This window comes from Macaca fascicularis, chromosome 15, assembly GCF_037993035.2.
Source record: "Macaca fascicularis isolate 582-1 chromosome 15, T2T-MFA8v1.1".
NCBI classification, from domain to species: Eukaryota; Metazoa; Chordata; class Mammalia; order Primates; family Cercopithecidae; genus Macaca; species Macaca fascicularis.
In genome coordinates this window covers 18,818,520-18,961,927 of record NC_088389.1, presented here as the reverse complement: position 1 = coordinate 18,961,927, position 143,408 = coordinate 18,818,520, and the positions used below count along the sequence as shown (strand labels likewise).

Sequence of the window (143,408 nt, the reverse complement as noted above, 5' to 3'; positions counted from 1 at the left end):
TTTTTTTTTTTTTTTTTTTTTTTTTTGAGACAGAGTCTCACTCTGTCACCCAGGCTGGAGTGCAGTGGCACAATCTCGGCTCACTACAACCTCCGCCTCCCAGGTTCACATCATTCTCCTGCCTCAGCCTACCAAGTAGTTGGGACTTACAGGCACCCGCCACCACTCCTGGCTAATTTTTTGTATTTTTAGTAGAGACGGAGTTTCACCGTGTTAGCCACAATGGTCTCAGTCTCCTGACCTCATGATCTGCTCACGATGGCCTCCCAAAGTGCTGGAATTACAGGCGTGAGCCACCACACCCGGCACGAAATACTTTTGTTTCCCAAAAGCGAGGATCTATTTCTATCTAAGCATAATAATGAGGTAGGATATTTGTGACCAAAATAATTCTTTCCCCAGTCGTTATTTAGTGAATGACTTGACAATGAATTTGAATTAAAGGAATAAAATTTTATTTTGTCACATTCTAACCTTATAATCATTGTTTTAAACTACTTAAGTGAAAACATCTTATAAGCACTATATATATTTCAAACTAACAACCACCTTCAAACTTAAGTCAAAAAGTTAACGCCAGGCATGGTGGCTCATGTCTGTAATGCCAGCACTTTAGGAGCCTGAGGCAGGCCAGATCATTTGAGCTCAGGAGTTTGAGACCAGCCTGGGCAACATGGCAAAACCTCATCCCTACAAAAATACAAAAAATTAGCCAAGCGTGGTAGCTGGCACCTATGGTCCCAGCTACTCAGGAGGCTGAGGTGGGAGAATAGCTTGAGCCCAGAAGGCAGAGGCTGCAGTGAGCCAAGACTGTGCCACTGCTCTCCAGCCTGGGTGACAGAGTGAGACCCTGTGTCCAAAAACAAACAAAAAAAACCTATACCTCAAAAATCTAGCCTAGGCCAGCCACAGTGGCTCACACCTATAATCCCAGCACCTTGGGAAGCTGAAGCAGGCAGATCACTTGAGGTCAGGAGTTCAAGACCAGCCTGGCCAACATGATGAAACCATGTCTCTCCTAAAAATACAAAAATTAGTCAGGTGGGTAGTGGGCACCTGTAATCCTGCCTGCTCAGGAGGCTGAGGCAGGAGAATCACTTAAACATGTGAGGTGGAGGTTCCAGTAAGCTGAGGTCATGCCACTGCCCTCCAGCCTGGGCGACAGAGCAAGACCCTGTCTCAAAAAAATTTAGTGTCAACACTGTTTTGTTTCCTGAATAATAATAGTCTTCAAAGGGGCTTGACAGTTTTTCACTTTTGCTGACAGTCAACAGACACATCAACTTTCATAAATCATCTGGTGGTAAGAAAACCAAAGCCATCATGTACCTCTAAAACTTCAACTCCAGCCTGGCCAACATAGTGAAACCCCATCTCTACAAAAAATTTAAGAATTAGTTGGGCATGGTGACATGCCCCTGTAGTCCCAGCAACTCAGGAGGCTGAGGCAGGAAGATTGCTACCACTGCATTCCAGCCTGGGTGACAGAGTAAGACCCTGTCTCTAAAATAAATAAATAAAAATTCAAATAACTCAGTACTGCAACAGTAAATAAGGAAAGGTTCTATTTCTCCAAGAGGTAAGTCTGCTCCTATTCCTTGCATGACACTGGGCAAACTATCTGTATTTTTGTGTTACCTATCGCTTCTCGGCCTTTTGGCCAAGATCAAGAGTAATACCTGTCCTGTCAGTTTAATGTTACCTGTCTCATTTCCCTTCCCCACAAAATAAAGGAATTTGAATGTTCTTTAAAGTCCTTCAGGTTCCAAATCTCTATAATTCTGTACAGTGTATGTGAATGTATAGTAGAAATGGGCAATATATTTTAGGAATAAAGAGAATCACAGATAAATACTTTGGCACAATTGCTTATACATATTGTCTATATTTCCACGTTTGGCATAGAGAAGGAAATTGCTTACATTACTATATTTTATCTCCAAGAACCTAAAGTCTCTCTCCTTATAACTTTCCAAACCTTCATCTCAGAGGATAAATACTTTCTAAGAAAAAGATATAGTTGGCCGGGCGCAGTGGCTCATGCCTGTAATCTCAGCACTCTGGGAGGCCAAGGCAGGCGGATCACGAGGTCAAGAGATTGAGACCATCCTGGCCAACATGGTGAAACCCCGTCTCTACTAAAAATACAAAAATTAGCTGGGTGTGGTGGCGCGGGCCCGTAGTCCTGCCTACTCAGGAGGCTGAGGCAGGAGAATCACTTGAACCCGGCAGGCGGAGGTTGCAGTGAGCCGAGATAACGCCACTGCGCTCCAGCCTGCATGACAGAGTGAGACTCCATCTCAAGAAAAAAAAAAAAAAGATATAGTTAAGTCAATATTTAGCCAATAAGATCTTAGAAAGTTTCTTAAATTTTGGTCTAAATACCTTAAACAGTTTAAATTTGTAAGTGTAAGTAACTCTGATTGTCTTCAAATAAAAGCATGATAAAAAAAAACACAAGCATTGGAAGATTCGTTTCCAATGGCCTAGTCATCCAGTAAAATTTTTTAGCATCATAAGCTTTATTTCCTGTCTGACATCCTCAGGGATGTAGTTCGACAGCTCCTCTGTACAATTTCTACTATAAGACTTCTCTGGCCTCTCTTGGCACATGTAAACTGCTGCTAGGTAATATTTCCTTTGGCAACAAATTATATACTTTATAGAAAGAGACCTTCAACTGAACCCTCACCACTCAAACCCACATTCTTCCCAAACATGTGAATCTTAAACTAAATCTTGTATAACAAGTTGGACACATGTTATTGCATTCAAATGTGAAATATTCATTAAATTCTCCTTGCTAAAAGAAGGATTCAAGTTAAAATCTCTCTTAAAGAGAAATCAAAAATGGTTTTGCTAAATCATATGCTGAACTTGCATTATTTTTTTTTTCCACTTTTTTTTTTTTGAGACAGGGTTTCACTGTGCAGAGGTACAATCACTGCTCACTGCAGCCTTGACCTCCTGGGCTCAAGCAATACTCCCACCTCAGCCTCCCAAGTAGCTAGGCATGTGCCACCACGCCTGGTTTTTTTTTTTTTTTTTTTTTTTTTTTTTTTTTTAGTTTTTTGTAGCATCAGAGTCTCATTAGGTTGCCCACAGTGGTCTTGAACTCCTGGGCTCAAGTGATCCTCCTGCCTCAGCCACCTGAAGTTCTGGGATTACAGGTGTGAGCTACCATGTCCGGCCTTAAGTTATTTTTCTTCCTTTCAATTGCCCTTGAATTACAGGCAGATACATATTCTACTAGATTTCAAGAAATAAAAACAAAATTAACTGTAATCTAGAAAAATAAATACAACAGGCCGGGCACAGTGGCTCACGCCTGTAATCCCAGCACTTTGGGAGGCCGAGGGGAGAGGATCACGAGGTCAGATCGAGACCATCCTGGCCAACATGGTGAAACCCCGTCTCTACTAAAAATAAAAAAATTAGCTAGGTGTGGTGGCACAGGCCTGTAGTCCCAGCTACTAGGGGGGCTGAGGCAGGAGAATTGCTTGAACCCAGGAGGCGGAGATTGCAATTAGCCAAGATCACGCCACTGCACTCCAGCCTGGCGACAGAGGGAGACTCCGTCTCAAAAAAAAAAAAAAAAGAAAAAGAAAAAGAAATACAACAACATAAATGGAACTTCCAAAGTTTAAGAACCAGAGCCAGGCAAGGTAGCTCATGCTTGTAATTCCAGCTATTCAGGAGGCTGAGGTGGGAGGATAACTTGAGACCAGGAATTCAGGAGCAGCCTGAGCAACATAGTGAGACTCTGTCTCTAAGAAAATTTTAAATATTACCCAGGTATGGTGGCATGTGCCTGCAGTCCTAGTGACTTGGGAAGCTGAGGCAGGAGGATGGCCTGAGCTGGGAAGTGAGCCTGGCTGCAGTGAGTTATGACTGTGCCACTGCACTCCAGCCTCGGCAAGAGAGCAAGACCCCATCTCTAAAAATAAATTTTAAAATGAGTAAATAATTTAAAGAATTATACTTTCAATTCAGCATTCCCACCTTTTTATTCAATACATATCCTAACATGTCTTTCCCTCATCAATAACCCATTACTACAGAAGTAAAATGTATGTGTTATTGACTGACAAAGCCCAAATGAACTACTGAAGCAACTACTTCAATCAAGTTTTCCATTTATCTATCTATCTATCTATCTGTCTATCTATCTATCTATTTATTTTTGAGGCAGAGTCTCACTCTGTCACCCAGGATGGAGTGCAGTGATGTGATCTCGGCTCACTGCAACCTCCACCTTCCAGGTTCAAGCAATTCTCTTGCCTCAGCCTCCCAAGTAGCTGGGATTACAGGCATGCACCACCATGCCCAGCTAATTTTTGTATTTTTTAGTAGAGATGGGGTTTCGCCATGATGGCCAGTCTGGTCTCAAACTCCTGACCTCAAGTGATCCACCCAACTTGGCCTCCCCAAGTGCTGGGATTACAGGCATGAGCCACCATGTCTGGCCCCAAGCATGCTTTAATTTAATTCAAATATCTATTTATAGGCCTTAAGACGCAGATGATAGAAAGTTTTAGTAAATATAGAATCTGCCCACTAGTTGATATTCTAGTAGAGAGGACAAAAGAGTTTACAATTTTAAATATAGATATTATGTTGGTATAACACCATTTGAAAAAGTATAAGATTGGAAAGTTTATTCATTATAAGATGTATGACCTTGAACAGATCATTTGTCTTCATAGAAAAACATAGCTGACCAAAACTGAAACAAGTGCAAATGGAAAACCTAAACAGTCCAATATCTATTAAAGAAGTAGATCTGTAATTAAACAGTGGTCCAAATGCGAGTCTACATCTCTAAAACGTAATTTTAAAAATTAGCTAGGGATGGTGGCACACACCTATAGCCCCAGTTATTCAAGAGGCTGAGGTGGAAGGATCACTTGAGGCCAGGAGTTTAAGACCAGCCTGGGCAACTGATATGGTTTGCATCTGTGTCCCTGGCCAAATCTCATGTCGAACAGCAATCCCCAATGTTGGAGGTGGGGTCTGGTGGGAGGTAACTGGATCATGGGGGCAGTTTCTCATGATTTAAATTGGCAATAGTGAGTTCTCGTGAGATCTGGTTGCCTCCCCACTCTCTTGCTCCTGCTCCGGCCATGTAAAACCTGCCTGCTTCTCCTTCACCTTCCACCAGGATTCTAAGTTTCCCGAGGCCTCCACAGAAGCAGAAGCTGCTGTGCTTCCTGTTCTGCCTGCAGAACCATGAGCCAATTAAGCCTCTTTTCTTTATAAATTTACCCAGTCTCAGGTATTTCTTTATAGCAGTATGAGAATGGACTAATATGGTCCTGCTCCTGCCATGTAAAAGGCCTGCTCCCACTTTGCCTCCACCATGAGTAAAAGCTCCCTGAAGCCTCCCCAGAAGCAGATGCTACCATGCTTCCTGAACAGCCTGTGGAACCGTGAACCAATTAAACCTCTTCTCTTTAAAAAAGAACATCAATATTATGCAAACTTTTCTAGAGAAAAAGAGAAAACATTTCCCAACCCACTATAACCTTGGATAACCATTTATAAGGAAAATCTTGATGTCCAAACCTGAAGGACAGTATGTATATAAAATATAGATGTAAAAATCCTAAAACACATATGAGTAAATTGATTTCAGCAATATATTAAAAAAAGATCATGACTAAGTTGGGTTTATTCCAGAAATTTAAGGTTGGTTTAACATTTTTTTAAAAAATCAATCAAATTAATTCAACATGTTAGGAGGAAAAAAAAAGAAAAAAATTTATACTATCTTCTCAAAAGATATAGAAAAAGCATTTCATAAAATTAAACATCCATTCAGAATTTTTAAAAAAGATCTCAAAGGCTTCTACTTCTACCCAAAGTATAGTAATGGGGACTAGATTTACCCTCCTATCTGGAAAAAAAGAAAAAAAAAAGGAAAGAAAGAAAGGAAGGAAGGAAGGAAGGAAGTAAAGGGAAAGAAGGAAGGAAAGGGAAAGAAGGAAAGGGAAGGAAGGAAGGGAAGGAAGGAAAGGAAAGGAAGGAAAGGAAAGAAAGGAAGGAAAGGAAAGAAAGGAAGGAAGGAAGGAAGGAAGGAAGAAAGGAAGAAAGGAAGAAAGGAAGAAAGGAAGAAAGGAAGGAAGAAAGAAAGAAAGAAAGAAAGAAAGCAAGCAAGCAAGCAAGCAAGCAAGCAAGCAAGAAATCAAGCAAGCAAGCAGATGAAATAGAGTAAATCAAGCTTGTCCAACCCATGAACCATGACGCACATGCAACCCAGGATGGCTTTGAATGCGGCCCGACACAAATTCGTAAGCTTCCTTAAAACATTATGAGACTTTTTTTGTGTTTTGTTTTGTTGTTGTTGTTGTTTTAAGCTCATCAGCTACCACTAGTGTTAGCGTATTTTATTTCCTTTTCTAAATTTTTTTTTTATTATACTTTAAGTTCTAGGGTACATGTGCACAACATGCAAAGTGTTAGCGTATTTTATATGTGGCCCAAGACAACTGTTCTTCTTCCAGTGCGGCCCAGGTAAGCCAAAAGATTGGACATCCCTGGACTAAATAGTGGTTTTCAAGACATTGGACATTAGGAAACAAGGACAGTGATCTCTGAGGACAAAAGAAGGGAGGGCCTACAACTACCCCAGTTGACTGCCTTGAGAGCATTTCTAGGATGTAGCACAGGGAAGGGGAACTCGGGCAGAGGCCCTGAGTTAAAAAGATGGAGCTGAATGTCTAGACAGACTAAAGCAAGGCATCTGGAGTGCACAGGACAGAATACTGTAGAGGAGAAAGCTGCACAGAGAGAAAATATTAGAGATCTAGGAAAAGTTTCTCTCAAGCGGTCCGCCAAGTACTGATCAGCCCATGTGCAGAAGAAAACTACCAAAGAGAGAGGAAAGAACTATCTGAGAAGATTAGAGGGAACAGTGCCTGGAACTCACACACAGGTAATAATAGTGCCTGTTCCCACCAGCCAGACTTGAAAAACCTTATAATTCCCTGGTATGGCATTCAGAAGGGTCATGTCATAATAGTAGAGTTAAATGCCCTAGTGATGACAGCCCTAAGCAGTGCTCTGATCCACCTAACAAAGCTTAAAAGTATGACCTTAAAGAACAGAAATATTTCCAAATAATTTAACTGCGTGTCAAGAAAAGTCTCAAGAAATTTATACAAAAGAAAAAAAACTCAAGTATCTTTACAATGTCTACCATCTACTCAAAGATAATCAGACATGGAAAGAAGAAAATATGAGAAAAATCAACCGATCAAAATCAATCCAGAACAGGACTGGCATTAAAATAGTTACTATAACTATAGGGGCAAGGCAACTCTTCTTGTAACTGGCCAGATAATAAATATTTTAAGCTTTGTGAGCCATATAGTCTCTGTCGTAACTGCAACACTGCTGTTGGGAAAAGTCTTAAACAGGCTTGTCACGTGACAAACAGGATGAATAAATAATCCATATACATCTACAATGGTGTCTGATGTAATCAATCATCACAGGAATGAAAATTAAAACCACATTGTGCCCCAGTAGCAACAAACACACCTAACACCTAGCTCTTGGCTTCTAACACCATTCTCCAATAAAAGGAATCAGGAATCCTTGGAGAAATATCTGATTCTATGACTGAGGAAATACACAGGATGAACCTGAAGCGTCTTGTAGTGCCAGAAAGGGAAGGAAATACTTAAAAAACAAACAAAACCAAACAAAGCCATCACAATAGTGGTATGTCAAAGGGACTTATCAGCCAACTGAAAAGAGCTCCCAATGACCAAAGCTGGAACAATTTGAGCAAGAAAATAAAGTAGTACTGGATTATAACCCAAAGTATGAAACAAATATCCATGAGTCCAATTATATAAATATATGACTGAATACACAGACGAATCTTAAAGGAAGAAAAACTTAATTTATGTAGGTATTTTATCTTCAAGGAAGTTGAACACAACCTTCACTCTTTTAAGTGTGCACTGTGCAATGACTTCCTTCCAAAGAGTACAGTATGAAAAGAGTGAATAAAGTAGTAACTTAACAATGAAGAAATCTGACAAGCCCTATCTTAGACAGGTAATCAAGTTTATTGTCAACAGAAATAAGTCATGCAGAATAGCATGTACCCTTGATACAATGTGATGAGAAATGCATTTTACCTGTGATTTTCCTCCCTAAAAATCCAATCTAATCATGAGGAAAACACCACACAAATCCCAGTTGAGACATTCTACAAAATATTTGACCAATACCCCTTAACATTTTCAAAGTCATCAAATATAAGAGAGGTCTGAGAAACTAACTGACAAGAGGACCCTGAGGAAATGAGATAACTAACTGTAATGTGGTATCCTGGGTGCAACAGAAAGAGGATATTAAGTAAAGACTAAAGAAAGTAGAAAAAGTATGAATTTTAGTTAAAAATTTAAAAAAGTGGTCGGGCGCGGTGGCTGAAGCCTGTAATCCCAGCACTTTGGGAGGCCGAGACGGGCGGATCACGAGGTCAGGAGATCGAGACCATCCTGGCTAACATGGTGAAACCCCGTCTCTACTAAAAAATACAAAAAACTAGCCGGGCGAGGTGGCGGGCGCCTGTAGTCTCAGCTACCCGGGAGGCTGAGGCAGGAGAATGGCGTGAACTCGGGGGGCGGAGCTTGCAGTGAGCTGAGATCAGGCCACTGCACTCCAGCCTGGGCGACAGAGCAACTCTGTCTCAAAAAAAAAAAAAAAAAAATTTAAAAAAGTAAATCCAATATATATACTCATAATGTATAATATATATAATCATAACACCTCATGTTATATGATCATTATAAAAGAAGTAGAAAATCCAGAAAGTATGATGAGTTTTTTGTTTTTTGTTTTGTTTTTTGGCTGGGCACAGTGGCTCACACCTATAATCCCAGACTTTGAGAGCCTGAGGCAGGCAGATCACCTGAAGTCGGGAGTTGGAGACCAGCCTGACTAACATGGAGAAGCCCTGTCTCTACTAAAAACACAAAATTAGCTGGGCGTGGTGGTGCATGCCTGTAATCCCAGCTACTTGGGAGGCTGAGGCAGGAGAATCACTTGAAACTGGGAGGCAGAGGTTGCGGTAAGCCGAGATCACACCATTGCACTCCAGTCTGGGCAACAAGAGCAAAACTCCATCTCAAGAAAAAAGAAATTTTTTTAATTATCCAAAATTTCACTCCCTGGAGTAAGGATTAATATTCCAAGGCAACGGTTCCCAAATTGTGTGCTCAGGTGCCTTGGGGTACCATATCAAATTTCACAAGGATGCTGCAAAATATTTTAAATTTTCAAGGTAAACACAGTGACATCTGTCAGATACTATGCAAACTACAAGTTCTAGCTAATTCAACTTTAACATAAGGTCACTCAACATTCCTTTCAATAACATCACATCTTGGTGAAGCTGTTTTTTAGTAGTCACTGGCATAAAAAACAAATGCTATGTGAAAATCATATGGTACAGGGAAACAGCTGACGGTGTACAATGATTCTAAGGTTGGAGAAGTTGTACAATACTCAACATACACTCCACTAGTAATTACAGTATTGAAGAATGAAATAAACTTTTTTCCTTAAAAAAAAAAAACACACATTATACACCTAGTATAATGGCTAAATTTTTAAAATATTAAGTGCTGGCAAGAAAAGAAACTGGAATTCTCACTGCAGTACCTGATGGGAGTGTAAACTGGTACAACCATTCCAGAAAACAACTGTCCATATTTAGTTGACAAATGCTCCTTTTATATGACCTAGAATTTCTTTAGATATATAACCTGAGGGACCTTTTTTTCCCCCCAGAGAGAGGGTCTTGCTCTGTTGCCCAGGCTGTAGTACAGTGGCGTGATCATAGCTCACACCAGCCTCAAACTCCTTGGCTCAAGCGATCCTCTCACCTTGGCCTTCAAAGTAGCTGGCGCTACAGGTACCAGCTACTTTTTTTTTTTTGAGATGGAGTCTTGCTCTGTTGCCCAGGCTGGAGCGCAGTGGCGTGATCTCAGCTCACTGCAACCTCCATTTCCCAGGTTCAAGTGATTCTCCTGCCTCAGCCTCCCAAGTAGCTGGGATTACAGGCATGCACCACCATGCCCAGCTAATTTTTGTATGTTTAGTAGAGAGGGGGTTTTGCCATGATGGCCAGGCTGGTCTCGAACTCCTGACCTCAGGTGATCCGCCCACCTCAGCTTCCCAAAGTGCTGGGATTACAGGCCTGAGCTTCTGCACCCAGCCTACACAAACTCTTGAAGCACATGTACACCAGAATACACTTTCTAAATGTTGGTAGTTGCATTGCTTGTTATTTAAAAACAAACCAACTGCTCACAGATAAACAGTGACATAGTCATGTAACTGAATACCATGTAACAGTTTAAATGGAGTATATCAATATGCATCAACACAAATGAATCTCAAACTCCTAATGTTGAATGAATAAAGCAAACTGAAAAATACATACAGTATCATTTCATGAATATAAAATTTGACAAATCTAAAACTAAAAAATTGATTTACAGTTATAGGCCTATCCAGTCACTTAAATAATATATTTAGTTATATCCATGTTGTAAAATTATGAAAAAATGCAAATGAATAAAAATAACTTATTCTTCCAATAGGAGAGAGAAGGAAGCAAATGCCATAGAAAAGAGGAATACAAGGAACTTTCAAGGTATTGACGATATACTATTTTTTTTTTTTTTTTTTTTTTTTTTTGAGACAGAGTCTCACGCTGTTGCCCAGGCTGGAGTGCAGTGGCGCGATCTCGGCTCACTGCAAGCTCCGCCTCCCAGGTTCCTGCCATTCTCCTGCCTCAGCCTCCTGAGTACCTGGGACTACAGGCGCCTGCCACCGCGCCCGGCTAATTTTTTGTATTTTTAGTAGAGACGGGGTTTCACTGTGGTCTCGATCTCCTGACCTTGTGATCCGCCCGCCTCGGCCTCCCAAAGTGCTGGGATTACAGGCTTGAGCCACCGCGCCCGGCCGATATACTATTTTTTTAAGTTGGCAAGTGAGAACAAACATTTATTGTAATTCTTCTTTAAAGTACACATATGTTGGCCAGGCGCAGTGACTCACGCCTGTAATCCCAGCACTTTGGGAGACCAAGGCAGGCAGATAACCTGAGGTCAGGAGTTGGAGACCAGCCTGGCTAACATGGTGAAATCCTGTCTCTATTGAAAAAAAAAATTAGCTGGGCGTAGTGGCTCATTCCTGTCTACTTCAGGAGGCTGAGGCAAGAGAATCGCTTGAACCTGGGAGGCGGAGGTTGCAGTGAGCCAAGACTGCACCATCGCACTCCAGCTTGGGTGACAGAGCGAGACTCCGTCTCAAAAAAAATATTAATTAAAAAATTAATAAAGTATACATGTTATATATGCTTTTGTGTATATATTAGAATTAACTTTAAAATATTAAAACTATCATTTATTTAACAAAGAATCTGTGGAACACCTACTATGTTCCACTATTTTCTGTGCTTTATCAAGAAAGAAATATCCCTGCCCTCACAGGGCTTACATTTTAGCAGAGGAAGGATGACAGAAAGCAAAATCCAGAATGAATAAACAAGGGGAAAAGAATATACACATACACTCTTTTTTATTTAAAAAATAAGAAGTGGCCGGATGCAGTGGCTCACACCTGTAATCCCAGCATTTTGGGAGGCCAAGGCGGGCAGATCACAAGGTCAGGAGATTGAGACCATCCTGGCTAACATGGTGAAACCCCGTCTCTACTAAAAATACAAAAAATTAGCCAGGCATGGTGGTGGGCGCCTATAGTCCCAGCTACTTGGGAGGCTGAGGCAGGAGAATGGCATGAACCTCAAAGGTGGAGCTTGCAGTGAGCAGAGATTGCGCCACCGCACTCCAGCCTGGGGGACAGAGGGAGACTCCGTCTTAAAAAAAAGAAAAATAAATAAAAAATAAGAGGTAGAACAGGAAAAGGGATACCAGGAATATAGGACAGACTGTAACATGAACTAGTCACTGAATTTAAGATGTTTAAATTTTTTATTACAACTAAAATGTTATTACAAATAAAAACTCAAGATTTTTTAGCAGTTTATAAGAACTAGGAAAAAAATCTAAGAGACAAAAACCACCAGTAATGTATTAAGAGAAAACCATTCTCTGCTTTCAGTAACCTTAAGAACGTCAAGTAAGACTCTCCATCAGAAGCCCTCAGAATGTTGATAAAAAAAAAAAGTACCTGACCTATCTAGATGCTTTAAAAATATGTGTTGAACAAATCATTGTTTTCTCCCATAGCTCAAAATTATCCCATTTTTGAGCTAGCATTTTCCATAAAATAAAAATTTTAAGAATAATTTATGAAAATAAAGAATGTCTGAACTCTCATTTACCCTTTCACTTATCGTATTTATTCTTTACCTGGTGTCAATTTTCAAACACACCAATGTATTTGACATGCTGCAAAGGATAAAGGAATACGAAACATGAGAGAATAAAGAAAAATCTGAGGCCTGCAGGAATTCTATGCTGACCGAATTAAATAATATATACCTACACACCTGAAGAGGTTTTTTCACTAACATTTCATTAACTACTTATCCATCATCTCCTCTGAAGTATGTGGCTTGTCTGTTATCCAATACAGTAATATCACTTACATTGCAGCCTTTAAATCTTGTATGTAAGAGACATGCAATAGCATGTACTACCTAGAAACAAAATTCTTTTCATTCTTACTAGTCTTACATTCTTTCACACTGAAAAGTAAAAAGGTACCTAGGTTACTCAAAACAACTCCTTTTACCTGATTACCTGAATCATTACAAAGGGATGCTTGATAAAATTAAACTATCTCAGTTTTAGAAGCCTGAGGAATTTCGGCGGGTGTAGTGGCTCATGCCTATAATTCCAGCACTTTGGGAGGCTGAGGTGGGTGGATCACCTGAGGTCAGGAGTTAGAGACCAGCCTGGCCAACATGGTGAAACCCTGTCTCTACTAAAAATACAAAAATTAGCTGGGCATGATGGTGCACACCTGTAGTTCCAGCTACTCAGGAGGCTGAGACAGGAGAAACACTTGAGCCTGGGAGGCAGAGGTTGCAGTGAGCCGAGATCACACTACTGCACTCCAGCCTTGGTGACAGAGTGAGACTCTGTCTCAAAAAAAAATAAATAAATAACTTGAGGAACTTTAAAGCATTTGAAACCAGAAGACCTCCTTATCATGGGCTGCTTTCATTTCTTTTACAGGACTTTAATAAACCCTCACAGGAAACTCTACCAAGTTTTGTTTTTCTGATTAATTTCAATGTCACTAGTCAGTAATAGCAAAAATTTTACAGAGCAAAACAAAACTGTTTTGTCTTGACTATGACACTTCCTAACTGTGTTACTTTGGGTAAGTCACTTTAATTTCCTAAGTCTCAGTTTCTCTTTCTAAATGTGAATAATGCCCCCTGTCTTCTAATGAGGTAATAAATATAAACCTTATCCACTAATAGGCACTAGCACTCTGGGAAAAAAGTTATCCTCTCTGGGACTCCTCCTCCCATTTGGTTTAGTGCCTGCTACCTGTAATCAACTAAACACCAAACAATTAAAAATTGATTTAAAAAACACATAGTGAACTAAACACTCAAAATCTACACATTAGGCCAGGCGCGGTGGCTCAAGCCTGTAATCCCAGCACTTTGGGAGGCCGAGATAGGTGGATCACGAGGTCAGGAGATCGAGACCATCCTGGCTAACACGGTGAAACCCCGTCTCTACTGAAAAATACAAAAAACTAGCCGGGCGAGGTGGCGGGCGCCTGTAGTCCCAGCTACTCAGGAGGCTGAGGCAGGAGAATGGCGTGAACCTGGGAGGTGGAGCTTGCAGTGAGCTGAGATCCAGCCACTGCACTCCAGCCCGGGCGACAGAGCGAGAGTCTGTCTCAAAAAAAAAAAAAAAAAAAATCTACACATTATATGTAAAATATAAATACATTTAAAAGGCTTGTTAAAAAATAAACATAGGGGAGCCAAGCATGGTGGCTCACTTCTGTAATCCCAACACTTTGAGAGGCCAGCACAGGAGGATCATTTGAGGCCAAGAGTTCAAGACCAACCTTGGAAACACAGAAACTCCCCAACTCTAAAAAATAAAAATAAAACAATTAGCCGGCATGGTGGCATGCACCTGTAGTCCCAGCTACTTGGAAGGCAGAGGTAGGAGATCTCTTGACCCCAAGAGTTCAGGACTACAGTGAGCTATGATCGTGCCACTGCATTCCAGCCTGGGAGACAGAGACCCTGTTTTAAAAAATAATTAAGTAAAACATAGTGACAACAGGTAATATATTTCACATGTGTAGAATGTGCAGGTTTGTCACACAGGTATACATGTTCCATGGTGGTTTACTGCACCTATCAACCTGTCACCTAGGTTGTAAGTCCCGTATGCATTAGCTATTTGTGTCCTGATGCTCTTCCTCCCCTCACCACCCCCACCCCACATGGCCTCGATGAGTGTTGTTCCCTTTCCTGTGTCCATGTGTTCTCCTTGTTCAGCTCCCACTTATGAGTGAGAATATGCGGTGTTCAGTTTTCTGTTCCTGTGTTACTTTGCTGAGGATGATGGCTTCCAGCTTTATCCATGTCCCTGCAAAGGACATGATCTCATTCCTTTTTATGGATGCATAGTATTCCATGGTGTACATGTACCACACTTTCTTTATCCAGTCTATCATTGATGGGCATTTGGGTTGGTTCCATGCCTTTGCTATTGTATTACTGCCTAATCACTTGTTATCAAAAAGTCCAGGCTGGGCGTGGTGGCACACACCTGTAATCCCAGCACTTTGAGAGGCCAAGGCAGGAGGATTACCTAAGCCCACAAATTGAAGACCAGTCTGGGCAACATGACAAGACCAAGATCCCATCTCTACTGGTGGGCGAGGTGGAAAGCAGTAGTACTGAACGGCCAATATTTTGTGGCAGGTACTATCTTTGAAGTCTCAAAGCAAACCTATGAAGTAGATACCATTTTATAGATAAAGAAACTGATTTACCAAGAGGATACTGCCTTCCACATTCACACATGTGGTCTAATCACTCCAAAGTCACTGCTTATTAACATGCACACAACCTTCTAAACTAGAAGTACATGAGAATGGAGTTATCTAGGCAGCAATATTATTATCCAATATTTGATTTCTTGTTTTGTACTGCTTAGTTAAAAAAAAAATTTTAATAAATATGTAAAATGAAAGACAGTAAGATAACAATCTATAAAGGAAGGGGACACATAATCCATATTTCTTCTCTTATAAAACTAACAGTGCTCCTGAAGGTAGAAATACATCTTGTTCTTGCTCTTACAGTTCAACATACAGTATGATCTCTAAACTCTGGTAAAATGGAATACTAATCCAGTTATCCACTGCTACATAACTTAGTGGCTTAAAACAATCTTTTCTTGTGCTCATGAATCTGCAATTTGGGTAGAGTTTGCCAGGAACAACTCATCTCTACTCTACATATAAACACTACATAAGCACCCATTAGGGCGCTGTGACGGGGAACTGTAAGATTAGGATCTGTTTTTAGGACAGCTCACTCACATGGCTGGCAAGCTGATCCCGGATGTCAGCTGGGAGCTCAGCTGGGGCTGAGAGTCAGGAGCTTCAGCTTCCCTCTTACACAGGCCACTCCTAGCTGCTTGGGCTCCTCACATAGTAGCCAGGTTCCAAAAGTGACGCTCCAGAGAGAAAGTTAGACGTACATGGCATTTTTATAACCTAGCCCTAAATGTGACATGTCGTTTGAGCCATGCTCTACTGGTAGAGGCATTTACAAAAGTCTGCTCTGGTTAAGAGATTGAGACACAGGCCTCACCACTAGATGGGAGGAGTGTGAAGACGACATTGTAGGTAGAACATGTGAAATGAAAGATATTGCTGTAGACATATCTGGGAAATACAATCTATGATACCAATACAATGGTTGTATGTCAGAATATACTAAAGTTGACTTTTTGTTTATAGTATTTATTGGTTTTTATTAAGTAGAGTTTTCCTGTAAAAAACAAGGAGTAAAGAAATTAAAGACAACAACCTGGAGTTTCTCCTCCCCGTGATGAAATGAATTCAATGGCCTACAAGTAATTATCTTCCAAGTCAAATGATAAAGAAAAATACGAGGAAGGGCCGGGCGTGGTGGCTCACACCTGTAATCCCAGCACTTTGGGGGACCAAGGTGGGCGAATCACCTGAGGTCAGGAGTTCGAGACTAGCCTGGCCAACATGGAGAAATCCCGTCTCTATGAAAAATACAAAAATTAGCTGGACGTGGTGGTGGACGCCTGTAATCCCAGCTACTCGGGAGGCTGAGGCAGGAGAATCACTTGAACCAGGAGGCAGAGGTTGCAGTGAACTGAGATCGCAGCACTGCACTCCAGCCTGGACAACAGAACAAGACTCCATCTCAAACAAACAAATAAATAAATATAAAAAATTAGCCCGGCATGGTGGCATATGCCTGTAGTTCCAGCTACTCAGGAGACTAAGGCAGGAGGATTGCTTGATTGCTTGAACCCAGGAGGTGGAGGCTGCAGTGTGCCAAGATCGTGCCACTGCACTCCAGCCTGAGTGACAAAGTAAGACTTCATCTCAAAAAAAAAAAAAAAGAAAAAGAAAAAGAAAAATAGCAGAAAGGACATTTAGGGACTTCCCAGAAAAAAAGAGTGATAAAGTAAGGAAACATGAGTAATCTACCACTAAAAATTAAATATAGAGTTGGAAGAAAGAAACTTTTGACATCACTTAGTCTACTGCCATTATCCCAGCAACTACTAAAACACTGAAATTTTTTTTGTTTACATTTCAATGAAGGATAAGAAATTCTCATTTTTAATAAAATTCTAAATTGTGCAACTTTTTGTTCATTCATTCTCAGTTGTTAATAGCAGTAAAAATCCTTAAAAGTGAAATAGTGTCAAATACTTTCAGCGTGAACAAGGAAAAGAAAAAGTTAAGCCACCTGCATCCTGTTTCAGTTGAGGGTTTATGGGTGGAGAGAACAATAGACAACATACGAGACGCTGGGAAAAAAATGAATCAAACCTCTGGGGCATGTAGGAATTTAAAAAGAAAGATAAAGGAAAGTAGTCACTAGAAACCTGCCAAAGCTCTGGGGGTGTCACCAGCATGCTGAACTATCCTCTTTGGACACATCCTTATACAAAGACTCCACCCTTAAGCCAAAGTCCTTTTCCACTTTGGAAATGGATAGAACTGGCTCCAGAGCTAATTTAATCCAGTGGTTTCCAACATTTTCAAACAAAAGAACCTCTTTTTAAGAGTAAAAATCCAAGCTGGACATGGTGGCTCACGCCTGTAATCCCAGTACTTTGAGAGGCCAAGATGGGTAGATCACTTGAGGTCAGGAGTTTGAGACGAGCCTAGCCTACATGGTGAAACCGCATCTCTACTAAAAAAAACACAAAAATTAGCCAGGCGTGGTGGTGCACGCCTGTAGTCCCAGCCACTTAGGAGGCTAAGGCATAAGAATTGCTTGAACCTGGGAGGTAGAGGTTGCAGTGAGCCGGGAGATCATGCCACTGCTGCACTCCAGCCTGGGCAATCAAGCAAGGATCAGTCTCAAAAAAAAAAAAAAAAAAAAAGAGTAAAAATCCTATGAACATCTATATGACAACTGTTGTGATTTTATCATCTGGTTATTGAAAAAATCAATGACAGAAGTATCACAATTTCACTAATACCTCTACTAAATGTTATTTGTATTTTGTCATAAGGGCATTCATATACAATAGTATGTACATGAGACAGGCAATGTGGATAAAATTCTTAGGAAACACTAAATATATGCACGTCATTGGTAAATATGTAAGTGAACTATATTTGAAAAGACTAAGACTAAAGACTTCATTTTCAGGAATGTGATTACACTAGGATTTCTCCTACTATGCTTTCGGTTAGACTGAGTAATCTCTCAACACAGATTCTATAATTCTCTTATAAATTATTTAAAACATTTTCCTCTTCTTTTTAACTTATATCTTAATGATTTAAAACCGGTTGTGGGCCAGGCACAGTGGCTCACACCTATGATCCCAGCACTTTGGGAGGTCGAGGCAGGTAGACCACGAGGTCAGGAGTTCAAGACCAGCCTGGCCAAGATGGTGAAACCCTGTCTCTACTAAAACTACAAAAATCAGCCAGGCGCAGTGGCAGGCTCCTGTAATCCCAGCTATTGAGAAGCTGAGGCAGGAGAATCACTTGAACCTGGGAGGCAGAGGTTGCAATGAGCCAAGATTGCGCCACTGCACTCCAGCCTGGGCAACAGAGTGAGACTCCATCTCAAAAAAAAAAAAAAGCTGGTTGTGCACTGTGCAGTGGCTCACGCCAGTAATCCCAGCACTTTGGGAGGCTGAGGCAGGTGGATTGCTTGAGCCCAGGAGTTCGAGACCAGCCTGGGCAACGCGGCAAAGCCCTGTCTCTACTAAAAATACAAAAAATTTTCTGGGCGTGGTGGTACGTGACTGTGGTCCCAGCTATTTGAGAGGCTAGGGTGGGAGGATCACTCCATCCCAGTAAGTCAAGGCTGCAGTGAGCCAAGATTGTGCCACTGTACTGCAGCCTGGGTGACTGGAGTGAGACCCTGTCTCAAAAATAAAAAAATAAAATTTTAAAAACCTGTTTTGGACAATACAGATGCATATTCCTATTTTATACAAAAGAAAGAATCCTTTTACTTAATGACAATTTTATTATCACCAGCCAAGAGTTATCCCAATAGAAAAACAGCTTGCTTATCTATTGTCAGAATGACAGGCTACGACAGGCACAGTGGCTCACACTTGCAATCCTAGCACCTCGGGAGGCCGAGGAAGGCAGATTGCCTGCGCTCAGGAGTTCAAGACCAGCCTGAGAAACATGGCAAAACTCCGTCTCTAATAAAACTACAAAAAATCAGCTGGGTGGGGCGGTACGTGCCTGTAGTCCCAGTAACTCGGGAGGCTGAGGCAGAAGAATTGTTTGAACTGGGGAGATGGAGGTGGCAGTGGGCTGAGATTGCACCACTACACTCCAGCCTGGCCAACAGAGTGAGTCTCCAACTCAAAAAAAAAAAAGAAAAAGAAAAAAAGAAAGGCTTATGTCAACAATTCTAAATCTAAAAAACTTTATTTTTGGCAGTTGTTCTCTGAAAATCTATACATGATAACTCTATAGTTTGGAAATCATCGTAAGAGTTTAAAAGTCCTGACCGCCAGGATGGGCACGGTGGCTCACGCCTGTAATCCCAGCACTTTGGGAGGCCAAAGCAGGCGGATCACGAGGTCAGCAGATCGAGAACATCCTGGCTAACACGTGAAACCCTGTCTCTACTGAAAATTCAAAAAATTAGCTGGGCATGGTGGCACGCGCCTGTAATCCCAGCTACTCGGGAGGCTGAGGCAGGAGAACTGCTTGAACCCAGGAGGCAGAGGTTGCAGTGAGCCGAGATCGCACCACTGCACTCCAGCCTGGGCAAGAGCGAGACTCCATCTCAAACAAACAAAGTACTGACTGCCACTTTGCAGGATTTTAGGAAACCATGTGTGAGCACCTTCAACACGCACTCCTCGTCTAGAGAAGAATTTCCAGGACACTGTCAAACAGGCAAGCATGCCTTCCAGGCCAGAAGAATATACAGAGAGATAACTTAGGAGAAAGAAACCCATATGCAAAATAAGGATACAAACAGTGGTGCCTAGCCTCAGAGTAAAATGTTTCCAAAACAGCTGCCAAGTGTATGCAAACCCAAGCTTGGTTTGTCCTTTTGTTTGGTTTGTCATGAAGATAGCCATTTCATGACAGACTGCATCAGTGCAGAGAATTAAGACAGTAATGCAGAAGTTCTCAGAGGATTAGGAACACTCTGAAAAACCTGAAATGAGACAAAAGTAAGGCAATAAAAGACTAGGCTTATACATTAGTCAGGGCTCTCCAGAGAAACAGAATCAACAGGAGAGAGACAGAGGTAGAGGTAGAGAGACAGAGAGAAAGAGAGAAGTATACATATTTAAAAAGACATTTATTAAAAGGAATTGGCTCATGCAATTATGGAGGCTGAAAAGTCCCAAGACTGTCAGTCAGCAAGCTAGAAACCCAGGAGAGCCTATGGTCTAGTTCCAGTCCAAGTCTAAAGGCCTGAGAACCAAAGGAATCAATGGTGCAAGTTCCAATACAAGAGCTACCAGGCTCAAGAGCCAAAGTTTTGGTTCAAGTCCAAAGGCAGGAGAACACTCACGTCCCAGCTCAAGCAGTCAGGCAGGAGAAGCTCCCTCTTGCTCAGTCTTTTTGTTCTAGCCAGGTCTTCAAATGACTGGATGAGGCTGACCCAAATTTGGAAGGGTATCTGTTTTACTCAATCACTTCAAATGTTAATTTCATCCAGAACCGTCCTCACAGACACACCTAAGATAATGTTTGACCAAATGTCTGAGCACTCAGTAGCCCAGTCAAGTTGACACATAAAATGAACCATCACAACTGAGTTGGCTCTGTTTTGCCCACTCTTCCCAGAAAGCCAAGAAGGGGTTGAAAAAGAGTTTAAAGCCTGGTGAGAGACAGCAGGCAGAAGAAAACTGACACTGGATAACTACCTTACGGTTCTTCGCTTAACAAGGCAAACAAGAGCAGAGGACTACCTCCCAATCAAGGGAGGCTCACGCCTATAATCCCAACACTTTGGGAGGCCAAGGTGGACAGATCACCCGAGGTCAGGGGTTCCAGACCAGCCTGGTCAACATGGCAAAACACCATCTCTATAAAAAAATTCAAAAATTAACCAGGCATGGTGGTGCACACCTGTAGTCCCAGCTACTCAGGAGGCTGAGGCAGGAGAGTCACTTAAATCCAGGAGGTGGCAGTTGCAGTGAGCCGAGATTGCACCACTGCACTCCAGCCTGGGAAACAGAGCGAAACTCTGTCTCAAAATAAATAAAATAAAATAAAATAATGAAGGCCAGGCGCGGTGGCTCACGCCTGTAATCCCAGCACTTTGGGAGGCCGAGGTGGGCGGATCATGAGGTCAGGAATTCCAGACCAGGCTGGTCAACATGGTGAAACCCTGTCTCTACTAAAGATACAAAAATTAGCCGGGCATGGTGGCACACGCTGTAATCCTAGCTCCTCAGGAGGCTAAGGGAGGAGAATTGCTTGAACCCAAGAGGCAGAGGTTGCAGTGAGCCGAGATCGCGCCACTGCACTCCAGCCTAGGTGACAGAGCAATACTCTGTCTCCAAAAAAAAAAAAAAAACAAACAAAAATAAAACTGAACTGCCCTTTAATGCCTTTAATCAAAAGATACCTGCTTCTTTTTTTTTTTTTTTTTTTTTTGAGACGGAGTCTGCTCTGTCGCCCAGGCTGGAGTGCAGCGGCCGGATCTCAGCTCACTGCAAGCTCCGCCTCCCGGGTTCCCGCCATTCTCCTGCCTCAGCCTCCCGAGTAGCTGGGACTACAGGCGCCCGCCACCTCGCCCGGCTAGTTTTTTGTATTTTTTTTTTTTTAGTAGAGACGGGGTTTCACCGTGTTCGCCAGGATGGTCTCGATCTCCTGACCTCGTGATCCGCCCGTCTCGGGCTCCCAAAGTGCTGGGATTACAGGCTTGAGCCACCGCGCCCGGCCAATATCTGCTTCTTAAGGCCAAGGTGGGTGAATCGCCTAAGGTCAGGAGTTTGAGACCAGTCTGGCCAACATGGCAAAACCCTGTCTCTACCAAAAATACAAAAAAAATTAGCCAGGCATGGTGGCAGGCACCTGTAATCCCAGTTACTCAAGAGGTTGAGGCAGAAGAATCACTTGAACCTGGGAGGTGGAGGTTGCACTGAGCCAAGATCACGCCACTGAATTCCAGCCTGGGTGACAGAGCAAGACTTTGGACAAACGCCCATACACACATACACATACTCTCTCTCTCTGTCCATCAGAAACCTATGGATAAATCTTAGCTGGACACTGAGCCCTTTGGGTACAAAGAAGCCAGTGCTAGAAGAAAGGAGACTCTCCAAGGAAAACCGCAGATTCACATAACTCAGCCCTTGTGAAGCCAGGACAATGAGTCAAGCTGTTGGCTTGGACTATAGTCATCCTCAAGGCTCAACTAGAGTAGGAGGATCCCTGTTCAAGCTCACTCTTCTGAGCCAGCAGGCCTCAGAAGATCTACATCCAAGCTAGTTGTTGTGGGTTGCTGGCAGGCCTCACTTTCTCACCACATGGCCCTCCCCATGGGCTGCCTCAGGGTGTCTGTCTTCACAACATGGCAAGCGCCTTCCGTCTATGCAGTACTGCCTCATACCATGGAGCTAGCCTCCCACAAAGTGAGTTGGGGGTGTGTGTGTGTGTGGGTGGGTGTGTGTGGGTGTGTGAGAGAGAGATAGAGAGAGACAGAGAGAAAGAGAGAGAGAGAAAGACACATGCAAGGCAGAAGCCAGTCCTTTTAAAACCCAATCTGGGAAGTGACATCTCATCACTTCTCCTGTGTTCTATTCACTAGAAGTGCATCACTAAGTCCAGCCCACACTCAAGGGAGGAGAATTCAGCTCCATCTTTTAAAGAAGGGAGAATCAAATCATTTTTGGCTAGATCATTAAGTCCCACTACAGGGACTAGAATTACTGATGAAAATATAAGTAGCCAGATAAGACATCAATGGATGTATTATCATCACGGTACTTCCCAATCCCCTAGATGATAGTCCTATTTGCTTCTTTGCCTCAAGGGAGGTTTGTGTGTGTTTTCTGAAAATATGAACTCCTTGAGGAGATTATGCTGAGGGAAGAAGGGTAGAACAATGAGTGTCTTTGGTGGGGGCTGGGTGTTAGGTAGAAACAAGAAGAAAAATGGGAGCAATTTATCTGAGAAGGAGAAGGAGTTCCTTCAGGATCCACAAAAAGAGGGAACCTGCAATTGCCTCCACATCCTACCAGCGCCCAAGTCCTTAGAGAGAAATTGGCATGTGTTGTACCAAGGAAAGCAGAAGGCTGGACATCAGAATCCCCAGGCTTCAAGGCCTCATGTCCTCTTAGACCATGTGCTCAGTCACATCCAGCACAGGCTGAAAACCAACCTTTCACCCTTCTCCTGGTACCTCAAAAACCTATCAGAGTCTCACATCACTCTAAGGAGGGGTGAATACCTATGATTAATCACTGAGATCGCATTTGTAACCAGTTTGGTAGAATTGAAGGGGAGGAGGTCCCAGGGCAGAATTTTTTTTTTTTTTTTTTTTTTTGAGAGACAGGTTCTCATTATGTTGCCCAGGCTAGCCTAAGCTCAAACCATCCTCTTACCTCAGGATCCCAAAGCGCTGGGGTTACAGGCACGAGCCACCATACCTGGCCCCCAGGGCAGAATTTCATTTCATTTAAAGGCATTAAAATATTGTAATACTTTTTGTTTACCTGATTTCATGAGGTAAGATTCACATGTCCTATATAATCAATTAATATACTAACCTATGGATATCTTTTACAAATAAGTAATACTGGTGGTTTCAAAGAAAGTTCCAAACAAGCTACTCCATTTAAGATTCTTCCGGCCGAACGAGGTGGCTCACACCTGTAATCCCAGCACTTTGGGAGGCTGAGATGGGTGGATCACCTGAGGTCAGGAGTTTGAGACTAGCCTGGCCAACACGGGGACACCCTGTCTCTATTAAAAATATAAAAATTAGCCAGATACGGTGGTTCGTTCCTGCAGTCCCAGCTACTCAGGAGACTGAGACAGGAGAATCGCTTGAACTCAGGAGGCGGAGGCCTCAGTGAGCTGAGATCACACCACTGCACTCCAGTCTGGCCAACAGAGTGAGACTGCATCTCAAAAAAAAAAACAAAAAAAAAATTCTAAGCCAGGTGCAGTGGCTCACACCTATAATTTCAGAACTTTGGGAAGCTGGGGCAGGAGGATTGCTTGAGGCCAAACATTTGCAACCAGCCTGGGTAACAAAGTCAGACACCCATCTCTACAAACAATTTTTAAAAATAAAAAACCTGCCGGGCACAGTGGCACATGGTACCAGCTACACAGGAGGTTGAGGTGGGAGGACTGCTTGAGCCCAGGCGTTCAAGGTGCTATAAGCTGTGATTGTGGCACTGCCCTCCAGCCTGGGCAACAGAGCAAGACTCCATCTCTAAACTATATACAGGTAACTTGGCCGGGTGCACTTTGTGGGGCTGAGGCAGGTGGATCACCTTAGGTCAGGGGTTCGAGATCAGCCTGACCAACATGGTGAAAACCCGTCTGTACTAAAAATACAAAAATCAGCAAGGTGAGGTGCCAAATGCCTGTAATCCCAGCTACTCAGGAAGCTGAGGCAGAAGAATTGCTTGAACCCGGGAGACAGAGACTGCAGTAAGCCGAGATTGCACCACGGCACTCCAGCCTGGGAGATAGAGCTACACTCTGTCTCCAAAAAAATAAAAATAAAATTAAAAATAAAATGTATATGTATAATTTACACATAAAATTTGGGGGGATATATATATATATATATCTCCTAACATATAAAATATTAAGCAATTAGTTATACATCCATGTCTATCCAACTGAGTTCTCATCCTCCTCCAGGAAATTCCTGACCTTACTACAAAGCCATCCGTTTGGGTTAGGGATCCACAATTTCCATTAAAAAAAAAAAATGCTGACCAGGCGCAGTGGCTCACGCCTGTGATCCCAGCACTTTGGGAGGCCGAGGCAGGCAGATCACGAGGTCAGGAGTTTGAGACCAGCCTGGCAAACATGGTGAAACTCTGTCTCTATTAAAAATACAAAAATTAGTGGGGCGTGGTGGTGGATGCCTGTAATCCCAGCTACTCGGGAGGCTGAGGCAGGAGAATTGTTTGAACCCAGGAGGTGGAGGTTGCAGTGAGCCAAGAGCGTGCCATTGTACTCCAGCCTGGGTGACAGGGTGAGACTCCGTCTCAAAAAAAAAAAAAAATTCATTTCTAATACCTCATCACTTCATCTCTCAATAGACCCAGCCATAATCAGCATCATAAATTACCTTTATTTCAGGATACCATTTAAAAAAATATAACACCCAGCTGTGTGCGACTCAAAGTTTTATAAAAAACCTGAAGAGGTTTTTATCAAAAACCCAAAAAGTATAAGAGAAATTACATTTATGGAGAATTATTGAACAAAACAGTATATAATCTATTCTTCTAGATTTGTGGATTTCAAAACTACATCTAGGTTATATGATCATTTCTTTCAAACAAAATCCTACACAAATATTAATAGAACCTCAAGTCAGAAACCAGATAGAAACAGAGTACTGTTAGAAACATTTCTTTCTCAGCTTAATGGACTTCTCAAAAAAGAAAAGAAAGAAAAGGAAAGAAGAAAGGAGGAGGAAGAAAGGAGGAGGAAGGAAAAAGGGAGGAAGGGAGGAAAGGAGGGAGGGAGGGAAGGAGGGAGAGGAAGGGGAAGAAGGAAGAAAGAAAGAAGAAAGAAGAACTTCAAGAAGAAATGGCCAATTCCAGGACTGAGCAGAAAACAAAGACAGGCCTGGAATATCTTATTGAACCAAGAAGCAAGAAAGCTATCACAGTCTACTGGAGTCTGTCAAAAAGACCCAGGAGCCAATTTAAGCTGGTCAAAATGAACAAGAATAAGAGAAATACTTATCGTGAACCTCACTGAATATGTTTAAATCCATAAGTTAATAACATTGTTAATAGAAAACAAAAAAAAAAACAAACAAAAAAACCAGTCACTGGCCAGGCGCAGTGGTTCATGCCTGTAATCCCAGCACTTTGGGAGGCCGAGGCGGGTGGATCACGAGGTCAGGAGTCCAAGACCAGCCTGGCCAAGATGGTGAAACCCCGTCTCTACTAAAAATACAAAAAAATTAGCCAGGCGTGGTGGCAGGCGCCTGTAATCCCAGCTACTCAGGAGGCTGAGGCAGGAGAATCACTTGAACCTGGGGGGTGGAGGTTACAGTGAGCTGAGATCACACCACTGCAGTCCAACCTGGGCAACAGAGCAAGACTCCATCTCAGAGGAAAAAAAAAAGAAAAAATCCAGTCGCCTGTGGAGCGTGCTAGCACTCACTCATTCTGAAAACTAGCCAACAAGGGGAAAAAACAAGCATTTACCTGCTTTTACTTCTACAAACTGTACCAAATAGTCAATGAAGGGAAGGAGAACAGATCAGCTGCCAGGAGGCTGAGGTGCAGAGAGAATATGATGACTGCAACAGGACTGCAGGGTGAGTTTTCTGAGGAAATAAAATGTCACAACTCTTACTGTTCTAACCTGTTTGTTGTAGTGGTGGTTATATGAGTTCTACAGATGTGTTCAATTTCATGGAACTGTAGCCACAAACATCAGTTTCACTGTGTGTTTATTTTATTTTATTTGTTTGTTTTTCTGAGACAGAGCCTTGCTCTGTCGCCCAGGCTGGAGTGCAGTGGCACAATCTCGGCTCACTGCAACCTCCACTTCCCGAGTTCAAACAATTCTCCTGCCTCAGCCTTCCAAGTAGCTGGGATTACAGGGGTGCGCCACCACTCTTGGCTAATTTTTGTATTTTTAGTAGAGACGGGGTTTCACCATGTTGGCCAAGTGGGTCTCAAACTCCCAGCCACAAGTGATCAATTTGCCTCGGCCTCCCAAAGTGCTGGGATTGCAGGCACGAGCCACCATGCCCAGCATCACTGTGTACTCATTTTAAAAATAGAATTCAGGGGCAAGGTGCAGTGACTCACGCCTGTAATCCCAGCACTTTGGGAGGCTGAGGCAGGTGGATCATGAGGTCAGGAGATCGAGACCATCCTGACTAACACGGTGAAACCCCATCTCTACTAAAAATACAAAAAATTAGCTGGGTGTGGTGGTGTGCGCCTGTGGTCCCAGCTGCTCGGGAGGCTGAGGCAGGAGACCGGCATGAACCTGGGAGGCGGAGCTTGCAGTAAGCCAAGATCACACCACTGCACTTCAGCCTGGGTGACAGAGCGAGACTCCGTCTCAAAAAAATAAAATAAAATAGAATTCAGGCCGGGCAGAGTGGCTCACGCCTGTAATCCCAGCACTTTGGGAAGCTGAGGAAGGTCTATCACCTGAGGTCAGTTCAAGACCAGCCTGGCCAACATGGGGAAACCCCACCCTTACTAAAAATATAAAAATTTGCCGGGTGTGGTGGTGCACAACTCTAATCCCAGCTACTCGGGAGACTGAGGCAGGAGAATCGCTTGAATACAGGAGGCGGAGAATGCAGTGAGCTGAGATCACACTACTGCACTCCAGCCTGAGTGACAAGAGCAAAACTCCCTCTCAATAAAATGCAAAGGAATGCTTAAGTCAGTAAGGAAAACGTCTCTGGAAGTATTCCAGCTAATAATGAAGAGGGAATGAGCCAGGCACAGTGGCACTCACGCCTGTAGTCCTAGCACTTTGAGAGGCTGAGGAGGGCAGATCACTTGAGGTCAGGAGTTCGAGACCAGCCTGGTTAACATGGTGAAACCCCGTCTTTACTAAAAATATAAAAGTTACCCAGGTGTGGTGGTGCACACCTGTAATCCTAACTACTCAGTTGGCTGAGGCAGGAGAATCGCTTGAACCCAGGAGGCAGAAGTTGCAGTGAGCCGAGATCACGCAGACTACAACTTAAAAAAAATAAAAAGAAGGAAAGAATTAGAATTTCTTTCTTTTTTATTTTTTTTTTTTGAGACAGAGCCTCACTCTGTCACCCAGGCTGGAGTGCAATGGCGTGATCTCGGCTCACTGCAACCTCTACCTCCTGGGTTCAAGCAATTCTCCTGTATCAGCCTCCCAAGTAGCTGGGATTACAGGCATGTGCCACCACACCTGCCTGATTTTTGTATTCTCAGTAGAGATGGGGTTTCACCACGTTGGCCAGGCTGGTTTTGAACTCCTGTCCTCAGGTGATCCATCAGCCTCAGCCTCCCAAAGTGCTGGGATTACAGGTGTGAGCCACCGTGCAGGGGTGAAACAATTAGAATTTCAACATTTGCAACCCCTAATGAATTCATAAATCTAGATAACGATTACTATGGGTTCCTAACATAAAAAAGAGAAGTTTTCATGAAAGTTCACACTTTCTATGAAGCACTTTTTTTCTCTTTTTTTTTTTTTTTGAGATGGAGTCTTGCTCTGTTGCCCAGGGTGAAGTGCAGGGGCGCTATCTTGGCTCACTGCAACCTCCACCTCCTGGGTTCAAGTGATTCTCCTGCCTCAGCCTCCCAAGTAGCTGGGATTATAGGCGCCCACCACCACACCCGGCTAATTTTTGTATTTTTAGTAGAGATGGGGTTTCGCCATGTCAGCCAGGCTGGTTTCAAACTCCTGATCTCAGATGATCCACCCGCCTCCGCCTCCCAAAGTGCTGGGACTACAGACATGAGCCACCACGTCCAGCCAAAGCATTCTTAAAACACACAAACAAAAAAACAAATTAACTCTATCAATTTACAAGACACAAACAGAACAGAGAAACATCCTAAGTGATACTATGGGGTCATAAAGTCAGCAAAATTCAGACTGTGGAAAAACTGGTCAGTGGTTGCCAACTGGTCAAGGGGGACAGAAGGGAATTTTGGGGAGTGATGGAACTGTTCTATATCATGATTATAGTTTTGATTACACAACTACATTTCTCAAAATTCAAAGAACTAAAATAGGTGAATTTCACCCTATGTAAATTATATATCAACTTTTTTAAAAATTAAAATTCAGACTGAAAAACTTTTTTTTTTTCTTTGAGACGCAGTCTTGCTCTGTCGCCAGGCTGGAGTGCAGTGGCACAATCTCAGTTCCACTGCAACCTCTACCTCCTGGGTTAGAGCGATTCCCCTGGCTCAGCTTCCTGGGTAGCTGGGACTACAGCCGCACACCACCAAGCCCAGCTAATTTTTTTTTTGTATTTTAGTAGAGACCTGACCTCGTGATCCGCCCGCCTCAGCCTCCCAAAGTAGTGGGATTACAGGTATGACCCACTGCGCCTGGCCAAGACTGGAAAACTCTTAAAAATGAACATGCTTTCTTCAAAAAATAAATGGCACAGGAAAAATGAGTGGAAAAGCTATAGACTAAAAAAGACTTAAGAACAACTCAACTATTTACAAGTTATGAATCTTATCTGGATCCTGGTTTGAACAGGTTTTTTTTTTGTTTTTTTGTTTTTTTTGTTTTTTTGAGACAGAGGTCTCACTACATTGTGCAGGCTGGGCATTAACCCACTCCTGGGCTCAAGTGATCCTCCTACCTCGGCCTCCCAAATACCTGGGACTACCGGTGCAAGCCCACCACGCCCAGCTAACAAACAGATATTTTTTTTTTTTTAATTATTAGCAGTGGACGTGGTGGCTCACGCCTGTAATCCCAACACTTTGGAAGGCTGAGGCAGGTGGATCACCTAAGGTCAGGAGTTCACGACCAGCCTGGCCAGCATGGTGAAACCCCATCTCTACTGAAAATACAAAAATTAGCGAGACATGAGGTGGCGCGCGCCTCAGCTACTTGGGAGGCTGAGGCAGGAGAATCACTTGAGCCCAGGAGGTGGAGGTTGCAGTGGGCCGAGATTGTGCCATTGCACTCCAGCCTAGGCAACTACAGCAAGACTCCGTGTCAAAAAAAAAAAAAAAAAAATACCCAATTGTGGAAATCTAAACATGGATATTAAGGGAATATTGGTTTTTAAATTTTTTTCTTGAGGCGGGAGACAGGGTCTTGCTCCGTCACCCTGGATGGAGTGCAATGGCACTATAATAGCTCACTGCAGCCTCAAATTTCTGGGCTCAAGCAATCCTCCCGACTCAGCCTGTTGAGTAGCTGAGACTACGGGCACACACCACCAGACACAGCTAATTTTTTTTTTTTTTTTTTAAATAGAGATAAGGTCTGGCTATGTTGCCCAGGCTGGTCCGGAACTCCTTGCTCAAGCGATTGTCCCACCTCGACTTCCCAATTACAGGATTACAGGCATGGGCCACCACACCCAGCCGGGAATACGGTTAATTTTCAAGTTACTGTTAATGGTAGTGTGCTTATGTATTCTAAAAGAAGCCTCATACTTCAAGAATACATACTGAAATATTTATAGATGAATATGAATATGATGTATGGAACATATTATAGGTAAAGTTGGGGGTATAAAGATAAAACATGACTGAGTTGAAAATTGTTGAAGCTGGTGATAAACAATTTAGGCTCACTGTAGTATTCTAAGCTGGTGTGTATTTGTAATTTTCCAAATTAAAAATAAACATACCAGCTAGGCATGGTGGCTCACACCTATAATCCCAGCACCTTGGGAGGCCAAGGCGGGCGGATCACCTGAGGTCAGGAGTTCGAGACCAGCCTGGCCAACACTGTGAAATGCCATCTCTACAAAGATACAAAAAAAATTAGCCAGGCATGATGGGAGATACCTGTAATCCCAGCTACTCGGGAGGCTGAGGAGGGAGAATTGCTTGACCCCGGGAGGCGGAGGTTGCAGTGAGCCAAGATTGTGTCATTGTACTCCAGCCTGGGCAACAGAGCAAGACTCCGTCTCAAAAAACTACATAAATAAAAATAAACATACACACATACATACATAAAACATAGGAGCACAGCCTGAGGCTAGGCTTGTTACCCTCCCTCTGGCAACTCCCGGTACTCTACCCTCCAGGAAGCCCTTGAATGAGTCCCACGGGACCTGTGAGCTCTTTTTGAATGCCCTTGAAAATCACTGCTTGACTCTTCCAGGTTTCATTCTTGAACAAAATATTACCGTGAAAATGCTGCATACATTGACCATGCTATCTTGGCCCTGCAGTCTGCTTTTACAGAATTGAATTTTGGCTCTATGCCCTAGGTTTTCACTGACAAGAAAGAGCTTTACCAAAACCACTGCATTTGCTGCAGGGACGTTGCTGAGGCCCACCTACCACAAGCTCTGTAACTATAGAATAGTCCTGTGTTTCAGTGTAGATTAGAAAAGTGTTCTAGTTTTCCACAAAACTATCTTCAGAACCTGTTTCTCAGCAAAGAGTATAGAGATCTAAACTCCTAGAGATAAATACTACCTGTCTGATGGCTACCTGCAGAAATACCCTGCAGTGAACAGATAACACTACAGAGAAAGAGATAACACCCAAATGTCAGAAAGCAGTTTGGTCTGTTTTCACACCGTGTTACTGTAACACTCTGTTTCTCTGCATTTCACTCAACATGCTTTCGTTAGGTCATCCCATTCATTTTCTTTTCTTTTGTCCTTTTTTTTTTTTTTTTTTTTTTGAGACAGCATCTTGCTTTGTCACCCAGGCTAAGGTGTAGTGGCACGATCTTGGCTCACTGCAACCTCCACCTCCTGGGTATAAGCAATTCTCCTGCCTCAGCCTCCTGAGTAGCTGGGATTATAGGCGCATGCCACCACGCCTGGCTAGTTTTTGTATTTCTAGTAGAGAAAGGATTTCATCATGTTAGCCAGGCTGGTCTCGAACTTCTGACCTCATGATCCACCTACCTCGGCCATCCAAAGTGCTGGGATTACAGGTGTGAGCCACTGTACCCAGCCACTCCATTCATTTGCATGACTTGGATCACCAAGTGTTTGCTGAATGCTTTAAAATCTATACCTGAAGCCCTTAACTTGCTTCTTTGCAAAACACTCATATTTTTAACTGCCTGGTTAGAAACAGTTCATCGAAGCACCTCACGATCCATATAGCCAAAATAAACTCATGTTCTTACCATCCCAAACTTGCTCTTGCTCCTGTGTCTGCTGTCTCAATTAAAAGCATTCTCCGGTGGCTCATGCCTGTAATCCCAGCACTTTGGGAGGCCGAGATGGGCGGATCACGAGGTCAGGAGATCGAGACCATCCTGGCTAACACGGTGAAACCCCGTCTCTACTAAAAAATACAAAAAACTAGCCGGGCGAGGTGGCAGCCGCCTGTAGTCCCAGCTACTCAGGAGGCTGAGGCAGGAGAATGGCGTAAACCCGGGAGGCGGAGCTTGCAGTGAGCTGAGATCTGGCCACTGCACTCCAGCCTGGGTGACAGAGCGAGACTCCGTCTCAAAAAAAAAAAAAAAAACATTCTCAGGCCAGTGCAATGGCTCACGCCTGTAATCCCAGCACTTTGGGAGGCCAAAGTGGGTGGATTGCGAGGACAGGAGTTCGAGACCAGCCTGACCAACATGCTGCAGCCCCATCTCTACTAAAAATACAAATTAGCTGGGCGTGGTGGCACACGCCTGTAATCCCAGCTATTCAGGAGGCTAAGGCAGGAGAATCACTTGAACTCGGGAGGTGGAGGTTGCAGTGAGCCAAGATTGCGCCACTGCACTCCAGCCTGGGCAACAGAGTGAGACTCCGTCTCAAAACTAAATAAATAAATAAAAGCATTCCCATCCAACCTATTATTCAAGCTGCAAGCATCTCAAGATACTGTGGAGAAAAGTAAAAGGCAAGCCATATATGGGAGAAAATATCAGCAAAATATATACCTTGTAACAAATTTGTGGCCAGGCACAGTGGCTCACGCCTGTAATCCTAGCACTTTGGGGAGGCCGATGTGGGCAGATCACTTGAGGTCAGGAGTTCGAGACCAGCCTAGGCAACATGGTGAAACCCCAGCTCTACTAAAAATACAAAAATTCACCGGGTGTGGTAGCAGGCACCTTAATTGCAGCTACTACAGAGGCTGAGGCAGAATCACTTGAACCCGGGAGGCAGAGGTTGCAGTGAGACAAGAGCGCGCCACTGCACTCCAGCCTGGGTGATAAAGCGAGACTTCATCTCAAAAAAAAAAAAGAATTTGCTTTTTTAAATTTTGTTTTTAGAATACATAAATAACTCTTACAACTATATAAGAAGACAAACAACTGACAAAAAGTGAGCAAAAGATCTGGACACTTCGCTAAGTTATATGAATGGCAAATTAGCACATGAAAAGATACTCAACATCATTAGTCATCAGGGAAAGGCAAATGAAAACCACAATGACACATACCACCGTACACCCACAGAAAGGCAAACAATGGTGGTGGTTTCAAGGGTATACATCTATCTCAAAATTTATCAAATTGTACACTTCAAATATGTACAGCTCACTGTAAGCCAATTGTACCTCTATAGACCTGTTTAAAAAAAAAAAAAAAAGAATCACAAGACCAAGTATTGGTGAGGACAGTTGGCAGGGCTAGGATTCCAACTCTAATCCAGGATTTCTCAGCCTCAGCACTAATGACATTTTGAGCTGGGGAACTCTTAGATTAGGATGCTGTTCCATGCATTTTAGGACATGTGGCAGCATACCTGGCCGCTACCCACTAAGTGCTCTAAGTTGTAACAACCCAAAATGTCTACTTAGGAGGCAAAACCCCCGTTTGCTGAGAACCACCGCTTAGTCTGACACCACAGCCCAAGCTATGAAACATCTTTCTTTCCACTCCTGACACTAATTTAGTTCACCCAAGACCTCATTATTAGTCAGTCTACATCTAGGCTGTCATCTCTTGTCATTTCAATCGTCACACTACCACCAAATTAACCTTCTAAACCTTCAGGGCTCAGATAAATGACTGCAGAAACTGCCCTCACTACCGGTATGCAGAATTCCTAAAACCCCTTTGTATATACTGTGCAAACCTTTGACTATATACAAAGTCATTACACTGTCTCATAGTTCAGTGTCTGTCTTCCCATTAATACATGAGATTTTCCCCAGCAAGAGCCACCTCACTCATATCTATATCCCTAGAACCCAGAACTAGAAAGCATTCAAATGTTCCTTAAACAAATTACATACAGGCCGGGCGCGGTGGCTCAAGCCTGTAATCCCAGCACTTTGGGAGGCCGAGACGGGCGGATCACAAGGTCAGGAGATCGAGACCATCCTGGCTAACACGGCGAAACCCCGTCTCTACTAAAAACACAAAAAATTAGCCGGGCGAGGTGGCGGCGCCTGTGGTCCCAGCTACTCGGGAGGCTGAGGCAGGAGAATGGCGTGAACCCGGGAGGCGGAGCTTGCAGTGAGCTGAGATCTGGCTACTGCACTCCAGCCTGGGCGACAGAGCGAGACTCCGTCTCAATAAAAAAAAAAAAAAAAAAAAAAAACAAATTACATACAACAACAAAATGCCTGGATCCCTTTGCTTTAAATATATAACGGGGAAAAAAAAAAAGCCCCCAAATCGTACAGTAAAGCTTTCATCAATGTGAATCCTATCCAAATGGATCTTGTTTTTTTTTTTGAGACGGAGTCTCGCTCTGTGGCCCAGGCTGGAGTGCAGTGGCCAGATCTCAGCTCACTGCAAGCTCCGCCTCCCGGGTTTACGCCATTCTCCTGCCTCAGCCTCCCGAGTAACTCAGACTACAGGCGCCCACTACCTCGCCCAGCTTTTTTTTTTTTTTTTTTTTTTTTTTTTTAATTTTTTAGTAGAGACGGAGTTTCACCGTATTAGCCAGGATGGTCTGGATCTCCTGACCTCGTGATCCGCCCGTCTCGGCCTCCCAAAGTGCTGGGATTATAGGCTTGAGCCACTGCGCCCAGCCGGATCTTGTTCTTAATAGGACCAGAAAGGATTCTCTAACTCATAACCCAAACATTATTAACAGACATTCTGGACTCCAGAATTTTCCAAAAGCACATAGAGACCAAGTTTTCTTTTCTTTTCTTTTCTTTTTTGAGACGGAGTTTTGCTCTTGTTGCCAGGCTAGAGTGCAATGGCGCAATCTCAGCTCACTGCAACCTCCGCCTCCCGGGTTCAAGCGATTCTCCTGCATCAGCCTCCTGAGTAGCCGGGATTACAGGCATGTGCCACCATGCCAGGCTAATTTTGTATTTTTAGTAGAGACAGGGTTTCTCCATGTTGGTTAGGCTGGTCTCAAACTCCCGACCTTAGGTGATCCGCCCACCTCAGCCTCCCGAAGTGCTGGGATTACAGGCGTGAGCCACTGCACCGGGCCAAAGCTTCCTAATCTTAAAACTCCTTTCAGTTCAGTGCAGTTTTTCAGGGGCATTAAATATCACACCCATCCCACACTAACTCCTCTTGCCACCAATTCATTTATTGGTTCACTAGTTTTACTGAGCTCCACCTCAGTACTAAGGGTGCAAAGATAAACTATGATACGGAAATAAAAGTTTTAAGGGGAAAAAGATACAAAGAAATAGTAATAGTGCATGAGGTTCTTATCTCGAACTGTCTTCGTTTTTCTTAAACTGTCTTACAGTTTGGTCTGCACTAGAAATGTCCTCAAAAGATAACTCAGCCACTAACACCTATCAAAAAGAATTATTTAACATCAATATCCTAAAATAAAAATCATAATTTTAGGTCAGGCATGATGGCTTACGCCTGTAATCCCAACACTTTGGGAGGCCGAGGCAGGCGGATCACTTGAGGCCAGGAGTTCGAGATCAGCCTAGCCACCATGGGGAAACCCCCCCTCTACTAAAAATACAAAAAATTAGCTGGATGTGGGGTGGTGCACCCCTTTAATATCAGGTATTCGGGAGGCAGAGGCACAAGAATCACTTGAACCCAGGAGGCAGAGGTTGCCGTGAGCCGAGACAGCACGACTGCACTCCAGTCTGGGCAACAGAGCAAGACTCCATCTCAAAAATAAATAAAAATTTTAAAAATCCTAATTCTGGGCTGGGCATGGTGGCTCACACCTATAATCCCAGCACTTTGAGAGGCCAAGGCGGGTGGATCGCCTGAGGTCAGGAGTTCAAGACCAGCCTGACCAACATGGAGAAACCCATCTCTACTAAAAATACAAAATTAGCTGGACGGCCGGGCGCGGTGGCTCAAGCCTGTAATCCCAGCACTTTGGGAGGCCGAGATGGGCGGATCACAAGGTCAGGAGATCGAGATCATCCTGGCTAACATGGTGAAACCCCGTCTCTACTAAAAATACAAAAAAAAACTAGCCGGGCGAGGTGGCGGGCGCCTGTAGTCCCAGCTACTCGGGAGGCTGAGGCAGGAGAATGGCGTGAACCCGGGAAGCGGAGCTTGCAGTGAGCTGAGATCCAGCCACTGCACTCCAGCCTGGGCGACAGAGCGAGACTCCGTCTCAAAAAAAAAAAAAAAAAAAAAAAATTAGCTGGACATGGTGGCGCATGTCTGTAATCCCAGATACTTGGAAGACTGAGGCAGAAGAATCACTTGAACCCAGGAGGCAGAGGCTGCGGTGAGCCAAGATCACACCACTGCACTCTAGCCTGGGCAACAAGCAAAGCTTCATCTCAAAAAAAAATAATAATAATTCTGTCAACTGTTTTTCTAAAATGTACTACATATGTAATATAATTGTCAACAACTCTACATAGCAGACCCATTCAATCAGTTACTCAAGGCTACATTCAACAATTAACTTACCTTTTTTTTTTTTTTTGAGACAGGTTTTCACTGTTGCCCAGGCTGGAGGGCAGTGGCGCAATCATGGCTCACTGCAGCCTCCACCTCCCAGACTCAGCTGATCCTCCCACCTCAGCCTCCCAAGTAGCTGGGACTATAGGTGTGTACCACCATACCTGGCTAATTTTTGTATTTTTGGTAGAGATGAGGTTTCACCATGTTGCCCAGGCTGGTCTCAAACTCTTGGGCTCACACTATTCATCTGCCTCAATTAATTTATCTTGAAGTATTTACCAGGAATTTGTATCATTTGATATTCAGAATTTCTATGGCCACAATATAAAACTGATACTAATACCTTTCTGGGTCTTTTTTTGTTTGTGTTTTTTTTTTTTTTTTTGAGATGGAGTCTCACTCTGTTGCCTGGACTGGAGTGCAATGGTGTGGTCTCAGCTCACTGCAACCTCTGCCTCCCAGGTTGAAGCGATTCTCCTGCCCCAGCCTCCCAAGTAGCTGGGATTACAGGCACCCGCCACCACGCCCGGCTAATTTTTGTACTTTTAGTAGAGACGGTTTCACTATGTTGGCCAGGCTGGTCTCAAATTCCTGATCTTGTGATCTGCCTGCCTCGGCCTCCCAAAGTGCTAGGATTACAGGTGTGAGCCACCATGTCTGGCAACTAATACCTTTTTTTTTTGAGATGGAGTCTTGCTCTGTCGCCTAGGCCAGAGTGCAGTGATCTAGGTTCTACTGCAACCTCTGCCTCCCAGGTTCAAGTGATTCTCCTGCCTCAACCTCCTGAGTAACTGGGATTACAGGCATGCGCCACCATGCCTGGCTAACTTTCGTATTTTTAGTAGAGATGGAGTTTCACCATCTTGGTCAGGCTGGTCTCGAACTCCTGACCTCGTGATCACACCCACCTCGGCCTCCTAAAGTGCTGGGATTACAGGCATGAGCCACCACGCCCGGCCTAACACCTATTTTCCTATCTGGCTACAACCATTACATTCTTATTCTATAATTCATCTTTGGGGTCTTAACTGTACATTTTGTTTTCTAGCTTTAGAGCAACCCCGGCACTGTTTTCTGAGGAAAATCTTGGTCCTGCCCATAGGACCTTTACATATGTATGCTGGTTGTCCATTCAGGTCAAAATCCTGACATGATCAGGATCTGATCTAAATCAGGCATGCAGAGTATGTAGCCTCATGATTCTGGACTGAGAAAATAAACTCATTGCGACCTGATGCTTACTTAAATTCCTGGAGAATTACTTAAGGATTTGTTCACTCAAAAATTCAATAAACTGTTCTCTACATGCCAGATGCTATTCTAGCTGCTGGGGATAAACAGTGAACAAAATACATATAGTCCCCACAGTGTATGCATCCCTCTTTACCTCTGAATCAAGCCAAACCATCAGAGAGCCATACACCAAAAAACCACATTGCTTTGGCCCTGCGGAGACTGTTCACTGGCAATAACTCAACTTGGATTGAGAAGTATAAGAAGCAATCTTTATTTATTTATTTATTTAAGACGGAGTCTCACTCTGTTGCCCAGGCTGGAGTGTAGTGGCGCAATCTCGGCTTACCGCAACCTCTGCCTCCCAGGTTCAAAAGATTCTCCGACCTCAGCCCCCCGAGTAGCTGGGATTACAGGAACACGCCACCATGCCCAGCTAATTTTTTGTATTTTTAGTAGAGATGGGGTTTTGTCATGTTGGCCAGATTGGTCTCAAACTCCTGACCTCAGGTGATCCACCCACCTCAGCCTCCCAAAGTGCTGGGATTACAGACGTGAGCCACCACACCTGGCCAAGAAGCAATCTTTAAAAACTCACAACATATGTTTGACTTTAGAGATACCATGAATCTGAAAATTGAACTTTATTTTCTTCTTCATTTTACTCCAGAAAACTCAGAGCCAAACACCAAAGCAACCATTAGCAATGATGCAGGACTTTCTGGTCTACGCACTAATTCTGCCACTGGCTTTATCTGCTTCTTTCATTTCTTCTTGGCCTTTATTTTTAATCTTCTCATTTTGAAAAGAAGTGAGAAATAAAAGATATGTGATGGGTGCTTTTTAATCTAAAATTTATTGTATATCTTCTATGTGCCAGGCACTATCCTAGGCACCTTACAACCTTAGGGAAGTCAAACAATTATTTCTTTTTTTTTTTTTGAGACAGAGTTTTGCTCTTGTTGCCCAGGCTGCAATGCAATGACGCAATCTCAGCTCACTGCAACCTCCACCTCCGGGGTTCCAGCAATTCTCCCGCCTCAGCCTCCCGAGTAGCTGGGATTACAGACATGCGCTACCACACCCAGTCAATTTTGTACTTTTAGTAGAAACGGGGTTTCTCCATGTTGGTCAGGCTGGTCTCAAACTCCCAACCTCAGGTGATCTGCCCACCTCGGCCTCCCAAACTGCTGGGATTACAGGCGTGAGCCACCGCACCTGGCCGAACTATTATTTCTACTACATAGATGAGGAAACTGAGGCAGAGACAGGCTTATTAACTTGCACATGATCTCGCAAACTACATTTGACAGAGCTGAATTCAAATTCAGCCCAGACCATTTCATGTAAGTGTATGTACAGGCCATGACAGGACCCAATGAGGTGGAGCAGAGGGGGGGTGAGGGGAAGCCCTCACTGAGCAAAGTCTTAAAGGAGGGGACTTGTCAAGGAGCAAGGAGAAAGTATTCCAGAGAGAAAAATCACATACAAAAACCCAAAGCAGACCAAGTACAGTGGCTGACGCCTATAATCCCAGCACTTTGAGAGGCTGAGGAAGGCGGATCGCTTGACCCCAGGAGTTCACGACCAGCCTGGGCAACATGGTAAAACCCCACCTCTACAAAAAATGCAAACATTAGCTGGGCATGGTGGTGCACATCTGTAGTCCCAGCTACTTGGGAGGCTGAGGTGGGAAATCACCGGGGCCCGAGAAGTCTGGGCCCAAGAAGATCACACCACTGCACTCTAGCCTGGACTGGAGTGAGACCCTGTCTTTAAAAAAAAAAAAAAAAAAAAACCCTAAAAACAAAAAACCAAAGCAAAGAGGGAACATAAGTTCTGGGAACGGCAAATGGAGCACAGAGTTACATGCGGCAATTAATTCATCTTGAAGGTTCACCAGAAAGTTAAATCATTTAAATGTAGACATTTAATAGTTCCATCATTGAAAATTGCTACGGCCAAAGTATTAACTGTGGCTGGGAAAGTATGAAGAAGTAAAATAAAGGCAACCTTTTTATATGATTAGGCTAAAAGTCTGAATGATGTTCAATAAGCAATGAGGAAGCACAGAAGGATCCTAAGCATGAGAATTACAAGATCGATTTGCACAGTACAGGGAAGGAATTACAGATTCAAGGTAGGGAAACCAGTCAGAAGGCTACTGAAGAGTCTGGCAGTGGGGTAATGAGAGTTAAACCAGAGCTATCCAAAAGAAATACAATGCAAATAAATACAATGCAAGTTACATGTATGTAGCTTTTAATTTTCTAGTAGCCATATTAGGAAAAATAAAAAGAAAGGCTGGGTATGGTGTAATCCTAGCACTTTGGGAGGCCAAGGCTAGAGCATCACTTGAGCATAGGAGTTTGAGACCAGCCTGAGCAACATAGTGAGACCCTGTCTCTAACAAAAAACAAAAAATTAGCCTGGCATGGTGGTGCACCATCTGTAGTCCCAGGTACTTGGGAGGCTGAGGTGGAAGGATTACCAGGTCAAGTCTGCAGTGAGTTGTGATTGTGCCACTTCACTTCGGCCTGGACAACAGAGCCAGGCCCTGTCTCAAGAGAAAAATAAAAAGGAAAAAGAAATAAGTGAAGGCCAGGCCCAGTGGCTCACACCTGTAATCCCAGCACTTTGGGAGGCCTAGTCAGGCAGATCACTTGAGGCCAGGAGTTCGAGACCAGCCTGGCCAACATGTTGAAACCCCGTCTCTACTAAAAATACAAAAATTAGCCGGGCATGGTGGTGGGCGCCTGTAATCCCAGCTAATCGGGAGGCTGAGGAAAGAGAATTGCTTGAACCCAGGAGGCAGAGATTGCAGTGAGTCAAGATCACATCACTGCACTCCAGTCTGGGCAAAAAAGTAAGACTTTGTCTCAGGAAAAAATAAGTGAAAATAATTTTAGTAACAATTTTATTTACAGCCAGGCATGGCAGCTCACACTTGTAATTCCAGCACTTTGGGAGGCCAAGGTGGTTGGATCATTTGAACCCAGGAGTTTGAGACCAGTCTGGGCAACATGGCCAAATCTTGTCTCTACAAAAAAAAAAAAGCTGGGTGAGGTGTCAGGCGCCGGTAGTCCCAGCTACTCCAGAGGCTGAACTGGCTGGATGGCTTGAGCCCAGGAGGTGGAGGTTGCAGTATGCTGAGATTGCACCACTGCACTCCAGCCTGGGTGACAGAGCCAGACCCTGTCTCAAAAAAAAAAAAAAAAAAAAAAAGTCTTTAATCTAATATACCTAAAATATTTTTCACTATGTTATCAATATAAAAAGTTACTGAGAAATTTTATGTATTCGATTTTTGTACTAACTTGAAATCTAGTGTGTATTTTATACTTATCTCATTTCAGACACTAAATTCTCATTGGACATATTTGATATATATTTAGATTTCATAAAATGACAGATGAAAAATACAGACTCACATACCCAAGTTGTTCAAAACATACTTGAATGTCTCCCAATAGGTGATCAAGTAGCAGTTTGTCAAGTTAATTTAATTACAATTAAATAAAATTAAAAATTTAGTTCCTCAGTCATGCTAGATGCATTTTGAGTGCTCACCTGCATATGGCTACTGGATTGGACAGCATAGGCCTAAAGTGTGACAAAGAAATTCTGTTGGCACTTCCACCATCAGCATGTCTGTTTACTGTTGAGATTTTCTGTCTATTAACATCAATAACTTGCCAGATATTAACTATGAAAGTAGTCCTACTGGTCACATAACTACAGTAGCTTACTTTCTCTAGGCCAATGCCAACATCTGTGAAAAAGGAATCATCTAATGACTACACAGAATTGCTATGTAGTACCTCTCACATGGAATGCAGTCAAAAATGTTTATGTGATAAATATATCTTTGTCTTCATTACTCAAGGACTAATTCATTTTGTTTGTGGACTACTTAAACTCTTTGTTTCTGTTTTTCTAAGGTTCAACCATTCGAGTTAACCACACAGTGTCCAACGACAAAAGATAAATCAATAAGAAAAGCTACTTTCAATTGTATATTTATTAGGATCATTATGGTATAACAGTTAAGAGCTTAAGCTCTGGAGTCAGACTGTCTAGATTCAAATCCTGGTTTTATCTTTTACTAGATGCATGATTCTGGGTAAATATTTGGCCCCTCTGTGTCACAGTTCCCTCTTCTGTAAAACAGTGACAACACTACATATTCTTAGGGTGCTTTGAGGATTACAGGAGAATATACATATAGAGCATTCGCACACAGTGCTTGGCACATAGTAGATGCTCAATAAAATTAGTTTCTTTTATTTTTTGAGGCAGGGTCTTGCTGTGTTCCCCACACTGGAGTGCAGTGGCATGATTACGGCTCACTGCATCACTGCAGCCTTGACTTCCTGGGCTCAAGCAATCCTCCCACCTCAGCCTCTTGAGAAGCTGGGACTACAGGTCCACAACACCTACTCAGCTAGTTAGTTTTTGTGTTTTTTTAAATTTTATTTTTTGTTTTTGTGGGTACATAGTAGGTGTATATATTTATGGGACCGGCTAGTTTTTCAATTTTTTATAGAGACGGAGTCTTGTTCTGTTGCCCCGACTGGTCTTGAACTCCCAGGCTCAAATGATCCTCCTGCCTCAGCCTCCCAAATCTCATGCCTCATGGGATTGAAGGCATGGGCCACCCCAGCCAAGATGAGCTTTTTAAACAGAGATGCAGGAGAAACTGAAATTATGGCTAAGGTTAAAAAAAAAAAAAAAAAAACTAGCTGAGATCCTAACACAAAATCATAAAGTAAAAAAGTAGGATCTCTCAAGATTTCCCACATTATCTTAGATACCAAAAAAAAAAAAAAAAAAATCGACTATAGAGGTAATAATTTGAAGTCCTCAAAAGAAAAATCATGCATGTGGTTATTTTATTTTAAAAAGGGGATAAATAAGAAACTTCATCTACTGACAGTGTACAATTATGCAGTACGGCACAGGTGCAGCCAAGCAAAGAAAAACATGAAGCAAAATAGGAAGGCACTGCCTTACCTGCTTCTCCGTTTTCGAGGCGGTTTCTCCACTGTGCCAGTCAGTCTACAGACCAAACAAATAAGACAGTAACTAAAAGTAATATACAAGAAAACATCTCCCGGCGCTACCGTGCCAGTCAGGAACTAAACAGACCACCCTCTGGGACCACAGGCTCGCCAAGCCCAGACCTGACCTTACAAACGCCTTATGCCCTGTTTCCCAAGACCAAGCACTCCTGGGACTCACCGTTCCCCTAATTCCCCCTGAGCCCAAACCTTCCTGGTCCCTCACCCCATCTTCAACCCCTGCTCGTCACAGCCCAGCTCCCCAAAATCACCCACCTCCACCTACTCATTGTCTGCCTCGTCACCCCCGTAAGCTCCCCCAGCCTCCCCTTTCCTGTGCCCATCCGCTCCCGACCGTACACTGCCCTCTCCACGCCCCGCCTCTCCGGGCCCGGCGACCCCCGCATTCCACGGCCCCTCCGGGGGCGCGCGCGCCTTGCCCCTCCCGGCCCCGCGCCGCCAGCCTCACTCCTCGGCGCCCCTTCCCTCACACGCCCCTCTCACCTGGCCTCGAGGATGCGATCGCGCCCAGCCCGCGCCGCCGCCTCCAGGCGCCCCCCAGATCCCCCCAGCCTGCACCCGCCGCCCCTCCGGTCTCTGCGCCCCGAATGTTCCGCGGCCCCGAGCCGCTGCCCCTGGGCCCGCTCCCTGGTCCCCGCCCCATCCCCAACCCCGGCCTCCACCCAGCCCCTGCCCCACCTTGGGGCCAGGCGACTCCGCGGCTGCTGGGGCTGCCGGGCTCCTCTGACCATCCGGCTCCTGCTCCGCCGCGGGAGCTGCTCCGGCGGCCGCAGGGCTCGCTCGGGAAGCTGAGGCGGCGGAGGCTGGAGTAGGCGGAGAGGCGGGAGGAGGGCCTCGCGCCTCTGCCAGGCTTGCCGCGGGGCCCGCCTTCTCCGCGCCTCTCCTCGGCTCCCATTGGCTAGCTCAGTAGTATGGACGGAAACCTGTCAGTCGATTGGACCCTCGGCCCATCACATCCCGCGCTGCCCACCCAGAGGTTTGGTTGAGACTGCAGGTGGCAGCGGAGGTGCCTTAGAGATTGCTAGCAGGGCCGGAGGAGACCCGAGCGCCACCAAGCGCCGAAAAATAGGAACTGCACCCCCTGGCGCCAGACACCTGCCCCAGGTTCTCCTGGCTTTGCGTCCTGCATCCCACACACCTGCTGGCGCCCCTCCACCTCTGCACCACGCCAGGACCGAAAACAAACCCTGAAATCTCCCAGTTTCCTCTAGCAGGTAAGACAGTGAGGCAACTCTCACACACGTGTTTCCTTTTAAGCCACCTCGAATGCGATCCTTGTCCCTACATCTTGCTGAAATTGTCTCACAGCTCACAGCTACCCTTCAAAAAGGACCCAGCCAGAAAACTGTAAGAATCCACCAAAATAAAGCATGGTTGGGATGCTCAGTCCTCTGCAGAAAAGATCACTAGCTTGGGTGCAGGCTTTTAAGAAAGCAAGATTTTTTTTAATTACCGTGAAAGAAAAATCAGTACTGCAAACAGAACCAATGCCATACTAAAAGCAACGTGTTCTATTTTGAAAGGCCTGGACAAATTTCATCCCTGAATGTAAGCCGACCATCCTGATTCTGTGACCGTTGCAAGTTCTACACCAATTAATCAATTTTAAAATAAATTTTACTGTATTTTTTGACAGACAAGCATGCAAAACTGCCTTTCATAAGCATAATTAGTTACCCATCGTCTTCTGCTTTAACAAAGCCATCCCTGAAAATAAGACTCAGCTCATTAACGTATTATAAAATTCTTGAAGGTGGGAAGGCCTCTCTAAATCACTACTCCTGTGTGCACTTGTTTAGTAAATTCTTAGCATCTGTTCAGAGTTGGGAGGCGGCATAAAACTTTCTCTTGGCCGGGCGCGGTGGCTCAAGCCTGTAATCCCAGCACTTTGGGAGGCCGAGACGGGCGGATCACGAGGTCAGGAGATCGAGACCATCCTGGCTAACACGGTGAAACCCCTTCTCTACTAAAAAAATACAAAAAACTAGCCGGGCGAGGTGACGGGCGCCTGTAGTCCCAGCTACTTGGGAGGCTGAGGCAGGAGAATGGCGTAAACCCGGGAGGCGGAGCTTGCAGTGAGCTGAGATCCGGCCACTGTAGTCCAGCCCCGGCGACAGAGCAGGACTCCGTCTCAAAAAAAAAAAAAAAAAAAAAAAAACTTTCTCTTAAGCCACTTCCATTTTATTAGAACATCTTTTATGCCTCAATAATATGACAGCCTCGAGTAATACATGTCAACATTGGGGTGGGGAAAATCTCTCATTGATCTCCATAAATGGCAAATATTAGGATACTAGTTTTTCATAAAACCAAATGTATTTGGCGTAAAGAGCTGTCTTTTCTTCTGAGATGGTCCTACCTATATCTCTAATGGTAAAATGACTTTCCATTTATGAAGTAATACTGATGGTAAATTGTAGCAGGATTTGAAAAATTGCTTTGACAAAGAAAAAATGTCAAATCTCTGTTGGCCCCCCAAATTAGTATTTCATGTAATTCTAGTCACAGAACCACAAATCAGCTCAATCTCAACCACCAGTTTCCACCCATATTATCAAGCCAGAGGAAACAACTCCAGAATAATTTGTGTCAGACGAAGGGGGATCATCAACTCACTAGGGAAGTAATCTTGAAATACATTTATTACATTCCTTATTAAAAAAACCACTGCCTGCTTTTTAGCATCTTCTATAACTGACCAATCCTCACTGATATATATCAGATATTGTCAATAGAACAGAAGCTATTCATTTCTTACGCCTTCCCAGAGAGGATCCTCAAGTCTTCACATTGTGTCCAAGTGATCTCTGGTTGTTTTTACTCTGTAAGACACAAATCCCATCATTCCAGACCACATTTAATTCACACTTCCTCTGTATTTTCGCCAATTACTCCATCCTACATCGAACATTTCCTTCTCCAGATGTGTTGTACTTACAAAATCTACACTATGTTAGCAATTACACATTGCCTTGGATTATTCTTCTCAACTACAATGAATTTGAACAAATGGCCTATGAGTATGAGCCCTTAATAAAAAGCAGCTTTGGACCAGACACTGGGTGCTTTGTGTGTGCTATTTTTAATACTGAGATTAACCCTGTCTGATACTCTCTTATTTTAGACACAGAAATTTAAGATTCAGAAAATTCAATTTGTTCAGGGTCACACAGCTACAATAACCAATATTGCTTAAAATAGAGGGCTAAAGATGTACTCTGGTGTGCCCTCTAGGGATTCAAGTTCCAGCTCTCCTGTGCAACCTTAAACAAGTCACCTGTCCTCTCTAAGCCTATTTCCTCATCTGGGGAAAAAAGTTCTAGAGAAGGATGAACAAAATTAATTAAAGTTTGGGCTGGGCACAGAATCTTATGCTTGTAATCCCAGTGCTTTGGAAGGCCGAGATAGGAGGATCTCTTCAGCCAGGAGTTCAAGATTAGCCTGAGCAACATAGGGAGACCCCCTCTCTACCAAGAAAAAAAAAAAAAATTAAAGGTAATATAGTTATAGACCCATAGCAAGGGCATCACAAAATAAAGAACGTAACAATTTAGCTACATATGCTGAATACAGGTTAGTTGCTATTACTGCATGGCAGAGCTGGGGTTTTAACCTAGATCTGATCCCAAAGCCTGTGCTATTCCATAATGCCTCCATGCAGTCTTTTATAACCCACCATTTATATACAAAAGCAGAGTGCTGCTGAGAATAGTGGGTGCCTAGGGATTGAGTGGAATATACTTATGTAGTATTTTTGTTGACAACACAAATCTATAAATGCCGCGCATTTTTGAATTAAGAAAACATTTGAATGATCTAAGCCAGCATAAGCCTACTCTCATGAGGGTAAAGGCACAAATTCACCAAGAAGTTGATAGAGAAATAGAAAACTAACAGGAGGGGAATGCAGAACCAACCTTCCCCAAGCGTCTAGTGTGTCTGGCATTATGCTAGGGGACTTTCCAAATGTTTCTTTTTGGTTTACTACTGTGTATTTCGTCAGCATCACTGCACACTGTAAATACACAATTTAAAGAGTTGTAATGATCCCATGAAGCATAGTTCTGGGCACTGGATCGAGGTTGTAACAATAAACATTGCCTTTAAAGAGTTGGAACACTTAGCTCAGAGTCAAATGCAAAACAAAACAAAAAAAAGATTTCACTTTTGTTTACCAGTCAAGCAACCAAGTGGAGGAATAAGCATTTTTTAATTTCTTATATAAAATGCTAACTTCTTGTCAGGACATACTACAGACTATGCATTAAATTTTTTGACAAACTTCCTATAATCTTTTTATTAATTTACACTGAGGGAATATAGCACCTTTCATCCGAAGAACTGAAGGTGCTTTACAAACATTAGCATTTAAAAAACAATTACATTTAAAAATCTGGATTCTTGCTGTTAAATCTCTTCGACTTCAGATACACAATTTCCTGGAAGCTGATGGAAAGCAATTCTATTTCTGACAATGAAAGAGGCTCAGAAAGAGTCCTGATTTACTTTCACAGTACAGGCATTTTCCAAAACCTGGTGCTGGGCTTACAAAGCAAACACACACAAATCTTAATGCAATGAACAATATTTCAAACCTTATTTCCCAAAGCAAAACCTAGGGCTTAAGACGTCAAAATCTTCCAACAGTTCTAGACATCCAGACAGAATAGGAGCTGATGCAAGTTGCATATGAGATGTACTATTGATCCAGGCATTTTAGGATCACACTCAAATAAAGTAGTGAAACTTTTTAGGGAAACACATTAACTTATAAAAAGCTAGCCAAGAGTATATCGGCCAAATGAGGAAAGGGAGTAAATGGCAATTCAAAGTAGACAGTTCTCACTAGAGCCTAGGGCACTTTATTAGAAACCAAGTATATCATAGGCAAATAAAAATAGTTCTTACCCCCATTGATACAACATAAGGGATTTTACATTCAGCCTAGATACAGGGAGTAACAAATCCTCCTGCCCATAAATCTATGACTTGCAAGTATCTTCCACCACATGATTACTCTATATAGTACATATAGTACATAGCCCTTATTTATTGGAGGGATCCAAAATATTCCTTGTAGGCTCACAAAGTCCAATACATTAGCTCTCTCTTCCCTTTACCCATCTAATAGTAAAAACTATTTTTTCCATGCAAAAAGCCATTATTCAGTTGAAGAGAAATCAGGCAAAACAGAGATGGCAGTTAAGGAATGGAGAGAATATTATTGGCACGTGCCCAACTAGTGACAAACAAATGCAGTACACGATGACTTAAAAATAAAAGTCACATTATAGGGATAACAAAAACAACTACATCAATCTAAGCTAAGGAGTGTCAAACAGGGAGGGCTGGGAGTTACCGGTTCTATTGGTACAACTTAAGTAGAAAGCGAGCACTTAAATACAATATATGGTAACAGGAAATAAAAAAAAAAAATACTGCAGAGAGCTGTTCAAAGACCACACCAAGTTGTCTGCATCATTAATTTCCAGTGTTTCACAATTAGTAAAATACATAGCTACATATCCCTGTAAGATAAAAATACCTTTCCACCTGAATTACACTGGTGTCAGGGCAGTAACACGAAGTTACTGACCCAGCATTAGTTCAAGTGTGTGCAGCAAATGTCTTAGCCACCTCTTTCATATAGCTATATAATTTAAAACTATGTAAGGAGCTGGTGGTTTGAGGGAAAAAAATAAAATCAAAACAGTATTGTGCTCATTTAGTAAAAGAAAACCCTGATGAAAAATTATATGCCAAGAAGCTTAGACTATAAAGATTTTTATTGCATTTTTAGGTAACCTGGAAGTTCTTATCCTGAAGGGGAAAAGTTTGTTTTCAAAACTACCTGAACAGATGCTAAAGTGCTTTATTAATTGGCTGGCTTCACAAATATTTCCCGGAATGACAAAAATTAATTATAGTAAAGGGATACCAACTATTTCACAAAATGGTGCATTCCAACATCATTTATGACTACAGTCATAAGAGATACTGGAATACTTGTCCTTATTAAGTGGACAGTTGCATATTAAGAACTGATCATCACAACCCTTTGGATATTCAAATTACTTACACAAAGCTGAAATATGGAATCACAGATCTTTGCAAAAAAGAACTTGTTTCTTTTTCTACACTTTAAATAATCTGCTTCAGATTACAGTTCACAAATACAAGAGTCCTGACTTTTCAACCTTTCCAGTTGCAGTTTAAAAATGAACACTTTCTAAAAGTTAAGGTCAAGTGTTACAGCAAGAGAAGAATGATTCCTATTGAAAAGTACATAGATTTTAGTTAATAATACTCATGATAGATTGTAAACTGGATTGATCACATTCTACTCAACTGGTATCAAATTAACACATCAGCATTACAAGTATTAAATGTTTTTCTATTACTATAGAGGATATAAACCAAAACATTAATATGGCAGTTATGTTCTTTAGGCACAGTTTAGTGATTTTTTTAAAAAATAAATACTATTGAATTTCAATTGAAGTTTTAAACTCAATAAGCAAAGGGTCAAGAACTCTGATTAGGAAAAAAGAAAAGATAACTTTACACTAACAATGTAAGCTGTTTAAAATTTCTAACACTTAACCTATCTTTTATTTAAGATTACTTTATTAAAAATACAAGGAATCTGAAAAAAGATCAATACAATTATCTTAATGTACAAAGTCATAAGCTGTAGCAGTTTTTAACTAAAATTTAAAAACACAACAAGGAGGGCAGCCCTTTAGACCAATTTATTTTATATCCATTTAAAATATCATCCAACAAAGGACAATGAAGTTTACATCTGGGACAGGTATACATAATTTGAGGCATTTGGAGTCCATCGTGCCCACTGAATAACAACTTTGCTGCTGAAATTTCTTAAAACTTACCAAACTAAAACAAAAGGCTGAATGATACAAAAAGGAGGAGTATTTAGGTGTAATCTGTCAATTGGCTTTTAAAAAAAGGAAACGCATCCTGTTTCCCAGACCAGTAAATAAGCAAGAGCTACATGCAGCAGTGTGAGTATGAAGACATTTCTCAAGTCTTCTCAAATGAGTCCAGGGTGGGGATGGGATGGCGGGAAAATTGATAGAAAAACTTTGCTATAGACACCACAACAAACAATAAATTTAGATAATTTAAAATTCAAAAAAAAAAAAAAGGCAAGAGGCAGCATTTCAGCAGCAAAGTGCTCAATAAAAAGTATATTGTAGAAGGTAATACAAGAAAATTGGGGTAAGAAGAGGGCAGAAAAATGGGTCAGCAGGATGGGCGAAGGCCTCAAAGGAAATACGGCGTTGTCGTTCTGGGAGGAATAACACGTTCTGAATCTGGAACTGCCCGGAATAACTTTGGTTCTCTTGTATTTACATCTTTGAAGACCATGATCGAAGCAATATTTCCACAACGATAGCAGTAATTAGGAGCAGACCATACTGTCACCAGCTTCTCATCAAACATAAATTTATAGCCTTCGTGCACTAGTTGATGTGCTCTGCAGATGAGTTTTAAGTTGTTGATATGAACAAACTGCAATTTAGAAAGACACTGTAAGTATTTAGCACTTAAAAAACAATTACCCTACATCCGTAAGAAAATAATCATTCAAATACCAAATCCTATTACTACTAAATGCATCATGATTATAGAACCCACTCTATAATTATCCCCAACAATTTAATAAGTTTAGGCAAACAGAGCAATTTTGGCCTGAGTCAACTACACAGCTATAGAAACTGTATAGCTACATAGTTAGAAATTTCTGGAAGAAAAAGCATTCAATAGGTACTATGAATCAAAATTTTGTGTTTTCTGATTTAATAATAAAGATATTACTATCAGTATCTACAATTTACTGATAGTATGTTTACAGTTTACTATAGATGTTGCAATAATTCTGAAAGAGATTATTCTTTTGCAACTTAAGGAAACAAAAGCTCAGACTAGATAAATAACTTATCTAAATTAAGATGCACTGATACAGGATCAGAATCTAGTTTTCTGACTTCATTATGATGCTGGAGCACTTCCCAATATAAAGTCATGTGTGTGTGTGTGTATTTAGTTGAAAACAGTTAAAGTTCAAAGTACTGCCTATCTTGAAGATGGTGGGGTAGCATCACAAAGCTGTTAGCATTGAGTCTCTGGACCGACTTTGATTCCAGTCTCTGCAGCAGCAGTGATCACTTAGTGAAGAGTGCTTAGGATAGTTGGCCAGGATCCTGAATATCAAAATCTTCAGCAGCAGCTCCCACCAGGACTTATCTCAGAAAACTGCTGACTGCCTGGGCCTGGAGCTCAGCAAGGTAGTGACTAAGAAATTCAGCAACTAGGAGACCTGTATGGAAATTGGCGAAAGTGTACGTGGAGAGAATGTCTACATCATTCGGAGTGGCTGTGGTGAAATCAACAATAATTTAATGGCACCTTTAATCATGATTAATACCTGCAAGATTGTTTCAGCCAGCCAGCTTACTGCAGTCATCCCATGCTTCCCTTATGCCCAGCAGGATAAGAAAGACAAGACTCGGGTGACAATCTCAGCCAAGCTTGTTGCAAATATGATATCTGTAGCAGGTGCAGATCATATTATCACCATGGACCTACATGCTTCTCAAATTCAGGGGTTTTTTTTGACATCCCAGTGAACTACTTATATGCAGACCTAGGTGTCCTGAAGTGGATAAGGGAGAATATCTCTGAGTGGAAGAACTGCACTATTGTCTCATCTGATGCTGGTGGAGCTAAGAGAGTGAACTCCATAGAAGACAGGCTGAATGTGGACTTTGCCTTGATTCACAAAGAAGGCCAATTAAGTGGATCGCATGGTGCTTGTGGGAGATGTGAAGGATCTGGTGGCCATCCTTGTGGATGACATGGTTGACACTTGTGGCACAATCTGCCATGCAGCTGACAAACTTCTCTTAGCTGGAGTCACCAGAGTTTATGCTATCTTGACTCCAAGTATCTTCTGTGGTCCAGCTATTTCTCACATCAACAACGCATGCTTTAAAGCAGTAGTAGTCACCAATACCATACCCCAGGACGACAAGATGAAGCACCGCTCCAAAATACAGGTGATCGACATCTCTGTGATCCTTGCAGAAGCCATCAGGAAAACTCACAATGAAGAATCCATTTCTTACCTATTCAGTCATGTCCCTTTATAACACAGTTACTTCTGAGGTTTTTTAAGAATAAAATCCACCCCACCCCTTGTTTTCCCTTGGTATTTGATGACAAATTCAGAAGACCCAGCTTACTCCAGTGTAGCTTTCAATATCCCACATCAGGTATATCTGAGCTTATCCGAAATGGAGAAAGACGGGTTGAGATTAACTGCTGGGACTTCCTACCTGCACTGTCTCATTCTGGCTTCCTTGATGATTTTGTGAGTCTTGCAGCTTTAACAAGAGCTCAGCTGTTACAAGATTTCAGACTTTTGAGGATAGTGGGGGTGTCTGACTGTGATTGGAGAAGCTCAGACTACCTTGCATGTGAATGCTTCAGGGTTTTCTTTGTTGAGAACAACTAGCAACAAAGCCAACCCATGTGTGAGCAGTTCTCCCCAAGGTCTATGCTAAATTATGGCAAGAGCCCTGGGCAACCCCAAACCTAGTCCCAGTGGCTGAGCACCCTGTAAGGCAGGAACAGGCAGTTGGACTTGAGCAGCCATGGGGTGGGGGGTGGGGGTAGTGGAGGGGGGAAGCAGCACAGTGCAGCAAATGTTTCTTGGGAGGAAGAAGCCTGATTCATCATCATCTGCTTGACTACGTAGCTTGGATTCTCTTTTGTACCTATTCCTTTGATTTGGCTTTACTTTCATCCATCTTGATCCTTTCCTGGCCAAATATCCGCTTGCGCCCAAAGGAACACGGCACCATAGTCCTCTGGAAAGCAAATGTGCTTCCTGCTATGTAATCGCTAACATTCACATTACATGATTTGCTGTAGCTTGATCTTCCTTAGCCTACTACCACTGTGGCAGTAGGTTTTAGGTGGTCTCATAGTGCCTTTTGATTAATTTAAGTATTTAATTGCCATCTTCCTTCTTTGGATCTACTTGGCATTTCAAATGAACAGAGATTTCTGTTTTAAAAAAAAAAAAAAAAAAAAAAGGCCAGGCGTGGTGGCTTATGCCTGTAATCCCAGCACTTTGGGAGGCTGAGGCAGGCGGATCACGAGATCAAGAGATCGACACCATCCTGGCTAACACAGTGAAACCCCATCTCTACTAAAAATATAAGCGATTAGCCAGGTGGCGGGCGCCTGTAGTCCCAGCTACTCAAGAGGTTGAGGCAGGAGAATGGCATGAACCTGGGAGGCAGAGCTGGCAGTGAGCCAAGACCAGTCACTGCACTCCAACCTGGGTGACAGAGCAAGACTCCGCCTCAAAAAAAAAAAAAAAAAAAAAAAACAGATTGACATAGGCCAGGTGCGATGGCTCATGCCTGTAATCCCAGCACTTTGGGAAACCAAGGTGGGCAGATCACCTGAGGTCAGGACTTCAAGACCAGCCTGACCAACATGGTGAAACCCCATCTCTACTAAAAATACTAAATTAGCCAGGCGTGTTGGTGCACACCTGTAATCCCAGCTACTCAGAAGGCTGAGACAGGAGAATTGCTTGAACCCAGGAGGCAGAGGTTGCAGTGAGCCGAGATTGCGCCACTGCACTCCAGCCTGGGCAATATGAGTGAAACTCTGTCTCAAAAAAAAAAAAAAGATTGATGTTATTGGCTCTTGTAGAGGAAACTAATAAAGTGTCTGTATCTGTGTGATTTGAGGTCTTAAAAAAAAAAAAAAAAAAAAGTACTGCCTAGTTTGGTCTTGACATTTTGTTACTTAATTACAGTATTTGAAAGGAAGGGGGCCGGCCGGGCACAGTGGCTCACACCTGTAATACCAGCTCTTCGAGAGACTGAGGTGAGTGGATCACCTGAGGTCAGGAGTTCAAGACCAGCCTAGCCAACATGGTGAAACTCCGTCTCTACTAAGAATACAAAAATTAGCCAGGCATGGTGGTGTACGCCTATGGTCCCAGCTACTCAGGAGGCTGAAGCAGAATTGCTTGAACCTGGGAGGCAGAGGTTGCAGTGAGCCAAGATCATGCCACTGCACTCCAGCCTGGGCGACAGAGCAAGCAAGACTCCATCTCAAAAAAAAAAAAAGGAAAAGAACATTTACTTTATCCACTATTACCAAGTGGATGCTGGAGTAGGTGCTTTCGCTGTGTGATCTTATTTAACTGTTAAAAAAAGACATACATTAATAACTAAACTAGAAATTTAATATCCACAGCCACCATATTTTGAGTAAGCTAGACTACAAGTTAGTTATCTAGGACCACCATAGTTCTCTATGCAGTCCATTAGCAATCTACAAATTACTTTTCCAAAAATGCTGGCTTTACCTCATTTGTGACCTTTGCTCCAAAAAGCCAACCTGCTCCTCGCGGACTGATAGCCCAAGTATCCACATCTTCAGGATCTGACCAAACCAGATCACAAAATGCTCCTTTATGAGGAATTTCCTGATTCCGTTCGATGGTTCGAATTTGATCCAGTGTTTTGATATCAGGAGATAAACCACCATGGACACACAAAATCTGCTCATCTATTAACTAGCAAAAAAGGATAACAAAGAGTTGAACATATAACCTCAGGCATATCTAAATTCATCAATGAATACTAAAGATATCAACATAATTGAGATGACAACTAGATAAAAATATGCAATGTGTTATTGGCAGGAACATACATGAGACTTTAAAAATAGAAACTTACAGCTGCTACTGTGAGCATGTCAAAAACTTTGGTACAGTATCTCCAGGCATTAGCATTTCCATATTTGGTTTGGCACTCATCTGTGAAAGAAACAGAAGGGTTTTAATTAATGAATCTGCCAATAAAAATAAACAATATATCCAATACTAGAGCAGCTTTCAGTATAACAGAAATTCAGCTTAAACTAGGACAGCAAGATACGACACATATTTAGTCCTACTAGGACCTCCACATAGAGCCAAAAGAACACTAGTGACTAACTATATACAGTTATATGTCCCTTAATCATGGGGATACATTCTGAAAAATGCATTGTTAGGTGATTTCGTCATTGTGTGAACATCATCACATATCCTTACTAACCCAGATGGTCTAGCCTACTACACACCTAAGCAATATGATATAGCCTATTGCTTCTAGGCTATAAACTTGTGAAGCATGTCACTGTACTAAATATCGTAAGGAAATAGTAACACAAAGGTAAGTATTTGTGCAATAGGAATTTTTCAACTGCGTTATATCTACGGGACCACTGTTGTATATACAGTCCATCATCAACTGAAATGTCATTATGTGGCACATGACTGTATTTCCTAAGGATGTAGTACTGCTCTTCATTCCTGGAATGGACCTAAGAAGCAGGTGAAATTATTAACCAAAATGCTATCATTAGAAGAGTCAAATACAAATTTCACACAACCTGAAGCAAATGTTTTTACAGTTATGTTAATATTAGGTAATTCTGGTAAACAGATAAATTTATTTAAGGAGACCATTCTAGCAGGATAATCAGATCAAACAAATTAGAGGACCCTTAGTTATAGGAACATGAGCAATTCCTAACTCTTCTCAGGGCCAAGTTGTCTCTTCTGAGATTTTCTGCAAATTGTCCAACTAAACACTTGAGCTTCAGTGGATCACAACTGAGGACAGACTGCCAGTCAGGTTCTTACAAATTCCCAGTTGAACACTCTTCCTGCTGCCTCCATAGCTTTTTGTTTTTGAGATAAGGTCTCACTCTGTCGCCCAAGTCGGAATACAGTGGCGCAATCAGCAGTGGCAAGATCACAGCTCACTGTAACCTCAACCACTTGGGCTCAAGCGATCCTACCACCTCAGCCTTCCGAATAGCTGGAACTACAGGCATGTGCCACCACACCTGACTAATTTTATTTCTGGTAGAAATGGGGGTCTCCCTATGTTGTCCAGGCTGGTCTTGAACTCTTGAGCTCAAGCAATCCTCCTACCTCAGCCTCCCACAGTGCTGAGATTACAGGTGTGAGCCACTATATCCTGACTGTCTACATAGTTAATAGGGTACACACTTCTTCTGTTAACACCATGGAAGCTCTGCACTTTGACTTCTTCCATAATTTTAGAAAAACAAAATCCTGACATACCATTATTGCCTTAAGTGAAGCTGAAAATGATATAGGAAAGAAGTCTGCAGGTTATGACGACTCCCCAAGATTTTCTCAATTATATATCTATGTGAAGCAAGATTGTTATGTAAACTTGGCATAAGAGAGCCCTAACAATGAGCTCAGGTTGCAGGCAGGGATCTTGAGCTTGGCTCTATAGTAACTGCCCAGCATGTGTTTTTTTTGTTTTTTTTTTTTTTTTTAGACGGAGTCTCACGCTGTTGCCCAGGCTGGAGTGCAGTGGCGCGATCTCGGCTCACTGCAAGCTCCGCCTCCCGGGTTCACGCCATTCTTCTGCCTCAGCCTCCCGAGTAGCTGGGACTACAGGCGCCCACAACCGCGCCCGGCTAATTTTTTGTATTTTTAGTAGAGACGGGGTTTCACTGTGGTCTCGATCTCCTGACCTTGTGATCCGCCCACCTCGGCCTCCCAAAGTGCTGGGATTACAGGCGTGAGCCACCGCGCCCGGCCCCAGCATGTGTTTATCAGTGTGAACTGAAGGCCCAGTGTAAAGTTATATAGGGATATCTTATTCCTTTAAAATCAATGTAAGTCTTATAATAACTAAAATTATCTTATTCCCGAGGAGCTGTTAAGCTTCATTTTATTAAACAAAACCATACAACACCACTACAAGAACAGAGCTCTGGGAACAAGAAAGTTCAATACTAGATTTTGTGTTGCTGTCATTTTCCTCAGTCAAGGCACCTTGATTAAAATGTCCTCCTTCCTCACCCCATTTTTTTCCCCTTTAGCCCTACATTGATGAAAGCTGGGCGAATTCTGGAGTATAACTGTATATATAAAAACAGTCACATATAAAAAACATATGTCATATATTAGTCATATATAACAATATGCGTTTTATATATTATGCATGTAGCATTAGTTACATATATAGTAGGTGTGTGTGTTTTGATAACATTAGTTTTAGTATCTTCAATGAGCTAATATCATAGTATGGTATCTAAAATATTGATCCAAAAGTTGTATTTCAATTGGTGTTTATTTTGTAAACGAAAATAAGAAGTAACTTGTAGAAAGGAGACAAATAGGCCGGGCGCGGTGGCTCAAGCCTGTAATCCCAGCACTTTGGAAGGCCGAGATGGGCGGATCACGAGGTCAGGAGATCGAGACCAGCCTGGCTAACACAGTGAAACCCCGTCTCTACTAAAAAATACAAAAAACTAGCCGGGCGAGGTGGCGGGCGCCTGTAGTCCCAGCTACTCGGGAGGCCGAGGCAGGAGAATGGCGTAAATCCGGGAGGCGGAGCTTGCAGTGAGCCAAGATCCGGACACTGCACTCCAGCCTGGGCGACAGAGCGAGACTCCGCCTCAAAAAAAAAAAAAAAAAAAAAAAAGAAAGGAGACAAATATTATCTAACTTTACAAGTATTTAAAAAATTATATAAAAACAATTATCAAAATTTCTCTAATTGATAATGGCAGACAAACTGAAGAGTAAGAGAGTTCAGAGTATCTTTGTTTTGTTTTGTTTTGAGACAGAGTCTCGCTCTGTCACCCAGGCTGGAGTGCAATGGCACAATCTCAGCTCACTGCAACCTCCACCTCCCAGGTTCAAGCGATTCTCCTGCCTCAGCCTCCCGAGTAGCTGGGACTACAGGCAAGCGCCACCATGCCCAGCTAATTTTTGTATTTTTTGTAGAGACGCGGTTTCACCATGTTAGACAGGATGGTCTCAATCTCCTGACATCATGATCTGCCTGCCTCGGCCTCCTAAAGTGCTGGGATTACAGGCATGAGCCAACACGCCCAGCCCAGCCTATCTTTATAATGACAGAAGATAATTCAAAATATAAAATTTAAAACTAAAGGGTTCTGCAATTAATGTTTCCAAATCTCTCAATATCTGCCTTAATTGTGCTCAAGGAAAATCCAAATTCATAATCTTGATAATTATATTTCCTTCAAGGGGGTTCCTAATAAGCGCTCTCTCTCTCTCTCTCTCTCTCTGTAACTTTCAACCAAATAAAAGTTTTAGAGAAGTAGCTATTTTGCTTTTTTTTCTTTCTTGAGACATAGTCTCACTCAGTTGCCCAGACTGGAGTGCAATGGCGCAATCTTGGCTCACTGCAACCTCCACCTCCTGGGTTCAATCAATTCTCCCTGCCTCAGCCTCCCAAGTAGCAGGGATTACAGGCCCCCACCACCATGCCCGGCTAACTTTTGTATTTTCAGTAGAGACGGGGTTTAGTTGGTCAGACTGGTCTCAAACTCCTGACTTCAGGTGATCCACCCGCCTCGGCCTCCCAAAGTGCTGGGATTACAGGGGTGAGCCACTGCGCCTGGCCTATTTTGCTTTTTATGACTAAGTTCTGCTTCTGATCCCTAAGGTCCTAGCATTCTCTGGAGTGAGCATACAGAGATATATGTAAAAGGATGTGTAATAGCAGCTTAAAAACAACTCTAAAGTCTAATGATAGAGAAAAAACTGATACATCAATTATGGTACATCCATATGGTATATGATGCAGCTATAAACATGACAATAAAGTCAAAAAATCAGGTATGACCCCATTTTAGTGTGTGTTTGTACATATATAAACACACATAAATACACACACACACAAAATAGATGAGAATGGACTCTCCAATTTGTGCAGAACATTCACCTTCAGCAGATTCTAGATTCCCACTCCAAAATACTTTGATTAATAAATCTGTGGTGAGGCCCAGCAATCTACATTTTTGTTTTGTTTTGTTTTTTTGAGACGGAGGCTCACTATGTCGCCAGGCTGGAGTGCTATGGCGTGATCTTGGCTCACCATAACCTCCGACTCCTTGGTTCAAGCGACTGTCCTGCCTCAGCCTCCCGAGTAACTGGGATTACATGCATGCACCACCACGCCCAGCTCATTTTTGTATTTTTAGAAGAGACGGGGTTTCACCATATTGGCCAGGATGGTCTCGATCTCCTGACCTTGTGATCCGCCTGCCTCAGCCTCCCAAAGTGCTGTGATTACAGGTGTGAGCCACCCCATCCAGCCCACAATCTACATTTTTAATGAGAACCCAGGTGATTCCAGCAAGATAAACTAAGGACTACACTTTGAGGCACAGATCTAGAAAGATGCACACCAAAAAGTTAACAGTAATCTCTCCAGCATAAGATTTTCAATTGTTGGGGAGGAGTGAAGGAGTGAGGATGTGGGGAAAATAATATACATAAAGCATGTGTATGACTTGTGTAGCTTTGTTTTCCAAAGAGGAAAGTAAAATAATATTCAGAATCAGAGAAATAGGAGTTCTTACCATAAAATCCATAGACCTGTGTTATCTGTCTACTCTCATGATTTCCTCGCAAAAGTGTAATACGATCAGGCCATTTAGCCTTTAATGCAAGAAGGTAAGTGAAGGTCTCCAAACTATAGTAACCTCTGTCTACAAAATCACCCTGTGAAGTAAAAGTGTACAGTTACAAACAATACAATAGCCACAATATTCTTTTCAAATTACATCAAACTGCACAAACTCATGGTTCATAACTACACTAAAAAGTTACATACTGAAATATTTGGAAATTTGATTTTAACAAAAATTAAAATAGAAGTAAACAAACTGTTTCTATTAAATGTTTATAGAAACAAGATTTTGGACTCCAGGGAAACCTACAAGAATCTGCTGTGCCATTCTCTCAAGAACTTTCCCTGAAAAACCACCATTTTCTCGCTTTTTTTTTTTCCAGACAGAGTATCACTCTGTCACCCAGGCTGGAGTGCAGTTGCGCAATCTCGGCTCACTGCAACCTCCACCTCCTGGGTTCAAGTGATTCTCCTGCCTCAGCCTCCTCAGTAGCTGGGATTACAGGCGCACACCGACACCACACCTGGCTAATTTTTCTATTTTTAGCAGAGACAGGGGTTTCACCATGTTGGTCAGGCTGGTCTGAAACTCCTGACCTTGTGATCTGCCCACCTCGGCCTCCCAAAGTGCTGGGATTATAGGTGTGAGCCACCATACCTGGCAAAACCACCATTTTTTTCAATCCTCTATTACCTGCATTAGTTGATTTGGTCATCTGTTAACCAGTATTTTTTAAGTAATTTAATTTTTAAAAATTCAATTTTTTTTTTTTTTTAGAGATGGGGGTCTCACTATGTTGCCCAGGTTGGTCTAGAACTCCTGAGCCTAAACAATCATCCCACCTCAGCCTCCAAGTAGCTGGGACTACAGGTGTGCACCACCATGCTCAGATAAAATACTTTTCTATTTTAAGAAATCATTTTAACTGTATTGGAAGAGCTGCCTACTTGAAGAAAAAAAAATTTTTTGTAAAAACAAATACCATAATTATAACAGCGTTCTAGGTTCAGTTTTGCATTTAACAACCATATATGATAATATACTATTTACACTTCCCATTAATATCTGACTTGGGCCAATATTACACCAATAGGAAAACAACTGAAAGAAAAGTGGCCAAGTGCGGTGGCTCATGTCTATAATCCCAGCACCTTGGGAGGCCGAGGCCAGCAGATTAGGAGGTCAAGAGATCCTGACCATCCTGGCCAACATGGTGAAACCCCGTCTCTAGTAAAAATACAAAAATTAGCTGGGCATGGTGGCACGCGCCTGTAATCCCAGCTACTCAGGAGGCTGAGGCAAGAGAATCACTTGAACCCGGAAGGCAGAGGTAGCAATAAACTGATCACAACTGCACTCCAACCTGGCAACAGAGCGAGACTCCATTTCAAAAAAAAAAAAAAAAAAATAGGAAAGTGACCCAGAAACTTTCAGAAGGAAAGATAATGAGAGAAGGATCCAGAAAAAGTTCAACAGTAACACTACATTCCAAAAGAAAAGCAAACATCTACCTTAATAGCAAATGTGTAGGTATGTATATTCATCCATCCATAGATTAACAAGAGATAAAAATGAATGCTCGAAAAGTTTGAATAAATAATAGTCAATTGAAGATTTATGCCTTAAACCAGGGGTTCTGGGTTATTTTTATGCCCACTCATTACTGATAGCTATTACCCAACCCTATCTACAGTGGCTTACTAAGGCAATTAATTAGAGGACATAGTTAAATGTAGAAAAGTACACAATCACTTTGATATGGTTTGGCTGCGTCCCCACCCAAATCTCATCTTGAACTCCCATATGTTGTGGGAGGGACTCGGTGGGAAGTAATTGAACCATGGGGGCAAGTCTTTCCTGTGCTGTTCTCATGATAGTAAGTCTCGTGAGATCTGATGGTTTTAAAAACAAGAGTTCTCTGCACAGTCTCTCTCTCTCTCTTTGCCTGCTGCCATCCATGTAAGATGTGACTTGGTCCTGCCTGCCTTCTGCATGATTATGAGGCCTCTCCAGCCATGTGAAACTGTAAGTCCATTAAACCTCTTTCTTTTATACTTGCCCAGTCTCGGGTATGTCTTTATCAGCAGCATGAAAATGGACTAATACACACCTTTTCATATACTGAAATGGGGACTGTCACATGGCAAAAAATTATTATGCAATTTACATTTAATAAGTCAGATCCTTTCCATGTTAAACAAGCACTTGATATCAGTGGTGTTTACATACCATAAATATGTAGTTTGTGTCAGGAACCTGACCTCCAGTTCTGAACAGTTCACAAAGGTCATAAAACTATAAAAGAAATGCAATATATGCTGATTACAAATTCCTGTTAAGAAGCAAAACAACAAAACTGAGAGTGAAATGTGTAAAGAAGCAGTTAAGAGGACTCCAAATATTTACATTTTTAAGAAATAAAGTGTAAGCCAAACTGCCAAGCACACAGTTCTCACGACTAAAAAAAGCACCAAATAAAGCTCAGTTACCATAAAACCACTACTAGATCATTATCATAGGCTCCCTTTCTCATTTTCTTTCATACATCTCCCCATCTATCTCTTGAGAATTCTGACATCCTTTACAAATTGTCCAATTTCTCAGTAAGCTAATCTAACAGCCAACCCAAATTCTGTATCTATTTCAATGAGACAAGAGATTAAGGAAACAAGTGGATATCTCTTTTTCTTCCAAACTGAACTTACATGACACTTCACAGTGTCATATAGAGATATTCCCATATTCTACAGTTAAGAGTCATGTACCCTCAGGCTCCACAGCCATGGAGTCTCTTCTCAATGATCAGTTAAAAAAAAAATTACATATTTCATCATTTTTTGTTTCTTTTTTAAGACAGGGTCTGGCTCTGTTACCCAGGCGGGAATGGAGTGATGCAATCATAACTCACTGCAGCCTCAAACTCCTGGGTTCAAGTGATCCTCCTACCTTGCCCTCCTCAATAGCTAGGACCACAGTTACACACCACCATGCCCAGCAAATTTTTATAGAGACAGGGCCTCCCTTTTTTGCCCAAGCTAGTCTCAAACTACTGGCTTCAGGCAATTCTCCCACCTCAGCCTCTCAAAATGCTGGGATTACAAGTGCGAGCCATGACACCCAATCATATTTCTTTTTTTTTTTTTTCAGACAGAGTCTCACTCTATCACCCAGGCTGGAGTGCAGTGGCCATCTTAGCTCACTGCAAGCTCTTCCTCCCGAGTTCACGCCATTCTCCTGCCTCAACCTCCCAAGTAGCTGGGACTACAGGCGCCCACCACCATGCCTGGCTTGCTTTTTTTTTTTTTTTTTTTTTTGTATTTTTAGTAGAGACAGGGGTTTCACCGTGTTAGCCAGGATGGTCTCGATCTCCTGACCTCATGATCCACCCACCTCGGCCTCCCAAAGTGCTGGGATTACAGGCTTAAGCCATTGTGCCCGGCAACACCCAATCATATTTCATCATATTTCTATTTGACTGAAATGTGGTAACTCGCAAATTGTGCATTTGTCAAATTTCAATCAACTCGATTATTATCCTAGCTCTAATTTCCAAAGAAAGCATTACAGTTTTTCTGGAAAAAAAATTATTTTGGATTAAGGGAACTGGCTACAATACATTGGACCAACTACAACTAACTATTTCTAACACATTCATCTTTTACAGTTGAAATAAAATTATCATTTAAGCTTTAAACACTTAATAGGAATCTTAGTCAAAGTGAAGAAAACTGAAAGTGAAATATTAACTACTGAAAGAAATAAAGTAACACCCTTTATAACAATGTTCCATCAGTCTAAAAAGTCAGACCAAAAAAAAAAAAACTTTAGATAGGTATAAAATGTATCTATCTTCTGAAAATTAGCTAACAGGCCGGGCTGCTCACACCTGTAATCCCTGAACTTCGGGAGCTCACGCCTGTAATCCCAGCACTTTGGGAGTCCCAGGCAGCTGGATCACTTGAGGTCAGGAGTTCCAGACCAGCTTAGTCAATGTGGTGAAATCCCATCTCTACTAAAAATACAAAAATTATCCAGGCATGGTGGCCTGCACCTGTAATCCCAGCTACTTGGGTAGCTGAGGCACAAGAATTGCTTGAGCCTAGGAGGCAGAGGTTGCAATGAGCCAAGATCATGCCACTGCACTCCAGCCTGGGCAACAAAGCAAGATTCCGTCTCAAAAAAAAAAAAAAAAAAAAAAGCGTGTTATGGTCCGGGAACGGTGGTGGCTCACACTTGTAATCCCAGCACTGTGGGAGGCCGAGGCAGGTGGATCACCTGAGGTCAGGAGTTCGAGACCAGCCGGGTCTAACATGGTGAAACCCCATCTCTACTAAAAATACAAAAATTAGCCGGGCGTGGTGGTGGGCACCCGTAATCAATCCCTGCTACTTGGGAGGCTGAGGCTGGAGAATCACTTGAACTTGAGAGGTGGAGGTTGCAGTGAGCCAGGATCACGCCACTGCACTCCAGCCTGGGTGAAAGAGCAAGACCTCGTCTCAAAAAAAATAAAAAATAAAAAAAATGTGGGCCGGGTGTGGTGGCTCACTCATAGTAATCCCAGCAATTTAGGACACTGAGGTGGGTGGATCACCTGAGGTCAGGAGTTAGAGACCAGCCTGGCCAACAGGGCAAAACCCAGTCTCTACTAAAAATACAAAAATTAGTCAGACGTGGCGGCGGGTACCTGTAGTCCCAGCTACCTAGGGAAGCTGAAGCAGGAGAATCACTTGAACCCGGGAGACAGAGGTTCCAGTGAGCCAGGATGTTGCCATTGTACTCCAGCCTGGATGACAGAGCAAGATTCTGTCTCAAAAAAAAAAAAAAAAAAAGTGTTATGACATCATTTAAAAAATCAAAAGAAACAGCCTTCATGACTAACGTAAGTGAGTATCTTAAAGTAAGATCTAGCAACTCAAGGACCTTACGAGGTCACGAATAATAATTATGATGAAAACCACGTAGCAAAATGCAAAAATCACTAGGGAAAAGAATGGAACACAAAACAATACCTATAATATAACTATACAATTCCATTATGTAAAAAATTGAGTAGGTATATACACAAAGTCAGGAAGTGAACATTAAAAAAGTTTTAAAAGTCAGGTTTTTTATAAAAATATGGTAGAAGAGTATCCTTAAACTTTTCTATTGATGTTTACAGATATCTGTCCTTTTTTTTTTTTTTTTTTTCTGAGACGGAGTCTCACTCTGTTGCCCAGGCTGGAGTGCAATGGCATGATCTCGGCTCACTGCAACCTCCGCCTCCCAGGTTCAAGCGATTCCCCTGCCTCAGCCTCCTGAGTAGCTGGGATTACAGGCGCATGACAACAGGCCCAGCTAATTTTTGTATTTTTAGTAGAGATGGGGTTTCATCATGTTGGTCAGGCTGGTCCTGAACTCCTGACCTCGTGATCTGCCCACCTCGGCCTCCCAAAGTGTTGGGATTACAGGCGTGAGCCACCACACCCGGCCAGATATCTGTTCTTAAACAAAAGCTTTTAAAGTCTATATTTACCAGACATACAGGCAGACAAATATTCTGTGTCAGTGATACATAGGTTCCCATTTCCTGAGAACTTGGGCAATTCTTTTCCTTTTTTTTTTTGAGATGGAGTTCTGTTCTTGTTGCCCAGGCTGGAGAGCAATGGCACGATCTCAGTTCACTGCAACCTCCACCTCCCGGGTTCAACTGATTCTCCTGCCTCAGCCTCCCGAGTAGATAGGATTACAGGCGCCTGCCACCGCACCCCTGCTAATTTTTGTGTTTTTAGTAAAGACGGGGTTTCACCATGTTGGCCAGGTAGATCTCGAACTCCTGACCTCAGGTGATCCACCCGCTTGGGTCTCCCAAATGCTAGGATTACAGGTGTGAGCCACTGCGTCCAGCCCTACTTTCATCCTACATTACTAGGCACCTACCTCATCGTCAAATAATATCTACTGTCTACTCTATGTCTCTCTCTCTCCCTCTTATTTTTTGAGATGGAGTCACACTTTGTTACCCAGGCTGGAGTTCAGTGGTGCAATCTTGGCTCACTGCTGCCTCCGGCTCCCAGGTTCAAGCAACCCTCCTGCCTCAGCCTCCCGAGTAGCAGGGACTACAGGCACGGCCCACTACACCTGCCTAATTTCTGTATTTTTTTGTAGAGAAAGGGTTTTGTCACATTGGCCAGGCTGGTCTTAAACCCCTGACCTCAGGTAATCCACCGGCCTTGGCCTCCCAAAGTGCTAGGATTACAGGCGTGAGCCACTGCACCCAGCTACTCTATGTTTTTCATATTTCAGACACTCTGCTCCCATTTTAAACCAAAAACAATCTTGAGAAGTAGATTTTTTTTTTCTTTAATTATCATTATTTTCTAGATGAAGTCTCACTATATTGCCCAGGCTGGTCTCAAACTTTTGGGATCAAGCAATCCTCCCACCTCAGCCTCCTGAGTAGCTGGAACTACAGGTATGTACCACTTTACCCAGCCTGGGAAGTGGATTTTTTTTTTTTTTTTTTTTTTTTTGAGACAGAGTCTCACTCTGTCACCCAGATTGGAGTGCAGTGGCACGATCTCAGCTCACTGCAACCTCTGCCTCCCGGGTTCAAGCAATTCTGCTGCCTCAGCCTCCTGAGCAGTTGCGAATATAGGTATGTGCTACCACACCCAGCTACTTTTTGTATTTTTAGTAGAGATGGGGTTTCACCACGTTGGCCACGATCGTCTCGATCTCTTGATCTCATGATCCGCCGACCTCGGCCTCCCACAGTGCTGGGATTACAGGCATGAGCCACCGCGCCCGTCTGAGAAGTGGAATTTTTTTTCATCAGAGGCAAGGAAACATCCAGTGTGCCCAGTAGTTCTCAAACTTTTTGGTTTCAGGATTCATTTGTGATCTTAAAAACTAGAAGTCCTCAAAATCTGTTATGTAAGTTTTACAAATCGGTATTTACCATATTAGAGATTAAAACTCGGAAGTTTTAAATATTTAAATTAAGTTTTAAAAATTAATAACACAGGCCAGGCATGGTGACTCACACCTGTAATCCCAGCTACTTGGGAGGCTGAGGCAGGAGAATCACTTGAACCTGGGAGGCTGAGGTTGCAGTGAGCCAGGATCACACCATTACACTCCAGCCCGGGTGACAAGAGTGAAACTCCATCTCAAAAAAAAAATCAATAACATACCCATCAAAAAGTATCACAAACACATTTTAAATAAAATAAAAATTGTTTAGTAAGAGGAGAACTCACATTGTTTTACATTTTCACAAATCTCTTTAATGTCTGGCTAAATAGAACATGGCTAGTCATATGACTTGCCTCAGCATTCAGTCTGTTGGGATATATTGAGTAAAGCAGATGAGGAAAATCCAGCTTCACACAGATAAGCAGTTACAAAAGGAAAGAGTATTTTAATAACATTTTCAGGTAACTGTGCGTATTCTTTTAATACTGTACCAATATTTGACAAGTGGCAGTTTATGAAACTTAAAAGTTAATCGCAGTATGAAATCTGAAGCCATAACAGTGATCTTCTTTTTCTTTTTTTTTTTTGAGATAGGGTCTAGCTCTATTGCCCAGGTTGGAGTGCAATGGCACATTCTCGACTCAGTGCAACCTCCACCTCCCAGGTTCAAGCAATTCTCATGCCTCAGTCACTTGAGTAGCTGAGATTACAGGCACATACCTCCACACCTGGCTAATTTTTGTACTTTTAGTAGAGACAGGGTTTCACCATGTTACTCAGGCTGGTCTCAAACTCCTGGGCTCAAGCAATCTGCTTGCCACGGCCTCTCAAAGTGCTGGGATTACAGGTGTGAGTCACTGCGCCCGGCCTATAACAGTGAACTTTCATACTCTGTTACATTTGTTATCTTACACTTTGAGTAAATGGTAAACTAGAAATTTGAAAATGAAAATGACATTGCATTTTATATCATCAAAAAACCATATTTGTTAATATCACTTCTCATCTCATCTCAGGAAAGTATCGGAAACTGTTAGCCTCATAGTGGTGGACTCAGATTTTCCAAAATTCCTATTTTTCATTAGTAAATTCAATTTTCGTCATCGGCAACAAATACTGTCAATTGTTCTCTTGAAGTGACTGGCTCACTTCCTTCACTTTTGCAAATATAGTTGCCAAATACCCAAGTCTAAATAATCACAGTTTGTCAGTCATTCTCAAGTAAAAATAGTGTTCCATAAAAAAGCAGTTATTTTAACTCATGACTCAAAGAATTTCACAAGTACTTTTCTTTCCTTTTCTTTTGGGTTTTTTTTTTTTTTTTTTTTTTTTTTTGAGACAGAGTCTCACTCAGTCACCCAGGCTGGAGTGCAATGGTGCTATCTCAGCTCACTGCAACATCCGCCTCCCGGGTTCAAGCAATTTTCCCTGCCTTAGCCCCTGACTAGCTGGGATTACGGGCACCTGCCACCACACCTGGCTAATTTTTGTATTTTGTAGTAAAGATGGGGTTTTGCCATGTTGGCCAGGCTGATCTTGAACTCCTGACCTCAGGTGATCTGCCTGTCTTGGCCTTCCAAAGTGCTGGGATTACAGGTGTGAGCCACCGTGACCAACCCACAAGTACTTTTCCTTGAGTAAACCATCTTTCTTCAGCATGCAGCAGATATGCTTTACGCATACTTCCCATTTCATCACACAGACTTTTTTCTTTTTCTTTTTAGATGGGGTCTCACTCTGTTGCCCAGGCTGGAGTGCAGTGGCACAATAATAGCTGACTGCAGCCTCAAACTCCTGGGCTCAAGCAATGCTCCCACCACCTTAGCCTCTTGAGTGGCTAGGACTTACAGATTCAGACCACCAACCCTGGCTAATTTTTTTTTTTTTTTTAAAGAGATGGGAGCCAGGTGCAGTGGCTCATACCTGCAGTCCCAGCACTTTGGGAGGCTGAGGCAGGTGGATCACAAGACGCCAGGAGTTCGACACCAACCTGGCCAACATGGTAAAATCCCATCTCTACTAAAAATACAAACATTAGCCAGGCGTAGTGGTGCACACCTGTAATCTCAGCTACTCAGAATGATGAGGCACAAGAATCACTTGAACCCGGAAGGCAGAGGCTGCACTGAGTTGAGATCACACCACTGCACTCCAGCCTGGGTGACATAGCGAGACCCTGTCCCCCCTCAAAAGAAAGAAAGAAAGGCTGGGCAAGGTGGCTCACGCCTGTAGTCCCAGCACTTTGGGAGGCCAAGACAGGAGGATCCCATGAGGTCAGGGGTTCAAGACCAACCTGGGCAACATGGAGAAACCCCATCTCAACTAAACCTACAAAAAAATTAGCCAGGCATGGTGGCGTATTCCTGTAATCTCAGCTACTCAGGAGGCGGAGGCAAGAGAATTACTTGAACCTGGGAGGCAGAGGTTGCAGGTTGCAGTGAGCCAAGATTGTGCCATTGCACAATCACACCACTGCACTCCAGCCTGGACAAGAGCAAAACTCTGTCTCAAAAAAAAAAAAAAAAAAAAAAAATTTTTTTTTTTTAGACGTGGGGAGTCTCAGGCTGGATGCAGTGCCTCACACCTGTAATCCCAGCACTTTGGGAGGCTGAGGCAGGTGGATCACCTGAGGTCAGGAGTTTGAGATGGGGGGGGGTCTCACTTGGGTTGCCCAGGCTGGTCTAGAACCCACGGCTTCAAGCGATCTTCCCACCTTAGCCTCCCAAAGTGCTGGGATTATAGGCATGAGCCATCGTGCCCAGCCAGACTTTTTAAATAATGTATATTCTAAAGGATTGAGAGTTAAGTGAAACTGGCATTTTATTTTACTATGCAGGCATGTTGGTGAAGAACTCAATGATAATCAGCTTATTCTAGTGTTTTTCCCTTGATTCATGCTAAGGCATGAGCAATTTAACCCTCCATTGCCTCTGTACCTCCTTAGAGACCCAAGGGTCCACAGGCCACACTTAACAAATTTGTGAGCTAGCTGAAATGGCTTCTTAAATAGCTAACATATAGCCAAGCCAAGATTTAAACCAAGTTGTATCTGACACTGAAATCTATAACTCCTTACTATATTACACAGCTTCAATGCTTCTCAGCACAACATGCTCGCTAACATGTTTATTCATACCCAAAACCCAATCCTGCAATTCCAGAACAGGCCCCAGAGGAAGATAAGTCCCAAAGGATATATTTTACATTGTATTTAATCAGTCAATAGCTATTTAGAGGCTCAAATCCCATGTTTCTGATTAGTAATCATTTTTTGTGTGTGTGTTTGTTTTTTGTTTTTTTTGAGACGGAGTTTCACTCTTGTTGCCCAGGCTGGAGTGCAATGGTGCAATCTCGGCTCACCACAACCTCTGCTTCCCAGGTTCAAGCGATTCTCCTGCCTCAGCCTCCCAAGTAGCTGCGATTACAGGCACCCGCCACCACACCTGGTTAATTTCTGTATTTTTAGTAGAGATGGGATTTCACCATGTTTGCCAGGATGGTCTCAATCTCTTGACCTCGTGATCTACCCACCTCAGCCTCCCAAAGTGCTGAGATTACAAATATGAGCCACCACGTCCCGCCTATTTTTTTTTTTTTTTGAGACGGAGTCTCACTCTCTTGCCCAGGCTGGGGTGCAATGGCACGATCTCGGCTCACTGCAACCTCCGCCTCCCAGTCTCTAGCGATTCTCCTGCCTCAGCCTCCCGAGTAGCTGGGATTACAGGCACGCACCACCACGCCTGGCTAATTTTTGTATTTTTAGTAGAGACGGGGTTTTACCATGTTGGCCAGGCTGGTCTCAAACTCCTGACCTTGTGATCTGCCCGCCTCGGCCTCCCAAAGTGCTGGGATTACAGGCGTGAGCCACCGCGCCTGGTGCAATTGTTTTTAAGGAACATATACAACATAAACAATTGTTAACAGTTTGGTGGTGGTCTTAAAATAACATGTACAACAGAAACCCAAATTAGTTTCAAACCTCAATCTGCCCTGCAGTGGCTGTGTGTGAGTTTGGGCTATTTCTTCAATCTTTCAGTCTTCCTTTCATTGTCTACAAAATAATACTATCTCATAGGACTCTTGGGAAAAACTGATGCAGAATATGTGAAAAAGTACTTTGTTAACCTCAAAACACAAGATAAATGTTAGCAATAACTGTACATTTGACTGAAGGTATATATAATACAAAAGTTCAATTTTATGCTTCTAATTTTAGTAGCTCGAGGTTGGTCTCTAACTTTCTGACCTTTGATCATGGCTGTAATTCACATCTTAAAAAGTCCTTGATAACACAGGTAACCCCTCAGTTTTAACACTACAACTAAGGGAAAACATGACTTGGTTTATTCCAGTTTTCAGGAATGTGTTAAAACACTGCTTATATTAATATCCTTTATGTTAGCAAAATACAAATGTTTATTTTTAGAGAGAAGTTACACGGAAATTTTAGGAAATCAATTCCTAAAGTCTACTCTAAAAAACTGTAATTTTAACAGATTAAAGATGACATAATGGGACCTCTATCTAGGAGGTGATGACATGCAAGTGTCAGATTTTTTTAAAATCTCAACTGATGCAGAAAACACCTTGAAAAAACAAAAAATCAGCCTGTAAGTAGCCAAAACAAGACTTTACTCATGAAGCAGTCCCTAATCAGAGCCAATTTACACACATTTCTGCTCATTTACATAGTCATATTTAAGGCAGGGAAATTGCACAGGCGACCGTAAGTCCTGTTGGCATCCTTTAAAGACTACATTGTTTTGCAATGTATTATTAAGTCTTACAGCCCCAACTATAGTGTATGCATATAGCACTCTATGAGTAATCTGTTCAGCTTTCATTTCCCAGTGAAAAAATTCTACAAATATACATGAGGCTAAACACTGACAACAGGATCTAAATATGAGGTATGCCCCTCCTGTTAATGCTTTGAAAAAAAAATTTTTTTTTTTGACAGAGTCTCACTCTGTTGCCCAGGCTGGAGTGCAGTGGTGCGGTCTTGGCTCACTGCAACCTTCGCCTCTCAGATTCAAGCGATTCTACTGCCTCAGCCCGAGTAGCTAGGATTACAGGCACGCGCCACCATGCCCAGCGAATTTTTTTGTATTTTCAGTACAGACAGGGTTTCACCATGTTGGTGAGGCTGGTCTCAAACTCCTGACCTTGCGACCTAGCAGCCTTAGCTACCCAAAGTGCTGGGATTACAGGCATGAGCCACCACGCCAGGCACTGCTTTGAAATTCTTACAAACAAACACCCAGCAGATGAGAAATTGAACTAAATATTTTCTAGTTCATTCATCAGTGATTTGCTGTGACATCATGGACCAGCAATTTTATTTTTCTGTACCTTTGCTATTCTCATTCCCACTAAAGAAATGATACATTTTCAACAATATATGACAGCAGAACAGAAATTAACTGAATGAAAAAAGTGCCTAACACCAAACATCTCCTGTTAATCATAGTTATTATGAGCAGTATATGTTTGTACTTTTTATTTTCTACCCACTCCCACCATTCCACAGAAAAATAATGCTGCATTATTCACTTCACAAATGTAATATCAACAAACTCCATAACTAATTTGACCACTGCTTTTATTCACCAAAAATGTAAACCAGGAATCATTAGTGTCACAGAGACTGAGGCAACCTAGCTTACCACCAGTTGTGTTTGTTGATGTTGTTGTTAATTTTGTAGCACATGTGAAAACACACATGGATCATGGACAGTACAAAATTTAAAAATCTGCTCATGAAATTTTACCTGTCCATGTATATCTCCACACACTGTTACTGGTGTTGATACTGGCTGAACATTTGACTCTTCTAAGAGGAGGTCACAAACATAGTCACATAGCCGCTGTAAAAAGAGAAAATAAAAGGCAAACATTTACTACAACATCAAAACTAAAGATAAAATACCAAAAAAGAAAAATACCAGGTCTAATACTTAGAAAGCCCAAGTGTACTTTTTGATTGGAAAGGAAAGTACCCTGTGATAATTGAGGTGTTGGATTTCTGCCAGCTGTCATACAGAATTCTTAATGCAATGCAAACTACCTATAGACACTAGGTTCTAGGAGACAGACAGCTTTACAAGAACTGTAAAATGATGCTTTTCACCAAAAAAAAAAAAAAAAGCCTGTTTTTTGTGTTTTTTTTTTTTTTGAAATGGAGTCTCGCTCTATCTCCCAGGCTGAAGTGCAGTGGCACCATGTTGGCCCACTTCTACCTCCGTCTCCCAGATTCAAACAATTCTCCTGCCTCAGCCTCCCAAGTAGCTGGGGTTACAGGCGTGTGCCACCACATCCGGCTAATTTTTGTATTTTTAGTAGAAACAGGGTTTTAACATGTTGGCCAGGCTGGTCTTGAACTCCTGACCTCAGGTGATCTACCCACCTCAGCCTCTCAAGGTGCTGGGATTACAGGCGCGTGCTCGGCCGGTAGAAGGTTTTTATCCGGTAATTTTTTTTTTTTTTTTTTTTTTTTTTTTTTTTTTTTTGAGACGGAGTCTCGCTCTGTCGCCCAGGCTGGAGTGCAGTGGCGCGATCTCGGCTCACTGCAAGCTCCGCCTCCCGGGTTCACGCCATTCTCCTGCCTCAGCCTCCCGAGTAGCTGGGACTACAGGCGCCCACAACCGCGCCCGGCTAATTTTTTGTATTTTTAGTAGAGACGGGGTTTCACCGTGGTCTCGATCTCCTGACCTTGTGATCCGCCCGCCTCGGCCTCCCAAAGTGCTGGGATTACAAGCGTGAGCCACCGTGCCCGGCCAGTAATTTTAAAAGTAAATTGCAAACCACAGACTTACCATTTGACCCAGCAATTGTAGCCTTGGCAATAAAAACATGTTCAAAATCTGTATATAAATACTCACAGAAGCCTAATTCATAATAGCCCAAAACTAGAAACAAATCAGATATCCTTCAATGAGTGAATGGTTAAACAAATTTCGGTACGTCCACACCATGTACTACTACTTAGCGATAAAAATAAATGAATACTGCCACACAACAACCTGGATTCCCCTCAAGGTATTTGTGTTGAGTGAAAAAACAAAGTCAAAACTATCCCAAAAGGTTATACACTGTGTAATTCCATTTATATAACATTCTTTTTTTCCTTTCTTTTTTTTTCCTTGAGACGTTGTCTCGCACTGTCGCCCAGGCGAGAGTGCGGTGGGGCGATCTCAGCTCACTGCAAGCTCCGCCTCCCAGGTTCACGCCATTCTCCTGCCTCAGCCTCCCGAGTAGCTGGGACTACAGGCGCCCGCCATCACACCCAGCTAATTTTTTGCACTTTTAGTAGAGACGGGTTTCACCATGTTAGCCAGGATGGTCTCGATCTCCTGACCTCGTGATCCACCCGCCTCGGCCTCCCAAAGTGCTGGGATTACAGGCGTGAGCCACTGCGCCCGGCTTTTTTCCTTTTTTTTTTTTTTTTCGAAAGTCTCGCTCTGTCGCCCAGGCTGGAGTCCAGTGGCGCAATCTCAGTTCACTGCAAACTGCCTCCCCGTTCAAGTGATTCCCGTGCCTCAGTCTCCCAAGTACCTGGGATTACAGGCGCACACCATCATGACCAGCTAATTTTTGTATTCTTAGTAGTTTCACCATGTTGGCCAGGCTGGTCTCAAACTCCTGACCTCAGGTGATCCGCCCACCTCGGCCTCCCAAAGTGCCGGGATTACAGGCATTGAGCCACGGCGCCTGGCCGCGTTTAAATCACATTTTCTTTTTCGTTTTTTTTTTTGAGAGGGAGTCTCGCTCAGTCGCCCAGGCTGGAGTGCAGTACAGCGGCGGCGCAATCTGGGCTCACTGCAAGCTCCGCCTCCCGGGTTCACGCCATTCTCCTGCCTCAGTCTCCCGAGTAGCTGGGACTACAGGCGCCCGCCGCCACGCCCGGCTAATTTTTTGCATTTTTAGTAGAGACGGGGTTTCACCCGGTTAGCCAGGATAGTCTTGATTTCCTGACCTCGTGATCCGCCCGCCTCGGCCTCCCAAAGTGCTAGGATTACAGGCGTGAGCTACCGCGCCCGGCCTAAATGACATTATTGAAATGACAAAATTAAAGAAATGGAGAACAGGTTAGTTGTTGCAGGGGTCCAGCAGCTGCAGGAAGTGGGTGTGTCTATAAAAGGGCAACATGAGGAAGTCTTGTGTTGATGAACTGTTATGTATCTTGACTGTAGTGTTGGATACATGAGCCCTTATCCAATAAAACTGTGAAAAGCCGGGTGCGGTGGCTCAAGCCTGTAATCCCAGCACTTTGGGAGGCCCAGCACTTTGGGAGACGGGCGGATCACGAAGTCAGGAGATCGAGACCATCCTGGCTAACACAGTGAAACCCCGTCTCTACTAAAAAAATACAAAAAACTAGCCGGGCTAGGTGGCGGGGCTAGGTGGCGGGTGCCTGTAGTTCCAGCTACTCCGGAGGCTGAGACAGGAGAATGGCGTAAACCCGGGAGGCGGAGCTTGCAGTGAGCTGAGATCCGGCCACTGCGCTCCAGCCTGGGCAACAGATTGAGACTCCGTCTCAAAAAAAAAAAAAAAAAAAACAAACAAACAAAAAAAAACAACTGTGAAGAACTGAATACACACACAGAGACACATACACACACACAAACACAAGTAAAACTGAAGAAATCTGAACATCATGAGGTGATGATCTTAGGTTGCACCTGAAGATCACGAGTTGTATCAATGTCAATGTTGGCTGACATTGTATTGGTTGTGGTATTACACTATAGTTCTACAAAATGTTACCACTGGGGAAAACTGGGTTATTTTGAAATAAAAAGGTTAACTATAATTAATTATAAAATTCAAATATAAAACCGAGGAGCCAGCTGGGCAGAGTAGCTCTTGCCTGTAATCCCAGCATTTTGGGAGGCCAAAGTGGGCGGATCACTTGAGGTCAGGAGTTCAAGACCAGCCTGGCCAAAATGGCAAAACCCCATCTCTACTAAAAATACAAAAATTAGCCAGGCGTGGGGGTGCACGGCTGTAATCCCAGCTTCTTGGGAGGATGAAGCAAGAGAATCACTTGAACCCAGGAGACAAAGGTTGCTGTAAACCGAGATTACGCCACTGCACTCCAGCCTGGGAAACAGAGCGAGACTCTGTAAGTAGGGAGATCAGTTAAGTGTCTTCTATAATAATCTAAGTAAAAGTTAACTGGCTTGGACAGGGTAGTAAAAGTAAAAAATAGGGAAAACAGATTCCACATGTTATCTGAATGTAGCATCTGCTAGATTTATGACCAACTGGATACAAGGTGTTAAGAGAAAGTAAAGAATCAAGGATGACTCAGGGTTTCTGGCTTAAACAATTAGAAGGCTGGAAATAATCATTACTGAGACAGAACTCCAGGGAAAGTAGATTTTTTATTGTGTTTTTTCACCCCTGTAAATAGACTTTATTTTTTAGAGCAGTTTTAGGTTCACAGCGAAACTGAGCATAAAGTACAGCATTCCCTTGCTCGGCACAGTGGCTCACGCCTGTAATCCCAGCACTTAGGGAGGCAGAGGCAGGAGGATCGCTCGAGCCCAGGAGTTCAAGACCTCCCTGGGCAATATAGAGAGACCTCGTTCTCCATAGAAAGGGAAAAAAAAAAAAGAAAAGAAAAAAAGTACAGAGTTCCCATATACCCCCGCCTCTTCCCCCAGACAGCCTCCCCGCATCAACATCTCACACCTAAGTGGTACGTTTGTTACAAATCATGAGCATACACTGACACATCATTATCATCCAAAAGCCATAGTTTGTTTAAATTAGGGTTACTCCTTTTGTACATTCTATAAGTTTTGACAATTGTATGACATGTACCTACCGTTATAGTATCATATAGAATAGTTTTACCTATTCAAACTCACCTCCCTCCAACCTCTGAAAACCACTGATCTTTTTACTGTCTCTATAGTTTTGCCTTTCCCAAAATGTCATATAGTTGGAATCATACATACATAGCCTTTCCCGGTTGGTTTCTTTCATTTAGTAATATGTATTTAAGGTTCTTCCATGTCTTTTTATGGCTTGATAGCTCATTTCTTCTTAGTACTGCATAATATTTCATTGTCTGGGTGTATTACAGTTTGTTTATCCATCCACCTAGTGAAGGACATCTTGGTTCCTTCCAAGTTTTGGCAATGAATAAAGTGGCTATAAAAATCTGTGTACACATTTTTGTATGAACCTAAGTTTACAACTCATTTGGGTAAATATCAAGGAGCAGGACTGCTGGATTATAATATGGTAAGAGTTTGTTTAGTCTTATAAGGAACTGCCAAACCATCTTCCAAAGTGGCCGTACCATTTTGCATTCCCATCAGCAATGAATGAGAGTTCTTGTTGCTCCACATCTTCATCAGCACTTGGTACTGTTAGTGTTCTGGATTTTGGCCATTCTAATACGTATATAGTGGTTATCTCATAGTTGTTTCACTTTGCATTTCCCTAATGACACAGGAGGTACAGCATCTTTTCATATGCTTATTTGTCATCACTATATCTTCCTTGATGAGGTGTCTTTTGTTCATTTTTGGGGGCATATATGTATTTATTTTATTATATCTTACTAATATTCTTTAAGGCACAAACCAGGTGAGTAGGCTATAGCAAGGAAATCTTAGAGAGTTAAGAAACCACTATGACACTTCCCAGTATTATCTTCAGTGATGCTTCTTATCTTTATTCTGGGACTCCAGGTAATATTCAGCTCCTACAGCTACCACAAATGCAGCAAATTCCCATTTCAATCTTTGTAATAATGCACCAACAAAGGAAACATTTCTGCAAAGCCACCCACATATCTCCAAGCTTCATTGCAGCCCAATAAATCCCAAAGCCCTCCTGCAGCCAGCTTCTTCTAGACGGTTTTTACTGGTGTCTCTTCTATCTTCCATTGTTTATAATCTGGAAGTTCCATTTTACGATCTCCATGTTCATGTCCATGTCCATGGGCCACGTCTTGCAAGATTGTGAGAACTGAGGAAAACATACTGTGATATGCCTTCCACTTTCACACCTAGGTGGTGAGAATGAAATTTAGCACAACCACTCTGAAAAACTGGCATGATGTGACAGCAATTTCCTTTTGTCCATTTTTTAATCAGATTGTTCAGTTTCTTATTGAGTTTTAAGAGTTCTCTGTAGGCCGGACACGGTGGCTCACGTCTGTAATCCCAGCACTTTGGGAGGCCGAGGAGGTCGGATCACCTGAGTTCAGGAGTTCAAGACCAGCCTGACCAACACAGAGAAATCCTGTCTCTGCTAAAAATATAAAATTAGCTGGGCATGGTGGTGCATGCCTGTAATCCCAGCTACTCGGGAGGCTAAGGCAGGAGAATCGCTTGAACCTGGGAAGCGGAGGTTGAGGTGAGCTGAGATCGTGCCACTGAACTACAGCCTGGGCAACAAGAGCAAAACTCCATCTCAAAAAAAAAAAAAAAAAAAAAAAAGAGTTCTATGTATATTTTGGATAACAATACTTTATCAGCTTTTTTTTTTTTTTTTTGAAATATTTTCTCCCAGAACATGGATCATCATCTCATTCTCTTAACAAGGTCTTTCACAAAGCAAAAGGTTTTTTTTTTTTTTTTTTTTGAGACGGAGTGTCACTCTGTCGCCCGGGCTGGAGTGCAGTGGCCGGATCTCAGCTCACTGCAAGCTCCGCCTCCCGGGTTTACGCCATTCTCCTGCCTCAGCCTCCCAAGTAACTGGGACTACAGGCGCCCGCCACCTCGCCCGGCTAGTGTTTTGTATTTTTTAGTAGAGACGGGGTTTCACCGGGTTAGCCAGAATGGTCTCGATCTCCTGACCTCGTGATCCGCACGTCTCGGCCTCCCAAAGTGCTGGGATTACAGGCTTGAGCCACTGCTATTAATGTTAATGAAGTCTGGCTTTTCAACTATTTCTTTCAAGAGCAGATTGTTTAGGTTTGGTTTGGAGGGTGAGGAATCACGAATATAATTTTTTATTTTTTATTTTTATTTATTTATTAGACCGAGTTTAACTCCTCTCCATGGAGGCTGCCCCACGCACCAGCCTCACCAGGTCCGGGGGCTACCTAGGCATGCTCCCTCCTCTGAGGCTTTATACTCTCTGTTCACTCAGTCAAGAACGCTTTTCCCTAGACATGGACTTGGCTATCTCTCTCTTCATCCAGCTTTCCTTTGCTTTGTCACTCAGGCTAGAGTACAATGGCGTGATCTTGGCTCACTGCAACCTCCCCATCCCAGATTCAAGCGATTCTCCTGCCTCAGCCTCCCAAGTAGCTGGGAATACAGGAACTGGTCTCTAACTCCCGACCTCAGGTGATCCACCTGCCTCAGCCTCCCAAAGTGCTGGGATTACAAGTGTGAGCCACAGCGCCCGGCTGGCCTGTATTTTTTTATAGCCTTTCATAACTACCTCCCTACTCCTGACAAAATTAAAAGCTTGCTTTTTTTTTTTTTTTTTTTTTCAGATGGAGTCTCGCACTGTCGCCTGGGCTAGTGTGCAGTGGGGTGATCTCAGCTCACTGCAACCTCCGCCTCCCAGGTTCAAGCAAATTCTCCTGCCTCAGCCTCCCGAGTAGCTAGGATTATAGGCGCCTATCACCACGCCTGCCTAATTTTTTGTATTTTTAGTAGAGGTGAGGTTTCACCATGTTGGCCAGTCTGATCTCAAACTCCTGATCTCATGATCTGCCCACCTCGGCCTTCCAAAGTGCTGGGATTACAGGCGTGAGCCACCACGCCCAGCCAAAGCACTGCTCTTTTTAGGTTAGCTAAAAGCAATTAATACTTTGAAATTTGTTTTTCTAATACTATACAATTTTAAAATTAAAACAATACAATAATGCTTTTAAGTACCTATCACAGGGTCTTCTCTACCTTCTTTGGGTGTAAAACCTCACTCAGTTAACATCTGCAATATTTTCTCATGTAACCTCACCAAACGTTCTCAAAGAATTCCACTACGAGTGGGACACAGTGGCTCACACCTGTAATCCACCTGTAATCCCAACACTTTGGGAGGCCGAGGCGGGCGGATCACAAGGTCAGGAGTTTGAGTCCAGCCTGACCAACATGGTGAAACCTCGTCTCTACTAAAAATACAAAAATTAGCCAGGCATGGTGGCACGCGCCTGTAGTCCCAGCTACTTGGGAGCCTGAGGCAGGAGAATCGCTTGAACCTGGGAGGCGGAGGTTGTAGTGAGCCGAGATCGCACCACTGCCCTCCACCCTAGGCAACAGGGCGAGACTCTGTCTCTGAAAGAAAAAAAAAAAAAAAAAAAAGAATTCCACTACCACCAAGGTTCTTGCAGAAGTGAGAAGCACTTAGCTATAATCTGTACAAGAGTAGGAAGAATTTTCTATTTTGTTTCCAAGTCAGCTGCCCATGTTTCATGTTGTCAGTCACTGGACCCATTTACACTCCCTTTCAGATTTCACTTCTTTTAAGAACAGGCCTGGCTGGGTGTAATGGTTCACACCAGTAATTCCAACACTTTGGGATTGCTTCAGCCCAGGAGGTTGAGACTAGCCTGGGAAACATGGTGAAACCTCAACTCTACAAAAAAATTTAAAAATTAGCGGGGCATGGTGGCGTGTGCTCATGATCCCAGCTACTCAAGAGGCTGAGGTAGGAGGATCGCCTGAGCCTAGGAGGCTGAGGCTACAGTGAGCTGTGATCACCCTGGGCAATAGAGCAACACTGTCTCACAAAAAAAAAAAAAAAAAAAGTCCTTATCTCAGGTCATCTGTTTTTGTTTTTGTTTTTGTTTTTTTGAGACGGAGTCTTACTGTGTTGCCCAGGATGCAGTGTAGTGGCACAATCTCAGTTTACTCCAACCTCCACCTCCCAGGTTCAAGCGATTCTCCTGCCTCAGCCTCTCAAGTAGCTGTGACCACAGGTGGGCGCCACCATGCCCAGCCAATTTCTGTATTTTTGGTAGAGATGGGGTTTCACCATGTTGGCCAGGATGATCTCGATCTCTTGACCTTGTGATCTGCCCACATCAGCCACCCAAAGTGCTGGGATTACAGGCGAGCCATGACACCCAGCCTCCATCACAGCTTTTATTTTACATACTATTATTACTTTTACTGCTGGCTCCATTTTGGTTTCCTATCTTTATTTTCTTTTTCTTTTTTTATATATAATTTTTTTTTTTTTTTTTTTGAGACAGAGTTTCATTCTTGTTGCCCAGGCTGGAGTGCAATGGCGTGATCTCGGCTCACCACACCCTCCGCCTCCCAGGTTCAAGCGATTCTCCTGCCTCAGCCCCCCTAGTAGCTGGGATTACAGGCACACACCACCATGCCTGGCTAATTTTTATATTTTTAGTAGAGACAGGATTTTGCCATGTTGGCCAGGCTGGTCTCAAACTCCTGATCTCAGGTGATCCACCTGCCTTAGCCTCCCAAAGTGCTGGGGTTACATGTGTGAGTCACTGTGCCTGGCCGGTTCCCATATTTCAGTATGCCAGAATTTTCACTGACATGTAACTGGTTCTCCTAGTCCATAAGGCCTCCTAAACTTGAAGTCATCCCTGGTTACCACCCCAAACACTATGTGCCAGCCTGAAAATAACAGTGGACTATAGGCCGGGCACGGTGGCTCACGCCTGTAATCCCTGCACTTTGGGAGGCTGAGGCGGGCGGATCACGAGGTCAGGAGATCGAGACCATCCTGGCTAACACGGTGAAACCCCGTCTCTACTAAAATACAAAAAAATTAGCCGGGCGCGTTTGCTGGCGCCTGTAGTCCCAGCTACTCGGGAGGCTGAGGCAGGAGAATGGCGCGAACCCGGGAGGCGGAGCTTGCAGTGAGCCGAGATGGTGCCACTGCACTCCAGCCTGGGCGACAAAGTGAAGACTCCGCCTCAAAAAAAAAAAAAAAAAAAAAAACAGTGGACTATAAACTGAAGAACATCACTGTGAAACTGTCAATCTGAACAACTGAGTGTCTGGAGAACACATGTAAACTGCCTAGCAGCAGCCTTCAACCAGGGCCCAGGCACACTCACTAGAGTAAAATTACAGCTGCGCCCTACGCCTGCCACTTCTGCTGACCCCAACTGAGGATTTAGAGAGCTAAGTCTCTAAGCCAAAGCTATTGCCCCTCACCTCTAGTTTGGCAGGAGCTTACCAATCGCTATCATGCACACACAAAGATAAGAAGTCTATGAAATCTCACTATAAACGCTATGTGAGTCAACCAACTACACAAACAACGGCCTCAAAGAGCCCTGCCTTGTCATCATGGTCAAGACACATGCTCCTCTCCTCCCAAACCCTTTACAGCTTTATCCCAAATTTAGGGTAAACTACACCCCTTTCTCCTCATCGTGCCCAAATACTTTTTCTTTCTTTTTTTGTATTCTGTTTTCTATTTATTTATTTTTTATTATACTTTAGTTCTGGGACACATGTGCAGAACGTGCAGGTCTGTTACTTAGGTATACACATGCCATGGTGGTTTCCTGCACCCATCAACCTGTCATCTACAATTGATATTTCTCCTAATAATCTCCCTCCCCTTACCCCCCAGCCCCCGACCAGCCCCAGCATGTGATGTTCCCTTCCCCTCTGCCCATATGTTCTCATTGTTCAACTCCCGCTTATGAGTGAGAACATGTGGTGTTTCGTTTTCTGTTCCTGTGTTAGTTTGCTGAGAATGTCAGCTTCATCCATGTCCCTGCAAAGGACATGAACTCATTCTTTTTTTTTTTTTTTTTTTTTTTGAGACGGAGTCTTGCTCTGTCGCCCAGGATGGAGAGCAGCGGCGCAATCTCGACTCACTGCAAGCTCCACCTTCCAGGTTCACGCCATTCTCCTGCCTCAGCCTCCCGAGTAGCTGGGACTACAGGCGCCCACCACCACACCTGGCTAATTTTTTGTATTTCTAGTAGAAACGGGGTTTCACAGTGTCAGCCAGGATGGTCTCGATCTCCTGACCTCGTGATCCACCCACCTCAGCCTCCCAAAGTGCTGGGATTACAGGCGTGAGCCACCATGCCCAGCCTAACTCATTCTTTTTTATGGCTGTATAATATTCCATGGTGTATATGTGCCACATTAGTGCCACATTTTCTTTATCCAGTCTATCACTGATGGGCATTTGAGCTGACTCCAAGTCTTTGCTATTGTGAATAGTGCTGCAATAAACATGCATGTGCACGTGTCTTTATAGTAGAACGATTTATAATCCTTTGGGTATATACCCAGTAATGGGATTGCTGGGCCAAATGGTATTTCTAGTTCTAGATCCTTGAGGTATCACCACACTGTCTTCCACAATGGTTGAACTAATTTGCACTCCCACCAATAGTGTAAAAGTGTTCCTATTTCTCCACATCGTCTTCAGCATCTGTTGTTTCTTAACTTTTTAATGATTGCCATTGTAACTGGTGTGAGATGGCATCTCATTGTGGTTTTGATTTGCATTTCTTTAATGACCACTGCTTTTTTTCATGTTTGGTGCTCAACTACTTTTTTTTTTTTTTTTTTTTTTGAGACGGAGTCTCGCTCTGTCGCCCAGGCTGGAGTATAGTGGCACGATCTCGGCTCACTGCAAGCTCCACCTCCCGGGTTCGAGCAGTTCTCCTGCCTCAGCCTCCCGAGTAGCTGGGACTACAGGCGCCCACAACCACACCCGGCTAATTTTTTGTATTTTTAGTAGAGACGGGGTTTCACCGTGGTCTCGATCTCCTGACCTTGTGATCCGCCCGCCTCGGCCTCCCAAAGTGCTGGGATTACAGGCGTGAGCCACCGCGCCCGGCTCAACTACTTTCTAATCCTTGAATAGGAAGGGGTTCATACCCATCATTCTTAGGAGAGCTCTATTTCTCTTCTCTACCTTTTCCTCAAGATATTTGTTCACAGTTCCATTCTATTCTCTGTTCTGTCTCCCAGTTCCCTCTTGTCTCCACGAACACTGAGTTCTAAATTTTTAAAATTACTTGTTTAGCTAATCTTGTTATCTAAAACACACTACTTCCTTTATCTAATTTTACATACTGCTATTTATAAAATACTCTTAGCTTTGAAAACAAAGATCTCACAGCCAGGTGCGGTGGCTCACACCTGTAATATCAGCATTTTGGGAGGCCAAGGGAGGAAGATGGCTGGAGGCCCAGAGCTCAAGACTAGCTTGGGCAACATAGCAAAACCTCATCTCAACTAGCTAGCTAAGTAACTAACTAAATAGCTAACATTATATTTCACACAGTCTTTATATAAAGTCTCTACTATAATACAGATCACTGGGAATGAGAAGTTAGGAATCTGGAATGACAATGATACTCACGTGCTTACAATCCAGAAGATAGTGTCTGTATCCTCAGGTCAGATCAGAGTTCCTCAACCATGGCACTACTAATCATTCATTGTAGGGGGCTGCTTGCTGTCTTGTGGATGTTTAGCAATATCTCTGACATCTACACCTACTAGATATCCATAGTAACTTCCCATCCCTCCCTTGCCCCAGCTGTGACAATCAAAAATGTCTCCAGACACTGCCAAAAATCCCTTGGGGGGCAAAATTGCCCCCAGTTGAGAACGACTGGTCTAGATCTTTCTCCTGAGTTTAATATTAATAGAACAGTGTTTAGAGCACATTTGGCAATCAGTAAGTAGTTGTTATCTAAGTGACATAAGTATCCAAGAGTATTCTGGACACCTCTATCTCAATGTCTTAGCTTGGCAGCATCTCAAACTCAGTATGGCCCAAACCAAACTAGCTGTATTCCTTAATCTAGTTATAGTACTAAGTAATCCTGGCCAGAAACTAAGAAATTAGACGAAACTCTCTTTGTCATAACCTAGACCACATCTGTTAACAGGTGCCACTATACCTTCTTCATTTCCTTTCCAACACAACAATCACTTATCATTGCCTTATCTCAGACTCTCATATCACTGGGCCTACTGCTTCTGTGATATTTTTGGCCCATTCAAATCCATGGTCCACAATGCTGCCAGAATAAACATTTCAAAAGCCTACTGTCGGCCAGGCGCGGTGGCTCAAGTGGCCGGGCGCGGTGGCTCAAGCCTGTAATCCCAGCACTTTGGGAGGCCGAGATGGGCGGATCACGAGGTCAGGAGATCGAGACCATCCTGGCTAACACGGTGAAACCCCGTCTCTACTAAAAATACAAAAAAATAAGCCGGGCGAGGTGGCGGGCGCCTGTAGTCCCAGCTGCTCGGGAGGCTGAGGCAGGAGAACTGCTCGAACCCGGGAGGCGGAGCTTGCAGTGAGCAGAGATCTGGCCACTGCACTCCAGCCTGGGCGACAGAGCGAGACTCCGTCTCAAAAAAAAAAAAAAAAAAAAAGCCTACTGTCATTCTCCTCCTTAAAACTCCTCAAGTGTATTCTTCCGTTTATGACAATGTTTCCCAAACACCAAATACCATTTTCATGATTTTGTCATATTCCTAACACATACAACAGTGTATCCCTTTAACAATTTTCTTTGAATCTACTTTTCTTTTTAGTTAGCTACATTTTAAACAGTTATCACGAATCACAGTATGATTTTTCTCTAAAATATAAAAACATTTCAAAGTGTTCATGTACCACCTAAAAGATAACAATCTAAGTTTAACAGCCTACTCCTATGATTTGGCATCTTTCTTTCCAGTACCACCTCCAGCCACACCAAACCACTTCAAGTTGCCCGAACCAGCCACGTTCTTGCAAATTACACTCTACTATTGCACATGGAATTTATTCTGTTTGCATGTTCTTTCCTTCTCATTTTGTCTATCTAAACTCTGCCTCTCCTAACTGCTCCTTCATGAAACCATCTCTGGCTCCAAAGTTACATACTGCTTCTTCTATGCTTGCCAAAGCCCTGGGCAGCCTCTATTACAGCCTTTGTTTACCTCTTTACCTCCCTTACTATACTGAAAGTCCCTCACAGACAGACAGAAGTATCTGATTCTGCCCCTGGCACCCACGGGGAACAGTACTTAACACAAGGAACCATTTAAAGAAGTGTTTGTTGTCTGGGCACAGTGGCTCACACTTATAATCTCAGCATTTTGGGAGGCCAAGGCAGGAGAATCACTTGAAGCATTTGGGACCAGCCTGGACAGCACAGCAAGATGCTATCCCTTAATTTTTTTTTTTTTTTTTTTTTTTTTTGCTGGGCGCAGTGGCTCACGCCTACAATCCCAGCACTTTGGGAGGCCCAAGGCAGGTGGATCACGAGGTCAGGAGATCAAGACCATCCTAGCTAACACGGTGAAACCCTGTCTCTATCAAAAATACTAAAAAATTAGCCAGGCATAGTGGCATGTGCCTGCAGTCCTAGCTACTTGGCAGGCTGAGGCAGGAGAATCGTTTGAACCCAGGAGACGGAGGTTGCAGTAAGCTGAGATCGCACCATTGCACTCCAGCCTGGCGACAGAGTGAGACTCCATCTCAAAAAAAAAACCAAAAAAATGTTTTTAATTAGCTGGGCACACTACTGCACAACTGTACTCCCAGTTACTTTTGAGGCTGAGGCAGAAGGACCAATTGAGCCCAGGAATTTGAGGTTGCAGCAAGCTATGATTACACCACTGCACTCCACCCTGAGAAACAGACTGAGACCCTATCTCAAAAAAAAAAAAAAAAAAAGAAGAAGAAACAAGTATTTGTCATAAAGCAGAATACAGTTCGAGTCAATAAACCTTTACTCATTATCACATACAGGGCAGTGTTCTAAAATTGTGGAAAACACAAGGAATGGCCAAGCACAGTGGCTCACATCTGTAATCCCAACACTTTGGGAGGCCGAGGTGGGTGGATCACTTGAGGTCAGAAGCTCGAGACCAGCCTGGCCAGCATGGTGAAACCCCATCTCTACCAAAAATACATACATACATACATATATATATATATATATATATATATATATATAAGCTGGGTGTGGTAGTGTGCACTTGTAATCCCAGCTATTTGGGAGGCTGAGGTGGGAGAATGGCTTGAATCTGGAGTGGGGCACAGGTTGCAGCAAGCTGAGATCTACACCATTGCACTCCAGCCTGAACAGTGAGACTCCATCTCAAAACCAAAAACAGACAAAAACAAGGAATGAATCTGGCCTTCAAGAATTTTCCAGTTTAGGCCGGGCGCAGTGGCTCAAGCCTGTAATCCCAGCACTTTGGGAGGTCGAGACGGGCGGATCACAAGGTCAGGAGATCGAGACCATCATGGCTAACACAGTGAAACCCTGTCTCTACTAAAAAATACAAAAAACTAGCCGGGCTAGGTGGCGGGCGCCTGTAGTCCCAGCTACTCGGGAGGCTGAGGCAGGAGAATGGCGTGAACCCGGGAGGCGGAGCTTGCAGTGAGCTGAGATCCCGCCACTGCACTCCAGCCTGGGGAAGAGAGCCAGACTCCGCCTCAAAAAAAAAAAAAAAAAAAAAAAGGCCGGGCGCGGTGGCTCAACCCTGTAATCCCAGCACTTTGGGAGGCCAAGACAGGTGGATCACGAGGTCAGGAGATCGAGACCATCCTGGCTAACACTGTGAAACCCCGTCTCTACTAAAAAAACACAAAAAACTAGCCGGGCGAGGGGGCGGGCACCTGTAGTCCCAGCTACTCAGGAGACTGAGGCAGGAGAATGGCGTAAACCCGGGAGGCAGAGCTTGCAGTGAGCTGAGATCCGGCCACTGCACTCCAGCCTGGGCAACAGAGCGGGGACTCCGTCTCATAAAAAAAAAAAAAAAAAAAAAAGAATTTTCCAGTTTAATAACGGAGATAGACATATTTGCTATCACACAAGACAGAACACTCTAAGTGGTAAAATGGGGCAATAAAATGCTAAAGCAATGTCAGTGTGGAAAGAGAACAACAGGGATTTTAAAATAGCAAATAAACTCAGATGTGTACTCTGTTGAGTCACTATGGCAAAAATCACTTGAAACTCACCAAGTCCTGACCCTGATGATATCTGTTCTGCCTATCACAAGGACTGTGTAAATCACAGAAGCAACATGAAGGGTCTCTCAAAACTATAAGTGGCTATGTAAATTCTAATCATTGTTAATAAATTCTGACTGTGGAACCTAGGAGTCCTGCATAGAGGAAGTGCCATCTGAGCTAGAGCTCAGAAGGGAGGTAAATAGAGGGCATACAAGGTGTTCTATAGAAGAAGCTTAAATGATAGTTGTAAATGTGAACCCTGAAGCCAGACTGCCTAGGTTTGAAACCCACCCATTCACTTACTTACTAGCTGTATGACTTTGGAAAGTTACTAAATCTGTCTGAATTTTGGTTACCTGTCTGAAAAACAGAGCAAATATCAGTACTCAATTCACAACATTATGAGTATTAAACAATTTCATATGTGTACTGTATAATTATTTTAATAAACAGGTGAAAGTAGACTGAGCAGAAGCAAAGAAACAGGGAAGTATGGGGCATGTTATCAGAAGACGGCAGTCCAGTGTGCTTAAAACAGAAAGTACAGTTAAAAAAAAAAAAAACAAAAATGGTGGGCCGGGCACCAGTGGCTCACGCCAGTAGTCCCAGAACTTTGGGAGGCCAAGACAGGCGGATCACGAGGTCAGGAGTTTGAGACTAACCTGACCAACATGGTGAAACCCGGTCTCCACTAAATATACAAAAATTAGCCAGGCATGGTGTGGCATGCCTGTAATCCACTACTCAGGAGGCTGACGCAGGAGAACTGCTTAAACCCGGGAGGCAGAGGTTGCAGCGAGCCAATTATCATGCCACTGCACTATAGCCTTGGTGACAGAGTGAGACTCCATCTCAAAAAAAAAAAAAAAAAAAAAAAAAAAAGGTGATGTAGTGGAAGATGTACCTAGAAAAGCATGCTATTAGCCATCCTAAAAAATCATAAATTATATCAGAAAGAGCTCTGAACACAGAGGCTTTCAAATCAAGTTCTAGATGTCACTGATTAGCTGTACATCCTCAGGCAAATCATAGACTAGAAAGCTCAGTTTCTCTCTATATAAAGTGAGAAGAGTACAGTACTAAATGAATTTTGATTCTCCTTCAGCTCTGAAATTCTAAGAAAAAGACTAGGAAGCAGTCAACAATTTACACTGTCCCATCTAACAGCTACCGCCACACAGGGCTAATGAGTACCTGAAATGTAGCTGGTCCAAATTGGGATGTACTCTAGGTGTAAAATAGACACATGTCCTAGAATTAGTACCCAAAAAAGGCAAAATGTTACATTAATAACTTTATATTGATTACATCTTGAAATTGGGTTAAAATATTACTAAAAAAAAATTATCTTTTTTTTTTTTTTTTTGAGGCGGAGTCTCGCTCTGTCGCCCAGGCTGGAGTGCAGTGGCGCGATCTCGGCTCACTGCAAGCTCCGCCTCCCGGGTTCCCGCCATTCTCCTGCCTCAGCCTCCCGAGTAGCTGGGACTACAGGCGCCGCCACCACGCCCGGCTAATTTTTTTGTATTTTTAGTGGAGACGGGGTTTCATTGTGTTAGCCAGGATGGTCTCGATCTCCTGACCTCGTGATCCGCCCGTCGCGGCCTCCCAAAGTGCTGGGATTACAGGCTTGAGCCACCGCGCCCGGCCAATTTATCTATTTTTATACTTTTTTTCTTTAGACAAGAGTCTTGCTCTTATTGCCCAGGCTGGAGTGCAATGGCATGATCTTGGCTCACTGCAGCCTCGGCCTCCCGGATTCAAGTAATTCTCCTGCCTCAGCTTCCCAAGTAGCTGGGATTACATGTATGCACTACCATGCCTGGCTAATTTTTGTATTTTTTTTTTTTTAGTAGAGATAGATTTCACCATGTTTTGGCCAGGCTGGTCTTGAACTCCTGACCAAAAGTGATCTGCCCACCTTGGCTTCCCAAAGTGCTGGAACTAGAGGCGTGAGCCACCATGCCTGCCTACTTGTTCTTTTTTTGAGATGGAGTTTCACTCTTGTCACCCAGGCCGGAGTGCAATGGCACAACTCTGCTCATTGCAACCTCTGCCTCCCAGGTTCAAGCGATTCTCCGGCCTCAGCCTCCTGAGTAGCTGGGATTATAGGCACCCACCACCACACCTGGCTAATTTTTGTATTTTTAGTAGAGATGGGGTCTCGCCATGTTGGCCAGGCTGGTCTCGAACTCCTGACCTCGTGATCCACTCGCCTCAGCCTACCAAAGTGTTGGGATTACAGGCATGAGACAGCACACCTGGCCTGTTTTTATACTTTTTAAAAATGTGGCCCAGTCATGGTGGCTCACATGTATAATCCCAGCACTTTGGGAGGCCTAGGTGGTAGGACTGCTTTAGGCCAGGAGTTCGAGGCCAGCCTGGGTAACAAAGCATGACTCCATCTCTACAAAAAAATTCAAAAAGTTAGCCAGGCATGGTAGTACATACCTGAAGTCCTAAGCTATTCAGGGGGCTGAGGCAGGAGGATTACACAGGCCCAGGACTTTGAGGCTGCAGTGACTCATGTCTGCACCAGTGCACTCCACCATGGGAAACAAAGTGAGATGCTATCTCAAAAAAATAATTAACTGCCACTAGAAAATTTGAAGCTTACATTTGTGAGCATAATATTTCTACTGGAGAACATTGTTACAAGACTCTTCTCATAAGACAAAGGAGACTGTAATTCTGTGGCCGAAAGACAAATGAAATGTGGCCATAAGGACAAACAAGGTATAAGAAAGGATCTTGCAAACATAGAAAACACTCTTCCAGCCCCATACAAAGCCAGGTGCATCCCTAACTGTTGCGTTCAGCTGTCCTCAGTGTACCTGAAGAAAAATTCACTGCAAAACCAAATAACTCAGCCAGGCACCACCGTGCCTGCAATCCCAGCACCTTGAGAGGCCGAGTCGGGCGGATTATTTGAGGTCAAGAGTTAAAGACCAGCCTAGCCAACATGGTGAAACCCCATCTCTACTACAAATACAAAAATTAGCTGGGCGCAGTGGCACGTGCCTGTAATTCCAGCTACTTGGGAGGCTGAGGCAGAACTGCTTGAACCCAGGAGGTGGAGACTGCAGTGAGCTGAGATGGCACCACTGTACTCCAGCCTGGGCAACAGAGCTAAACTCAGTCTCAAAAAAAAATAAAAATAAAAAAACCTCAGGTAAACATGTCACCCTTAAGAACTGTACAAGAGATTAGACAACCTCCAAGTTATAGAACCCCTGCTCCCCAAAAATATTAATACTTCAATATAGGTATTCAGTAAACCTGCCTTTATCATTAATTCTTCCACTTGGTCAGGTATGGAATCTGTACCTTTTGTTAATCTCTCTGAAATCTTTCTTGTGGATAAAATCACATGAACTCTTTAAAAGAAAGGTTACACTGTGGTCCATTCACTTTCACATGTCTTTTTTTTTTTCTTTTTGTTAGACAGGGTCTCGCTCTGTTGGCCAGGCTGGAGGGCAGTGGCACGATCTCAGCTCACTGCAACCTCCCTCTCCCGGGGTTAAGCAATTCTCCTGCCTCAGCCTCCTGGCCCACGTATGTCATTCTTACTCCTTCAAAACCATTATGTAGGCTGGGCACGGTGGCTCACACCTGTAATCCCAGCACTTTGGGAGGCTGAGAAGGGTGAATCACCTGAGGTCAGGTGTTCGAGACCAGCCTGGCCAACATGGTGAATCTAAAAATACTAAATTAGCCAGGGGTGGAGGTGGGTGCCTGTAATCCCAGCTACTCAGGATGCTGAGGCAGGAGAATCGCTTGAATCCGGGAGGCGGAGGTTGCAGTGAGCTGAGAACGTGCACCTGCACTCCAGCCTGGGCGACAGCAAGACTCCATCTCAAAAAAAACAAATAGGTTGGCCGGGCGTGGTGGCTCAAGCCTGTAATCCGAGCACTTCTGGAGGCTGAGACAGGCGGATCACGAAGTCAGGAGATCGAGACCATCCCAGCTAAAACGGTGAAACCTTGTCTCTACTAAAAAATACAAAAAACTAGCCCGGCAAGGTAGCGGGCGCCAGTAGTCCCAGCTACTCAGGAGCCTGAGGCAGGAGAATGGCGTAAACCCGGGAGGCGGAGCTTGCAATGAGCTGAGATCCGGCCACTGCACTCCAGCCTGGGCGACAGAGCAAGACTCCGTCTCAAAAAAAAAACAAAAACAAAAACAAAAAAACAGGTCAGGCGCGGCGGCTCACACCTATAATTCCAGCACTTCGGCAGGCCGAGGTGGGCACATCATCTGAGGTTGAGAGTTCGAGACCAGCCTGACCAACATGGAGAAACCTTCTCTCTACTAAAAATACGAAATTAACTGGGCGTGGTGGCGCATGCCTGTAATCCCAGATACTCAGGCTGAGGCAGAAGAATCCCTTGAACCCAGGAGGCAGAGGTTGCAGTGAGCCAAGATCGCGCCATTGCACTCCAGCCTGGGCAACAAGAGAGAAACTCTGTCTCAAACAAACAAACAAACAAACAAAAACAGTTATGTAGATTTGATCCAGTACTAGTGATATGACCATTTCCAACTTAGCGAAACAGAATTGTGATTACATCTGGAACATCCTGTGCATTTAGTATTTGATCTAGTATCTCCATCTTCTAATCAATTTAAAATACAGGTAAATTTCTGTCTTCTTTTCTACCAGAACAAATCTTTTCCATCATGTTCATTAAGTGGCCTCAATAATTTCTTTTCTTAATAGCAGCTTTTATTTTGCCTTTACAGCCTCAGAAAAAGTACTCCTGGCATACTTTCTTGTCCTAATTTTAGGTTGCACTCCATGCCAAGAAACAGAAACAAAATTAAGCTTCTTTAAATACACCACAGATGAGCAACACAACAAATTAATCTGATAAAAACATTTCCAAGACAGAAAAAAAGTCTCAACTTATAAAGAAAAATTCAGAATTATTTTGTCTTGGATGCCCAAAATACGTATTTTTAAGTTTATTAAGAAACAGATACAAGCTGAGTACAGTGGCTCATGCCTGTTATCCCAGCATTTTGGGAAGCTGAGGTGGGAGAATCACTTGAGCCCAGGAGTTCAAGACTGGCCTGGGTAACATAGCAAGACCCTGTCTCTACCAAAAAAATAAATAAAAATTAGCTGGGCATGGGGACATGTGACTGTGGTCCCAGCTACTCAGGAGGCTAAGGTGGGAAGACTGCCTGAGCCCAGGAGGTCGAGGCTGCAGTAGGCCATGATTGTGCTACCACACTACAGCATGGGTGAGAGTGAGACCGTCTCCCTGCTCAAAAAAAAAAAAAGATAAAAAGATTTTTATTTTAAGAAAAAAAACAAACAAATACAAGTCAAGTACAATGCAGGAAATAAAATGGTCTAAAAACTATACTTCCTTAAGAAGGAAATCTAATGTTTATCAAACTAAGAGGTACAAAGAAGTCCAACAGATTACCTTTTTTTTGACACAGAGTCTCCCTCTGACACCCAGGCTGGAGTGCAGTGGCGCAATCTTGGCTCACTGCAACCTCCGCCTCCCTGGTTCAAGCAATTCTCCTGCCTCCGCTCCCAAGTAGCTGGGATTACAGGCACCTGCCACCACCCCCAGCTTATTTTTGTGTTTTTAGTAGAGACGGGGTTTCACCATGTTGGCCAGGTTGGTCTCGAGCTCCTGACCTCAAGTGATCCACCTGCCTCAGCCTCCCAAAGTGCTGGGATTACGCCACCGCGCCCTAGACACATTTTCATAGAAAGCAACATTTTATTCATCATAAACACAAAGTTCAAAAAAGTTTTACGCATGATAAATAAAAAGAAAAAATTCCATGTCAATTCACTGACATGCAATAGTCAACCTCACCTACGGGATTAATAATGCTACTAAGAGGTCTGGTTAGTTTTCCATGAATTGGATCCCAGTGCTAGTTGTATTCTTATTTCCTTAAAAAAAAAAACACATAGCAGAAAGAAGTCACGAAAGGAGTGTCTGAAGGACTCAGATGAGCACGAATGCTACATTACTACTAAGGAAGGCTGTCCTTATTTTAAATTATTCTATTAAAAATGGGAGAATGCAGAGGAATGACTCCCCTGTCATATGCCACACAAAATTAACAGGTAAGTACAATTCAGGCACATTCATAACACCATGTGTGGCCTCAAATATTATGCATACTTGTTGACTGATGTTAAGTATCAACTTACTGTACAAAGAAGAAATAAAACAAAACCCACAGTAATATATTTCTTTAAGAATACACTGAGCCGGTGTCGGGCGCGGTGGCTCAGGCCTGTAATCCCAGCACTGTGGAAGGCCGAGGTGGGCGGATCACGAGGTCAGGAGATCGAGACCATCTTGGCTAACACGGTGAAACCCCGTCTCTACTAACAATACAAAAAAATTAGCCAGGCGTGATGGCGGGCGCCCGTAGTCCCAGAGACTCGGGAGACTGAGGCAGGAGAATGGCATGAACCCAGGAGGAGGAGCTTGCAGTGAGCGGAGATCGCGCCACCGCACTCCAGCCTGGACGACAGAGGGAGACTCTGTCTCCAAAAAAAGAATACACTGAGTCGGATAAATACTAGCACGAGCTGATAAGCACTGCTAGAAACCTAAGTTCTGATTTCAGCAAATGCATAGAAACACTTTTCAAAAAAGCAGTATACCCTAGGCGGGGCGCGGTGGCTCAGGCCTGTAATACAAGCACTTTGGGAGGCCGAGGCGGGCAGATCACTTGAGGTCAGGAGTTCAAGACCAGCCTGGCCAACATGGCGAAACCCTGTCTCTACTAAAAATACAAAACAGCGGGAAGTCGTGGTGGGCGCCTGTAATCCCACCTAGTCGGGAGGCTGAGGCAGGACAATCGCCTGAACCCGGGAGGCAGAGGTTGCAGTGAGCAAGATCGCACCACTGCACTCGAGTTTGGGGGACAGAGTGAGACTCTATCTCAATTAAAAAAATAATAATAATTAAAAAGTTTTTAAAAAAGAAAAGCAGTATACCAAAGCCATTCCTTACCCATACATACATTTACTCTTACTTGGACTCAGGAGTAACAAAGAATTCACCTCCTTTAGAAAATCAAGAAAATGAAATGTTGAGTTCAGAAGCGGTTAAGGAAAAAGTATTTGTATTTATTGAGAACCAACTACTTTATCCACTTCAGTAACCTCAACAACATACTCAAAAACGGGATTCACCTCTGAATTAGCAAAAGAAAACCGACGATCCTAAAAAGCAATTTGGAGGAGTGGCAAAGAAAGAGCTGACGTTCGTTCCCGTCAGTACCAAACCACTCGGGCCCACCGCCTGCCCCTTCCTCAGAGACCTAAACACATTGGAGCCGCATTCCGGGAGCCGGTGGCATCTCCTGTCAGACGCCGGCCACTCCGCGCTCCTGTCACTTCCAGTGGTGGCGACCCCATCCCGAGGGCACTGCCGCGGGGGCTCGGCTCCGACTGCGGGAGACCCGGGGATGGGGTGGTGAGCCGAGTCTTCTAAGCAAAGCTGTTACAGCTGCGGGTCCTGGGGCAGCCCGAAGGCCAGAAGGGGCGACCCTGGGGCAGAGGCCGCGACATCCCTCGGGATCTCCACTGAGGCAACTGGGACAGCATTCGGGGGACTCGGCTCCCCCGACCCTCGGCGTGACGCCGGGTCGGACCGGGTCGCTTGGCACTGGGGCAGGCCCTCCACCGCGACGGGACGGGATACCCAGCGGGGGTCCCGGAGAAAGGAAGGGCGGGCCGCCGGGCGCCCCACAGCCGGAAGGGGCGAGCCCGCAAACAGGGCTCCCGCCCCGGCAGGGCTCACCTTCAGGTCGTTCTCTGGCAGGTACTTGCACAGCCGCGCTATCTCCACATACTTGTCCAGGTCTAGCGGCGCCATTTTAGGAATAACAAGCCGCGGCAACAGCAGCGGCGGCGGCTGTAGTAGCGGCGGCGGCAGCGGCGGAGGCCGAAGCCGGAACTTTCCCTGCGTCACGTCCGGCCCGTGAGTGGCGTCTGCGCAGCGCCGTTAAAGCTCGACCCGCTTCTCCCCGCTACCTCCGTACGCCCGGCGCCCCCTCTGGCAGAACCCCGGCTACAGGGCCCAAGAGACCCCTCTTCGATCCACCCCGCGAACCTGCTGGGACCCGTAGTCGTCTGCCGCGGGGCGTGCTGGGATGTGTAGTTTTCAGTTGTGGACAGCCACCTCCCCTCTTTTCCTCCCATTTCTCCAGACTTCCACCTGCCGGCAGCCGGCCAGGCTTTTCCGAGGCAAAACGGCGGAGTAGGTGGTCCTAGCCACTCACTGGTTTCTTTTTCCAACTCTTTTAAGCACTCTTTCACCAGAATATCTTAACAGTTGGGTAAGCCTGGCCGTTTGCACCTTTCCAAGTCCCTGTGAAAACCTCGCCTAAGCCTGTGGCAGAGATGTCAGGCTCCAGTCTTCCAATCTGAAAGGAAGGAAAACAAATATTAAAGGTTTTCTTATGCTAAATGCGATACAAATGCTGTTTTTCCATTTACTCTTCGTAACGATTGATAGGAAAGTGAGGCTTGGAGGCTTTAAGTAGTTTACCCCAAATCTCACAGGGAACAAAATGGCGGGACCAAGATTGGAAAAATGGCTTAAGCTTAAGCGTACTTCCAATGAGAATCCCACAAGGACATGGAGTTTTTTGCTGTAACTCCAGCACTGAGAACAGTACCTGGTACTAGCGTACCTTCAGCATTCGTTTATTCAAGCACTCTTTATTGAGCAACAAAGATGTGCCAGGTACAGCTGCAGGAGCTTGCAACACTTCATGAACAAAATAGACAAAGATCTCTATCCTATCCGTAGCTACAAAAAATACCAAAATTAGCCGGGTGCGGTAGTGCGTGCTTGTGGTCCCAGCTACTCTGGAGGCTGAGGAAGGAGAATCGCTTGAGCCGGGAGGCGGAGGTTGCAGTGAACCGAGATCGCGGCACTGCACTCCAGCTTGGGCGACAGAGCGAGATCCTCCTCAAAAATAAATTAGTAAAAGGTGGCCGGGCCCTGTGGCTCACGCCTGTAATCTCAGCACTTTGGGAGGCCGAGGCGTGCAGATCCCGAGGTCAGGAGATCGAGACCATCCTAGCTAACAAGGTGAAACCCCGTCTCTACTAAAAATACAAAAAGAAATAAGCGGGGCGTGGTGGCGGGCGCCTGTAGTCCCAGATATTCGGGAGGCTGAGGCAGGAGAATGGTGTGAACCCGGAGGCGGAGCTTGCAGGGAGCTGAGATCCCGCCACTGCACTCCAGCCTGGGCGACAGAGCGAGACTCTGTCCCAATAAATAAATAAATAATAAATAAATAAATAAATCAGTAAAAGGAAGCTGCTGTATGGGACTAGGGGTGGGGGTACAATGGCTGTAGCTAAGAGACCAGTTAGGAGACTGTTATGTAATCCAATAGTAGCAGGCGCTCAATAAATATTTGTTGCTCAAGAGTTCCTGGAATGAATCCTCTTGCTCTCTAAAGTGTATTTTGTGAACAAATGGCTAACCCTTAATGAGATATCTGTGTGAACTTCTTTGTATTATCCTTGTAACTGTTCTGAAAGTATGAAATTGTTTCAAAGTAAAATTAAATTTTTAAAGTTTGTTACAAAATGAATGATGCCCACAAGTATTCATTTCTTCATTCATTCAACTAATAGTTATATAGTGCCTATTGGCCAGGCCGCAGTGGCTAATGCCTGTAATCTCAGCACTTTGGGAGGCCAAAGCAGGCAGATCACCTGAGGTCAGGAGTTCAAGACCGCCTGACCAACATGGTGAAACCCCATCTCTCCTAAAAATACAAAATACTCGGGAGGCTGAGGTAGGAGAATCACTTGAATTGCTTGAGGCGGAAGTTGCAGTGAGCTGAGATGGCGCCACTGCACTCCAGCCTGGGCCACAGAGTGAGACGCCATCCCAAAGAAAAAAAGAAAAAAGAGGTTACACAGTGCTTACGATGTGAATAAAACAGATATGATCCCCGCCCTAATTAGGCTTACAATCTGCTGGGAAGAGACAAACAGTATTTATTTATTTACATTTACTGTTTTATTATTAATATAAAGGATATTACAAAGGATACAAATGAAGAAATGCATAGGGTAATTTAAGTTTTTTTGCTGTTGTCGAGGCCGGGTGCAGTGGCTCACCCGGTGGGCAGATCGCTTGAGGCCAGGAATTCAAGACCCACCTGGCCAACATGGTGAAACCTGATCTCTACTAAAAATACAAAAATTAGCTGTGCATGGTGGTGCATGCCTGTAATCCCAGCTACTTGGGAGTCTGAGGCATGAAAATCGCTTGAACCCAGGAGGTGGTGGGGGTTACAGTGAGCTGAGATCGTGCCACTGCACTCCAGCCTGGACAACAGAAAAAAAAAAAAAAAAGAAGAAGAAGAAGAAAAAAAAAAAACTTGTTGAGGTGAGATCTTACTATGTTGCTGAGGCTGGTTTTAAACTCCTGGACTCAAGGTGTTCTTCTGCCTTGGCCTCCCAAAGTGCTAGGATTATAGGTGTAAGCCACCATGCCTGGTGATGAGCAAATATTTAATTGCAAATTGTGATTAGTGCTCAAAAGGGAAAATAGGAGGTACTATAAGCAAGAAAAATGGAGTAGAAGAGGTCTACCTTTGGCTGGGCGCGGTGGCTCATGCCTGTAATCCCAGCACTTTTGGGAGATCGGGAGATCGATACTATCCTGGTCAACATGGTGAAACCCCGTCTCTGCTAAAAATGCAAAAAAAAATTAGCTGGGGGTGGTGGTGCGCACTTGTAGTCCCAGCTACTTGGGAGGCTGAGGTGTGAGAATTGCTTGAACCCAAGAGGTGGAGGCTGCAGTGAGCCAAAATAGTGCCACTGCACTCCAACCTGGGTAACAGAGTGAGACTCTGTCTCAAAAAAAAAAAAATAAATAAAGCGGCCTACTTTAGATTGACAACACAGTGGAGGTAAAGTACAGGATGTAGATTCTAGCACCATGTGGGCAGAGTTCAAATACAGGCTCTATCACTTATTGTGTGATTTTGGGGAAGTTATTTATCCTTTCTGTACTCCAGTTTTCTCAGCTCCAATATGGAGATGATAATAATAATGCTTACCTCCTCTTGAGATTCTAAGAATACTCATAGGCTTTAGTTTACAGTGAGCTGAGATCCAGCCACTGCACCACTGCACCCCAGCCTGGGCGACAGAGGGAGACTCCATCTCACAAAAAAAAAAAAAAAAAAAAAAAAGAAAATGGCTTAAAACAATGTCTAGGCCAGGCACAGTGGCTCACACTTGTCATTCCAACACTTTGAGAGGCCAAGGTAGGAGGATCACTTGAGCCAAGGAGTTCAAGACCAGTCTGGGCAACATAGTGAGATCTCATCTCTACAAAAAAAAAAAAAATTAAAATTAGCCAGGTTTGGTGCTGGCACACACCTGTAGACCCAGCTACTCTAAAGGCTGATGTGGGAGGATCGCTTGAGCCCAGGAGGCCAAGGCTACAGTGAGCTATGATTGTGTCACTGTACAACAGCAGGGTGACAGTGAGACCCTGTCTCAAAACAAAACAAAAACATTGTCTGGCACAGAGTGAGTGCAATATGAGTGTTAACTCTGAGTATTATGTGGGCAGGAAAGGCATTTCTGAAGAAGTAACATGTAAGACTTTAGAAAAAAATTGTAGGAGGCTGGGCGTGGTGGCTCATGCCTGTAATCCTAGCACTTTGGGAGGCCGAGGCGGGCAGATCACTTGAAGTCAGGAGTTCAAGACCAGCCTGGTCAACATGGTGAAAACCCATCTCTACTAAAAATACAAAAATTAGCCGGGTGTGGTGGTGCATGCTTGTAATCCCACCTACTGGGAAGGCTGAGGCAGGAGAATCACTTGAATCCGGGAGGCAGAGGTTGCAGTGAGCCAAAATCGTGCCACTCTACTCCAGACTAGTCGATGAAGTGAGACTCCATCAAAAAGAAAGAAAGAAAGAAAGAGAGGAAGGGGAGGGGAGGGGAGGAAAAAAAGGCAGAACAGGTGCCGTGACTTATGCCTGTAATCCCAGCACTTTAGGAGGCTGAGGTGGGCAGATTGCTTGGGCCCAGGAGTTTGAGACCAGCCTGGGAAACATGGCAAAATTCCATCTCTACAAAAAATATAAAAATCAGCCAGGCATGATGGCATGTGCCTGTAGTCCCAGTTACTTGGGAGGCTAAGGCGGGAGGATTGCTTGAGCCCAGGAGGCGGAGGTTGTGGTGAGCCAAAGTTGTGCCACTGCACTCCAGCCTAGGCAACAGAGTAAGACCCTGTCTCAAAAAAAAAGAAAAAAGGAAAAAGAAGTAAAGAGATAATCTGCTCAGAGTTTCCTGGAGGAAAAAATTCAAATGGAAGAAGATACTGTTGTTGTTTGGATATTTTTCTTTTTTCTTTTTTAGAGACTGATGTTTATGGCCAGGCACAGTGGCTCACGCCTGTAATCCTAACACTTTGGGAGGCCAAGGCAGGCGGATCACGAGCTCAGGAGATCAAGACCATCCTGGTCAACATGGTGAAACCCCATCGATACTAAAAATATGAAAATTAGTGTGCCTGTAATCCCAGCTACTCAGGAGACTGAGGCAGGAGAATTGCTTGAACCAGGGAGTCGGAGGTTGCAGTGAGCCAAGATCGCGCCACTGCACTCCAGCCTGGTGACAGAGCGAGACTCTGTCAAAAAAAAAAAAAAAAAAAAAAGAAACTGATGTTTATTTTCCATCAACCTTATTTCCATGTTGCTTAAGAGCCCCTGCAAGAGCCAGGCGTGGTAGCTCATGCCTGTAATCCCAGCACTTTGGGAGGCCGAGATGGGCCAATCACTTGAGGTTGGGAGTTTGAGACCAGCCTGACCAACATGGAGAAACCCTGTCTCTTTCTTGTTGATGTGTCACTCCAGCATGGCACCTTGAAACAGAGCTAGCCAGAAAACATCGGGGACATCAGAGCATTCTGCAGCTGTGAGTAGAAATGTACATGGAGATGCACATGGACATATGGCAGAGCTAACCTGGTCTTGGTTTTCTTTCCTGAAGGAGAGCAGAATGACTGAATATCCCTAAACTTCTCTTTGGCAGACAGTCAATGGGGAATTTTCCACTAATGTGGGAACTCACAAAGACTCCATATGTTTGAAAGAGCCGCAGACCTTGAATTCCATTTTGTCAATAAATTTTGGTTATGGTTTCAAGTAGCTAAAAGAATCCTTTCACCAACTTGGCCTTTCACCTGTATTAGCACTTCCTCTGAACAGTTCTGTCTGCACACTAGGTAGTACTATCCTCATTCTATAGATGAGGAACTAGGGTTCAGAGTGGGTGACTCGCCAAATGTCAGAGTTAGATGGTTAGTGCTGGACCCTGGATTTTTTTTTTTTTTTTTTTGACAGAGTCTTGCTCTGTTGCCCAGGCTGGAGTACAGTGGCATGATCTTGGCTCACTGCAACCTCCACCTCCTGGGTTCAAGTGATTCTCCTGCCTCAGCCTCCTGAGTAGTTGGGATTACAGACACATGCCTGATTGATTTTTTTTTTTTTTTTTTTTAGACAGTCTTGCTCTGTTGCCCAGGCTAGAGTACAGTGGCATGATCTCGGCTCACCACAACCTCTGCCTCCTGATTCAAGCGATTCTCCTGCCTCAGCCTCCCAGGTAGCTGGGATTATAGATGCGTGCCAGCCATCATGCCTAGCTAATTTTTGTATTTTCAGTAGAGATGGGGTTTCACTGTGTTGGCCAGGCTGGTCTTGAACTCCTGACCTCATGATCTGCCCTCCTCGGCCTCCCAAAGTGCTGGGATTACAGGCATGAGCCACCACACCCGACCTGGAGCTTGGATTTTAACCCAAGTATGTTTGATCTCTTCCCACTAAGCTATCATAGCTCTACGCTCCAGGAGCTCCTGTTTCTAACCTGAGCTGTTTTCTCTATTTCCTAGGACACAGCGACAGTTTCAGAGACTGGAGTTCTTTGAAACAGACATAAGAGAGTGAGCCACCTCTCTATTTTCAGGAAAGATACAGAGAACCTATGGTTATGAACTAAATCAAAGATAATGTAGATGAATACATCTAGAGACATTGTTCATTTATAGTCAGGAATAGCTTTTCCCTTGAAAGAGAACTCTGTGCCAGCTGCTGGGTGCTGATCATTTTTATTTACATTATGTCATGTATTCCCCACCACAACTACGATATAAATCTTTTTTCTTTTCTTTTTTTTTTTTTCCAAAACGGAGTCTTGCTCTGTCACCCGGGCTAGAGTGCAGTGACACTATATCAGCTCACTGCAACCTCCAACTCCCGGATTCAAGCAATTCTCCTGCCTCAGCCTCCTCAGTAGCATGGATTACAGGCACCCACCACCACGCCTGGCTAATTTTTGTATTTTTAGTAGAGACGGGGTTTCACCATGTTGGCCAGGCTGGTCTGGAACTCCTGACCTCGTGATCTGCCCGCCTCCACCTCCCAAAGTGCTGGGCTTATAGGCGTGAGCCACCGCGCCCAGCCTATGACAGAAATCTTATTAGCTCCATGGTTACAAGCAGACAGCCCTGAGGCCGGGAGGAAAGTAACTTCCCCAGAACTTTTTATTTCTTGCACTCTTGGCAATTGTCCCTAGTTGTCTTTTTGTTGATCTCTCTTTAAGACTGTATGCTCCTGGAGGCCAAGGGTGGTGGTGTCTGGCTCAGCATAGCACCTGCCATAATTACAAATGGCAATTATGGAATAAATCAGCTGTTCAAAGCACCAAATCTTGAGCTGGCTCGAAGACTGCGCAGGCAGATTGCGTGCTCAACTCTCCCCTTTTGAAACTGTTAACAATCATCGTAACTGGAAATGTAACTGTTATACCGCCCCCTTTTATTTATTTATTTTTGAGACGGAGTTTTCGCGCTGTTGCCCAAGCTGGAGTGAGGTGGCGCCCGGCCCTGTTAGCCGGTTATGGAGTAGATCAGCTGCTGCAGGAATTTGGATTCCCCAAACGAACGCCCGAACCCGGCATTGCGCAAATCGTTTCCAAGTAGCCCCAGCTTATTTATCCCTTCTGGGAGGGAGGAACCCAGGGAGGGCCCAACCCGCTTGGTTCCCCAGAAATGCACAACCCGGCGTCCACTCCGGGTCTGGGGGGGTCCCTCCACCGCCAGCCCAGGAAGGCAGTGCCGGGCCCTCGGGACTGAGCAGGCAGGATAGAGCGGTTAGCCCGGACGCTCTTCCGGGTTCTGGGAGGAGGGCCCAGACCTAAGCCCCGCCCCTCCGGGGCGGAGTCACGGCTCGCGACTGGCCTAAATCGCCGCAGGTAATGCGGTCCCGGGCTGGAGGGTTGGGGGCTAGGGTCCCCGGATACCGGGTCTGTTACAGTCTCGGGCAGGGGATCCGAATCCTTTAGGGGAGTGGGCCCAAGCCGGGTGGAAAGAACTGAGAAGGCCTTCCCTGGCTCCGTCCTGGCCACTTTGACCGAACCAGCCTGTTCTCTCCCGACCCGGTCTCCTATCCCCTAGAACTGCCACGTGGGGATGAGATTTACCGGGCAGGTAGCGGCGGCGGCTGCGGGAGGTCCCGCCCACGTGAAGCCAACCTAACTGAGCTCTGGACTTTGGGGACAGTTGTCAGCGGCCTAGGCCGCAGGTGGGATTTATCCATTCATCTCTCAATCTATTTTCTTTCTTCATTCACTAGCCACTCCCCCACTTCTACTCTATGCCAGGTCCATTGGTAGGTTCTCGAAATGGATCTGACAGGCCCAGCCCTCTAGGAACTTAGTCTAGTGGAGTTTAATCTAGAATCTAGTCTAGAAGCTTTAAATAGATAAACAATACAAATGATTCCTGCAGTGGTGGTGGCTTAATACCTTAAGAGCCCAGTGGGTAGAAGAAGGAAGTAACGTGGAAGGGGGTGAAAGAGAAAAGGGCAAATCAGGGAAGGTTTCACCAGGGAAGGGACTTTTGAACTGGGCTTTGAAGGTTAACTAGGAGTTTGCCAATTTCCCAGAAGGGAAGCGACATTACAAATAGGGGAAGCAGAATAGGCTACAAAATTATGAAAAGGCCTGCCATATTATAAGAACTGCAAAAAAACCAATAATGCAAGAGATTATGGAGGTGAGTTCACGGAAAAAAGCTTGACAGCAGAAGGCCTTACTTTCTATGCTATGCTGAGGCCAAGATTTATCCTAGAGCTCAGTATTTCTCAGCCTCTTTAAATATTTTGTCCTTTGGGCAGGGAACAGTGGCTCATACCTGTAATCCCAGCTCTTTAGGAGGCTAGGAGTTCGAGACCAGCCTGGACAACATAGGGAAACCCTATTTCTTTATTTTATTTTATTTTATTTTATTTATTTATTTATTTTTTTTTTTGAGACAGAGTCTCGCTCTGTTGCCAGGCTGGAGTGCAGTGGCGTGATTTCGGCTCACTCACTCTGCCTCTTGGGTTCAAGCAATTTTCATGCCTCAGCCTCGCAAGTAGCTGGGACTACAGGCGCATGCCACCACGCCCAGCTAATTTTTTTTTTTTTTTTTGTATTTTTAGTAAAGATGGGGTTTCACCATGTTGGCCAGGATGGTATCCATCACCTGACCTTGTGATCCGCCCATCTTGGCCTCCCAAAGTGCTGGGATTACAGGCGTGAGCCACCGTGCCCAGCCCCGTTTCTATTTTTAGTTAAAAAATAAGGAGGCCGGGCGCGGTGGCTCAAGCCTGTAATCCCAGCACTTTGGGAGGCCGAGGCGGGTGGATCACGAGGTCAGGAGATCGAGACTATCCTGGCTAACATGGTGAAACCCTGTCTCTACTAAAAATACAAAAAACTAGCCCGGCGTGGTGGCGGGCGCCTGTAGTCCCAGCTACTTGAGAGGCTGAGGCGGGAGAATGGCGTGAACCTGGGAGGCGGAGTTTGCAGTGAGCGGAGATCACGCCACTGCACTCCAGCCTGGGAGACACAGCGAGACTCCGTCTCAAAATAAATAAATAAATAAATAAATAAATAAATGGCCAGGCTCAGTGGCTCACGCCTATAATCCCAGCACTTTGGGAGCCGAGGCGGGCCAAGTTCAAGACCAGCCTGGCAAACATAGTGAAACCCCGTCTCTATGAAAAAAAAAAAAAAAAAAAATTAGCTGGGCATGGTGGCACTTGCCTGTAGTCCTAGCTTATTCGGGAGGCTGAGGCAGGAGAATAGCTTGAACCCGGGAGGCGGACGTTGCAGTGAGCCGAGATCGTGCCACTGCACTCCAGGCTGGGTGACAGAGTGAGACTCCATCTCAATAAATTGATAAATAAAGCTGCTGCCCTGGCACAGTGGCTCACACCTGTAATCCCAGCACTTTCGGAGGCCGCGACGGGCGGATCACTTGAGGTCAGGAGTTTGAGACCAGCTTGGCCAACATGATGAAACCCCGTATCTACTAAAAACACAGAAATTAGCCAGGCGTTTTGGCTGGTGCCTGTAATATGAGCTACTCGGGAGGCTAAGGCCAGACAATTGTTTGAACCCAGAAGGCGGAGGCTACAGTGAGCCACGATCGTGCCACTGCACTCCAGCCTGGGTGACAGAGTGAGACTCCATATCAGAAAAAAATTAAAAAATAAAAAATAACGCCAGGTGCGGTGGCTCACACCTGTAATCGCAGCACTTTGGGAGGCTGAGGCGGGCAGATCACCTGAGGTCAGGAGTTAGTGACCAGCCTGGCCAACATGGTGAAACCCCATCTCTACTAGAAAAACTAGAAAAATGAGCCAGGCATGGGTGGGCACCTGTAATCTCAGCTATGCAGGAGGCTGAGAAAGGAGAATCATTTGAACCAGGGAGAGGGAGGTTGCAGTAAGCAGAGATCGCACCACTACACTCCAACCTGTGCAACAGAGTGAGACTCCATCTAAAAAAAATAATAAGAATAAAAATAAAGGCCCGGCGCGGTGGCTCACGCCTGTAATCCCAGCACTTTGGGAGGCCGAGGCGGGTGGATCACAAGGTCAGGAGATCGAGACCATGGTGAAACCCCGTCTCTACTAAAAATAGAAAAAATTAGCCGGGCGCGGTGGCAGGCGCCTGTAGTCCCAGCTACCTGGAGGCTGAGGCAGGAGAATGGCGTGAACCCAGGAGGCGGAGCTTGCAGTGAGCCGAGATTGCGCCACTGCACTCCAGCCTGGGCGACAGACTGAGACTCCGTCTCAAAAAAAAAAAAAAAAGAATAAAAATAAATACATCAGCCAGGCACAGTGCGTCACCTGAGGTCAGGAGTTCGAGACTAGCCTGACCAACATGGTGAAACTCCATCTCTACTAAAAATACAAAAATTAGCTGGGCATGGTGGCACATGCCTGTAATCCCAGCTACTCGGGAGGCTGAGGGAGGAGAATCGCTTGAACTTGGGAGGCAGAGATTGCCATGAGCCAAGATCGTGCCATTGCACTCCAGCCTGGGCAACAAGAGCAAAAGTCCGTCTCAAATAAATAAATAAAAAATAAAGATGAAAAGTTGGTGGTGCTTATTCAAATTAGTCAGGCCCTAGAAATTAGTACATTCAACAGGAAAGGTTTAAAAAGGAGGTTGAATTGATTAAGATGATCATCATAAGTGTCTAAAAAGTGCCTTTCTTTCTTATGCATAGGACACCATGAAGCAGTTGCCAGTCTTGGAACCTGGAGACAAGCCCAGGAAAGCAACATGGTCTGTAACGAAGGATCCAGACACAGAAAAGCATGAGTTTTTGTTTCATTTATAAGTAGTTTACTAACATATTTGATCATCAACAAAAAAGGGTAGAGACGAAACCGTCTGCAGTTGCTGGTAATTAGACTCAAACTGTCTGAGCAGGTCTTCAGAGGAAAGATAGGGGGGCAGTAATTATCACAGAGCAGATGTTAATTTTATTAAAATCCATTACCAGAAAGAGTAAGGCACTGACCATCTGGCATCGTCAGCTCCAATGCTGTGTCTTCCCCCGAGCTCTGACTCATTTCTAAGATTTTTAGGAAATTAGATTTGGATTAAACTGGCTTCACTGTTTCTTGGCTGTTTGTTCAACCAACCCTTTATTCAACAATTAACATTGGCCTGATGGGGGCAGCTGCTGTGTGGGTGTGGGTGCTGTGTGGGAGGTAGAATTGTAAATAGTCTCTGTGTACTGGGGACTACAGACTAAGCAGGTGATGGTGATGAAATGTGATCTGCTCTAAGGTAGGGCCCACAGAAGGCTGTAGAGAGGTGGCAGTTCTTCAACAGGACCTTGAAGGAGAGACTCCAGTCTGGCTTCCATGCATCTGTCTTGCTATGTACCCAGAATATAGCCAATCATGGCATTTCCTAGTTTAAAACCCTTTTGTACCTCCCTATTGGTGTTGAGATAAAAATCAGACTCCTGGGCTGGGCACAGTGGCTCATGCCTATAATCCCAGCACGTTGGGAGGCCAAGGCGGGTGGCTCTCCTGAGGTCAGGAGTTCGAGACCAGCCTGACCAATATGGCGAAACCCCATCTCAACTACAAATACAAAAATTAGCCAGCGTTGTGGTACATGACTGTAGTCCCAGCTACTAGGGAGGCTGAGACAGGAGAATTGCTTGAATCCGGGAGGTGGAGGTTGCAGTGAGCTGAGATCATGCCATTGTACTCCAGCATGGGCCACAGAGCAAGAATACGTCTCAAAAAAAAAAAAAAAAAAAAAAAAATCAGACTCCTGGCCAGGCGCAATGGCTCATGCCTATAATCCTAGCACTTTGGGAGGCTGAGGTGGGTGGATCACTTGAAGCCAGGAGTTTGAGACCAGTCTGGCCAACATGGCAAAACCCCATCTCTACTAAAAATAGAAAAATTAGCCAGGCGTGGTGGTGCATGCCTGTAATCCCGGCCACTCGGGAGGCTGAGGCAGGAGAATCGCTTGAACCTGGGAGGTGGAGACTACAGTGAGCTGAGATGGTGCCACTGCACTCCAGCCTGGGCAACAGAGGGAGGGAGACTCCGTCTCAAAAACAAACAAACAAACAAAAAATTAGATTTCTTAAACTGGCCCAATGGTCCCTGCCAAATGTTTCTGCCTGTTTTTTCAACCTCAAATCCCATGACTTGTTCCTTTGTTCTCTTTCTCTTCTTTACTCTGCCCTGCACTGTTCCACTCAGGAGCTACTCATGCTGGTCTCTCCGCCCGGACTGCTCTTTCCCTCCACCTTTCGTCCCTCTCTTTGCCCAGCTTATTTTATTTTATTTTTGAGACAAGGTCTTCCTCTGTGGCTAGCCACCCAGGCTGGAATGCAGTGGTACAATTGTGGCTCATCATAGCCTCGATCTCCTGGCCTCAAATAACCCTCCCATCTCCATCTCCCAAGTAACTGGGACTATGGGTATGTACTACCATGCCCAGCTAATTTTTTTTTTTTTTTTTTTTTTTTTAAATAGAGACACAGTCTCTCTATGTTGCCCAGGCTGGTCTCAAACTCCTGGGCTCAGGTGATCTTCCCACTCCAGCCTCCCAAAGTGCTGGGATTACAGGTGTGAGCCACCACACCTGGCCTGCCCAGCTAATTTCTACTCATACTTCAGATCTCTATCCAAATGGTGCTTCTTCAGGAAGCCTTCTCCGATCACCCTATCTCCCTGGCTCCTTACAGGGTGAGACCCTCCTAAGACATGCATGTCCTCATGCTATATATTCTGTACTCCTTTCTACCACAATTGAAGTGAAATAGATAGTTGTGAAACTGTTTAATGTTTCTTTTCCCACCTAGTCTGTAAGGCCTATCAAGGCAGGGACTTTTTTTTTGTAATATCCACCATCTCTGGATGGCCGTGTGCTTTTGGGATAAATTACTCAACCTTCCTAAGCTTCAGTTCCTCCGTTGTAAAACTCAGATGATGGTAACAGCTGTTATCTTCAAAGAGTGTTTGTGTTTTTGTTTTTGAGACAGAGTCTCGCTCTATCGCCAGGTTGGAGTGCAGTGGCACGATCTCGGCTCACTGCAACTTCCGCCTCCCTGGTTCAAGCAATCCTGCCTCAGCCTCCCGAGTAGCTAGGACTGCAGGCGCGCACCACCACACCCAGGTAATTTTTGTATTTTTAGTAGAGACGGGGTTTCATCATGTTGGCCAGGATGGTCTTGATCTCTTGACCTCATGATCTGCCTGCCTCGGCCTCCCAATGTGCTGGGATTACAGGTGTGAGCCACTGCGCCCGGCCCTCAAAGGGGTTTTGTGTAGATTAAGTGACATCAGAATAGAGATCTGAATGGGAAACAGATTTGGCCACCACTGATGAATATATAGATGAGTGGTAATTGAAGTTATCACTACAGATAACATTAATCAGGTAAGCAAATGTAAACTGAGGAAAACAGAACTCAAGGTTGACTGAGAGTCAGGAGGTGGCTGGTAGGGAAGGAGTAGGAGAAAGAAGCAGAAAGGACAGCCAGAAAGGTGAGTGCAGAACCAAAGGAAGGGATGTGGGAAAGCCAGGCTGGGAGAAAGGCACAAGAAGAAGGGAGTCCCAAACACCAGAGAGGTCAAATAAGACAGGGCCTGAAAAACAGCTACAGAAATTTGTTTTCCAATCAGGAAGCTTGAAGTGTGTTTTCTCAGTCAGCATTCAGAGTCACTGTGGAGAGTGGAATGGGCCGAGTGCAGTGGGCACATCCCTATAATCTTAGGACTTAGGGAGACCAGGGCAGAAGGATTGCATGAGGCTGGGAGTTCAAGACCAACCTGGCCAACATAGCGAGACCCCTGTGTCTACTTAAAAAAATATAGAGAGACTCTGGCTGGGCACAGTGGCTCTCGCCTGTAATCTCAGCACTTTGGGAGGCTGAGGCAGGTGGATCACAAGATCAGGAGTTCGAGACCAGCCTGGCCAACATAGTGAAACCCCGTCTCTACTAAAAATACAAAAATTAGCCAGGCATGGTGGTGTGTACCTGTAGTCCCAGCTGCTCAGGAGGCTGAGACAGGAGAATCGCTTGAAGCCAGGAAGCGGAGGTTATGGTGAGCCAAGATTGCACTACTGCACTCTAGCCTGGGCAACAGAGTGAGACTCCATCTCAAAAAAAAGAAAAAAGAGAGAGAGAGAGAATGGAATGACCAAATCCTGTATGTGATTTTTCAGAGTGCTAGCTTTGGCTTCCATCAGATTGAGTTTTATGAGTAATCTGGAAAAGCTCTGAAATCAGTAAATTCTGGATAATTTTTTTGATGGGGAGGAATCATTGGCTTGTGGCAAGAGCCCCGGGGCTGTTGGTTCCCATGTGGTGGCACATAAAGCTCTCGCCACCATTTATTGAGTCCTTCACTGCCCTGTTTTGACGTCTTGTCTTAGTCTTCATAATGATCTTTTGCAGTAAGAACTATTGCTGTCCTCATTTCACAAATGAGTAAACTAAAGTTCAGAAAGGTTAAGTGACTTCCAAAAGGTCACACATCGAGGAAGTACCTGAGCTGGAATTTGAACCAGATCTGTCTGAATTCACACACCATGTTCACAGCCACCATCCTGTGCCAAGACACATCACTGAACATTTCTGGAGATCAGTTTCCCTATCTACCAAATGGGGAAAAATATAGCCCAGTGCATTCCTACCAGATAACTGTGAGATGAAGACAGTGACAAAATGGAAAAGTCAAAGACTATGTGCAAAGGGGAGGTACTATTATTAATTGGAGAAGTGCTGCTTTGTTGGGTACAATTTGAAGTGTCTGCATAAGACCCTTCATTCTGGGGCCAGGCGCGGCGGCTCAAGCCTGTAATCCCAGCACTTTGGGAGGCCGAGATGGGCAGATCACAAGGTCAGGAGATGAAGACCATCCTGGCTAACATGGTGAAACCCCGTCTCCACTAAAAAATACAAAAAACTAGCCGGGCGAGGTGGCGGGCGCCTGTAGTCCCAGCTACTCGGGAGGCTGAGGCCGGAGAATGGTGTAAACCCGGGAGGCGGAGCTTGCAGTGAGCTGAGATCCGGCCACTGCACTCCAGCCTGGGCGACAGAGCGAGACTCCGTCTCAAAAAGAAAAAAAAAAAAAAAAAGACCCTTCATTCTGGTGAATATTTCATGAGGAATGGAAAGAACACACTACTGCGTTTATTCTGTGCTCAGGCCTCCTGAATACATCCTTCCTTTGGCAGGTACACCTTGACTCTCCCTGGTGACAGCCCCTGTGCTCGAGTTGGCCACAGCTGTTCGTATTTACCCCCAGTTGGTAATGCCAAGACAGGAAAGGTCTTCATCGTTGGCGGAGCAAATCCAAACAGAAGCTTCTCAGACGTGCACGCCATGGATCTGGGTAAGACCAGAGCTGCGGAGTACGTGCCCTGTGGCCAGAGAACAGGGCTGTGTGCTGCTAGCCATTAGCAGGGCATTCCTCAAAACACCAGCAGGGTTTTCCTATAAGAAAAAATGGCCAGGGCTAGGTCCAGTGGCTCACGCCTCTAGTTCCAGCACTGTGGGAGGCCAAGGCGGGCGGATCGCCTGAGGTTAGAGTTTGAAACCAGCCTGACCGATATGATGAAACCCCGTCTCTACTAAAAATACAAAAAAAATTAGCCGGGTGTGGTGGTGGGCACCTGTAGTCCCAGCTACTCAGGAGGCTGAGACAGGAGAATTACTTGAACCGCGGAGACAGAAGTTACACCAAGCCAAGATCGTGCTACTGCACTCCAGCCTGGGCGACAGAGCGAGACTCAGTCTCAAAAAAAAAAAAAGAAAGAAGAAAAAATGAACATCACTGACAGATCCCTAAGGTTTCTCAGCAGGTTCCTGGCACACAGTCATCTGACCAATACCTCCTTGTTTAGGGGAAGAGAACCCTTATGGAGCCTTGGTTGTCCAGCCATTTATTCATCAAATATTTCCATAGGATACATTGATTACTACCACCACTCATTCTATCCACATATCCAATATATCACTAAGCCCTACTTATCTCTTATCTGTTTTTTTTGAGATGGAGTTTCGCTTTTATTGCCCAGGCTGGAGTGCAGTGGCACGATCTTCGCTCACTGCAACCTCCACCTCCCAGGTTCAAGCAATTCTCCTGCCTCAGCCTCCTGAGTAGCTGGGATTACAGGCATGCGCCACCATGCCCAGCTAATTTTTTTTTTTTTTTTTTTTTGAGACGGAGTCTTACTCTGTTGCCAAGGCTGGAGCCATGCAGTGGCGCGATCTCAGCTCACTGCAACCTGAGCCTTCTGGGTTCAAGCAATTCTCCTGCCTCAGCCTCCTGGGTAGCTGGGATTACAGGCGCCCACCACTACTCCCAGCTAATCTTTTGTATTTTTAGTAGGGACTGGGTTTCACCATGTTGGCCAAGCTGGTCTCGAACTCCAGACCTCGTGATTTGTCCTCCTCGGCCTCCCAAAATGCTGGGATTACAGGCATGAGCCACCGCGCCTGGCCCCAACCTCATTTCTTGGCTCTCTCCAACCCACATATCTCTCATCTTTATCCATGTCTGTCCATTTCCACTGCTGCTACTGTAGTCCAAGCCACTGTTGTCTCTCAACTAGACTTACAATAGCCTCCTCACCCGTCTCCCTGCTTCCAAGTTTACCCACTATACAGTATATTTTCTGTACCTAGCCAGCGAATATCATCTAAAATACAAATCTGACCAGGTCACTCCGTATTTCAGACCTTTCTCAACCTCACCTTTTTTTTTTTTTTTTTTTAGATCTAGTCTTGCTCTGTGGCCCAGGCTGGAGTGCAGTGGTACCGTGAACTCGGCTCACTGCAACCTCTGCCCCCTGGTTTCAAGCAATTTTCCTGCCTCAGCCTCCTGAATAGCTGGGATTACAGGTGCGTGCCATCACACCCGGCTAATTTTTGTATTTTTAGTAGAGACGGGGTTTCACCATGTTAATCAGGCTGGTCCTCAAATCCTGACCTTGTGATCCTCCCACCTCAGCCTCACAAAGTGCTGGTATTATGGGTGTGAGCCACCGCACTGGCCTTTTTTTTTTTTTTTTTTTTTTTTTTGCGGCAGCGTGTCACTCTGTCACCCAGACTGGAGTGCAGAGGCATAATCTTGGCTCACAGCAACCTCTGCCTCACGGGTTCAAGCAATTCTCCTGTCTTAGCCTCCCACTAAGCTGCTATTACAGGTGCGTGCCACCAGCCTGGCTGATTTTTGTATTTTTTTTTTTTTTTTGAGACGGAGTCTTGCTCTGTGCCCCAGGCTGGAGTGCAGTGGCGCGATCTCGGCTCACTGCAAGCTCCGCCTCCCGGGTTCACGCCATTCTCCTGCCTCAGCCTCCCGAGTAGCTGGGACTACAGGCGCCCGCCACCTCGCCCGGCTAATTTTCTTGTATTTTTAGTAGAGACGGGGTTTCACCGTGTTAGCCAGGATGGTCTTGATCTCCTGACCTCGTGATCCGCCCGTCTCGGCCTCCCAAAGTGCTGGGATTACAGGCTTGAGCCACCGCGTCCGGCGATTTTTGTATTTTTAGTAGAGATGGGGTTTCACCATGTTGGCCAGGCTGGTCTCGAACTTCTGACCTCAAGTAATCTGCCTGCGTCGGCCTCCCAAAGTGCTGGGGTTACAGGCGTAAGCCACTGCGCCCGGCCCCAACCTCATTTCTTGGCTCTCTCCAACGCACATTTGCTGCACTGGATGTCCTTCAGTTCTTTGAACACGGCTTGAGCTCTCTGGCCTCCATGCCTTTGCACACACAGATCCCTCTGCTAGGAATGTTTTTCCCTTTTCTTATCATCTGGCTACTCTATATCTTTCAGATTTCAGATTAAATGTCTCTTCTGCCAGGAACCTTTCCCGTTACCTCTGGACTCGTTCAGGCACTACATGACTCTGTATGTCCATAGTCTCATGTGCTCTTCTATCCTATCTGCCTTCACAGCCCTATCACATGTGATTGTTTCCTGTCCATCTGCCCCACAAGAACATAAGCTCCTTAGAAACAGGTAGCATGTTTTCCTCATCATTGTATCCCAGACACTACCACAGGGCTTACAACAGAGTGGGTGCTCTGTAAGTATTTGAATGAATGAATGAATGAATGAATGAATGAACCTGCTAATAAGAAACGATTATTAGCTGGGTGCAGTGGCTCATGCCTGTAATCCCAGCACTTTGGGAGGCTGAGGCAGGCAGATCATGAGGTGAGGAGATGGAGACCATCCTGGCCAACATGGTGAAACCTTGTCTCTACTAAAAATACAAAAAAAATTAGCTGGGCGTGATGGCATGTGCCCGTAGTCCTAGCTGAGGCAGGAGAATCACTTGCATCTGGGAGGCAGAGGTTGCAGTGAGCCGAGATTACACCACTGCACTACAGTCTGGTGACAGAGCAAGACTCTGTCTCAAAAACATAAAATAAAATAAAATAAAATAAAATAAAATAAAATAAAATAAAATAAAGAAACCATTATTCTTTGCTCTACACAAGGGCAGAAGTTGAACAATGGTGGCCCACTTACGTATTTTGTTAGGTCCACGTAACATTTCCAGATTGTTTTAATCTTAAGGTGTTTTTTTTTTGTTTTTTTTTTTTGAAATGGAGTCTCAAACTGTCATCCAGGCTGGAGCGCAGTGGCATGATCTTGGCTCACTGCAACCTCCACCTCCTGGGTTAAAGTGATTCTCCTGGGCCAGGCACCGTGGCTCACGCCTGTAATCCCAGCACTTTGGGAGGCCGAGGCGGGCAGATCATGAGGTCAGGAGATTGAGACCATGCTGGCTAACACGGTAAAACCCCATCTCTACTAAAAATACAAAAAAAAATTAGCCAGGCTTGGTGGCGGGCATCTGTAGTCCCAGATACTCGGGAGGCTGAGACAGGAGAATGGCATGAACCCGGGAGGCGGAGGTTGCAGTGAGCTGAGATCGAGCCACTGCACTCCAGCCTGGGTGACAGAGCGATACTCCGTCTCAAAAAAAAAAAAAAAAGTGATTCTCCTGCCTCATACTCCCAAGTAGCTGGGACTACAGGTGCGTGCCATCATGCCCAGCTGATTTTTGTATTTTTAGTAGAGATGGGGTTTCACCATGTTGGCCAGTCTGGTCTTGAACTCCTGACCTCAAGTGATCCACCCACCTCGGCCTCCCTAAGTGCTAGGATTACATGCATAAGCCACCACACCCAGCCTAATCTTAAATTGTTTACCAACCAATCATGCAGAAATCTATATAGACATTTAAATGGTTTGGCTTCTCTTGATAATGTTGGAAAATCTAACGTCATTAGGCCTGCTTGTCTACATGGCAACAATTATTTGGAACTGAGCTGCCACCTATCAAGAGGGCTCTTTTTCTCCAGTTTGCCACAGTCTTTGTTACTCCTGCCTAGGCATTTGAATTTCTACTCCCTGCACTAAAAAAAATCAAAGGTAGGCTGGACGAAGTGTAATCCCCCAGCACTTTAGGAGGCCGAGGCGGGTGGATCACTTGAGGTCAGGAGTTCGAGGCCAGCCTGGCCAACATGGTGAAACCCCCATCTCTACTAAAAATACAAAAATTAGCCAGGCATGGTGGCGCACGCCTGTAATCCCAGTTACTCGGGAGGCTGAGGCAGGAGAATCGCTTGAGCCTGGGAGGCGGAGGTTGCAGTGAGCTGACATTGCGCCAGTGTACTCCTTGCTCCAGAGCAAGACTCCATCTCAAAAAAAAAAAAATTCAAAGGTAAATTAAATCACTTCTAGTCCTCAATTACATTAAATTAGTTCAGTTACGTCTTTATTGCAACCTATTAATAGCTTGGTGACCCTGGCTACACCATCTCAACCATCTGGACCTCCGTGCCCTATAAAGTAGGGATAATAACTTGCTTCAGATCTAACAAGATAATGCCTGTAAAGGTATTGTATAATTGCTTAACCCAGTGAAATAACTACTATTAATAATAAAGGTTAGGCTTTTTTTGTTTGTTTGTTTGTTTTTTGAGACAGAGTCTCACTCTGTCACCCAGGCTGGAGTGCAGTGAGATCTCGGCTCACTGCAAGCTCCGCCTCCCAGGTTCACGCCATTCTCCTGCCTCAGCCTCCTGAGTAGTTGGGACTACAGGCGCCCGCCACCATGCCTGGCTAATTTTTAGTGGAGATGGGATTTCACCTTGTTAGCCAGGATGGTCTTGATCTCGTGACCTCGTGATCCGCCTGCCTCGGCCTCCCAGAGTGCTGGGATTACAGGCATGAGCCACTGCTCCTGGCCAAGGTTAGGTATTATTATTCTGTGAACTTGTTTTAGCCAGCCATCATTTATTTGCAAGTAACAGAATCCCACTTAAACCACAGGAAAAAGAAGGAATTTATTTAGTCAGATACAGGCATGTTTCTTTCTTTTTCTTTTTCTTTTTTTTTTTGAGATGGAGTCTTGCTGTCTTCCCAGACTGGAGTACAGTGGCACAATCTCAGCTTGCTGCAACCTCTGCTTGGTTAACCAAGTAAAATAACCCTGGGTTCAAGCAATTCCCCTGCCTCAGCCTCCCAAGTAGCTGGGACTACAGGCACATGCCACTACACTCGGCTAATTTTTTTGTATTTTAGTAGAGACGAGGTTTCACCATGTTGGCCAGGATGGTCTCGATCTTCTGACCTCGTGATCCACCCACCTGGGCCTCCCAAAGTGCTGGGATTACAGGCGTGAGCCACTGCACCTGGCCGATACAGGCGTGTTTCAAAGAATTCAAGGACAGGAAGTAGAGCCCAGGATCATGAGAAAGTGGAAGCACTTGATCTGATTGGCTCATTCTGGTTTCATTGGCTACCTTCAACCCAATCAGCTAAAGCTACAAAGTCAAAGTGTAGTACAAACATATCATCTGGGATCTACCCTTGTGGTTGACAAAGTGGGGACAGTTTCCATAGAACAGGGTCTATGGGCTAGGCAGACAGCCCCCTAAGTATCTATTATAGAACTTTCTGGAGGTTGACAACATGCCCTTTAAGTGATTCATTGATGTTTATGGCCATCTTCTCACAACCATCCCCAAGTGTGCCAACCAGTATAACAGTTGGCAGCCCCAATCTAGGAACTGGGTGAAATGTTTTCCAGGAAAACACCAGTGGGACTTAGTTACCTGCAAGGGCCTCTTGCCCCGCTATGAACATGCTAGCTTCATTCCCTCCTGCACATCTGACCATATCTGGGTATTTGGAGGTGCCAACCAATCAGGAAATCGAAATTGTCTACAAGTCCTGAATCCTGGTAAGTAGCCAAAGCTTATTTTATTTATGTACATATAAATGTTCATGTGTATGTGTGTGTGTGTGTGTGTGTGTGTACATATATCCAATTATAATTCCAGTACATTTGGATTATACTGATTACCATTTAACTTTGCTGACATCATAGAAAATAGGAATTTTAACTTTTAGCATAATCTGAAAACAACAGAATAAAAACAATTGTTGGTAACACGTACAATTTTTAACTTGTTAAATGTCAAAGCTGGAAGAGACTTCAGAGAACAGCTATGCCAAATGGGCAACTCAGGTTTATCAAGGGGAAAGTGACTTTCCTAAAGTCACAAGAGGCCTGGCATAGTAGCTCACGCCTGTAATCCCAGCACTTTGGGAGGCCGAGGCAGGCGGATCAGTTGAGGTCAGGAGTTTGAGATCGGCCTGGCCAATATGGTGAAACCCCATCTCTACTAAAAATACAAAAATGAGCTGGGCATGGTGGTGGGCATCTATAATCCCAGCTACTCAGAAGGCTGAGGCAGGAGAATCGCTTGAACCCGGGAGGCGGAGATTGCAGTGAGCTGGGATCGTGCCACTGCACTCCAGCCTGGGCAACAGGGTGAGACTCTGTCTCAAAAAAAATAGGAAAGAAAAATTTTTAAAAATAAAGTCACAAGAGAGTCAGTGGCTGAGCCAGGCTTAGAACCCAAGTCACCTAGATTAAGTGGTCCTCCAGTAAGGTCCTCCAAAGGTCCTCCCTGGGAGACATTTGGCCATATCTGAAAACATTTTGGGTTATCACAACTGGGGGTAGGGCGGGCTACTGGTTTCTAGGGGTAGAGGCCAGATATGTCGTGTATATATCCTGTCACGCCTAAGACAGCCACCACAGGGAAGAATTATCTGGTCTAAAATGTCAGTAGTGCCAAAGTTAAGAAACACTGACCTGGATCCTCCTAGTATGTTTCTTTTAGCCAAAAGTAGAAAGTTCCTAACTTGTCTCACTGACAAGACATTTTGTTTGTTCGTTTTGTTTGTTTGTTTGTTTTTGTTTTTCATACCTTCCTGTTTCCATCACTGGCAGTTTTATATAGAGGAAGCAGTTTGGGAACATCACAACTGACAGGAGGTGGCTAAACCACCTGTGGGGAAGTGAACTTGTCTTTTTGCCTTTTGTTTGTTTTTGTTTTTCTCTTTACAAATATTATTTATGTTCATTGTAAAATACTTGAAAAATACAAATAAGTGGGAAAAGTCATCCACAATCCTATTATATTAAGGCTATTAACAACTTTCTGTCTTTTTTTTTTTTTTTTTTTTTGAGACGGCGTTTCACTCTTGTTGCCCAGGCTGGAGTGCAATGGTGCAATCTCGGCTCACTGCAACCTCCGCCTCCTGGGTTCAGGCGATTCTCCTGCCTCAGCCTCCCAAGTAGCTGGGATTACAGGCATGCGCCACTATGCCTGGCTAATTTTGTATTTTTAGCGGGGATGGGGTGTCTCCATGTTAGCCAGGCTGGTCTCGAATTCTTGATCTCAGGTGATCTGTCCACCTCGGCCTCCCAAAGTGCTGGAATTACAGATGTGAGCCAATGTGCCCGACCCAACTTTCTGTCTTCTTCCTGTCTTTTCTCTGTTTTCACAAGCCTGAGATCATACTATATTTACACGTTCATAACTTTTTCCTTTTAATTTCATAATGCCAGGAGAAATAGGTGATTTTTTTTTGGCTTTAGCAAAAATAATTGATTTGTTATTAATAACAGTGCTTTGTTAATATCATATCATTTGTTTGTTTTGTTTTGGGTTTTTTTGTTGTTGTTAACTTTTTTTTTTTTTTTTCAAGGCAGGGTCTCACTCTTTTGCCTAGGCTGGGATGCAGTGGTTTGATCACAGCTCACTGCAGCCTCGACCATCCAGGCTCAGGTGATCCTCCTAGCTCAGCCTCCCAGGTAGCTGGGACTACAGGCGCTTGCCACCATGCCTAGCTAATTTGTTTGTATTTTTTGTAGAGACAGGGTTTTGCCATGTTGCCCATGCTGGTCTCAAACTCCTGGGGTCAAGCAATTTGCCTGCCTCAGCCTCCCAAAGTGTTGGGATTACAGACATGAGCCACTGCACCTGGCCAACATCATTTTTAATGGCTGTATCATGCTCCATTATATATAAAATACTCCATAATACCGTAATTCCTCCATTTATGAACATTTAGTTCCTTTCAGGTTTTTACCATTATAATTAACAAAGCAGTGAACATCTTCATTCAGAAGTCATAGACTGTATTTCAAATTATTTTCTTAGGGTTCCTGCCAAGCAATAAAAAGACTAGGTAAAATATTGTGAACCTTTTCAAGGTTTTGATACATACTACCAAATTGCTCTCCAGAAAGATTTTTCCAGTTTATCCTCTCTCCAACTGTGTTTAACAATGTTTCTTTCATTACTGACCAGCACTGAATTTATCAGTTTTAAACATTGCTAATTTGATAGGCAAAAAAACTTGTGCACAGTTTAAATATGCATTTTGGGCCAGCGCGGTGGCTCACACCTGTAATCCCAGCACTTTGGGAGGCTGATCACCTGAAGTCAGGAGTTTAAGAGCAGCCTGGCCAACATGGTGAAACCCTGTCACTACTAAAAATACAAAAATTAGCCTGTAGTCCCAGCTACTGATGAGGGTGAGGCAGGAGGATCGCTTGAACCCAGGAGGCAGAGGTTGCAATGTGCCGAGATCGTACCACAGCCTGAGCAATGAGTGAGACTCCCTGTCAAAAAAGCATTTTTTGACCTGGACATTTTTCACATGTCAGCCAACTCTTGCTCAGTTCCCTCTATCAACAATATATTTGGGGTGTTGCCCACCTAATGCATTTGTTGAGTATTGCCCGATAAAAAAATAAAAATTAAAAAAAAATCTATTTGTACAATAGTTGGTCAGAGTTCAGGAACTAGGACCAAATTTTCTTACATGTCAAGTATTTAAATTCCTTCAGCATATTTAGACAGTATGTTATCTTTCAATTTGATTTATTTGTTTGGGTATGTATTTCCTGTCGTCCCTCCTCCTCCCTGCCCTCCCTCTATGGAACATAAGTGCTTCGAAGGGAAGAGTTTGTTTATTGTTGAATATTCAGGGTACAGAACACTGTCAGAAATAGAGTAGACACGGCGGGGCATGGTGGCTCACGCCTGTAATCCCAACACTTTGGGAGGATGAGGAGGGCAGATCACAAGGTCAGGAGTTCCAGACCAGCCTGACCAACATACTGAAACCCCGTCTCTACTAAAAATACAAAAAAAAAAAAAAAAATTAGCTGGGCGTGGTGGCAGGTGCCTGTAGTCCCAGCTACTTGGGAGGCTGAGGCAGGAGAATCGCTTGAACCTGGGAGGTGGAGGTTGCAGTAAGCCGAGATCGCGCCACCGCACTCCAGCCTGGGTGACAGAGTGAGACTCCGTCTCAAAACAAAAAAGACGAAGAAAGAGATAGACACTTGGCAGACCATTTGGCTAATTGTGAAGCCAATTTGCTTGGAGGAGTAGCAGTATGATGTGGTGGTTAAGGGCACAGATGAGGGTCTCTGCTTTGCTAGGCACTAACTATGTCCTTGGACAAGTGACTTAATCTCTCTCTGCCTCTGTGTTCTGTCACGTTGGATAATAACAGTTTCTGCCTTGTTAATTTGTCAAGGATTTAAATAAACTCAGTATCTGGCACATAATTAATGCTCAATAATTGTGGTAGTTGGTGTAGTTAAGGTTTGGCAAAGGGAAATCAGTTCTAGAACCCTGGCCTTTCGATTTCCAACAGTGGTATCCATTGAAATAAAATACAGTGAGAATTTGGAAAGCTTCTGTCAAAGAGGGTGATTTTATTTTATTTTATTTTATGTTATTTTATTTTATTTTATTTTTTTGAGACAGAGTCTCGCTCTGTTGCCGAGGCTGGAGTGCAGTGGTGCAATCTCAGTTCACTGCAACCGCCGCCTCCTGGGTTCAAGCGATTCTCCTGCCTCAACCTCCTGTGGAGCTGGGATTACAGGTCCCCACTACCACGCCTGGCTAATTTTAGTAGAGATGGGGTTTCACCCGATGTTGGCCAGGCTGGTCTCGAACTCCTGACCTCAAGTGATCCGCCTGCCCTGGCCTCCCAAAGTGCTGGGATTACAGGCAAGAGCCACTGCACCCAGCCTGACCCCATTCTTGTACTTACGGCTTTTAAATCTTGGGGATTTTGGACCGTCTTGGCAAATCCTAAGTATCATCTTCATTCTTCCTTGATGTTTGTGAGTATGAGATCCCTGCCCAAAACTAGGCTGTCCCCACTTGGGATTGGAGTCTGAAAACTGACTTCACTCAGCCCCAGAGTCAAGGTCAGAAGCCCCTCAACCTCGGTATTTTAAGTGCCTTCATTCTCTCTGGCCCAGAAACCAGGATGTGGACCACGCCAGAAGTGACCAGCCCCCCACCATCCCCAAGAACATTCCACACATCATCCGCAGCCATTGGAAACCAGCTGTATGTCTTTGGGGGCGGAGAGAGAGGTGCCCAGCCTGTTCAGGACACGAAGCTGCACGTGTTTGACGCAAGTATGGACTGGTGGGCACCTTGGGGCTGGTCAGGGCCATCCCAGTCTACAAATTACCTAATGTAGGAAGCAGAAGTTAAAAAAGGAAAGCCTGCTGGGCGCGGTGGCTCACACCTGTAATCCCAGCACTTTGGGAGGCCGAGGCGGGCGGATCACAAGGTCAGGAGATTGAGGCCACGGTGAAACCCCGTCTCTACTAAAAATACAAAAAATTAGCCGGGGGCGGTGGCGGGCGCCTGTAGTCCCAGCTACTTCGGAGGCTGAGGCAGGAGAATGGCAGGAACCCGGGAGGCGGAGCTTGCAGTGAGCTGAGATCGCGCCACTGCGCTCCAGCCAGGGGGACAGAGCGGGACTCCGTCTCAAAAAAAAAAGGAAAGCCTGTTTCACTTCTAGACTTCTTTGTTATATCTCTTACCTGGTATCTTTTTCCCACAGCAAAATTGGCATTTAAAAAGGGATAATGAGGCCTGGTGCCCCAGAGCTTTGGGAGGCTGAGGCAAGTGGATCACTTAAGGTCAGGAGTTTGAGAACAGCCTGGCTAACATATCTGGTCTCTACTAAAAATTAAAAAAGTATCCGGGCATGATGGCACGCACCTGTAATCCCAGTTACTGAGGAGGCTGAGGCAGGAGAATCGCTTAAACCCAGGAGGAGGAGGTTTCAGTGAGCCAAGATGGGGCCACTGCACTCAGCCTGAGTAACATACTCTGTCTCAAAAAATAAATAAATAAATAGATAAATAAATAAATAAATAAATAAATAAATAAATAAATAAAACTAAAAAGATAGGCCGGGCACGGTGGCTCACGCCTGTAATCCCAGCACTTTGGGACGCCGTGGCGGGAGGATCACCTGAGATCAGGAGTTTGAAACCAGCCTAGCCATCATGGCAAAACCCCGTCTCTACTAAAAATACAAAAACTGTCTGGGTGCAGCGGTGGGTGCCTGTAATCCCAGCTACTCGGGAGGCTGAGTCAAGAGAATCACTTGAACTCGGGAGGCGGAGATGGCAGTGAGCCAAGATCGTACCAGATCGTACCACTGGACTCCAAGTGAGCCAAGATCGTACCACTGCACTCCAGCCTGGGTGACAGAGCGAGACTCTGTCTCAAAAAAAAAAAAAAAAGAGGGCCGGGCGCGGTGGCTCAAGCCTGTAATCCCAGCACTTTGGGAGGCCGAGACGGGCGGATCACGAGGTCAGGAGATCGAGACCATCCTGGCTAACACGGTGAAACCCCGTCTCTACTAAAAAATACAAAAAACTAGCCGGGCGCGGTGGCGGGTGCCTGTAGTCCCAACTACTCGGGAGGCTGAGGCAGGAGAATGGCGTAAACCCGGGAGGCGGAGCTTGCAGTGAGCTGAGATCCGGCCACTGCACTCCAGCCTGGGTGGCAGAGCGAGACTCCATCTCAAAAAAAAAAAAAAAAAAAAAAAAAAAAAAAAAGAACAGAGATAATTCTATATGTTACATTTGCATCCTGAATTTTTCACTTAAGTATTGTTCCATGCAATCAGAAAGTCTTCACCAACATTTTGAAATTATTATTATTATATAAATATAAATATTAGAGTCAGGGTCTCACTGCATTGCCAAGGCGGGTCTCAAACTCCTAGCCTCAAGTGATCCTTCAGCTTTGGTCCCTCAAAGTGCTGGCATTATAGGCATTGAGCCACACCACCTGGCCTTCACCATCATTTTTAATAAGTGCTTAGGTTGGGCGCGGTGGCTCGTGCCTGTAATCCCAGCACTTTGGGAGGCCAAGGCAGGTGGATCACAAGGTCAGCAGTTTGAGACCAGCCTGGCCAAGCTGGTGAAACCCCTTATCTACTAAAAATACAAAAATCAGCTGGGCACGGTGGTGGGTGCCTATAATCCCAGCTACTCAGGAGGCTGAGGCAGCAGAATTGCTTGAACCCAGGAGGCGGAGGTGGGTGGATTACCTGAGGTCAGGGTTCAAGACCAGCCTGGGCAACATGGTGAAACCCTGTCTCTACTAAAAATACAAAAAATTAGCTGGATGCGGTGGCGGGCACCTGTAATCCCAGCTACCAGGGAGGCTGAGGCAGGAGAATCCCTTGAACCTGGGAGGTGGAGGTTGCAGTGAGCCCCGATCATGCCACTGCATTCTAGCCTGGGCGACAGAACAAGGCTCCATGTCAAAAAAAAAAAAAAGTGCATAATATTTCATCATGGCTGTACCAATAATTAAACCTGTTGATGGACACTTAGGCTATTTCCAATTCTTCTTTATTATAAACAATACTGTAATGAACAAGCCAGGCATGCTGACTCATGCCTATAATCCTATCAGCTCAGGAGGCTGGAGAATCGCTTGAGCCCAAGAGTTTGAGGATGGAGGGAGCCATAATTGCACCACTGGCACTCCAGCCTTTGCAATAGAGCGAGACCCTGACTCTAAAAAAAAAAAAAATATATATATATATATATATATACACACACACACACACACACACAATAAGGAACATATTTATGCAAAAACCATTTCAGGTAATTTTAAATTAAATTCCTTGGGACACCGGGGGCTCCTTGAACAACCAGCAAGCATACCATAAACAGTAATTCAAAGATAAATTGTTTGGCAGACCTTTGCTTCAACGAGTTTTTGCAGGCCAGGCGCGGTAGCGGTAACATGCCTGTAATCCTTTGGGAGGCCACTTTGGGAGGCCAAAGCAAGGGGATCACTTGAGGTCAGGAGTTCAAAACTAGCCTGGACAACATGGTGAAACCCTGTTTCTACTGAAAATACAAAAAATTATCCGGGCTTGGTGGCGGGCGCCTGTAATCCCAGCTACTTGGGAGGCTGAGGCAGGAGAATCGCCTGAACCGGGAGGCAGATGTTGCAGTGAGCCAAGATCACACCACTGCACTCCAACCTGGGTGACAGAGCAACATTCCATCTCAAAAAAAAAAAAAAAAGGTTTTGCAGTACTCCTTTAAGACTTTTCTGGTATATAGATATGATTAATTTTTCAGAATTCTATATATGTTCAGCTTTGAAGATAAAAAGGGTTGCCTGCAGTAAAATATAATAATAATCAAATTCATAACTCTCATGTATTATGTACTTTTTTTCCTTCATGCTTTAAGTATATTATCTCATTTAATTCATACCTCAGCTCTTAGAAGTAGGTATTGTCTTTTTTTTTTGAGACGAAGTCACGCTCTGTTGCCCAGCCTGGAGTGCAGTGGCGCAATCTTGGCTCACTGCAACATCCACCTCCTGGTTTCAAGCAATTCTCCTGCCTCAGCCTCCTGAGTAGCTGGGACTACAGGCACATGCCACCACGCCAGGCTAATTTTTTTTGTATTTTTAGTAGAGATGGGATTTTACTGTGTTAGTCAGGATGGTCTCAATCTCCTGACCTCATGATCTGCCCACCTCGGCCTCCCAAAGTGCTGGGATTACAGGCGTGAGCCACGGTGCCTGGCCCAGGAGAATCACTTTAACAGGCATGAGCCGCCGTGCCTGGCCAGTATTGTCTTTATCCTTATTTTACAGCTATAGAAACTGGAGCTTAGATAAGTAATTGGTGAAAGGCCACATAGTTATTTAGTGAGATAACCTGGTTTCAGCTCCAAATCCCATATTCTAACCATTATCCTATACTGCCACATCAGGAGTCCCTTTCCCAACCCCTCTAACAAATCAATTAAGGATATTGTCTTGAAAACAGAAGAGTCTAGCAGAGTGAAGTGGTGTGTGCCTGTAGTCCCAGCTACTTGGGAGGCTGAGGTGGGAGGATCACTTAAGCCTAGGAGTTACAATCCAGCCTGGACAACATAGCAAAACCCCATCTCTAAAAATAATAATAAGGCTGGGTGCAGTGGCTCACACCTACAATCCCAGCACTTTGGGAGGCTGAGGTGGGTGGATCACTTGAGCCCAGGAGTTCAAGACCAGCCAGGGCTACATGGTCAACCCCCATCTCTACTAAAAATACAAAAATTAGCCAGGCATGGCGGTGTGCACTTGTAATCCCAGCTACTTGAAAGGCTGAGGCAGGAGAATTGCTTGAACCTGGGAGGCAGAGGTTGCAGTGAGAGCCAAGATTGTGCCATTGCACTCCAGCCTAGGCAACAAGAGCAAAACTCCGTCTCAAAAAAAAAAAAAAAAAATGGCTGGACGCAGTGGCTCACGCCTGTAATCCCAGCACTTTGGGAGGCCCGGACGGGGCGGGGGTGGGTCTCTTGTGGTCAGGAGTTCGAGACTAGCCTGGCCAACATGGCAAAACCTTGGCTTTACTAAAAATATTTAAAAATTTGGGATGGGTGCAGTGGCTCACGCCTATAATCCCAACACTTTGGGAGGCCAAGGCGGGTGGATCATCTGAGGTCAGGAATTTGAGACCAGGCTGGCCAATATGTTGAAACCCCTTCTCTACTAAAAATTAAGGGCTGGGCACGGTGGCTCACGCCTGTAATCCCAGCACTTTGGGAGGTTGAGGCGGGCAGATCATGAGGTCAGGAGATCGAGACCATCCTGGCTAACATGGTGAAACCCCATCTCTACTAAAAAAAATACAAAAAATTAACCAGGCATGGTGGCGGGCACCTGTAATCCCAGCTACTCAGGAGGCTGAGGCAGGAGAATTGCTTGAACCCGGGAGACAGAGGTTGCAGTGAGCTGAGATCGTGCCATTGCGTGCCATTGCGTTCCAGCCTGGGCAACAAGACTGAAACTTTGTCTCAAAAAAAAAAAAAAAAAATACATTAAATAAATAAATAAATGAGTAACAAGATGATGACTCTGAAGGCCTGTCACAGAAACAGACTCATTCATTTTGACTTTGTGGTAGTTTTAGTTTGAAGTTAAGAGGAGATCGTTTTTATTTCATAACAAGAAATGGCTTCCGGGTGCTAAGTAGAAGGGGCAGGCATGTTTGGTAGTGGGCTCTCCAGCCCTAGAAGCATGCACGCAGAGGCTCTATAGGACTGTTTTTTTTTTTTTTTTTTGAGACGGAGTCTCGCTTTGTCACCCAGGCTGGAGTGCAGAGGCCGGATCTCAGCTCACTGCAAGCTCCGCCTCCCGGGTTTACGTCATTCTCCTGCCTCAGCCTCCCGAGTAGCTGGGACTACAGGCGCCCACCACCTCGCCCGGCTAGTTTTTTGTATTTTTTAGTAGAGATAGGGTTTCACCGGGTTAGCCAGGATGGTCTCAATCTCCTGACCTCGTGATCCACCCGTCTCGGCCTCCCAAAGTGCTGGGATTACAGGCTTGAGCCACCGTGCCCGGCCTTTTATTTTTTTTTATTTTTTTTTTTTTAAAGACAAGAGTCTTGCTCTGTCACCCAGGCTGGAATGCAATGGCGCGATTACTTCAACCTCCACTTCTCGGGTTCAAGCAGTTCTCCTGCCTTAGCCTCCCAAGTAGCTGGGATTATTAGGCACCTGCCACCACACCCAGCTAACTTTTTTTTTTTTTTTTTTTTGAGACGGAGTCTTGCTCTGTCACCCAGGCTGGAGTGCAGTGGCCGGATCTCAGCTCACTGCAAGCTCCACCTCCCGGGTTCACGCCATTCTCCTGCCTCAGCCTCCCAAGTAGCTGGGACTACAGACGCCCGCCACCTCGCCCGGCTAGTTTTTTTGTATTTTTAGTAGAGACGGGGTTTCACCGTGTTAGCCAGGATGGTCTCGATCTCCTGACCTCGTGATCCGCCCGTCTCGGCCTCCCAAAGTGCTGGAATTACAGGCTTGAGCCACCGCGCCCGGCTTTTTTTTTGTATTTTTAGTAGAGACAGTGTTTTACCATGTTGGCCAGGCTGGCCTCAAACTCCTGACCTCTGGTGATCTACCTCTCTCGGCCTCCCAAAGTGCTGGGATTACAACTGTGAGCCACCGCACCAGCCTATAGGATGTAAAAGGAGGGATGCCTGGATTGGCTTGGGGAGTTGGAGAGAATGACTCCAAGGTTGCTTCCTGCATGGGACAGCTCCATGATACAGAGGCTTGGGACTATTTCTCATGTTCTTGTTTCATAGCTTTGCCATTTGATGTTATTGAATTTACTTTTCTAGAGACTCTGACCTGGTCACAGCCAGAGACACTTGGGAATCCTCCATCTCCCCGGCATGGTCATGTGATGGTGGCAGCAGGGACAAAGCTCTTCATCCACGGAGGCTTGGCAGGGGACAAATTCTATGATGATCTCCACTGCATTGATATAAGTAAGCAGGGCATGGGGGCTTGTCTGTTTAAAATTGTTATTTTGCCGGGCGCGGTGGCTCACGCCTGTAATCCCAGCACTTTGGGAGGCCGAGGCGGGCGGATCACAAGGTCAGGAGATCGAGACCACGGTGAAACCCCGTCTCTACTAAAAATACAAAAAATTAGCCGGGCGCGGTTGTGGGCGCCTGTAGTCCCAGCTACTCGGGAGGCTGAGGCAGGAGAATGGCGTGAACCCGGGAGGCGGAGCTTGCAGTGAGCCCAGATCGCGCCACTGCACTCCAGCCTGGGCGACAGAGCGAGACTCCGTCTCAAAAAAAAAAAAAATAAAATAAAAAAAAAAAAAATAAAATAAAATTGTTATTTTAATTTTTTTTTTTTTTTTTTTTAGACAAGGTTTCTCTCTGTCACTCAGGCTGGAGTGCAATGGCATGATCTCAGTAGCTTTGGCCTCCAGGGCTCAAGTGATCCTCCTACCTCATCCTCCCCAGTAGCTGGAGCTACAGGTGTGTGCCACCATGATTGGCTAATATAAAATTTTATTTTGATAGAGATGGGGTCTCACCATGTTGCCCAGGCTGGTCTCAAACTTCTTCTCAAGTGATTTTTTAAAATGTGCTTTGAAAGAATATATAGCCTTGCTCGGCCAGGCGCAATGGCTCATGCCTGTAATCTTAGCACCTTGGGAGGCTGTGGCAGGCATATCACCTGAGGTCAGGAGTTTGAGACCAGCCTGGCCAACATGGTGAAACCCCGTGTCTACTAAAAATACAAAAATTAGCCTGTTGTCCCGGCACACGTGCCTGTAATCCCAGCTACGTTGATGCCTGAGTCAGGAGAATCGCTTGAACCCAGGAGGTGGAGGTTGTGGTGAGCCAAGATCACGCCACTGCACTCCAGCCTGGGCCACAGAGCAAGACTCCACCTCGAAAAAAAAAAAAAAAAAAGGCCAGGCACAGTGACTCACACCTGTAATCCCAGCACTTTGGGAGGCTGAGGCCAGGGGAATCACAAGGTAAGGAGTTTGAGACCAACCTAGCCAACATAGTGAAACCCCATCTCTACTAAAAATTTAAAAAATTAGCCAAGTGTGGTAGCACGCACCTCTAGTCCCAGCTACTCGGGAGCCTGAGGTGGGCCGAGACCACGCCATTGCACTCCAGCCTGGGTGACAGAGTGAGACTCCATCTCAAAAAAAAAAAAAAAAAAAGCCGAGCACAGTGGCTCATACCTGTAATCCCAGCACATTGGGTGGCCGAGGCAGGTGGATCATCTGAGGTCAGGAGTTCAAGACCAGCCTGGCCACCATGGTGAAATCCCATCTCTACTAAAAATATAAAAATTAGCCGGGCGTGGTGGCGGGTGTCTGTAATCCCAGCTACTCTGGAGGCTGAGGCAGGAGAATCGCTTAAGCCCAGGAGGCACAGGTTGCAGTGATCCGAGATCATGCCACTGCACTTCATCCTGAGCGACACAGCAAGACTCCATCTCAAAAAGAAAAAAAAGAAAAAAAAAATCAGCCAGGTGTGGTGACAGGCACTGTAGTCCTGGCTACTTGGGAGGCTGAGGCAGGATAATCGCCAGAACCCGGGAGGCAGAGGTTGCTGTGAGCTGAGATCACGCCCCTGCACTCCAGCCTAGGCGACAGAGTGAGACTCCGTCTCAAAAAAAAAGAAAAAGAAAAAAGAAGAAGGAAATATAGCCTTGCTCTTATGTGTAGGTGACTTGACTAGCTGGCAGAATCTTCATCAAATTCTGTTACCTCTGGACAGAATACTAATAATAAAAAATCATAGCACTAAATAATCTCCTGAGTGCTCACTATGGACCCAGCCATTTATCATCTCTTATCCTTCCAACAGTGTTGTCCTTTCATTACAACCCATTATGCTTTGTGTTGGCCTATTGGATTTCTTTCAGGTGTTAGACATTAACCCATGAAGGACCTGGATAACATGGACGTAGATGACCAGAATTTTATGCTTGTCATGCTAAATGATTGAAAACAGTGGGAAGACAAAGGTTAAAGAGAACATGAGACATATTTTTAAGTATCTGAAGGGCTGATATACTGTGGGGACACCCTGGACTCATTCTGGGCAATTCCTTCAAGCCGTGAGGTTCATTATGGTAGGGAACTTGTCTATTTTGTTCTCCAGTACATTTCTAACACTTAGTGCAGTGTCTGGCAGATAGTGGGTGACAGGTACTTTCTTTTTTTTGAGATAGTATCTCACTTGGTTGCCCAGGCTGGAATGCACTGATGTGATCTTAGCTCACGGCAACCTCTGCCTCTCAGGTCAAGTGATTCTCCTGCCTCAGCCTTCCGATAGCCGGGACAACAGGCACATGCTACCACACCTAGATAATTTTTGTATTTTCTGTAGAGACGAGGTTTCACCATGTTGCCCAGGCTGGTCTCGAACTCCAGGACTCAAGGGATCCACCCACCTTGGCCTCCCAAAGTGCTGGGATTACGGGCGTGAGCTACTGCTCCTGGGCCATATCTGTTATTGAGTGGATGGATGAAGAAATGAACATGTTGTGCGTTGCTCCAGACTACAAGAGCTAGAACAATGGGCAGAAGGCATGGGAATTCCTGTGTAGTATATCGGGCTACCTTCCCAAGCCTTAAATTCTCTGGCTCCATGACAGCTGAGGCCAGGGGACACTGGCTTAGTATTCCTACATTGGCTAGAATTTTGGCCACACCGGGTAATTCTCCTGTCCTACTCTGAGATGCTGGGCCCCTGCCTTGCGTTGACAGGTGGCAACTATCTACACAAAACCATTCCTTGCAGGGAGTCAGATGGGGTTTTAATGCTTATTTTTAAAAAGAAAGCCTTTTTCTGTTGTTAGGAACTACTTGTTGACTGTTTTTCTGGCCTACCCAAGTAGTTCTCTAAATCTGAAATCCAGTGATAGCTTGCCTTATTTAAGTGCTTGTTTGGGCTGGGTGTGGTGACTCACCCCTGTAATCCCAAAGTTTGGGAGGCCGAGGTGGACAGATCACCTGAGGTCAGCAGTTCGAGACTAGCCTGGCCAACATGATAAAACCCCATCTCTACCAAAAATGCAAAAATTAGCCAGGTGTGGTGGTGTGTGCCGGTAATCCCAGCTAGTCTAGAGGCTGAGGCAGGAGAATCGCTTGAACCCGGGAGGCAGAGGTTGCAGTGAGCTGAGATTGTGCCACTGAACTCCAGCCTGGGTAACAGAGCGAGACTCTGTCTCAAAAGAAAAAAAAAGGCCGGGCGCAGTGGCTCAAGCCTGTAATCCCAGCACTTTGGGAGGCTGAGATGGGCGGATCACGAGGTCAGGAGATAGAGACCATCCTGGCTAACACGTTGAAACCCTGTCTCTACTAAAAAAAAATACAAAACATCCTGGCTAACATGGTGAAACCCCGTCTCTACTAAAAAATACAAAAAACTAGCCGGGCGCGGTGGCAGGCGCCTGTAGTCCCGGATACTCGGGAGGCTGAGGCAGGAGAATGGCGTGAACCCGGGAGGCGGAGCTTGCAGTGAGCTGAGATCCGGCCACTGCACTCCAGCCTGGGAGACAAAGCGAGACTCCGTCTCAAAAAAAAAAAACAAAAAACAAAAAACAAAAAAAAGCACAAAAAACTAGCCAGGCGACGTGGCAGGCACCTTTAGTCCCAGCTACTCGGGAGGCTGAGGCAGGAGAATGGCGTAAACCCAGGAGGTGGAGTTTGCAGTGAGCTGAGATCCGGCCACTGCACTCCAGCCTGGGCGACTGAGCCAGACTCCGTCTCAAAAAAAAAAAAAAAAAAAAAAAAAAAAAAAAAAAAAAAATGCTTGTTTGAAAAGATGCAAGTTTCCCTGCAAAAATAGGTTGGAAGTAGGTGCTGAGGCAGCATGTTACAGTGTAGAGACTTTGGAGACACAAGCTTTGGAGCCAGACCTGAGTGCAGTCTAGCTCTGCCACTTACAGGCTGTAGGGTCTCGGACAAGTCTCTCCCTGTCTATTCTTGTTTGCTCATTTGTAAGAAGAAAGGGGAGACCAGGCACCAGGCTGTGACTCCCACCTATAATCCCAGCACTTTGGGAGGCCGAAGTGGGTGGATCACGAGGTCAGGAGTTCAAGACCAGCCTGGTCAAGATGGTAACGCCATCTCTACTAAAAATACAAAAAATTAGCTGGGCATGGTAGTGGGTGCCTATAATCCTAGCTACTCGGGCGGCTGAGGCAGAGAATTGCTTGAACCAGGGAGGTGGAGGTTGCAGTGAGCCAAGATCGAGCCACTGCACTCTAGCCTGGGCAACAGAGTGGGGAAAAAAAAAAAAAGAAGAAGAAGAAGAAAGAGGATAGGCAGAAGTAATAGCAATTTCACAGGGCTGTTATGAAAATTAAGTGAGCAGCCGGGCGCGGTGGCTCAAGCCTGTAATCCCAGCACTTTGGGAGGCCGAGACGGGAGGATCACGAGGTCAGGAGATCGAGACCATCCTGGCTAACACGGTGAAACCCCGTCTCTACTAAAAAAATACAAAAAATTAGCCGGACGTGGCGGCAGGCACCTGTAGTCCCAGCTACTCGGGAGGCTGAGGCAGGAGAATGGCGTAAACCCGGGAGGCGGAGTTTGCAGTGAGCTGAGAGCCGGCCACTGCACTCCAGCCTGGGCGACAGAGTGAGACTCCGTCTCAAAAAAAAAAAAAAAGAAAAAAGAAAAAAAGAAAATTAAGTGAGCAAAATTGGTTGTTTAGCCAGCACTTACAAAATTGCTAAGGAACTGTATTTTCTTTCTTTCTTTTTTTTTGAGACTGAGTTTCGCTCTTGTTGCCGAGGCTAGAATGCAATGGCATGATCTTGGCTCACTGCAACCTCCGCCTCCCGGGTTCAAGCGATTCTCCTGCCTCAGCCTCCGAGTAGCTGGGATTACAGGCATTTGCCAGCATGCCCGGCTAATTTTGTATTTTTGGTAAGAGACTGGATTTCTCTATGTTGGTCAGGCTGGTCTGGAACTCCCGACCTCAGGTGATCCGCCTGCCTCGGCCTCCCAAAGTGCTGGGATTACAGGCGTAAGCCACTGCGCCCCGCCCAGGAACTGTATTTAAAACACACACACACACACACACACACACACACACAGAAATTGACCTAATTCGAGGCAGTTAATAGTGAATAATTGCCGGGCACGGTGGCTCAAGCCTGTAATCCCAGCACTTTGGGAGGCCGAGACGGGCGGATCACGAGGTCAGGAGATCAAGACCATCCTGGCTAACACGGTGAAACCTCGTCTCTACTAAAAGAATACAAAAAACTAGCCAGGCGAGGTGGCGGGCACCTCTAGTCCCAGCTACTCGGGAGGCTGGGGCAGGAGAATGGCGTAAACCCGGGAGGCGGAGCTTGCAGCGAGCTGAGATCCGGCCACTGCACTCCAGCCTGGGCCACAGAGCGAGACTCCGTCTCAAAAAAAAAGAAAAAAAAATAGTGAATAGCTGAAGGCGACTGTTATTATAGAGGTTGTATCACATTTCTGTGTGATCCAAAGACCGCCTGCATCTGAATCGCCTGAGATTCTGAGAATCACTGAGCTCCTCCCTCCCTTCCTCCCTGGACTACCCAATCATGTCAGAGTTCCCCAAATAATTCTTATGTGCACTAAACCTCTCAGAGCTCTTGGTGAATCAATTACTTTCAGTGATTGGTTTGCAAACTGCAGTAGATGGGTAAGTTTGAAAGCACATCTTAGCCCATGTTGTGCCAAAGCTCTTTCTCTTGGCAGGTAACATGAAATGGCAGAAGCTAAGTCCCACTGGGGCAGCTCCAGCAGGCTGTGCTGCCCACTCAGCTGTGGCTGTGGGAAATCACCTGTACATCTTTGGTGGAATGACTCCTGCAGGAGCGCTGGACACAATGTACCAGTATCACACAGGTGAGCAGGTGTCCATGGGGATCTTTAAGCAAATCTAAACATCCTTTGAAAAGTGATGCAGTGGCTGGGCACAGTGGCTCACGCCTGTAATCCCAGCACTTTGGGAGGCCAAGACAGGCAGATCATGAGGTCAGGAGATCGAGACCATCCTGACCAACATGGTGAAACCCCGTCTCTACTAAAATAGAAAAAATTAGCCAGGCATGGTGGCACACGCCTGTAGTCCCAGCTACTTGGGAGGCCGAGGCAGGGGAATTGCTTGAACCCGGGAGGCGGAGGTTGTAGTGAGCTGAGATCAAACCACTACACTCCAGCCTGGGCAATAGAGCGAGACTCAGTCTCAAGAAAAAAAAAAAAAAAAAAAAAAGAGAAAAAAAAAGTGATGCAGTGCTTCGGTTTTCCAGTTTGGTTCTTCTATATCTAAATCCAAAAAAATAAAAACTCTGTAGGGGGTGACATCATTAAAGCAATAATGCTGCTATGAGGGTTTCTTTTTTTCCTTTCACTTCCTGTTTGTGAGGACTCAGCTGCTACAGTAAATCACTGAGCATTTCTAGAAAATTCTTTACTTTTTATTCACATTTTGGCTTTCACTATCTGGAAATTTCTTAACATGAAGCCTTTTCCCTCCCCAACATAGAAAGGCAGCATTGGACCTTGCTTAAATTTGATTCTTTTCTACCCCCTGGACGATTGGACCATTCCATGTGTATCATTCCATGGCCAGTGACGTGTGCTTCTGAGAAAGAAGATTCCAACTCTCTCACTCTGAACCATGAAGCTGAGAAAAGGGATTCAGCTGACAAAGTCATGAGCCACAGTGGCGACTCACATGAGGAAGGCCAGACTGATACACTGCTCTGTTTGGTGTTCGGTGGGATGAATACAGAGGGGGAAATCTATGATGATTGTATTGTGACTATAGTTGACTAATAAAACCCACATTTTTATTACCTGTCAGTTACTTTCAGAATAGTTAAGTAAAACCTGAGCTATTTTATACCTCCAAAATATCTTCTGCAATATATATCTGTTTTTCTCCTACTTTGGTAGGTGAATAAACTAATACAAATAATTCTTATGTGCCCTAAACCTTGCTATATTGCCTCTCAGAGCTCTTGGGAATGACTTTCAGTGACTGGTTTACAAAACTGTAGTAGATAGATAAGTTTTGCCCAATGCAAAAACCTCCACTATATTAACGTGAAAGGCTTTGGGCCAGGCTTGGTGGCTCACGCCTGCAATCCCAGCACTTTGGGAGGCCGAGGCAGTGGATCACCTGAGGTCAGGAGTTCAAGACCAGCCTGACCAACATGGAGAAACTCCACCTCTACTAAAAACACAAAATTAGCCGGGCATGGTGGCACATGCCTGTAATCCCAGCTACTTGGGAGGCTGAGGCAGGAGAATCGCTTGAACCCGGGAGGCGGAGGTTGCAGTGAGCTGAGATCACGCCATTGCACTCCAGCCTGGGTGACAAGAATGAAACTGTCTGAAAAAAATACATATATATATATATATATAAAAGCATCATTTTTAAATATATGTATACATATATATAAAAGCAGCTATAAAAGCATCAATAATATATATAAAACATTTTATATACTATACATATTTTTTATATATATGTATACATATATATTAAAAAAAGGCTTTACCAGCAATACAAACCTAGGTAGGTATGATTAGTGTATTAAATGCTAATCACAAGGTTGCAATAGGGTTAGGGTTAAAAAAAGTTACAGAATTGTAATAGGTAAACAACAAACTATAGACATCAGAGTAGACATTAGTTGAAGTCTATCTTTTTAACATTCAGGAACAGCTCCTCAGAAAGAGATACAGACTAGGTGATCCACAGTAGTGACAGCCTTTGAGGAAAGGGAAGACTAGCCCTAGTTGCTACCGTTTAACCCTATGGCCCCAGGGTACACAGCACTGCAGGTCATCTTTAATGGCTGTATTGGGCTTGGCCTGAGACCAGTCTTCTGCTCAGGGACTGCCCAAATACTTTTGGGGCAGTGCAGCAGAGGTCTAGATCTGATTAAGAGGTTGGTGTTGGGAACCAGTTCCACTAGCCCTAGACAATTAACCTTTCAGCCAGTTGCCCATCTATAAAATACCTATCCTTGGGCAATATTGCAATTTTCTTTTGTTTTTTTTTTGAGATGGAGTCTCACTCTTGTCGCCAGGCTGGAGTGCAGTGGTGTGATCTTGGCTCACTGCAACCTCTGCCTCCCGAGTTCAAGTGATTCTCCTGCCTCAGCCTTCGGCTTGCACCACCACGCCCTGCTAATTTTTGTATTTTCAGTAGAGATGGGGTTTCACCATGTTGGCAAGGATGGTCTCTCTCTCTTGACCTTGTGATCCACCCGCCTCGGCCTCCTAAAGTGCTAGGATTACAATATTGGATTTTATGTTAGCACCAGCCTGCCCTTTATTGATAATACTATTTACCTGGACTCTTTTCTTCAGGAGGGCAATCTAAGTAATAAGCCAGTTTTGACACAAACCACTGCCTTTAACCCATTCATAGTGAGGGGATGTAGTGGAGTTTCAATGTCACCATCCTAGCTCCCACCCCAGTACCACTAATGAGAAATGTCAAGGATGGAGATTCTGACAGCTAGGGGTTCACAATATACCTTTACATCCTGAAATTACAGATTAAGTCCAAGTGTATCAAGTTAGTAATGCCAGTGATCACTCATTCCCCATCATTTCTCAGAGAATCCAAGCAGCTATAAAAGCATCATTAATAATAATTTTAAAAAGCCACCAGAAACGCAGTTTTAGAAAGGGGAAATAGGAAACCAAGTACGGTCAAGAAAACCCCACTCTTGGGCACTGTGAAATGCCCCTTGCCTAAGTAAAGATGTGGATTAACTTCTCTCCCCTTTCGTTAGATTAATGCAAAAGTCGAGCATGGTGCTAACAAGCCTGTAGTCTTGATTAGCTGGAGACTGAGGTGGAAGAATCACTTGGGTTTTTTTACCCAGGAGGGTGAAAAAAAAAAAAAAAAAAAGCAAATTCTCTGGAAGCATTAAATAGAAGTGTTTCCTTATCCCAACATACCAAACACTCCCTCCCCTCACCCCACACACAAGAATCTAGCCTTAAATTTCCTAAAATAAATAATTGATCTAATTAGAAGCTTTGCACAAACATTAGACCAGTGTAAATAACAAACATTTATTGGTGTCACTTATGGTAGAAAAAACTTCCTACACCAGATGCACATGACCCAATTGTTAAATAGAACATTTTGAAGGTGAACACACACCCTAACCCAGGTTTTTTACCCACTTTTTAAGATGGCCAATTCTTCTTCTCCCCCCCCACCCAAAGACATGTGAGCAACTGCTAATGAAAAGCAGTAAACAGCCGCTTGGGCTATATCATTTTCAACTCCACTCTGAGGTGAAGATTCCAATTACATTCGAGACTTAAGTTCTCTCAATTTTTTCCTAACAAAGTTCCTGAGTCCAGTATTTACAATATTACAGCACTAGTAGATCAGTATCTACAACTCATCTTTTTCTGCTGTATCCTCTTCACCAGTTGGGGGCGGGCCTGCACTTCCATAGAGTTTGCTGATAATTGGCTGAACAATTTCTTCCAGTTCCTTCTTCTTAGCTTTGAAGTCTTCAATGTCAGCATCTTGGTGGCTTTCCAGCCATTCAATCTTTTCTTCTACAGCTTTTTCCATGGTCTCCTTATCTTCAGAGGAAAGTTTACCTCCCAGCTTTTCTTTATCTCCAATCTGATTCTTTAGAGAATAGGCATAGCTTTCCAACTCATTTCTAGTATCAATGCGCTCCTTGAGTTTTTTGTCTTCCTCAGCAAACTTCTCAGCATCATTAACCATCCTTTCGATTTCTTCAGGTGTCAGGCGATTCTGGTCATTGGTAATTGTGATCTTATTTTTGTTCCCTGTACCCTTGTCTTCAGCTGTCACTCGAAGAATACCATTCACATCTATCTCAAAGGTGACTTCAATCTGTGGGACCCCACGAGGAGCAGGAGGAATTCCAGTCAGATCAAATGTACCCAGAAGATGATTGTCTTTTGTCAGGGGTCGTTCACCTAGAAGTTACATATAGAAAAACTCATTAGTTGTTACTGACAAGCATTAGCACATCTAGACACTTTTGGTTTTATCGAGCTAAAAGTAATTTCATACTGGTCTACAGGGAGCAGCAACTAGTACTAACAATGAGTTAGGTTACTAACTCAACTGAATTTTATCTATTTTAAAGTACTATGAACTCCTTTTTCTTGTACTCTAGGAGCCAGCTCAGATGTTACTATTAAGAATGCTAAACATAGGCTGGGCACAGTGGCTCACACCTGTAATAATCCCAGCACTTCGGGAAGCTGAGGTCAGTGGATCACCTGAGGTTAGGAGTTCAAGACCAGCCTGGCCAACATGGCAAAACCCTGCCTCTACTAACAATACAAAAATTAGCCTGGCATGGTGGTGGGCACCTGTAATCCCAGCTACTCGGGAGGTAGAGGTTGCAGGTCATGCCACTACACCCCAGCCTAGGCGACAGAGTGACACTCCATCTCAAAAAAAAAAAAAAAAAAGCGAAATATCTAGATATAAAACATTATTCAAATTAAGACCCCCATCTGAAAACAGCAGTTACTTAGTTCCCTTGCCATTTCAATAGATCATCTTAAGTCATGTTCTTTTAAAACATGCCGTGATAGATAGACCTGGATAGATAGACCTGGCGCGGTGGCTCACGCCTGTAATCCCAGTACTTTGGGAGGCAGAGGCAGGCAGATGACCTGAGGTCAGGAGTTGGAGACCAGCCTGGGCAACCTGGTGAAACCCCATCTCTACTAAAACTACAGAAATTAGCCAGGCATGGTGGTCCATGCCTGTAATCCCAGCTACTCTGGAGGCTGAGGCAGGAGAATCACTTGAACCCGGGAGACGGAGGTTGCAGTGAGCGGAGATCATGCCACTGCAGTCCAGCCAGGGCAACAGAGCAAAACTTCATCTCAAAAAAAAAAAAAAAAAAAAAGCCATATTAGCAAACTTAAGTAATTACCTTCATAGACCTTGATTGTAACAGTTGGTTGGTTATCAGAAGCTGTAGAAAAGATCTGAGACTTCTTGGTAGGCACCACTGTGTTCCTTGGAATCAGTTTGGTCATGACACCTCCCACAGTTTCAATACCAAGTGTAAGGGGACACACATCAAGCAGTACCAGGTCACCTGTAAGGATAAGTTATTTAACTTCTAATTCAAGTTCTCCCTATGAGCTATGTAAAGTTTGTGTCTCTAGCATTTGGTTAGGTTCTAACACACATCTTAAAGGCAGTGAATTAAACAGTTGCTAATGATCTTGAGACTACCCCAGTCTTGTCTTCACTGACACCCTTTACTACATGTGTGACCTTGTTGCTCATATTCTGGTATTTTCTAAAGCAATAGCTAATGAGTCTTCCATCAAGCTATGGAATCACTATGAAAGGTGCCGCGATCGTGACCTACCTGTATCTTGATCACCAGAGAGCACACCAGCCTGGACAGCAGCACCATATGCTACAGCTTCATCTGGGTTTATGCCACGGGATGGTTCCTTGCCATTGAAGAACTCTTTAACCAGTTGCTGAATCTTTGGAATTCGAGTCGAGCCACCAACAAGAACAATTTCATCAATATCAGACTTCTTCAAATCAGAATCTTCCAGCACTTTCTGGACGGGCTTCATAGTAGACCGGAACAGATCCTAGAAAAAAAAGACCTGGTTACCGTGATGTCTGTTATCTAAGTATCTAGATGCAATGTCCTGAATTCAGAGTCTAATGAGATCTCATTAGCAAAGCAGAAAACAAGGGACATACCATGTTGAGCTCTTCAAATTTGGCCCGAGTCAGGGTCTCAGAAAAGTCTTCTCCTTCATAGAAGGACTCAATTTCAATTCTTGCTTGATGTTGAGAAGACAGGGCCCGTTTGGCCTTTTCCACCTCACGCCGAAGTTTCTGCACAGCTCTGTTGTCTTTCCTGACGTCTTTGCCAGTCTTCTTTTTGTACAGCTTGATGAAGTGTTCCATAACACGCTGGTCAAAGTCTTCTCCACCCAGATGAGTATCTCCATTAGTGGCCACGACTTCGAAGACACCATTGTCAATGGTGAGAAGAGACACATCAAAGGTTCCGCCACCCAGGTCAAACACCAGGATGTTCTTCTCCCCCTCCCTTTTATCCAGGCCATAAGCAATAGCAGCTGCCGTACTATTAGGAGATTAAAAAAGGGAAAAGTTTTGTCAGTACTTCACATTTCCACTATTTGGCAAATATGCCGTATCCCTGAATTTCATACTTACGGCTCGTTGATGATCCTCATAACATTTAGGCCAGCAATAGTTCCAGCGTCTTTGGTTGCTTGGCGTTGGGCATCATTGAAATAGGCCGGTACAGTAACAACTGCATGGGTAACCTAAAAGGATAAAAGATAATTAAATGTATTGTCACACAGTTTAACACTTATTCAAATTACAGTCTGGCCAGGCAGTGGCTTGTGCCTGTAATCCCAGCACTTTGGGAGCCTGAGGCAGGAGGATTCACCAGAGGTCAGGATTTCAAGACCAGCCTGGGCAATGTGAAGAAACCCTGTCTCTACTGAAAATTAAAAAAAAAAAAAAAAAAAAAAAATTAGCCAGGTGTGGTGGTGTGCCTGTAGTCCCAGTTACTTGGGAGGCTGAAGCAGGAGAGCTGCTTGAACCCGAGAGGCAGAGGTTGCAGTGAGCTGAGATCATGCCACTGCAGTCCAGTCTGGGCAACAGAGCAAGACTCCCTCTCAAAAAAAAAAAAAAAAAAAAAAAATTTATAGTCAAACCATCACTTTAGTTTTTAAGCCAATTTATTGATGAGTATAACATATAAAATTTTATGCTCCTGGAATTGTAAGCATTAAATAATACATGAAAAGTCTATTTTGTTTGGCTTATAGTAAAGGACTCAATAATGACCTGACAAGCATGAATACCATTCTGATTAAAATTTTTGAAACCATGAAGGCTTCTATACATAACAGCCAACCAAGAATACTAATGATCAAAAAATACTTAACATTGTTCTAGAAATATTTACCTTCTTTCCCAAATAAGCCTCAGCAGTTTCTTTCATTTTAGTGAGAACCATGGCAGAAATTTCTTCAGGAGCAAACGTCTTTGTTTGCCCACCTCCAATATCAACTTGAATGTATGGTTTAGTTTTCTTTTCAACCACCTATTTTAAAAAATTGTTTTCAGACACAGATGCAATGACATCTCAAAGTTTAAAAGACCCACTACCATCCCCACAATTTGGTTTATTTTGGTCCCTTGGGGCTGCAAATTGACTAGAAATACTTCAGGGAGTATAGGTGTCTCATAAAGTTCAGTTTTAATCGGTCTTTTATTCCTCAACTATTGTAGACCGACTACGACATCAACTATACTGTCTTAAGTTTTGCAACATACTAGGATTATTACAGTTTTTACACACATCCTGTCTATAGCCTTCAACTGATGTCTCAACACTTCCAGAGACTTATAATTCTAAATACTCCCACCACCCACCCGTCCTCTAACCGCACAAGAAAAACCCGGTCGAACCTTGAACGGCAAGAACTTGATGTCCTGCTGCACAGATGGGTCGTTCCACGTGCGGCCGATGAGCCGCTTGGCGTCAAAGACCGTGTTCTCGGGGTTGGAGGTGAGCTGGTTCTTGGCGGCATCGCCGATCAGACGTTCCCCTTCAGGAGTGAAGGCCACATAGGACGGCGTGATGCGGTTGCCCTGATCGTTGGCGATGATCTCCACGCGGCCGTTCTTGAACACGCCGACGCTGGCAGAAAAACCCGACAGAGGGACATCAGCACCGCACTTCTCACGCCAGGCCAGGCGGCTACGCCCGTCCCCCCGCATCAGCAAACCCCACTTACCAGGAGTAGGTGGTCCCCAGGTCGATGCCGACCACCGTGCCCACGTCCTCCTTCTTGTCCTCCTCCTCGGCCCGCGCCGCGCTGAGCAGCAGCAGCATCGCGGCCACCAGGGAGAGCTTCATCTTGCCAACCAGTCCGGCAGCAGCAGCAGGCAGGGCGTCGCAGGCAGTCCAGCCACAGGCCGCAGCACAGGAGCGCAGCGCGGTTTCCGACTTGCAGGCGGCAGGGGCCGGGGGTCACAAGGCGCCACGAACCAGGAGGGCAGGTCTGGAAATGCAGGCCGCGGCGCTTACCTCTCACACTCGCGAAACACCCCAATCGGTCGGTCTGTCTGTGCTGTCTCGGCCGGTGTCGACCTCGCCGTCGCCTACTCGGCTTATATACCCTCCCCCAGCCCCGTCGTGGAGGCCGCCGATTGGTGAAGGCCCTGCTCGTTGGAGGCCGCTGATTGGCCCAGGCCACCAAGCTGGCCGCCGCCGATTCGAAGCGGCCTCCTCCGCAACAAACGTCACTGCTCCGCCCCCCCCGGCTGATTCATTGGCTGCTATTCGTTTCTAACGTCCACATAACATCCGCCCCATCCACTGGTCCCATTGGTTCAGCAGCTGTCTCTCTCTCCTGCGACTTCTCACCTCGAGGCATTTCCTCTGGTAACCGCACAGGTCCCGCCTTCACTCCGGGCCCTAGGGGGTCGGAGTAGGTCCAGCACAACTGATCCCCCGGGGCTGTGGGATCTGAATCTTTTCCTTCTCTACTGCTTGTTCTCCCCATCTCCATCCCTCATCCCGAAGCGGGAAGCAACTTTCTCTTCCCAGCTTCCATCCAGTCTCTGAGTAGACCGGTCGCAGCTTAGATACTGGGATCGCCTCAGAACACATTTCTTTGCCCTTCACGGCCACTACCGGTATTGGGATATGCGAGTCTCAGGGCCATTCGTTGCTCACAGGTCGAGCTGGTCTGGACTCCGTTCGACCACGAATCATGGCTCCTTCCTGCCAGTTACGTCCCCTCTGCACCCTTGCCCAGCCATTTTACCAGGCCTCTCCACATTGCCCTGCCCCACGGTAAGTCACAGGACAAGCCCGGCCAAAGGAATTGCCTTCAGCTCTGAGTCCGCTCCCTACTGTGCCCGCTCCAGTGCCAGCCCTCCCACCTTGAATGTCTAATTTTTCTAACTTACCACCCTTTACTTTCCCATCCGCTGCCCATCGTTTCCCTCTGGGGCTGAGGTTATCATTTACAAGACTTTCCCCATCCCTTATTGTTGATACTTTTCTACCTTAATTCCAGGAAAAGGTCTGATGTGCACACAGACAACACATTTGATAGGCGAAAATCGTCTTGATAATGCCTCATATAACATCCTGTTGCAAAAAATTACAGAGACCGCTATTTGCTGAAAGCCTACGGTGGGCTAAGCGTTGTTCAGTGTGCTTTTCATGTGTCATTTAGTCTTGACAGTTAAGTACTCGGTAGGCATTTCCCATTTTCCAGATGAGGACATTGAGACTGAAAAAGATTAAATAACTAAACAAGTCACAGAGCTGGTGAGTGATGGAGTTAGGACTGATAACCAGGTGGACTTCATTCTATTGCTAATACTTTTATTTTTATTTTTTTCAAGACGGAGTATCACTCTGTTGCCCCCAGGCTGAAGTGCAGTGGTGAAAAATCAGCTCACTGCAACCTCCACTTCCGAGGTTCAAGCGATTCTCCTGCCTCAGCCTCCTGAGTAGCTGGGATTACAGGCACGCGCCACCATGCCTGGCTAATTTTTGTATGTATTTTATTTTTTTGTGGAGATGGGGTTTCACCATATTAGCCAGGCTGGTTTCGAACTCCCAGCCTCAAGCGATCTGCCCGCCTTGGCCTCCCAAAGGGCTGGGATTACAGGCGTGAGCCTCTGTGCCTCGCCTCTTAACTTTAAAACGAAAAATTCATTTGTGGCGGGACGCGGCGGCTCGCGCCTGTAATTCTAGCACTTTGGGAGGCCGAGGCCGGCGGATCACGGCGTCAGGAGATCAAGACCATCCTGGCTAACACGGTGAAAACCCATCTCTATAAAAATACAAAAATTAGCTGGCCATGGTGGCACGCGCCTGTAATCCCAGCTACTCCGGAGGCTGAGGCAGGAGAATCGCTTGAACCCGGGAGGCGGAGGTTGCAGTGAGCCAAGATCGCGCCACTACACTCCAGCCTGGGCAACAGAGCTAGACTCCATCTCAAAAAGAAAAAAATAAATTCATTTGTTTGACAAATGTTTTTGGAGGACCAACTATGGAAAGGACAAAGGTCTGATACCAAATATTTGAAATTTGTGGGTATACTGTGTCCAGATACCACTAAAACATCCTAAACACACTTTATTAAGATGTTGAGCCTGTGACTCAGTACTCAAGAATTTTCTTTTTCCTTAATGCTCTTTGAAGGTTAGACTGGTGACTCAGAGTTGACTCTGTTCACTACAGAGGTTGCATCATGCATCTCTTTCAGCAGGGCTTGTAATCCTGCGGCAACATTGACCCTTCTTTGGCTTGCATCAGTCCAGCATTAAGATAGAAATCATCAGCTTCTTGGATTTCAATCAAACTTTTTTTTATATCGCAGTCCATTTCCATTAAAAAAAAAAAAAAAAAAAACCAAAC

The 143,408-nt window shown here is 44.6% G+C and overlaps 4 protein-coding genes, 1 non-coding gene and 2 pseudogenes across 21 annotated transcripts in view; 3 read left to right on the top strand and 4 right to left on the bottom strand.

The window, feature by feature from the left end:
* Positions 1–43,487, bottom strand: part of SCAI (suppressor of cancer cell invasion) — a 190,187-nt gene extending 146,700 nt beyond the window's left edge. For all 11 annotated transcript variants that reach the window (XR_012424403.1, XR_012424400.1, XR_012424401.1 and 8 more), the window contains exons 1-2: positions 43,344–43,487; positions 42,598–42,642 (exon numbers count right to left, since the gene is read on the bottom strand). Coding sequence is in view for 2 of the 11 variants with exons in the window: in XM_045372621.3 (XP_045228556.2) it covers positions 42,598–42,642; positions 43,344–43,396 (98 nt within the window). In the remaining 9 variants the exon portion in view is untranslated. The remainder of the gene's footprint in view (positions 1–42,597; positions 42,643–43,343) is intronic.
* On the top strand, positions 1,641–1,826 carry LOC123569308 (U2 spliceosomal RNA). Its single transcript, XR_006692941.1, has one exon. It is a non-coding gene; the product is annotated as a U2 spliceosomal RNA (small nuclear RNA).
* Positions 43,488–46,856: 3,369 nt separating the features above from the next.
* Positions 46,857–94,995, bottom strand: PPP6C (protein phosphatase 6 catalytic subunit). 2 transcript variants are annotated; one of them, XM_045372624.3, is made up of 7 exons: positions 94,844–94,995; positions 71,930–72,025; positions 61,431–61,496; positions 59,151–59,292; positions 54,458–54,537; positions 54,085–54,294; positions 46,857–50,201 (listed from the first exon to the last, which is right to left on the bottom strand). In XM_045372624.3, the coding sequence occupies exons 1-7, from the start codon at positions 94,916–94,918 to the stop codon at positions 49,953–49,955; spliced, it is 918 nt and encodes a 305-aa protein (XP_045228559.1). In that variant the 5' UTR covers positions 94,919–94,995; the 3' UTR covers positions 46,857–49,952. The 2 variants fall into 2 exon arrangements, with proteins under 2 accessions (XP_045228559.1, XP_045228560.1); XM_045372625.3 differs by lacking the exon at positions 61,431–61,496.
* Positions 51,092–52,632, top strand: LOC102141227 (ribose-phosphate pyrophosphokinase 1 pseudogene; annotated as a pseudogene).
* LOC123569024 (NADH dehydrogenase [ubiquinone] 1 beta subcomplex subunit 3 pseudogene) lies at positions 76,687–77,183 on the bottom strand (annotated as a pseudogene).
* A 7,311-nt stretch (positions 94,996–102,306) lies between the features above and the next one.
* On the top strand, positions 102,307–133,773 carry RABEPK (Rab9 effector protein with kelch motifs). 6 transcript variants are annotated; one of them, XM_045372627.3, is made up of 8 exons: positions 102,307–102,342; positions 105,653–105,711; positions 110,146–110,303; positions 116,025–116,177; positions 120,576–120,737; positions 126,773–126,922; positions 132,664–132,813; positions 133,541–133,773. In XM_045372627.3, the coding sequence occupies exons 2-8, from the start codon at positions 105,659–105,661 to the stop codon at positions 133,744–133,746; spliced, it is 1,032 nt and encodes a 343-aa protein (XP_045228562.2). In that variant the 5' UTR covers positions 102,307–102,342; positions 105,653–105,658; the 3' UTR covers positions 133,747–133,773. The 6 variants fall into 6 exon arrangements, with proteins under 6 accessions (XP_045228562.2, XP_005582269.3, XP_073872678.1 ...); XM_005582212.5 differs by having other exon boundaries at positions 133,454–133,773; XM_074016577.1 differs by having other exon boundaries at positions 105,653–105,831; positions 133,454–133,773.
* Positions 133,774–135,989: 2,216 nt separating this feature from the next.
* On the bottom strand, positions 135,990–141,116 carry HSPA5 (heat shock protein family A (Hsp70) member 5). Its single transcript, XM_005582217.5, has 8 exons — positions 140,764–141,116; positions 140,435–140,666; positions 139,929–140,066; positions 139,163–139,275; positions 138,680–139,070; positions 138,327–138,564; positions 137,880–138,047; positions 135,990–136,902 (listed from the first exon to the last, which is right to left on the bottom strand). Exons 1-8 carry the CDS (start codon positions 140,883–140,885, stop codon positions 136,340–136,342), a joined length of 1,965 nt encoding a protein of 654 aa, XP_005582274.1. The 5' UTR covers positions 140,886–141,116; the 3' UTR covers positions 135,990–136,339.
* Between the last annotated feature and the right edge of the window lie 2,292 nt (positions 141,117–143,408).

Coding starts and splice junctions, on each gene's coding strand:
- PPP6C (XM_045372624.3), bottom strand. CDS start 94,918: ATGGCGCCGCTAGACCTGGACAAGTATGTGGAGATAGCGCGGCTGTGC. Junction 72,026..94,843: donor TGCCAGAGAACGACCTGAAG/GTGAGCCCTGCC, acceptor CTCTTTTTACAG/CGGCTATGTGACTATGTTTG. Junction 61,497..71,929: donor GTGGAGATATACATGGACAG/GTAAAATTTCAT, acceptor TTTCTTTTATAG/TTTTATGACCTTTGTGAACT.
- HSPA5 (XM_005582217.5), bottom strand. CDS start 140,885: ATGAAGCTCTCCCTGGTGGCCGCGATGCTGCTGCTGCTCAGCGCGGCG. Junction 140,067..140,434: donor TCAAGTTCTTGCCGTTCAAG/GTTCGACCGGGT, acceptor TTTTTAAAATAG/GTGGTTGAAAAGAAAACTAA. Junction 136,903..137,879: donor TACAATCAAGGTCTATGAAG/GTAATTACTTAA, acceptor TGTAACTTCTAG/GTGAACGACCCCTGACAAAA.
- RABEPK (XM_005582212.5), top strand. CDS start 105,659: ATGAAGCAGTTGCCAGTCTTGGAACCTGGAGACAAGCCCAGGAAAGCA. Junction 116,178..120,575: donor TCTACAAGTCCTGAATCCTG/GTAAGTAGCCAA, acceptor TCTCTGGCCCAG/AAACCAGGATGTGGACCACG. Junction 132,814..133,453: donor AATGTACCAGTATCACACAG/GTGAGCAGGTGT, acceptor TCCCCAACATAG/AAAGGCAGCATTGGACCTTG.